The sequence below is a fragment of the Pleuronectes platessa genome, chromosome 9 (assembly GCF_947347685.1).
Source record: "Pleuronectes platessa chromosome 9, fPlePla1.1, whole genome shotgun sequence".
Taxonomy (NCBI): domain Eukaryota; kingdom Metazoa; phylum Chordata; class Actinopteri; order Pleuronectiformes; family Pleuronectidae; genus Pleuronectes; species Pleuronectes platessa.
In genome coordinates, this window is record NC_070634.1 from 18,159,735 (window position 1) to 18,269,827 (window position 110,093).

The 110,093-nt window shown below is 40.6% G+C and overlaps 10 protein-coding genes across 12 annotated transcripts; 2 read left to right on the forward strand and 8 right to left on the reverse strand.

Moving 5' to 3' along the window:
• The first annotated feature begins 5,261 nt into the window (after positions 1 to 5,261).
• Positions 5,262 to 26,588, forward strand: rubcn (rubicon autophagy regulator). Of its 3 annotated transcripts, XM_053429769.1 has the most exons (22): positions 5,262 to 5,456; positions 7,608 to 7,761; positions 8,457 to 8,540; positions 9,855 to 10,014; positions 10,243 to 10,349; positions 10,493 to 10,718; positions 11,682 to 12,107; positions 13,318 to 13,410; positions 13,801 to 13,916; positions 14,153 to 14,351; positions 14,706 to 14,813; positions 15,689 to 15,763; positions 17,769 to 17,823; positions 17,934 to 18,066; positions 18,208 to 18,353; positions 18,754 to 18,818; positions 19,136 to 19,374; positions 20,315 to 20,376; positions 20,625 to 20,778; positions 20,931 to 21,024; positions 23,649 to 23,813; positions 23,888 to 26,588. In XM_053429769.1, the coding sequence occupies exons 1-21, from the start codon at positions 5,419 to 5,421 to the stop codon at positions 23,783 to 23,785; spliced, it is 2,871 nt and encodes a 956-aa protein (XP_053285744.1). In that variant the 5' UTR covers positions 5,262 to 5,418; the 3' UTR covers positions 23,786 to 23,813; positions 23,888 to 26,588. The 3 variants fall into 3 exon arrangements, with proteins under 3 accessions (XP_053285744.1, XP_053285743.1, XP_053285745.1); XM_053429768.1 differs by having other exon boundaries at positions 23,649 to 26,588; XM_053429770.1 differs by lacking the exon at positions 15,689 to 15,763 and having other exon boundaries at positions 23,649 to 26,588.
• A 2,658-nt stretch (positions 26,589 to 29,246) lies between these two features.
• On the reverse strand, positions 29,247 to 32,898 carry LOC128448189 (5-hydroxytryptamine receptor 3A). Its single transcript, XM_053430757.1, has 8 exons — positions 32,797 to 32,898; positions 32,510 to 32,554; positions 32,329 to 32,438; positions 32,066 to 32,235; positions 31,662 to 31,822; positions 30,783 to 30,993; positions 30,213 to 30,504; positions 29,247 to 29,490 (listed from the first exon to the last, which is right to left on the reverse strand). Exons 1-8 carry the CDS (start codon positions 32,896 to 32,898, stop codon positions 29,247 to 29,249), a joined length of 1,335 nt encoding a protein of 444 aa, XP_053286732.1.
• Positions 32,899 to 35,388: 2,490 nt separating this feature from the next.
• Positions 35,389 to 39,887, reverse strand: LOC128448191 (5-hydroxytryptamine receptor 3A-like). The gene is made up of 8 exons (XM_053430758.1): positions 39,756 to 39,887; positions 39,469 to 39,513; positions 39,288 to 39,397; positions 39,016 to 39,185; positions 38,624 to 38,784; positions 38,114 to 38,324; positions 37,551 to 37,835; positions 35,389 to 35,606 (listed from the first exon to the last, which is right to left on the reverse strand). Exons 1-8 carry the CDS (start codon positions 39,855 to 39,857, stop codon positions 35,389 to 35,391), a joined length of 1,302 nt encoding a protein of 433 aa, XP_053286733.1. The 5' UTR covers positions 39,858 to 39,887.
• A 17,270-nt stretch (positions 39,888 to 57,157) lies between these two features.
• On the reverse strand, positions 57,158 to 62,268 carry LOC128448326 (5-hydroxytryptamine receptor 3C). The gene is made up of 9 exons (XM_053430922.1): positions 62,209 to 62,268; positions 61,804 to 61,967; positions 61,532 to 61,576; positions 61,114 to 61,220; positions 60,013 to 60,188; positions 59,717 to 59,880; positions 58,977 to 59,187; positions 58,375 to 58,562; positions 57,158 to 58,218 (listed from the first exon to the last, which is right to left on the reverse strand). Exons 1-9 carry the CDS (start codon positions 62,213 to 62,215, stop codon positions 57,946 to 57,948), a joined length of 1,335 nt encoding a protein of 444 aa, XP_053286897.1. The 5' UTR covers positions 62,216 to 62,268; the 3' UTR covers positions 57,158 to 57,945.
• Positions 62,269 to 63,508: 1,240 nt separating this feature from the next.
• Positions 63,509 to 68,806, reverse strand: LOC128448327 (5-hydroxytryptamine receptor 3C). Its single transcript, XM_053430923.1, has 10 exons — positions 68,742 to 68,806; positions 68,545 to 68,599; positions 68,075 to 68,238; positions 67,880 to 67,924; positions 67,645 to 67,751; positions 66,806 to 66,975; positions 66,277 to 66,440; positions 65,409 to 65,619; positions 64,312 to 64,488; positions 63,509 to 64,131 (listed from the first exon to the last, which is right to left on the reverse strand). Exons 1-10 carry the CDS (start codon positions 68,766 to 68,768, stop codon positions 63,851 to 63,853), a joined length of 1,401 nt encoding a protein of 466 aa, XP_053286898.1. The 5' UTR covers positions 68,769 to 68,806; the 3' UTR covers positions 63,509 to 63,850.
• A 3,593-nt stretch (positions 68,807 to 72,399) lies between these two features.
• LOC128448328 (receptor-transporting protein 4) lies at positions 72,400 to 73,935 on the reverse strand. Its single transcript, XM_053430924.1, has 2 exons — positions 73,578 to 73,935; positions 72,400 to 72,946 (listed from the first exon to the last, which is right to left on the reverse strand). The coding sequence occupies exons 1-2, from the start codon at positions 73,724 to 73,726 to the stop codon at positions 72,619 to 72,621; spliced, it is 477 nt and encodes a 158-aa protein (XP_053286899.1). The 5' UTR covers positions 73,727 to 73,935; the 3' UTR covers positions 72,400 to 72,618.
• A 1,987-nt stretch (positions 73,936 to 75,922) lies between these two features.
• Positions 75,923 to 78,926, reverse strand: LOC128448329 (receptor-transporting protein 3-like). The gene is made up of 2 exons (XM_053430926.1): positions 77,752 to 78,926; positions 75,923 to 77,111 (listed from the first exon to the last, which is right to left on the reverse strand). The coding sequence occupies exons 1-2, from the start codon at positions 77,898 to 77,900 to the stop codon at positions 76,781 to 76,783; spliced, it is 480 nt and encodes a 159-aa protein (XP_053286901.1). The 5' UTR covers positions 77,901 to 78,926; the 3' UTR covers positions 75,923 to 76,780.
• Positions 78,927 to 80,901: 1,975 nt separating this feature from the next.
• On the reverse strand, positions 80,902 to 83,065 carry LOC128448330 (receptor-transporting protein 3). Its single transcript, XM_053430927.1, has 2 exons — positions 82,769 to 83,065; positions 80,902 to 82,120 (listed from the first exon to the last, which is right to left on the reverse strand). The coding sequence occupies exons 1-2, from the start codon at positions 82,915 to 82,917 to the stop codon at positions 81,790 to 81,792; spliced, it is 480 nt and encodes a 159-aa protein (XP_053286902.1). The 5' UTR covers positions 82,918 to 83,065; the 3' UTR covers positions 80,902 to 81,789.
• Positions 83,066 to 86,817: 3,752 nt separating this feature from the next.
• Positions 86,818 to 91,007, forward strand: dynlt2b (dynein light chain Tctex-type 2B). Its single transcript, XM_053430601.1, has 5 exons — positions 86,818 to 86,990; positions 88,492 to 88,625; positions 89,515 to 89,584; positions 90,440 to 90,503; positions 90,600 to 91,007. The coding sequence occupies exons 1-5, from the start codon at positions 86,944 to 86,946 to the stop codon at positions 90,645 to 90,647; spliced, it is 363 nt and encodes a 120-aa protein (XP_053286576.1). The 5' UTR covers positions 86,818 to 86,943; the 3' UTR covers positions 90,648 to 91,007.
• A 13,041-nt stretch (positions 91,008 to 104,048) lies between these two features.
• Positions 104,049 to 106,130, reverse strand: nmur1a (neuromedin U receptor 1a). Its single transcript, XM_053431116.1, has 2 exons — positions 105,218 to 106,130; positions 104,049 to 104,434 (listed from the first exon to the last, which is right to left on the reverse strand). Exons 1-2 carry the CDS (start codon positions 106,128 to 106,130, stop codon positions 104,049 to 104,051), a joined length of 1,299 nt encoding a protein of 432 aa, XP_053287091.1.
• Between the last annotated feature and the right edge of the window lie 3,963 nt (positions 106,131 to 110,093).

Consider the following 110,093-nt stretch of genomic DNA (forward strand, 5'->3'; position numbering starts at 1 on the left):
ACTATGTTAATTTAAATTAATTAAATATAAAAACAGGGGAAGTTTTTATTTAAAAAAAAAAAAAAGAAGCTGCGCGCGCAATTCCTGCGCATTGGGCTTCTGCACAGAATGTGCGCAGTAGACTTCTGCGCAGGATGTGCGCAATGGGCTTCTGCGCAGAATGTGCGTGGTGGCCTTCTGCGCAGAATGTGCGCAGTAGGCTTCTGCGCAAAATGTGCGCAGTACCAGGAGCCGCCCCTGTCACTGGTTATCTTGGCTCGCTGTCTGGCTGGTAACCAGCCGTCCTGACCGCTCCGTGAAGAAGGAGGAGGAGATGTTTCTTTACTTGGAATGCGGCCACTTTATTTCTCGGATATACAGCAGGAGCAACACTCGCATCACCTCTAGGTGCTCCGTCACTTCTCCTTATAAACACACTTTTAGCGTATTTTCCCACAATACCCTGGTGCACTACGTCACACACTACAAACTTTCCTTAAAGGGGCAGGCCATACCTGCAACACAACAGCTCTCGGTCTCATACAGATGGCTAGAGAAAGCAGAGACGCAGACTCAGCAACTACATCCGAGATCCGATGCACCTTATTATTATCTGAGGGATTTTTACACACTGTCTTATAAACATTCCGACAGTAAAGGCAAGGGGTAGTGATGGATAAGGTTTTCTTTAACAAGTTAAGTCTTTCATTCTCACTTTCCACCTTAAAACTATGAAATTAACTGAAATATGAACTACTTCAGAATTTAAATGGTGAACTATGAACGTGAACTATTCATGTTTACTTGTATGAACTGAACTTTGAACTTGTTGATTAGAGTAGTGAACTTGCACAACACTGCTGCTGTGCATGTGTGACTCTCCCCACTGTCATAAATTAGCACCTTATTACTGCTCCAGAAACACAGTTATTTTCAAAGCAGCGCTGACGTGAGCATTGAGGCCAGGTCAGTTACTTAATTGCTCAGTGGTCTATATTGAAGTCACGAGTGAGCTCTTTATATATCAGACTTCAATAAGCCACTTTTCATGGACCTGCTCTTTATAATAAGCCCCACATGTTGTTTATGAAACACTCCGCAGCTTCTTCATGCCCAAATTGGACATCTCAGGACATTGCGTCCTCCGTGTCCCCGACTGTACAATGCTTCTGTTCTTTTCTTTCTCAGGTGCTGATAGAAGCAGTGTTGTGTTTGGCAAAGACACACACATTTTTTTCATGGTCTGCATCAAGCTATGCATATCATGCCTGCAACAAAGAGAGAAGGTATACAAACCATAGCAACTCCCCTATATGTCTGAAGGAGGTTATAGTGTTTGGTCTTACCACAGATATCCTGCTTTCACGCCACTCATCTATATGTGACTGTCTGCAGCTGATAAGGGTTTAACATCAAGAATCAATTACATTTATTCATCATAAGGGTTTTAGAAGGACATCTTAGGAATGATATATATCCGCTGATATATCTGTATTGAAGTATTCTCTAATATTGGTATCTCATTTTTTGTAATCTTTTTTCTAAAAACCTCCAAATGTTATTTTCACCTTGGAATGTCAAATAAGGAATTTCTTGCTGCTCTTGTAAAGAGATTACATCTAAATTTCTTGTGCATATATTCAAATGAAAACCTGTCTGGACATTGGAGGCTGAGTAGGTATCAGCATCTAACCCCCAAAAATCCAAATCGGTGGGACCCCAATCTTAAATCATCTCTATTTGTGACCAGAATAAAATGCATCAACACAACGTGACCTTATTGATTTCCACCTTTGGTCCCTTTGAATCCCAGCGGCCTGTTGACACAAACTGCCACCGGCTGAGAAGAACGACGGCTCTGTTCCAAAACAGTGAGCCTGCCAAGAGACGAAGAGGATTTTATCAGGAAATGTAATTACTCACCATTTACCGTCTTTCCCTAGAAAGGCTTCTATCTTTATAATCTAGATCACTTGTGTAACACTAATTAAAACTTACTCCTATATCACAATGGAAATCACAAAGTACTAGAGTGTTGATCCATTCACATAGAGCACATAAGAAGAAATGGAGGTGAAGGGGTCTCTGTTAGCCCCTCAACAGACATCCATCATCAGATGTCCCTTTCATTTGCACTGTGTTGGAGAGAACAGCCGTTTCCTCAGAGTGCTGGTTTCTTTGTTTACAGGTGCCGCCATGTGAATCAAATTTCCCCTCTTTGAACTCTTACAAAGTTACATGTAATCTGATCGACTCTCACTCAAGTCCTAAGAAAACCTTGAATTGTTTATTTTCACTTGAGTATCTTGGTGGATTTTTGTTTGTTTTGGCTCAGATACTCTATCAAATTATTTTTTTATCGTGTCAGACTTGTTAAAAAAAATGTCTCTACAGCTCGAACATGATACTTTTGGTCAGGAGATGATGACAAATTGCTCCGCATGAATAATATCTCTCTCGGAAAGATGTGACACTACTTGATAGATTCTGAATGACATGAATCAATCCTTTCGGCTCAATCATGTTTCCTCTGAGTGTTTTTACACCACACTGCAGAAATACTTTTTCTGGATGAATGTGCCTTTTCTCACTCTTTCATTCAGTTAAAACAGAAAAAAAAAGTAGAATACCAAGGAGCCCTGTTGCAAATTAAAAAAACTGGATCAACCGGACTTTGCATCACTGTGACTAATCCTCTAAATCACCTACTTTCCATTCATCATGTGTGTTCGTGCTGCGGCAGGTTACAGCTCTGAGTCACCGTGGCCTGTGCACAGCTGTGGTAAGGACGGGGTGTGTCGCTACGTCACTGTGTACAGTTCCACTACATGCAAATCCACGGATGACGGAAAGGAGCTGAACTCTTCTTCTTCTCACATCTTGATCATCAGCTTGTGCCGACGTGCCCTGACTCCTTAGCATACGTGTCAGGAGTCAGGACACATTGTGAAACACTCTCAGCAGAACAGGTGATCGAGTGAATCATGCAATGACGGAAAGACATTTTTCTTTCCACTTAATAATACCTTATAATTCTACTCCACCACATTTCTGAGGTATATTGTAAGTATGACACTCCAAATCTTTGATTATATGTCACATGAAAAATAATGAAAACAGCTCAATTATATTCGGTAGACATTTAATTGCTAGAAAAACTCAATTTAGGAAGTATTCAAGTTTTTTTTGTGTCATATGTAAGCACAATGAAAAGTGGGTTATTTAAGCAACTAGCGCAATAATTAGATTTAAATAAAGCAAAGTAAAAATACAATACTATAAACTATATACATTCCAGGATACAAGTGTATTAACAACTTTAAAACTGTATTGCAATTTGTGTGATAAGTTATTACACATTTTCCAACCTTTATCTTTATGACGAATAGCCTACATGTGCAATAGACCAAAATCAATAAGATGTTTAAAAAGTCAATACATAGAAAAACATTAATCCAAATATCATATAATAAAATACCGGTATGAAGGGGGTGATTCAGCATAATCACTTTTACAATGTGATGTTGCTGATTTCACATGTAAGTAAAAGGACGTAATCACTTCCTTCATCACTGGTATTATGAGATTCATATTGATGTGTTCCCACAGGCCTCTGTATTTCCTCCATATCACCAAAGAAGAGTAAAATATAAGATCAGATTCCCTCGTTCTCTTAGCTTGTGATATATTGTGCAATCTACTTGTCACAGCGTCACCACAGCACCAACGGATCTCAAGTGTCAAGTGTCTCACAGCACAGTGGGGAAGGAAGTGTTATGTAATCCCAGTGGAGGCCTGTTGTGTGCAGGGACTCGCCACATTGTGCTTGAATGTGTTTGCACATATTATGCAAAGACAATTACTCACCATTCAGTCCTCCACAGCCACGCCTGCTGGAGGACACTGGCTGTGGACTGACTCACCACCGCCACCAAGAACTGATACACTGCCTGCGTTTATGGAGTTAACACCGAGATCAACACTGTGGCGCCATCTTGTGGGTGTGATGTGACAGTGACATGAAGGCTCATAAAAAACTAAATCGCCTTGTTTTGAGCAGGATGTACGACTGTTCTTGGGTGATCTCCATTTTGTGCTACTTTTTTTAATCTTATTCATTATATTAAAAAAATATGTAGAATTTTGTACCTTTCACTCAGCTATTTATTTCACCGTTTACTATTCAGATTGAGTTTTAACATGGTTATAATACAACACAGTCATAAAGTTTAAACCGATGGTTCCCAACATGCTTGTCATGTTTCAAATGGGTGTGAGTTGTTGGCACTTTCACCAAAGTCTCTCATAGATTGAGATGTTTTTTTTGTTAAACCGTATATACATGTACAATCACGTAAAGAGGTTTGGCAGGTGAGCTCCATAGTAGAAATAATGCAATTGTTAAAAGTCAGAAGTCAGATGTACAATAACAGGGAATAATTCATGGGTATGGAAAGAATCTGGCTAATTTAAGAGACTTCCCTCTATAAGCGTGACATTTTGGGCATCTTGAATTCAATTTAAGGAGACTGTAAGGCAAAGGTACATGTGTGGAGGTCTAGGAGTTTCTAGGTATTACTATTTTTGCTCTTACCCTGTTTTCTAGTGTCTGTATTTTTATCTCAGAATATTTTAGTCGGAATAAGTTAAACAGTTTTTTGCACATTTGAAAACTGTAAAATAAATTATCCTGATAAATAAATATCCAGTAATATAATTTAGTTACAACGAAGGCTAGCTCTCATCAAAATGGGGTATGTACGCCTACGTTTATATTTTATGTAAATCTAGAGTATTTTAGATTTACTAATACTTTTACTTAAGTATGATAGTTCATCCAGGACTTTCACTTGTAACAAAGTATTTTTACAGTTGTAATGGTACTTTAAGCTAAGTCTGATAGTTCATCCAACACTTTTACTTGTAAGAGTATTTTGTCAGATGTACTGATACTTTTACTCAGACACCAGAGATCAACCAGCGTTCAGAGTCACAGTCACCATACCAGATTGTAACAGCAGGTGGAAGTACTGACTAAAATAACTGTGTTTTAGTTTTTGATTCCTCAGGTTTTAACAGTTCATTGCACTAATCACATGTCTGTGATGAATAAACACATCAGTCACAGAGAAGCAAACAGCAGAGGACTTTATTTCACAGTAAAAGCCTGGATGTCATAAAGTGGGCAGAGCGGAGGACTACACCTCTCCCCCCCCCCCCCCCCCCCCCCCAGAGCAGGTCATGCGGCCTGCACTGTTTTGATTCACGGCGCAGAGGAGCGGGCGGGGCAGGCGGACATGGCGGCGGAGGACGGGCGGAGCGGCTGATTCTCTCAAGCAACCCTGCCCCTGCGACCGAACTCCGTTGTTTCACACTTGGCAGGAGGAGATATCGGGGAAGCTGGCGGCCTTGTACGGAGCGCTGCTCCGCCAGGAGGACATGGAGATTGCGGCGGAGGAAGAGGCGGAGGAGCGCAGGTGAGCTGACAGCTGACACCTAGCATCTAACAGCTAACAGCTACCAGCTACCAGCTAACAGCTACCAGCTAACAGCTTACAGCTAGCAACTAGCAGCTAACAGGGACAGTGGTTGTATAAGTTACAGCACAATTACAAACGGTTCCTCACACTAGTTAATCCAACATGGCCCGCGGCGACTCTTGAATCAGCAACTCGCTTTAATTGAGCCACGTTACAAATCTCTAGCAGCAGTGGTGGTGGAGTTAGGAAGCTAGCAGCAATGCTAGGCTAAGCTAACCTGACATGGTATGTTTGACAGCTCGAAGGCAGCAGCTTTAGCATTACGGCTTCCATCGTTCAAACCAGAAACTTGAACTGTTTGTCTCGCGTCTGTTTCGCGGAGGTTTAGTCATAGTTAGTGCTGACATTGTTACTGACTGCCACATACTGGCTCTAAGTTAACTGTTAACTAGCCCTCTAGCTAGGTTGTGCTAACCGCTAACTAGCTACCTGTCAAATGTAGTAAAATCTAAATAAACATGTCTTTCACATTAGCCAAAGCAGCTGTAATTAAAGTTACAATAATGCAACGAGACAACTAAAAGTGCATGTTTTACAATACGTTGACATTATAAAACATTAGTGTTTACTTTCTACACATGTTCAGTAGGAGTTGACTTGAGTAAATACTGCACAGTTCCTCCATGTTTAAACCTGATGAGCTGTAACAAGAGCTACAGATGAGTAAATTAACTCTGAACAAGGAACATATTGTGTGCATTTGCATATACAGTACACACTGTGTATAGTATTTACTGTCGTAATACCTACCTACATTTAAGGTACAGGGAGGATGAGGGAAGTTGGGAAATACTGATGTTCTTAACTAAAAGTACCGATGTAGTTCTGAATTCCTGATACTGTCAGAAAATACAATATCAATGTGATTCTGACTTAAGATGAAGTAGAATTCTAAACAAGCTTTTAATGAAGAATAGCAGTTGCCTCTTATCTGTATTTAAGAACAGTACTTCAGGAAGTACTTAGTTGTATTCTACCACTAGATGAGCAAGGCACTGATAACTCTAATCCTCTTTGTATGTTGAACAATTAAAAGGGAGATAATATTTAAACAAACACACTCACAAAACCGCTGTGAAGTTAATCTTTAACCTCAGCAATCTCTCTGAGGCTGGGGGGGATTTTACTCCTTGATCTCTCTCCCCCCCCCCCCCCCCCCCCCCCCCCCCCACACACACACCCTACATTATGTGGAGAATAATCTCTAACATTCAGCCTCCCTGTCTTCATGCTAAATGATGTGATGTTATTAGGCCTGGCAGCTGACCTTGTGATGCTGCTGCTCAGCACTGATGCTTTATATATAGACCGGTGTTCATAAATGTGCCATTCAGGAGGATTCAAAACCTTTATTTATCCCACAAATCATATATTCTATATATGCACTGTCTTCATCTTTTTAGACTTTCAGGAAAATAAAATATCACATTCTAGGTTGTGTCCTGAATTAAATAGTTTCATTCATAATTTCTGCAACTAGAGGGATTATTTACACCATCCTCCAGTTATGTGAATTATTTTGTACATTTAAGCACATGACAAATATAAAGGCAACTGATGGCAAGTTAAATGATGTGCCCTAGAGTCTCTTTATCCTCATCTGACATTTTCTGTCCCATTGCTGCTGTTAAGTGACTCACTTTGAAAAGCTTTCAGTTTGTTTGCTGACTACAGGTGAAAAAAGAGGAACTCCCGGTTATGAGCCAGTGATCGATTGTCTGTGAGGGAATGAGACCTGATATCTTTTAAGTTTTGTATCCGACACTCTTTGATCAGAATATTTTTATATCTGTATTAAAGATAAGGTTTAACTTTAGTGCCGGACTTCACACTTCTAGTTATGGTAATGTGTGTGCCAATGCAGGAAAGGATGTGGCAACCCTGTTAACACATTTATTGAAGTGTTGGTAGTCACTGAGTGCAGAGTTTGGATTTCACAACTCAATTGCCTGTATTTTTTTATTTTCTGAAAGGGGGTTCTGTTCATGTGAATAATGATTCAGGTCACAACCCTGCTGACACCAGCGCTTCTTTACCTCCTTCCTCATTCCTAAACTTCCTTCCTTCTTCTTCCTGCTGTTCTACCAGGAGGGAGCACTGGAAGCTGCTGTCCTCCCTGAAGACCACAGTAGAGGGTCTCGTGTCCACTAACAACCCCAATGTGTGGTCCCGCTATGGCGGCCTGCAGCGGCTCCAGAAGGACATGAACAACATCCTCAGTCACGGCTTGAAGAATGAGCAGGTCAGCCGATCTGACCGATGCCACTCTCTCTTTTGTAATTGTTTTTTTTGCGCAATCTGTAAGCAAAGTAGATTACTCATCAGCGTCAGCAGTGAACCCTGCTTAGCTTTGGCAGACTTGCAGGTCAAAGTTAGCATTTGTGAAACTTTAACCTGTGAATTTGAATTGTCACTGGACAACGTTGTCTCGACATGTTTTGTGATTGAACATGGAACATGGAGGGTATTGGTTCTAGCTGTATCCCACAACCCCATTTGGAACAATTCAGTGTTGATCAGCTCAATGTTTCCAGATTACTTATCTTACACCTGTCCCATTACATTGGGCTTTGGTGTAAACTGTAGGACAATACAAGAGAAATGTCACACACAACCTATAGACAGATGTCTTTAAAACTTAAATTATATTACAAGGAGCTGAAGCTTTACCTTTTTTTTAATTGGGAAAGTTTCTTACTTTCCCACACATTGGTAGGAATGTGTGTAACTGTTTTTTAGATGGATATTTCCAAAAACTTTTTGAGAAGTTTTTACATTATCGCTGAGGTTTAACCTATAATTATCAGTGGACCTTATAAAATGTAGGGGAACGGTACTGAAACATGTGACGCTCTCCCTCTCCATTATAACTCATTGGGCTTATTGAAGCTGCTTTTCTAAGTCAGGATCATGTGAACACCTGGTTTTGTGTTGCAGGTTTACTACAAGCAGAGAGACTACTGGCCGTTTGTGTGGTGTGTCCGCAACATCAGCCCTCACCTCGCCTCACACGTTGAACAGGTATGGTCACAGACAGCCTCATGCAGGGTGGTACTATGAGGGTTGAGAAATGTATATTTAGTAAAGTAGAAGCACTGATGTCACAGCTTAAGTGAAAGTAAGTCACTGACCAAACTTTAATGTTGACTTAAAGCAGTTAATGTTTGTTATCCAAATCTTTGAATGGGTTAAAAATGTCACGTTCTACGTTTACTGAAAAACACTCAAATTTGTACTCGCTCTAATTCAGTTTGTACATTTTAGGAGAAAAGGTAATGGTAGTGTTTGGTTTGTGTGTCTCACTGTGGCAGTAAACTAATTCTCATTTAACTGATAAACTAGTTTTACTTTCCTTGTAAGTAAGTGTTGTGTGTTGTGTTGTGGAGAACAGTCCCCCTTTAACTCCAGCCCCGTCTGTTGAGTGTAAACATTTTTGTGTAAAAGCAAAGGAATCTAATAATCGTCTTTCCATCCGCTGTCTCTGTCCACCAGGAACATGATACAATCACCATGAGATGATTTGTTCTTTATATTTTCTCGGCACTCTCTTGGTGTTGTGCTGATATGTTTCTGTCAATTCTCATTTGACTGTTGTGTTTCGACTGACATGCATCACACCAGATCAGGCCTGTTGTAACCTGAGTATCTACTAATCTTAAAAATCAGGCAATAAATTGATTGCAAGTAATAGGAAGAAGTAACACATCTATAAAAAGTTGATATCCTGCTCCCGCCAGCCACAGCTAGAAAATGTATTGTTTCATAATGGGCAAGAGTCAATTTGAGTAATTAAGTTATTTCCTTATTGGCTTATGCATCCATACATTTACTGTCGGTTACCTAAAATTTACCTAATTACATTACAAGAATATTACTGTGGAAAGTAATAAGTTAAATTAATTTCAATACATTTCTATAGTTAATAGACATGAAAGACATGACAAAGAAAAATATATTAAACTGCGTTCTATGAGAGTATAGCATACAAACTGCTAGACCTTATTGGGCTGCTTATAAACATCATGTTTAGAGTAAACAGAAGACGAATTTGGTTTGTTGTGCCATCAACTTAAAAGTCAACCACAGAAACTCCAGTGAAGAAGATCCCATGATGCTGGCTACTGTGCTGTTTTATTTACAACAAACAGTGATGACAATCAAAAAATGAAAAACATAACAAGTTTAGATGATGCTGTTTATTAGAATTCTTGTTTTTACTGAAATGGAAATCATTTCACTAATTTCAGCATCTTTCCCCGTCTACTGTTCCCATCACAAACTTGCTTTACATTTCTTTCTTTCTTTCTCTCTTCTTCCCTCGCTCTCCATCCTCAGTTCAGTAAGCTGGAGCCGGTGCTGAGCAGCGGGATGCAGAGCGCTGGTGAAAGCTACAAGGCCGAGCGCTGGTTGCTTCACAGCTTACAGGTTCACATGCTGTCAGCTCAGCTCCGACCTCTGCTCAGGCATCTGGGACATGCACGTAAATACTATAATGGTGAGTTGTTCCTGTTTAATATAAGAGACATTGTTGGGTAGTGTAAACTGAAGTAAGAAATGTCTAAAATCACTCTCAGTTCCCCCTTTTTGTCTGACCTTGTACTTCTATACAAACTTTTGTTATCTTTCAATTTCCTTGTTCTTTCCATCTACTATTTTTTTGTAAACCCTCTCTGTCTACGTCCCTTGTCCTTTGTTTTCTATTATTGTATCTCTTATCTTTCAGATTATGCGTTTCTGCTGAGCGAGCCTCACGTGACAGCCATGTTTCAGTGTCTGGAAGCTGTGGAACAGAACAATCCCAAACTGCTGGCCCAAGTAGACACAGTTGGGGTGCGTCTTGTGAAATTACGTAATTGCTTGAGGTTCATAATGTGATTTTACAAGCCCTGGTGGTGGTGGTGGTGGTGGTGGTGGTGAAGAAGAACTGCCACATGTTTTTGTATTTATTAATACCCTTCCTTTTCACCCTCCAGCTGTCCCCTCTGAAGGGCCCACAATGTCTGGGTCTGTTGAAGAGCCAGAGCCTGTGTGTGTTGCCAGGGGCCGGTGGAGCCTGGAGAAACCGTGACGCAGTGCCCAGAGGAGAAACTCTAAACCGCAGACTTACCACCTCCAACTGCTCATTGCGCGAAGCAGTCATCACCAGCCACATATCTGGACCGTCTACGGGAGTCCGTCCCCAAAGCATCATCAGCACAAGTGAGCGAAGAATGTTGAGTTTTTGATCTGTTTATTTTTTGTACCACTCATCTTTTTAATGCCTATGCAAACGGCTTATAGGTGGTCTTTCCTGTTTTTATATTTATTTATTTCTGTTAACTATGTTCAATAGTCAATGAAATACAGGATATTTCATAAAATGTTTTCTGGACTTTTTCATGTAAATGATGGTGATGGGAGGTGAGTTAACATAAAGCATTATAACTTGCTATGTGAATGTCTGAATTGGCAAATGTGTCTTTGTGTTTCTCACCTGGAGAAGGAGCGATAACTGAGATCAATGATATTCACTCAGAGCGAGCACTTTGGGTCAATATTCAATCCTAAAGCTTAATTGTTATGGCTTTGATGTCAGTTTGAGAATCAGGAATTCAGTGTTTTTCTTTGTTCAAATTAAGGATTTTGAGTTTTTTGATTGAGTGAAACAATTGAAGGGAAAGTTGTCATTTTTCTGCCATCAGTATATGCAGGGAAAGAGGAGATGGGATCAGGGGATGGCCGTATGAATGCACTATAGTTTGAGAATGGACTGACTGACTTCATTACAGAGGCCTGATTGTCTCTGGGCCACGTCAGTTACTGAAGAATGTCTTGATAAAGCCTCCAAAACTCTATGTCCTGAACTAGCTCACTAAAAGGGTAAAAAAACAAGTTCCTCTGGTTCCTCCAAGCATGTTTTAGGATCATTGTTACTTTTTTTTGCATTAAATACATTATTTACATCACTTTTATTCACAGATCCCTATAGAAAATCCAATTTAGCTCAGGAAAAATGGAAATATATTGCATGCATGTAGAAAATAAGAATATTAAATTACAATGCTAATAACCTAGTTTGAAACAATGATTTTGCATTCAGCTTATTACCTGTAATCTTAAATTTAGTTTCTATCAAATCATCATTCTCAACCCGCCTCACCTCATCTTTACGTTGTGTTGCAGACACTACCTCTCCTGCCAGCATCGTCGGACCTCCCTGGGTGTGTCTGTCCGGGCCAGGGAAGAGCGAGCGAGGCATAACATCCCCCCCCGGCTCCGTCTCGGTCCCTTGTATCACCCTAACGGAGTCCGCGAGGCCCACCCATCCCCATCCTGAAGCTGGGGACTCTGGTGATGGTGACTATGACGACGGGCCAGAGTACCTGGCTATCGGTAACCTGGGAAAACGCAGTCGCCGTGACTCCCAAAGCTCCACCCACAGTAGCGAGGAGGGTGTGACCCTGGGGCATTCCATGGAGCGAAGATCCCAGGCCCCGCCCCCACCTCGGCGCTCGTCTTTCTCTGAGGTCCAGAGGGGGTCGGGCCGAGGGTCCCGAGGACACACCCGCTCGTTCTCAGACACAGGGATCAATCAGAAACTCAGGAATGGTAAGTTAACTCGGAGGGCGTCATTGGTAGCAGGTCAGGGTAACCTCTAACAGCTAGTATGTAAGATATGTTGAATTAAAGAGAAAGTTAATCAGAAATCTGAGTATGATTATTCATATTTAAAAACATAAATCCATTTAAGGAAGGGTTAAACTAGTAAAGAATGAGCCGCCATCTCTTTGAAGATGATAAAAACACCTCTCTTTAACATTTCTTTTTTGCACACTGTCTTTATAAAATGAAACTGAAACATAGATTTAGTTAAGCCTGGATAGTCTTTATGTTTATTTGTTTCTCAGTAACATGTGGTCGGGCCACATTCTCAGAAGATGCACACTTCCTCTCTGAAATATTTCTGTATTAACGTCTCCACTCTTAGCTCGCTGTTTCCCTCTCTTTGCTTGAGGTAACTTTTTCTCCCTCTGCTCTATCTCTCTCTCTCTGGTGTCTTTTTCTACTGTTTGTGCAAAAGGAGGGCCCCCCCGAACAATCACCATAATAATAGAGGATCCGGTTGAAGGTCGGCAGTGCAGTTAACTGTACTCCATCATTCAGCCCCTATCCCCACCCTTCTTTTTTTTATTTTTCTCTGCATGGTGATGAAGTCTCTCCACCCTTCTCATTTTCAGTTTCACCTTTACCTTCATAGTATGTGCTTTTAGTCATTGAGGTTCACTTTTCATTGTTCTGTTGAGTCTGTTTTTTATTCAGGTCAAGTGACTTGACAAAGTCATAAATGACCACTTTATTGTTTTTGTTCATGCACACATTTTTCATGAAATCTAATTCTTTCATTGAAAGTATCATGGTGTGTTACATTATTAGAGATGCTGTTTGTCAACGTCTGGATTTAGTTCTTGGATTGTGAAAAATAATGTGAAAAGTATATTTTATACCTTTTCTTTAGGTAAAATACCATCATTAAGTAAAGTACAGTTAACTATGTTATTATGAATAGATTATACGAATTGACACACATTATACTGACAAGGATCAACCGTCATATTCATTATTTGTTTCTGCATGCAATGAAATGAACCATTTCCACAGATCCTATTGATTGTTTCATACAAAAACAATGATGCATCAAATCCGAGTTTGTGTATGAATGATGTTTTGCATTCCCATATATTTTTAAGAATTCATTATGTAGTTTAGCGACTCAGGAATTTCAATAACAGGCCGTTAACATGGACGGTTTGTGTCATAGAATCGCCCGGTGACGACTGCATGAAGGACTACAGCCCCTTCTCTCCTCAGAGCAGTGATTCCAGCAATCCAAGTTCCCTCTACATGGAGTCTTGTGAGTTTTCTGTTATTCTGTTTGCTTAAGAACATAAACTATAGTCACAAACAAGCACTGATGTAAACAATATTTAACTAGATACAGTTTAGTCTTAATCAGGGATCTTTCAAGTTTAAGTAAGATGTGAGAAAATCCACTGGAAACTTTATGTGTTTGTTGCTCCTGTAAGTATGCAGCTAGTCTGTTAACTTGACTCTCTGGACCCTGAGCAGTCAGTTCATAGAAAGGTTGTTATTATTTAGATAAAACAGGTCATGAAATCCTGATATATTTCATCTAAGTGTTTGTTAAAGTGCAAAAAGCCAAACATTTATTTTGAATTCCAACATTGAATCACTTGCATACAAAATGTAATGGTGCTTGGTTTTGTACGTTCTGGTGTTTCAGATGGATCCCAGTACAGCAGTGTGCCAGATGGGATGTTCAGGAAACCGTCAGAGGGCCAGAGCCTCATCAGCTACCTGTCAGAGCAGGACTTTGGCAGCTGTGCTGACCTTGAAAAGGTCAGAGTGTGGTCCATTTAAACACATTGCTCATAACTAATTACATCTGCAGTTATTTCTAATTGTTCAAACTCTGTTATATACACTTTTATGCAAATTGGTGAATGGAGAATTATAATTATTTGAACAATTCAATTCTACAATTCATGTGGCTAATTTAGAGAAAAGAGGGTTAAAACAATGAAGTCAGTCTTATTCTTGAGCTGATATCTAATTTTCTCTGTCTTTCTCTTCAGGAAAATGCCCATTTCAGCATTTCCGAGTCACTTATTGCAGCAATCGAGTTGATGAAGTGCAACCTGCGGCGTCGGGAAGAGGAGGGCGAGGAGGAGGGAGACAGTGACTGTGAGATTCAGCAGCTCAAGCAGAAGATCCGCCTGCGCAGGCAACTGATCCGCCACAGCCGCCTGCCGCCCTCCACAACCTCCCAACACAGTAAGAAAGGATTGGGATGCAATTAGATAAAACATATAGTCATCTGTACAGCTGCATGATGTTTCATTCACAAAACTCATGGTCTGGGTTGATATTTTATTTTATATATTCAGGTTTAGATTAGATATGAAACATACTTTATATTTTTGCAAATATACACAAAATCTTGGCAGGTTTGGTTTGGTGAATTTGGATCCTTCACTCAACAGGATGTATTCAATGGGATTTGTATGTCTCAGTCTCAAATATTTCCCCTGGCTCAACAAATGAGCCCCACTGGCATCATAGTATAAATTGAAATTGTATATTGAGTCTTTATTTTTATACTTATTATTTTATCTTCCTCTCCTGCAGATATTCACTCCACTGACAGTGGAGGCTCCAGGAGGAGCTCTCAGGACTCCTACCAGGGCCTGTCGGACTCGGGCTCAGCTGAGGAGGTGGAGGAGTGCGAACTAAGAGGTAGAGAGAGGGAATGAGGGAACGTGAAGAACAGAACACATAACAAATGAGTTTGTAATGAGGTTCCCAATTAGTCTTCCATTTTCAAATGGAATTGAGGGTTGCTAGTATAGCCCTGCAAGCAAAATAGCAATATAAAAATATCTATTTGGAAAAAGTGTTTAATTTTAAAATCCAAAATGCACATGACCCCTTTAAGAAATTCATTTTCTTTCTGTGTGAATGGGTATGTTTGTGTTCCATTCATAACCTCATCATCTCGCAGTCTTCATATCGCCCTATGAGCATGTCACGTTTTAACATGGACTGTAAACAGGGTAGTCTGATTTAAAAGGTCACAGAATGATAGTCTGCAGTGTGAGTTCTGTAAAATTATCTTTTTAGTGTTGCTATTTATCCAGACATTACAGTTAGAAAGATGGCATATCCAGGATTATAATGGTTCAAATAGGTTTGAAGGGTGTTGTTTTTGTTGGAAATCGTCTACTATATTCTATGCTATCATTTTCCAAACATTTCCTCTGAGTTGAGGAAACATATGAAAGTTTCTGAGACACTAATATAGAGAAATATCTTAACATTTGATACGACTAACATGGGTTGTGGGATTTCCTTTGTGCATGTATAATGTACTTGACCTTTATATCTGTAAGTGTTGATGTGTTAATTGTGTCTGCACCTCTCAGTATTGCAGTATGTGCAAAGATACCTGTGTTGAATCTTGGAGCTGTATCACTTCCATAAGTGTAGTATGGGCGCAGTGTACTAAGCTGTAGCATGTTTGCGTGGGACACTGACACACGTCTCTGTGGAGTGGTGAAATGTATGTGTGCTTGTGGTGATGGTTGTGCTGAGTGTTAGTTTCTGTCTCTCAGATGGCTGTGAGGGTCAGTCCCTGCTGGCGGTGTCTCAGAACGGCCTCTCCCTGTCACTCGCCTCCCTCTTCTCAGGTATCTGCAGGCTGGACGTGTGGGCGACGGATGCACACACACTGTTTACTGAGGCAGTGCTGCTCTGACAGGAAGCTGATGGCTCCTCTCCAAACTGATAATTTCAGCTTTCATATTAGATTTCTGCCAGTACAGTTTGTGTTTGCACAAGATCTTGCGGTGAAAACAACTCTAATCATGTCTTAGGTATGATGCCTGCTTTAGCAGGATTTCCATTTTTTCACAATAACAACTTTGGATCTGATTTACTCATTAGTTTTAATGGTGATGATGATCAGTATGATGGCCTTTTTTGTTAAGATAAAAACATTTATTCTCTGATGATCCAGCTCTACAGTATGCCATAAAAACATTCACATAGCAGGGTGGAGAATGCTGTCAGTTTTCAGTTTGGAGCTGAGCCAGCTGCTTCCTCACCTCAGCTGGATTGTGCGCTTGTCTGTTTCTGTCTGTGCTTGTTGCTCAGAGCTCCAGGATTTTGGTAGTTTGGTGCATGTTAGAGTTCAGGGAGGCTCATGAGGAATCGAGTGAGATAACAAGTTTCATTTTGTGCTGACTATAACTCGGGTGTTCATCCATCCATCCATCCATCCATCCATGAATACAATTATTCATCATGTCCTAAGTGGTCCCAGTGAGAATGAGGTGTGATTGCTGTCACATACACATCTTCCAACTTGTTATTCCTTTTTAAGTTTGAAGTCAAACCAGGGTTCTGTACAGCAGGAAACCTAACATTGAGATTTTGTCTGAGAAAATGTTGTGATTAGTCAAAAATATATTGTTTTGCTGCTTTAAGTGATACACCTTTCTGTTCATATAAGGCTGAATTTAACATGGAATTCCTTAATTAATACCCAGATTATTTTAACTTTTCTTGATCAAAATAACTACATTTAAATCCAGTAACCATATCATAATCCAAAACTATTTAACAAGATCTGAAATTGCATGCCTGATGTTATTTTGTCCTCATTATATGAAATTACAACTTACTTAATTGATGTGAAGGTATTTGGGCAGACACATACTGGTACTGGATTTCTCTAAATCTATTCAGGAGAAGCAGCAGTAGGTTAAATATTTTAATGATGAACCTTAATGGAATTTACATCAATCTGATTTTACAATTATATATGTATATTCATTGATCTGTATTATGCCAGTGATAAACCATTCCTACTGAATAACCTGCTTGTGCTGCAATTGCACCTCATTTCTCTGGACACTAAATGGCTGAAAGTGAATCAACACGTTCTGTCTGCTCACATGTGCTTTTTGAGCTTTTGTCTTCTACAACAGCTTCACTCTACAGCTGACAATCTTCCTAAATCATCAGAACAAATGAGAAATCAGAAAATGGTTTAACTTCACTCACTCCTCAGGCCAAATTGATTCGTCTCTATGCTTCGCCAATTGTGTTGCTGCTGACACACTGTCTTGTCCAGCTCTTTGCTCAGAATCTAACCAGTGTCAGTAAATATCAATCCATGCGGGAAGTCTCCTGCTCTGCCAAACCTCTACAGCTTAATGTCTTTACTTTCACATGTTGTCTGTCTTATCTCTGTTCTACCAGAACATCTCTTTCCTGCTTGCTACCTGATAAAATACACTGCATTTAAATTCATGTTTGAATATAATCAGATGTGATTTTTTTTTTTTGTCAGGGAAATTCACACAAAGTCTTTTTAAAGGGAAACTTGTCTTTCCCTTTTTTATTTCCCGTTTTCTGAGTCATTTCTTCTTTTTGAATTAATGCTGCTTAGCTTTAACAAATGATGCCATTTTAGGAGTGGTGAGAGTTGAACACCATCCACTAGCCAACTGCTTATACATTTTTGTCTAGATAGAATCAACCATTCTTCTCTTTTTCTCTCTAGAAATCATAACATTTGCATTTTACTACAACTATTGTTGAAAATCTTGTAGTCTCTGTGGCTGGTGGTTAAAAAGCATTTATTCTTTCTGCTCAAATCTATTACTCAACTGTTGTTTTGTCTTATAGATGCAGACATAAAGCGTAGTGTGAGCAGCAGATCTTTCCTCAGCTCCGAGTCCATGTAAGTTGTGCAGACACTTGTTGCCTATTATTTTTATAATGTAAACATTTTTTATTGAATGAGTGTTAAACTTTTTAATCTAAGAGAATCTCCTCTCTGTGTGTTTTCAGCTCTCCATCCTTCCTTCAGTCTAACTCTGCTGAGTCAGTAGCCATGGGTTTGCTCAGGCAGTTTGAGGGCATGCAGCTTCCTGCTGCCTCGGAGCTGGACTGGCTGGTCCCAGAACACGACGCTCCACAGAAGGTACAACATTTTATTTGCGTACTATATTTTCACTATATGACACAAATTTTACAATGACCGATATAACTAAGAAGTCTGTAAGACCGTTCGAAACACAAATGACCGGTGAACTCACACAACTCTTTTTTTGCTGTCACCCAGCTGCTGCCCATCCCTGACTCTCTCCCGATCTCACCTGACGACGGTGAACACGCAGACATCTACAAGCTGAGGATTCGTGTGCGAGGCAACCTCGAGTGGGCACCGCCGCGACCGCAGATCATCTTCAACATCCATCCCGCCCCCAAGTGAGTCCACATCCAGTGTTACCTTCCTTTGCTAATATTGACACTTTTTTTTTGTTTTTCTTTTGTTGTTCCTTTCTGTTTTAGTCTACCCTTCACATGCTGTTGCTTCAGCTGTGCCATGACACAAACAACAGAGCTCTGGTTAACTAATCAAAATGATTATTTTGCTTATAAGCTGCAGATTACAGAAAAATTGTCTCGGTGATCCTCCGGGGTTTAAAAAGACTGAGGCTTCACGTTTCTTGTTCAGAACTTCATAATGAGACTGCAGGCTTCATCTCATTATGTAACACCTCTCACAATAACTGTAGAGAAACATGGTGACTGTGAAGCCTTTTGAAATCTGAAATATGGATTGTCCTCGCTCTTAATATGTTACTATTATGTGTTTCCCTGTCAGGAAGAAGATAGTTGTGGCTAAACAAAACTACCGCTGCGCTGGCTGTGGCACCCGCATCGACCCAGGTTTGACTAGCAATCCACAAATTCTTCTGTCCGACCAAACGGGAAAGGATGTTCTCGTTCCTGAATTTAAGTTGTAACATACACATTGAACACGGTTCCATTTAAACTGAATTTATTTTAACATTTGCAATTCCAATTTTTGTGGTTACCTACATTTTACAAGCAGACAGTGCAACTGTTAGACTTAGAGCAAGTCTCTTTCCAACTGAATCAGCTTGCTTAACATTTCTAACTTCTGTAAAGAAAGTCTTTGCAGAATCCATTAAAAACACTCACCTCTTCCCTGCTTGTGTTTGTGCTGCCTCTCTCCTCCTCAGACTATATTAAGCGACTGCGTTACTGTGAGTACCTCGGCCGTTACTTCTGTCAGTGCTGCCATGAGAACGCCCAGGCGGTGGTTCCCGGACGAGTGCTGAGGAAGTGGGACTTCAGCAAGTACTACGTCAGCAACTTTGCCCGTGACCTTCTGAGCAAGATTGCTGGAGACCCACTGTTCAACCCTAATGACATCAACAGCGGCCTCTACAAGAAGGTTAAAACTCTGGAGGCTGTACGAGTGAGTACCACAGTGGGAGGGGAAATTTGTCATTAACCAGATGGTGGAAAAATTTTGCCTACGTTTATTAATTTTTTTCTAGTGTCCCACAAAACAAGTTTAAATTATTTCAAACATTTCACATTTTCAAACATTTGATAATTGATAAAAAGATGAATATAAACTTTTGACACAGATCATTACCCGGTTTACAGAGCATGAAGTGTCCTAATTGTAAAATGACAAACTTGTGACAGATTCTGAAGCTGGAAATAGTCCAGTAATCAGGGTGTGAAATCAGAATGAATAGAACCATTCATGTCAACAGCTCCCATTGAAAGGAGGCTAAAAAAAGACTCATTGCCTCAGAGTAACAGCTCAGTGGTCGGCAGTGGTGCTAAACTGTCTAAACCGCACGGTACCTTACCTATTATTTAATTAAATGATAGAGCAAACCATCAAAAGCTGTAATCTACTACCACTAAGGAATCTATTTCTTTTGAAGAGTGCCTCGAATATGATTTGGTGCAAACTAATTAAATGTTGTTTTGAATTCTGACCGTCTCAACAGTGTTGGTTTAAGATTCATGGATTAATTAAGGGTTATTTGTAGCTTTTACTTAAAGGACATGCAAATTTTGAGACGAGAAATGCAGTGTTTGGCCATCTCCATCAGCTAACACAGGATATTTAACACCTTAAAAGTTAAGAATTTGTTATTGATATTTGTTGTAATCACACATGGACTAACTTGGGCAATACTAATCAGTCAGAGCTTTTACTGCAGGGCTAGTAGGAGAATTTCCATGGCAACTGACTTGCAAATTTGTGTTCTCACATACAGCCCCTCCGGATAATGTCAGGAGATTGTTTGGAGTTCAGTGCATGTCTGTCAGCAGTTCATTACTGTGTGTTGTTCTTTACTTGATTGTGTGTTAAAGTAATCTTTTGTTTCATTTAGGTTTTGAGGGTGCAGCTGTTTCACATGAAAAATCTCTTCAAGACCTGTCGCTTTGCTAAAGGGTATAAGATCATTTGTTGCTGCATGTTTCTGAGTTTCACAATAATTTTGAAATCACACAAAACTATACTCCTCGTTCAGACAGGCATCTTAAACTCTGTGTGTGTGTGTGTGTGTGTGTGTGTGTGTGTGTGTGTGTGTGTGTGTGTGTGTGTGTGTGTGTGTGTGTGTGTGTGTGTGTGTGTGTGTGTGTGTGTGTGTGTGTGTGTGTGTGTGTGTGTGTGTGTGTGTGTGTGTGTGTGTCCCTTAGGGTGCTGGAACACTTCGACAGCCTGCCAGGTCACCTGACTGAGGACCTTCACCTCTTCTCCCTCAATGACCTCAGTGCTGTGCGCAACGGAGAACTGGCCCCCCGGATGAAAGAGCTGATTAAGCTTGGTACCATGCACGTAGATGGTTGTGTGGTAAGATGAGCATCTGCTTCTTTTATTGCCTTTTGTTGTACCATGGTGATTGGTCACAGTGATTCAAATTGATAGATCAGTTACATACTTGTTATGAAGTCAGTAAACAACCAGATACTTGTTTGATGGTTCTGTCCGTCCTTCCCCCGCAGCTCTGCCAGGCGAAGGGTTTTGTGTGCGAGTTCTGCGGCAACGACAAAGACATCATCTTCCCCTTTCAGCTGAACAAGTGCCAGCGCTGCGAAGGTGAGCCCTCTCTGCTGGCAGCAGGCCTGGGCGGCTTGAGAGCCCCCAACCCCCGCACCCCCTTCATTCCTCTTACCTGGAGAGACTGGAAGTTCTCCAACCCCCGTAGGCTGGCAAAGGCCCTTTCTCGAGATCGGAGAGAGGGCGAGGGAGGGGAGGAGGGTTTAGACACAGGTGTGCATAGGGGGGAGAAGAGGGAAAAGACCAGTAAAGTGGTTGAAGAGAGGCAGGAGAGAGTAAAGCTAGTTAATGTTTTCTCTAGGGACAAAGGAGATGAAGAAGAGCAGGAGATGACAGGAGGGACGTCAGAAACGGAGGAAGAGGGAGAGGAGATAGGAAATAAACAAGAGGAGTTGTACAGCAAAGAGAAAGTAAATGCTCAGGAAGGGAGAGATGGGCATGTAAGAAGGGAAAGCGTCAACTTATTGAAAGTTCTTCAACTTGACAGATTAAAGAAGAGAATCTCAAAAGGAGATAGTGAGAGTGAGACATGCAGCAGCATAGAGAGTCTCGATGAAGTTGGTCAAGAGACAAAAGGACATTGGAAGCTATCAGGGCTTTTCAGTCTACCCAAGGTTTTCTCCAAAAGAGAAACAGAGTGTGAAGAGAAAACAGAAATTAAAGTGGAAGAGTCGGAGAAACTAGCAGGAACCGAGGAGAAGGCGAAAAGCAAGAGGGAGACTGATGAGGGTAATGAAAAGCAAGACAAAGGAGAAAGAGAAGGAGCTGGTACAGGAAAACGGGAGAAATTTACAATCATGAAACTGCTAAAGCCCCATCAGTTGTCAGCTGTTTTCTTCAGAGGGAAAATCAGAGAGAAGGATAAAAACGAGGGAAGTGATGAAAAAAGAGAGGTAGAAACAGAGGAAGACCAAAAACAGTCGACCATCACCCAGACGACCTGGAGAGGTCGCAAAACTCGTAAAGCCAGGAGAGTAAGCAGAGGCAGGAAGATGAGGGAGGGAGCAGAAGAGGAGAGCAAGACGGAGGGTGGAGAGAGCGCAGAGCTAAATGACACAGATGAATGTACTGACAGAGGCGGAGGACAAGAGTAAGACAAATCAAGCTACGAAGAATTAGATCTACACATAGAGTAGTTGAAGAGGTAATATTTCAGGGAACAGCATCTTGTAAGTTCCCAGATACTGATCATTTCTCCTCGTCTGAATGTTTAAAGCAAACCTCTTAAGTTATTTAAGGTTTACAGAGGTTTTCTATACTAACGCCTTCATCTTGTTTACATGTTTTTAGTAGTTTTCATCTGATCTGTTAACCTCCCGAAAATAGAAGAGTGGTATCAATCATCTGATCCTTAGAGAGAATGCAAATAATCACATTAGTTCAGATTAATTGTGCAATCCTACATCTTTATTTCACTCTCACTCCTCTCTCTCCTTTTCCCACTCTTTCGTCTGACTGTTGGTTTGACACATTTCTCACTCTGTTTTGTTTCTTCTCTCACTGCTCCTGTTTGTTGCTGTGTTCCCGGCTCTGGTTGTGTTGGTGTCTCGTGTCTTTGCAAAGGTGGAGGGATGATGTGTTTTTGGCAGCTATTTGGTGATGGATATCTTTTGGTCTTGATTCTTTAAGTGCTGGTGATGAATTGCTGGTTTACTTTCACATCTTCGGCTCTGAGCTCTGTGCTGTTTTGGTCTTGTTCACTTCCTGTTGGTCAGAGATGGATTGCAGCTTAATATCAAGATGATTTCTCGTGCTAGGGATGGAAAATGATACCAAAGGGGTGTGTTCCTCTTTAGACGTTTACATTTCAGTTTGCTTCGGTCATATATTTCAGTTTGGACTTTTGTGACACTAGTCTGTTGCACTTGTTTTTAGTCTAACTGAACACTTGAGCTGATTACTCTGAATGGTTCATTCAAAAGTAGTTTTATATTTAATGTAGACTTGACCGCAGAGGAAACATTATTCCAGTTGTTTTGCTGCCTCGTCTGATTTTTTTTTTTTTTTTTTTTTTTTTTTTTTTCCATTTAGATTTTTTTCGAAGGAATATTCTTAATAATGCGATGTGCCATGTGTCATATTGAATGTGTAATTGATGCTTTTTAGTTGACATTAGATCTGCCTGCTATTATTTAAGTTCCATTCTCATGTGAACCTGAAATAAACACTATTTTTGAATTTGAATGGCTTGTCATTTCATCCACTCTTCATTATTTTCATTAGTTTTGGAAACGGTAACAAAATCATGCGGGAAATAAGTTTGTGTCGAAGCACATCATTTGACAGTTTTTGGAGAAACGCACTAAAGGTGTCTGAACATGTGGAGTGTGTGTGTGTATCAGTGTGTGTGTGTGTCCTAGTATGTCAGCTTTCCGATCTTCCTTCTTCCGCCTCCCTTCTGTCTCGCTGCTTTTCGCTCCGCTGCCTTTTATACTCCTCACCTCCCCTCTCCTCCCTCAGGTCTCATCGTGATTGGCTGCTGTGTCGTCAAACTGGTTTATCTGGCTTGACTTATGTGAACACAGCCGCATTGTTTGTTTTAGTAACACAAGAGCTGCTCTTTGTGAAGATCATCCTTTGATAAGGTGACACATTTGTGCCGCAACTCCTTTGTACCGCTCCGTCACTAACTTTTGTTTCTGTGATGTTCCTCCTCTTTCCAGAGTGTCGTGCGTGTTACCATCGAAACTGCTTCCGGGCGGGTAAAGAATGCCCTCGATGTCTGCGGCTGGCGGAGCGGAGAGAGAGGATGGCACGGAAAAACATGGAGGAACAAGAAGACGAGGGAGGAGGGACCTAGTGCCGGGAACAGAGGGAACTCAGAGGAGGTAGAAGAAGAAGAAGAAGAAGAGCACAACACGACCTTGATTGTAGTCACTGACCACCTCTCTTTCCGTTCCAGTCCTCTCAGACCTGGGCGACGATACTCGCTGCAAACAGCTGTTTTGATCTCAGCAGGCTTTACCACATCAAGTCATCAGTTGTGTCACATGAGCTGAAAAGGAACATGACCACTGTTGATTCTCAGATAAATTATTTCTCCACGCCCTTTTCACACAAAGGCTACGGTCATTTAAACATAAAACTTAAGAGACTGTTATGAAAGATAATAATTCCTTCCATGGCATTTTTCTGATTAAGCTTTGGTCAACCTGAGAGAAACAATGCTTAGTTAGAAAGGCACACAGAGAGGCTTAAAGACTCTATCTCGCCATCTCAAATCGAAAATAAATCTTGATCCGCCCATTTATTCAAATCTGCTACAAAATTGTTGGGTTCTTCATTGGGCCATGTTCCACCTTTGCTCCTCATTTCATGACAATCAGATCTGGATCATTCCCTGGATCTGCCCCAAATTGCACATGTTCCTAGATATTAGCATTCTACAGATTTCTGCAGCATAATTTCTTGAGCAATTTCGCAGAACTGTTGAAGACCACCCTTATCTGGCAAACCGACAAACGCCGTATCTCACAATGTACGATCACAATGCACAATCTGCATCAAAATTGGTTGGGCTCCTCCCTGACCCATACCGCATCTATCTTCCTTCCACTTTTCATGGTAATCCGTCCTGTGTTGTCTGTCGACCTTGTTTACAGACAACCAACAAACAGACAGGCTGAAAACACATCTTTTCCCTTTTGGAGCTGCACTGCCCTCGTGTGTACAGTTCAGGAAAGTAGTTTGAAAAGTCAACTTCAAATTCATTTGAATGTCCAATGTGTGAAAAGGGCCTGAGAGTCCGACTCCTGTGGTAAAATCAATATATTTGTTCACATTTAAATAGATCAGAAAACAAGTATTTGTTCAGAGTATTGTGCCCAGGTTTGATATTTATCTTTCCTACAACTGCAGCTTCTGGCAACTGCTTTGACTCGGGTGATTTTTACTGGCTACTGGCTTAGCTGAAGTTTGGTTCTGTGAATTAAAAGGACAGAGTTTATTTGAAAAGAGTAGGAAATAGCAACTAATTCAAAGTTTAGATCTATTTTATGATTTGACTGATTTCCAGTACACTGTATTGAAGCTATCCTGCCCTTTATACTGAATTGTTTGTTTTTATTTTTAAAATGAAATAATCCTTAGTGTTTTGTTTTAAGCTGTTTTAGCCGCGATTACGTGCCTCTCGGACCAATGAACTCAAGTCTGGCAGAGCTGCTGGATTGATAGAGGCACTGCACTTCAGGTAGAGGTCTCAGAGTCAGTGTGGCAATATATTTTTAAACTGCAAATGCTCCGCTTTAGTGCTGCTTTGTGAGCCTGTGTGGTTCCTAGAAAGAGCTGTGTGAATATGAGAGCGTGTGTGTGAGAATGTTTGAGAGAGAGAGAGAGAGAGTGTGTGTGTGAGAGAGTGTATGTATGTACACACACGTCTACCTGCTGTACATGCAACCATGAACAAATGATGTGCACCAGCCGAATCAGCACTTGCCTGTTATTTTCGAACAGCTTTGGATTAATAGAGTCCAGGGTTTTGCACTGACGTCCTGTCTGTTGTTGGGGAGTCAGGGATCAATCTCTGGTCGTGGTTCCCAACTTTCTTTGGCTGAACACCCCTTAAAGCAACATGTGCTCTTTTGCTCCGACTTTAATGAGAACATTGACACCTCTCCCTTGTCTGTATGTTAAAATCTTTGAAAGGATTTTCAGAAACCCAAAGAGGTGAAATCCCCAGTATCTAACAAGAATTAAGACAAACGTTGGATAAGTAATAGAAATGTGGTAGTATTTAATTTTGATTTAGATTTAAATCATCACTTAACCCTTCAGGTTACTCTGAGGACCCTTTTGGATCCTGATGCGTCGGTTGGGAACCACTGATCCAGTCACGTGTTATTGTCTGTTGCTCTTTAAAAGAGTTTCTGCTCTGAAACTCGTCCAGAGTTAAAAACAGAAAATGGCTTGTGACTGATTTTGCTTCCAGGGCTTCATCTCTTCATCGTCTCTGTAGTGAGTTCAAACAACCAGCAGCCTGATGTCTTTTCACAGGATGATCTAACGGTTGTTGTTTTTTTGTGGGAAGAATTAACAATATGTTTTTTTCAAGACAGAAATGAAGTTATGTTTTCAACCCACTGATTAAATCAAACATTTTCGATTTTTTGTTTTGTTGCCCTGGATGTTTTGTCCCAAGTACAATCTTGTATGAAACCTTTAAACAGGCTACGTTCCAACACCCCATCCTCTACAGGCTCTGCTCTATGTGGACAGACTGTCTCTTACAAGACGCTGCTTAAAGCAGTAAGTGTGACGTTCATGTCCCTCAGCTCACAGACACAGAGCATCACAGAGATGAAGTGCTCCCACGGCTCTCTGCGTTTCAACCAGGCGGCTCTTTCAAAGGAAACTCCGAGCTCTATACCTAATCACTCCTGAACGAAGCGACCAAATGACTCCAATGGAAGAAAAAAAAGCTCAGCAGATTGTTTGACCTTGGATTGCCTTTAACACGGAGGAAGAGTGTGGAGGTTTTAAGTGCACTACAGATGAAAATGTCTATAATTATTATTAAAAATGTTAATTATTATAATGATTATTATTTGTGTTCATTTGCCTTTGTTCTATGACGATGTTGACAATAAAAGACTGGCTAGACTGTTCACGAGCCTCACTGTGTTCGTAATATTCCGGATGAGTTTTCGTTACTTTACATTATCATTTTCAAAATCAATGAATCTGCTGTTTACTTTAATCACTTTAGGACAATAAAAGATCAGAATGGTGCATCACAATCTCTCAGAGCCTCATTTGGCTTTTCAACAGTGTTATGCAAGTTCACACCTCTCACGAACTAGTTAAAAGTTCAGTTCATACAAGTAAACATGAATAGTTCACGTTCATAGTTCACCATTTAAATTCTGAACTAGTTCATAGTTCAGTTCAGTTCTTGTTTTTAAGGTGGAAAGTGAGAATGAAAGACTTAACTTGTTAACAAAAACAACCTTATCCAACACTACCCCTTGCCTTTACTGTCGGAATGTTTATCAGACAGTGTGTAAAAATCCCTCTCTGCTTTCTCTTGCCATCTGTATATGAGACCGAGAGCTGTTGTGTTGCAGGTATGGCCTGCCCCTTTAAGGAAAGTTTGTAGTGTGTGACGTAGTGCACCAGGGTATTGTGGGAAAAGACGCTAAAAGTCTGTGAATAACGAGAAGTGACGGAGCACCTAGAGGTGATGCGAGTGTTGCTCCTGCTGTACATCCGAGAAATAAAGTGGCCGCATTCCAAGTGAAGAAACATCTCCTCCTCCTTCTTCACGGAGCGGTCCGGACGGCTGGTTACCGGCCAGACAGCGAGCCAAGATAACCAGTGACAGGGGCGGCTCCTGGTACAGGCGACATAGGAGACTGATTTATCATGACGTGACACATGCAATGTAAAACAATACATTAACGTCAACCATCATCCTGTAACCCCGGGACGCACCGGAGGTAGAAGCGCTGTGAAAAGCGCTCCACCTCCTTTCCTCGCCCATGTTAAATACTTTGGCTGTTCGCACCGGGCGGCAGCGTAGTGCCGGGAAGAACCAGGAAGCGCCGCAGCCACACACACAAGCACATAATCTCCTGTGGGGGGTGGCGGCTACAAGCTTGCGTAGGTCAGTCACCTTGAAGACCAGCATCATTTACCCCTGAACCAGCGCGGAGAAATGATGATGATGATGATGAAAAATTGAATATAAAAATTTAACATAAAATTTTATATATATATTTTTTAATTAAATAAAATAAAATAAAATATATTAAAAAAAAAATTTAAATAAAATATATAAAAAAAAAGTCTACTACGCACATCGTGCGCAGAAGCCCATTTGCACATCCTGCGCAGAAGTCTAATGCGCACATCCTTCTTGTTGGCGGACCAACGCTCTACCGACTAGGCCACTCAGCCTGATGATTACAGCGAGGAACTAAGCACACTATGAAGATAGACAAATTATTGTGTGTGTGTCCGTGTCATTTTATGTTGCTTTTGATAAACACAATATTTTCTACTTTACTACATTTATTTGACCGCTTTACTTAAAAGTTACTTTTATATTTTTGGCTTTTAGATACTGGATGATTTAACATACTTTAAAAACCTGTTGTAAGAGAATAACCCAGTACTTTCCAACCTTGTTTTCGGACGCCTTACAAGAATCAAAGTCTGCTGTGATGTCCTGAGGCTGCTCCCTGCTGGCTGCTGGGCTCCTCTGCTGCTCTTTCCTGATTTGTGCAGCTTGTGATTATCCAGACACTGGTCTAGTAACCACTGACCCATTTTATCTATCATCTTCTGCACCAATAGGTGTTCATGTGGAACCACATGTTTATTATATTATATTATATCAAATTATTATTCATTCTGGTAAATCTAATTTCATTTAAAATGCAAAACATAGAGGGACTTCAGGTTTATTTCAAGGTTCAAGTCACGTTTTTGTTGACTGTCTTTTTAAAAAGAGATTTAAATGTTTTACATCAGATGTTTCTGGTTCACTGTTCATCACACTTTTTGAATAAATCAGTGGGTTTATAGGAAAACAAAATGAAATGTTATTCTCCAGAGAACATTTTCAAAGATTTTGAATAACACAGTTCAAAGGTCAGACTTTGTGTTTTTTCTGAAAGAATCACATCTTCACAATGTCACACAATAAAAGAATGGTAATGAAACTGTATTGTTTTTTATTATCATGCTATTTGATAACAAAGAAAGGTAATGGAGCTCACTTAGTTGCAACAGCTCAGCTCAACCACCTGTGGTCTGCACCAGCTAATCCTCCAGCCCTGGACTAATGAGTCGGTTTTGTAACATTTTCCTCAATACAGTCTAGAAATTATGTTTATGATTGAATGATTTCTTTATGAAGATGATGGAGAAGAAGGTTCCTGTCCGTGAGAGAGCTTCCATTCAGACAATGAGAGAGGCAATGATTCTCAGTTGAGTTTAATCAACAGGCAAAGAAATGTTTATAGCGTTCACCAGAATAACACAAACAACACATTAGACACAGCTCAAGAGATATCATAGACTTGTTTCTTTCCCTAAATAGACATCGAACACAACAAAAGTATTAACGTTTAACAGGAAGAGGCATGTAGAGGTGTATGTGTCCGGGGACCATGACTTTCTCTTAAAATGCACCGTTAGCTAATTTCTCATGGGGTGTAACATGTAAGCAAATGAGGTTTGCTGTCTCACTATAGATATTCATTTCATTTCTTTAAATTTAGACTCTGAAAAGCAGTGAATTGATCCCAGGCCTTGTCCGGTCAAGTCTGGTTGATCCAGATGCACCACATGGTGATGATGACAATGAAGTAGCAGGATATGAGCAGCAGATAGATGCGGAAGAGCAGGAAGTCGAGGACATATCCCACGTGGCACCACTGGTCCTGCAGCTCGCCCTCCTTCTTCAGCGACGCGAGGTGGGCGCGGAGGTCGGCCAGGAACTGACAGATCTGCTGCAGCTCAGTCAGAGCGGCTGTAACAGGCAGGGCAACAGAAATCAGCCGCCTAACACGATGCACGGTCTGGAATCAGGACCGGTGACATGTTACAGCTACTGGTTGGACATGCAGTCTATAACATCTGATAATTATGATGAAAAATTATAAAAGCACACCAACACAATATACAACAAATTACAAAATCTTAAACCAGTATTAAGATCATTCTAAATCCAAAGATAAGGTCAGTGAGCTAAGCTTTTCTGTTTTTCCCTCTTTCTTAACAAAACAAGCTAATTCTGAAACATGGTTGACACATTCATCCACTCATAAAATATCGATAAAGGTTTAGCGAGGTCAAATATTTGGTCTCATAAACACATTGCTTTTATAGGTTATGATGTAGCTTGATGCTACGGTGACTGTTTAGCTGTTTGCTTTGGATTGGACAGATGTTTGCCGGCTGAGACGTCCCTAAAGAATCAGAAACCAGCTCATTATTATGAATGTGGAGCTTGAGTGGATTTGCAAATAAGATGGTGTAAGGTGGAGGCTGCTTTAAACTGGATGAAGCCAAATATAAATGAGGATTTGGTTTTAATAGAAAAGAGTGAAGATAATGAGAAAATGTTCTATCTAGATTGAGTGTTAACTACACTGTGATTCTGTAGAAATGTCTCATGATAATACTGATACATTTTTAGATGAGACCTAATAAATAGATTGTAAATTTGGTTTTTCTTTGTTCCAAAATGTGACCTCTATGGTAAAGCCAGTGAGGACCTTCACTGGGTCTGAGTACCTCCACTGTTGGTTGTTTGCTGGGCAGGTGACTGGTCGGTGTGTTGTATGACCAACGGGCCTGAGCTCTGAGGTTTATCCTCCTGTGGGGGGGAAGGGGGCCGAACGCCCTCCGGCCAGGGGTAGCAGATGAGGTTGGCGATGTGTTTGAGGATAATCACCCTCACCCAGTTTGGAACCTCTTGATATTTCTTGGAGTTGTGGTGCAGGACATTGGTAATGATGACCGTCTCCAGCAGACTGATGACCATGAGGGCCAGACACACTGAGAAATAGATGCCTACAGAAGATAGAGGGACAGAAGAGTTGCTTGAATGCATCATTTCTAAAATATGGTCCATAAAGGAACACAATTATTAATTTGATCCAAAAACCCAAACTCTTTCTGTCATTGCTTGAGTGATGGAAATTTCTGGGAGGTAAAATGTTTAATATTGGCTGAAAAATGATTTTTAATTAACACCGTGGATTATCATGATGTTAACAACGGTGAAACCCGTGACCTACGCTACGTAAGCTTTCAGGTTACATCACCACAGCAGTGCCTTGACCTCTGACCTATGATTGGCGTGCCGTTGGCTGTGCTGGGCAGCAGGTCGTTCATGATGAGCAGGAAGACGGTGTAGCCCAGGATGAGGGTCATCTTGAAGGAGGCGCGGTCCACGCTGTGGGGGGGCAGGTAGAAGGACAGGATGTCGATGAGCATGAGGAAGGAGCTGGGGATGAGCAGGTTGACCACGTAGAGGACTGGACGCCGCTTGATGACCACCTAGTGTCAAAGACAGGTATGTTAAATATAACGTATAAAACAACTTTATTAATACAACAAACATTAACATTAATTTGACATTGTCGGCACTTCAGCTGGATTCTATGCATCACGTGGAATGTGACTATTCTTAATTTTCAAGAACTTTTAGAGGAGCTAATATACCTAAATCATACAACTGCACTATTCTCACAAAACAATGGCCTTGAAACCACTGGTGAGTTCAAAATCTTCTGCAAGTTTCTCAATGAACCAGCAGAGGGCGGGAGACATCAGGGTGACGCCACGATGTAGAAACTCTGCAGCTCAAACCTTGTTATTGTACAGCTCTGACGTCCCTCCTTCAGGTTCCATTCAATGAGCAAAATGCAGCATGAACCAACTACATTATTTATTACTGTCTTGGTGTTAATTTACTGTAACTTAAAAAGAAAAACTGATTTCTAATGTCATTTTCTGTTAAGTTCAAAATTCACAAATTTTATGCTCAGTTTTTGGTCTCAGCCAACTCATGAGGGAACATTTAAACTTTTATGGATTTAAAATCTCCACTGTGTTCACCAGTTCATCCCTAACTGTGGCTGGCTGTGGTCGGCCTATAGGTTTTACGGTCGATATATTTACAGATTCAAGCACAGTAAACAACATGCTAACTAATCTCCGGTCACCCAGAAGGTGATGATGTCCCACTCGTCGATCCCAAACTGGAGGATGGACGTCTCTCCCAGTATGTCCACCAGCTCCCATTCTCCGCTGGCTTCCAGGTAACGCTTGGAGTTTCCAGACATCTCCTCAAAGGTCAGTGCTGGACTGACCCTCACATCTCGTACTGTGAAAAGGGAAAAGACATTAAGAGAGAGGAAGCATAAGCTAACGGTAGTTAAAAGTTACCTTAATGCTAAGTGTCCCTGATTTTACATAGCGACTTTTTGTTTGTATTTATTTTGTATTCCCTGACTCACATTTTCAGACCCATGGCTGCACCAGCTTTGGGTCCGTTGTGTCTCAGTGCAGGCTATGACTTGATAACTTGTTTGTGCGATTGTGTATTTGTCAAGGAGCCGTTTCTTACTGGTGTGCATGTAGGAGCCAAACGTGAATGTGCAGTTCTGCACGTCAAAGGGAAAACTGAAGATCTCCAGGTTGCAGGCCGAGACGAGTCGCAGCATCCTGTCCCAGCGGATGTGACCCGTGTGGTTGACGTAGACGTATGGACACGCTTGGGAGACGTCATCACCCACACTTTGGTGGGATAAGAGGTAGAGGAAACAGGATGAAGTACAAGAGAATAGTAAAATAAATCTGCTTTCTGCGAAACAGCTCAATGAAACTTACAACTCATACACGATGATGTCAGGAGACCAAAGCTCCATCACGGGGAGGGAAATCCTAGTGACGCCATCACACTCCTCAGGGTCCCAGACCAGGAACTCATGCTGCCAGTACTGCAGTGAAATAAAGTCCAACATCAAATATGATTTAATTTTTCATTATTATGTCTCTCCATGATTCTTACCAGTCTGAGCCACAGGAAAGTAGTGAGAATCTGGGTCTTCTCATTCTGAAATCACAGTGCGCAGAGGGTAAAACTTAAGTGAAGCCGACTGCTTTCTCTTAAAGGTCAGAATTACTCTAAGTCAAAAACTGTTTGCACACAATAAATCGAATTGACATTTCACTACAGTAAACATCTGTCTGACATTCTCTCTGTCAACCACTGCACAGGTTCTCTCTGGATTTGCATATGTATCCTGGATTTAAGAGGTATTTTTCTATAAAGATCACTTTAAATGACAGTCTCACCACTCCCAGGACAGCGTAGAGGGTGAAGGAGATGTTGGTAATGGTGGGATTGCTGAGGTTCACTGCTGGCCTGAAGGGCTTCAGGTCAAACACAGCCTGCATGGACTCCAGGGTCGGACCACTGTGACCTTCTTTACACGTCAGTTTACTGTGACACAGAGACGCTGACGAGAGAAGAGGACAAACGTTTTTCCAATAAACTCTGACGGCTGCAACGCTCATATCTAAACTGCAGCTTTACAGTTTCTCACCAATTATTTAAGAGATGTGCTAATAAGCTAATCATTTCCATTTAAAGATGTAAAGGTTAAAATACACAACACTATGGTAGCATTTTCCTTAAAACACTAAAAACTCACACATCAGAACAAAATCTGACACAACTATAGGAAGCATAACAAAATGAGCTTTGCATAATAGATTTTGATTTTAAATGGCCCAAGGAAAATGCTGTTTGATATTAGACAGGTCACAGTTCCATCCTATAATTCCTCAACATAACATAGCATGACTTGCTGTGTATATAAGTTGACAGATAAATAGCTAAATGTGGCAGATGCTAACTTTTTGTTCGCCTCCAGCAGTAAAGACAACGTCTGAAACAATCTGGATAAATCACTACATGAATTTAAACTGGAATAATTTAAATTAAAGAATAAGCCACGTCTCACCTGCAGAGCTAAATGTGCTTCGCTTTGGAAAAAGTTGACACACACGTGACTCCAATCGATAAAGTAGTGAATATAAGTAGATGGACATTACCTGATATTACGAGTAAACCTGAGATGATGCCGATGCTCTTCTGAGATGAACCCATGCTGGAGGTTTCTGAGAGAACAAATCAGCTCCAGAAACGTTGACCTACACATGAATAAGGCAAAGTGGACTCCTGCTGACGGTGAACATGCACACATTGTTTGTGCAACTTAACGGAAGATTAGTTCTCTGGAGACTTAACCACAACCTCCACAGCCCCCCCCCCCCCTCCCCCCTGTGCAGACAAGACCTAATACAGAAACAAAACAAAAACAACAAAACTTTCTGATTCCAAATATTAGATGAGTTTCCATAATTTAGATTTGTTATGCCCCCACAACCTGAGCAAAACAACAGCTCACACAAATACTTATCAACACAATTACAAAACTGCAATGACAAATAAATGTTATATGTCCATTTATTAAATTATAGATATACTGAATTTCCTCAAATTAAAAGATGTGATATTCATACATTTATGCCTCAAATGCTTTGGCCTCAGACTGCTGTGGGTACCAGGAGGACCCAGACAAAATTAACAAAAATATATTTGAAAGAAGTCCTAAAACATTTCATCCATAAATGGAGATACAAAACACACAACACACAGATGGATCATAAACTCACACAGTTAAACGTGAAGCTTGTTGTTCCACACCTTCAGTAACCACTCAGCCATTTTATTTTTCAACACCTTCACCTCTGGGGGATAAAATCTGTTCCATGGTTCCATGTACTTATTAATGGTTTTATGCCTTTTTAGAAATCTGTGATTCACTGTTACAAACACGCTGTTGAGGAGAGAAAGAGAATCAACATGAACCTACGGTTTTTGGTCTAATTTGATAATTCATGTTTAGGATTGAACCTCAAGTTTATCTTTAAAACAGAAAGAGGGAGAACTACAAAGAAGTCTTAACATCCTTAAATTAAACAAGAAAAAAAAACATAGGTGAACTGAAAGTCTGAATCACATAATTAAAAAAACATTTAAAGAAAACCCTGCTCCGAATGACTCAGAATATAAAATCAGGGGCTCTATTCAGCAAAATACCAGCATGTGTCTGTGCCTTGAGGGGATATATCATAGACCAGTGGTTCTCAACTGGTCTGGCTTCGGGACCCACCATCACCCCTTCCTGACGAGCCGCGACCCAAATCGAGGAAGATTTTCAACTTCTCAAATTTATTTATTGAAAAGATGGTGCAGTTTGAACCTGAGATAGTTCAGAATATCACAGGATGCCAACACAAAAAAACATGTTTAATGATAATCCAAGACGACCAGCAGGTGGCGATAATAGAGAGGGAAATATTCCCTTACACACTCAATTAGCTGCATTTTACTACATTTACTAATGAGTCAGTTTTGTAACATTTTCCTCAATGCAGTCTAGAAATTATGTTTATGATTGAGTGATTTCTTTATGAAGATGATGGAGAAGAAGGTTCCTGTCCGTGAGAGAGCTTCCATTCAGACAAGAGAGGCAATGATTCTCAGTTGAGTTTAATCAACAGGCAAAGAAATGTTTATAGCGTTCACCAGAATAACACAAACAACACATTAGACACAGCTCATGAGATATCATAGACTTGTTTCTTTCCCTAAATAGACATCGAACACAACAAAAGTATTAACGTTTAACAGGAAGAGGCATGTAGAGGTGTATGTGTCCGGGGACCATGACTTTCTCTTAAAATGCACCGTTAGCTAATTTCTCATGGGCGGTAACAAGTAAGCAAATGAGGTTTGCTGTCTCACTATAGATATTCATTACATTTCTTTAAATTTAGACTCTGAAAAGCAGTGAATTGATCCCAGGCCTTGTCGGGTCAAGTCTGGTTGATCCAGATGCACCACATGGTGATGATGACAATGAAGTAGCAGGATATGAGCAGCAGATAGATGCGAAAGAGCAGGAAGTCAAGGACATATCCCACGTGGCACCACTGGTCCTGCAGCTCGCCCTCCTTCTTCAGCGACGCGAGGTGGGCGCGGAGGTCGGCCAGGAACTGACAGATCTGCTGCAGCTCAGTCAGAGCGGCTGTAACAGGCAGGGCAACAGAAATCAGCCGCTTAACACGATGCACGGTCTGGAATCAGGACCGGTGACATGTTACAGCCACTGGTTGGACATGCAGTCTATAACATCTGATAATTATGATGAAAAATTATAAAAGCACACCAACACAATATACAACAAATTGCAAAATCTTAAACCAGTATTAAGATCATTCTAAATCCATAGATAAGGTCAGTGAGCTAAGCTTTTCTGTGTTTCCCTCTTTCTTAACAAAACAAGCTAATTCTGAAACGTGGTTGACACCATTCATCCACTCATAAAATATCGATAAAGGTTTAGTGAGGTCAAATATTTGGTCTCATAAACACATTGCTTTTATAGGTTATGATGTAGCTTGATGCTACGGTGACTGTTTATCTGTTTGCTTTGGATTGGACAGATGTTTGCCGGCTGAGACGTCCCTAAAGAATCAGAAACCAGCTCATTATTATGAATGTGGAGCTTGAGTGGATTTGCAAATAAGATGGTGTAAGGTGGAGGCTGCTTTAAACTGGATGAAGCCAAATATAAATGAGGGTATGGTTTTTATAGAAAAGAGTGAAGATAATGAGAAAATGTTCAATCTAGATTGAGTGTTAACTACACTGTGATTCTGTATACTGTAGAAATGTCTCATGATAATACTGATACATTTTTATGTAGCCCTGTATAAAATCATTAGGATACAGTGCGTCAAATTAATCTCAATATAGCATAACAAATGTTGTATTAAAAGAGAAAGTTCATATTATTAGATAAGTTCATATTATTAAAAATAGTAGTTAAAATAAGGTTAAATACGGGATAAAATGTAATAAATATAATATGTACAGTTAGTAAGTTTAGCTATTTACAGTTAAAAAAGTAAATCAATAAATATGTGTGGTTAAAAGGCTCTGTGATTGAGAAGACGAGAGACTTATTGATTTGAGTGCTTTTAATGTGAAATCTAACTTTTTCTCAGTTGCGTGTCAGTCATTCAGTTTCTGCATTTCTCATTGGGTAGTAGCAAATTCACAGCCAATCCAAGTCTGGTATGGGGAGGGACATGAAGTGTAGGTTGGGGTTCAGCATGCTTTGAGCAGGTGAGTTAGAGAGAGAGATATTGTCCGGAGTCCTGAGGAAAAGTGTAGTGCTGTGGGAAACATTTAAGAGATCTCATCGAGGTCGACTACTCGTGGTCCTGATATAACTCTTCTCTGTAACCTGACAAAGGAGACGGAAGTCTGTGAAGAGAGGGAGAGAGAAATTGAGATGGTTGCTGGTGGATGGACCTCGCTGTTTATTCTTCCCCGGATTTTCGTTGCTGTGTGCTGCCTGTTGTTTGGATTGTGACTGCCATCACCCCTATCTGTGACTGTCATTGCCCTATTGCTCCTCGTTTGGACCTGTGAGAATTGAACTGATGTGACAATGCACGTGCTTTTATTTTATGCTCTTGACTGAGTGAAGTGCCCATAATAGTTTTCAGGCCTCACCGCACCCGAGCATCACTACAGGCCTGCAACTGAGTCTTGAGTTTATCATTTCTGGTCCACATATGATGTTTGTGAGTTAAGTTAAAGTTGATAGGAATTGTTTTTTTGTTTAGATTCAGAGACCTGTGAAAGGTAAAGATATAACTGTTGTGCATTTATTTTATTTTGTAAATATTTTACTTCTTGAGAGAGGAGCTCACAACAATTTCATTTATTTCATATTGTTAATAAACACCTGTGAAGGTTTTGACTTTTAAAGGAATTTAAACAAAAGATAAGTTTCGTTTCAAATATTCTTCTGAGATCATATTCCTTTTTTTGTGTTTACGAACTCAGGCCCAGGAGATCTGGGTTACATTTAGATGAGACCTAATAAATAGATTGTAAATTTGTTTTTTCTCTGTTCCAAAATGTGACCTCTAAGGTAAAGCCAGTGAGGACCTTCCCTGGGTCTGAGTACCTCCACTGTTGGTTGTTTGCTGGGCAGGTGACTGGTCGGTGTGTTGTATGACCAACGGGCCTGAGCTCTGAGGTTTATCCTCCTGTGGGGGGGAAGGGGGCCGGACGCCCTCCGGCCAGGGGTAGCAGATGAGGTTGGCGATGTGTTTGAGGATAATCACCCTCACCCAGTTTGGAACCTCTTGATATTTCTTGGAGTTGTGGTGCAGGACATTGGTAATGATGACCGTCTCCAGCAGACTGATGACCATGAGGGCCAGACACACTGAGAAATAGATGCCTACAGAAGATAGAGGGACAGAAGAGTTGCTTGAATGCATAATTTCTAAAATATGGTCCATAAAGGAACACAATTATTAATTTGATCCAAAAACCCAAACTCTTACTGTCATTGCTTGAGTAATGGAAATTTCTGGGAGGTAAAATATTTAATATTGACTGAAAAATGATTTTTAATTAACACCGTGGATTATCATGATGTTAACAACGGTGAAACCCGTGACCTACGCTACGTAAGCTTTCAGGTTACATCACCACAACAGTGCCTTGACCTCTGACCTATGATGGGCGTGCCGTTGGCTGTGCTGGGCAGCAGGTCGTTCATGATGAGCAGGAAGACGGTGTAGCCCAGGATGAGGGTCATCTTGAAGGAGGCGCGGTCCACGCTGTGGGGGGGCAGGTAGAAGGACAGGATGTCGATGAGCATGAGGAAGGAGCTGGGGATGAGCAGGTTGACCACGTAGAGGACTGGACGCCGCTTGATGACCACCTAGTGTCAAAGACAGGTATGTTAAATATAACGTATAAAACAACTTTATTAATACAACAAACATTAACATTAATTTACAGTCATTTTCTGTTAAGTTCAATATTCACACATTTTATGCTCAGTTTTTGGTCTCAGCCAACTCATGAGGGAACATTTAAACTTTTATGGATTTAAAATCTCCACTGTGTTCACCAGTTCATCCCTAACTGTGGCTGGCTGTTGTCGGCCTATAGGTTTTACGGTCGATATATTTACAGATTCAAGCACATTAAACAACATGCTAACTAATCTCCGGTCACCCAGAAGGTGATGATGTCCCACTCGTCGATCCCAAACTGGAGGATGGACGTCTCTCCCAGTATGTCCACCAGCTCCCATTCTCCGCTGGCTTCCAGGTAACGCTTGGAGTTTACAGAAATCTCCTCGAAGGTCAGTGCTGGACTGACCCTCACATCTCGTACTGTGAAAAGGGAAAAGACATTAAGAGAGAGAAAGCATACGCAAACGGTAGTTAAAAGTTACCTTAATGCTAAGTGTCCCTGATTTTATATAGCGACTTTTTGTTTGTATTTATTTTGTATTCCCTGACTCACATGGCTGCACCAGCTTTGGGTCTGTTGTGTCTCAGTGCAGGCTATGACTTGATAACTTGTTTGTGCGATTGTGTATTTGTCAAAGAGCAGTTTCTTACTGGTGTGCATGTAGGAGCCAAACGTGAATGTGCAGTTCTGCACGTCGAAGGGAAAACTGAAGATCTCCAGGTTGCAGGCCGAGACGAGTCGCAGCATCCTGTCCCAGCAGATGTGACCCGTGTGGTTGACGTAGACGTATGGACACGCTTGGGAGACATCATCATCCACACTTTGGGGGGGGGGGGGGGGGGGGGGGGGGGGAAATCAGGATGAAGTACAAGAAAAGAGCAAAATAAATCTGCTTTCTTCGAATCAGCTCAATGAAACTTACAACTCATACACGATGATGTCAGGAGACCAAAGCTCCTTCACGGGGAGGGAAATCCTAGTGACGCCATCACACTCCTCAGGGTCCCAGACCAGGAACTCATGCTGCCAGTACTGCAGTGAAATAAAGTCCAACATCAAATATGATTTAATTTTTCATTATTATGTCTCTCCATGTTTATTACCAGTCTGAGCCACAGGAAAGTAGTGAGAATCTGGGTCTTCTCGTTCTGAAATCACAGTAAGCAGAGGGAAAAACTAAAGTGAAGCCGACTGCTTTCTCTTTAAGGTCAGAATTACTCTAAGTCAAAAACTGTTCGCACACAATAAATCTAATTGACATTTCACTACAGTAAACATCTGTCTGACATTCTCTCTGTCAACCACTGCACAGGTTCTCTCTGGATTTGCATATGTATTTTGGATTTAAGAGGTATTTTTCTATAAAGATCGCTTTAAATGACAGTCTCACCACTCCCAGGACAGCGTAGAGGGTGAAGGAGATGTTGGTAATGGTGGGATTGCTGAGGTTCACTGCTGGCCTGAAGGGCTTCAGGTCAAACACAGCCTGCATGGACTCCAGGGTCGGACCACTGTGACCTTCTTTACACGTCAGTTTACTGTGACACAGAGACGCTGACGAGAGAAGAGGAAAAACGTTTTTCCAATAAACTCTGACGGCTGCAACGCTCATATCTAAACCACACCTTCAAAGTTTCTCACCAATTATTTAAGAAATGTGCTAATAAGCTAATAATTTCCATTTAAAGATGTAAAGGTTAAAATACACAACACTATGGTAGCATTTTCCTTAAAACACTAAAAACTCACATATCAGAACAAAATCTGACACAACTATAGGAAGCATAACAAAATGAGCTTTGCATAATAGATTTTGATATTAAATGGCCCAAGGAAATACTGTTTGATATTAGACAGGTCACATGGCATCCTATAATTCCTCAACATAACAGAGTATGAGTTGCTGTGTATATAAGTTGAAAGATAAATAGAGAAATGTGGCAGATGCTAACTTTTTGTTCGCCTCCAGCAGTAAAGACAACGTCTGAAACTGACTGGATAAATCACTACATGAATTTAAACTGGAATAATTGAAATGAAAGAATAAGCCACGTCTCACCTGCAGAGCTAAATGTGCTTCGCTTTGGAAAAATTGGACACACACGTGACTCCAATCGATAAAGTAGTGAATATAAGTAGATGGCCATTACCTGATACTACGAGTAAACCTGAGATGATGCCGATGCTCTTCTGAGATGAACCCATGCTGGAGGTTTCTGAGAGAACAAATCAGTTCCAGAAACGTTGACCTACACATGAATAAGGCAAAGTGGACTCCTGCTGACGGTGAACATGCACACATTGTTTGTGCAACTTAATGGAAGACTAGTTCTCTGGAGACTTAACCACAACCTCCATAGCCCCCCCCCCCCCCTCCCCCCTGTGCAGACAAGACCTAATACAGAAACAAAACAAAAAAACTTTCTGCATCCAAATATTCCATAATTTAGATTAGTACTACCCCCACAACCTGAGCGAAACAACACAATCACAGCAGACTGTTCTCCCACAAAATCGCAATAACAATTATATATGTTATATGTCCATTTATTAAATGATAGATATACAGAATTTCCTCAAATTAAAAGATGTGATATTCCTACATTTATTAATCAAATGCTTTGGCCTCAGATTGCTGTGGGTACCAGGAGGACCCAGACAAATGAACAAAAATATATTTGAAAGAAGTCCTAAAACATTTCATCCATAAATGAAGATACAAAACACACAGATGGATCAAGAACTCACACAGTTAAACATGGAGCTTGTTGTTCCACACCTTCAGTAACCACTCAGCCATTTTATTTTTCAACACTTTCACCTCTGGGGGTTAAAATCTGTTCCATGGTTCCATGTACTTATTATTGGTTTTATGCCTTTTTAGAAATCTGTGATTCACTGTTACAAACACGCTGTTGAGGAGAGAAAGAGAATCAACGTGAACCTACGGTTTTTGGTCAAATTTGATAATTCATGTTTAGGATTGAACCTTAAGTTTATCTTTAAAACAGAAACAGGGAGAACTACGAAGGAGTTTTCAAGATTTAAGTCTTAACATCCTTAAATTAAACAAGAAAAAAAAACATAGGTGAACGGAAAGTCACAATCACATAATTAAAAAAACATTTAAAGAAAAACCCTGCTCCGATTGACTCAGAATATAAAATCAGGGGCTCTATTCAGCAAAATACCAGCATTTGTCTGTGCCTTGAGGGGATATATCATAGACCAGTGGTTCTCAACTGGTCTGGCTTCGGGAACCACCATCACCCCTTCCTGACGAGCCGCGACCCAAATCGAGGAAGATTTTCAACTTCTCAAATTGATTTGATGAAAAGATGGTGCAGTTTGAACCTGAGATTGTTCAGAATATCACAGGATGCCAACACAAAAAAACATGTTTAACTAGGGCTACGTTGTAGCACTTGCGGGCCCGAGCACCCGCACGTTGAAGCCTGTTGCGGTCGGTGGAGAGAGCGATCGATGACCAAGCGCACATCATCGATCGAGCATGCACTTCTCCACGTTGCATGCGTTTTGCGCTCTGCGGCAGTAGGTTTGCCAGTAGGTGGCGCCATCACTATTATTACGCACAGACATATATATCTGTTCATGTAGGCGCTCTGATGTAGCGTGAGCAATTTTGTGTCAATTGGACAATGTTTCCGCAACTTAATTTTCACACTGATCAATAGGTGGCGCTATGATCCTGAACTAATATTCATATATGGAGCTGTTCTATTCAGGATTGTGATCATAGGTCAGTAGTTTGGAGCCGGTTGGATAATGCAGAGTGGATTAACAAAGTACTTCCTGTTTCCTGGCGAATCAGTAGGTGGCGCTATGACACTGAGGAAATATTGACACATAGAGCTGTTCAGGCTTGGACTCTGACCATGTGACAGAAGTTTTGTAGTGATAGGACAATGCACAGTGGAGTTATGATAACATCGTGTCCTTTGGCGAAGGAAAATCCTTCGCCGCACATCAATGTTTACACGGTTTGAGGAAACGTCACAATTCTGACCATGATCTAATGACTTGACTGATCTGATTTGAGCTGTATATTGTAAATCAGCCAGGAGGAGTTCATCAAAGTATAAAACATGTCACTTCCTGTAGCCACCAGGGGGCGCTGTAATTTCAAGTCATAATTTCTGTGTAGATGTCATCAGGATGGCACCCTTGTCTTACATGTCTAGTTTGGACTCGATTGGACAATGTATGTCCGAGATACAGAACCTCGTGTTTTGATGGCGTTTAATCAAACTCAAGACGCCACGCCACGGTCACACGGTGTGACGAAAGGTCAATCTCTTAATCACTTTTTATCTCCATCTTGTTGTGATGGCACTGATCTTAATTTGAAGTTAATCTGATGAAAGCCCTGGGACAAGTGCATCAAGTAAAAATGTGGAATATGGAAAAAAAATGGCCACTTAATCCAAAATGGCGGCCTCCCTGTTTGGTCAAGCATACCTATCCAAGATATTTTTTTGTTTGTTATGAAACGACACATGTCCCGATAGATTTGTATAAATGTCGGCCATCGTAGTGCCGGGGTTGCCCTATAGGGGGCGCTGGTCAGTTTTTTTGCCACGCCCATTTCTTAAAACCATATGAATATCTTCAGGGGGGGGCTGTTGTTACACACATGTAGTTTGAGAGAGATAGAATCATGAACACTGAAGTTACAGCAATTTCGTGTTTCACGGCGAGTTGAGGAACTTTAATGCCACGCCATTCATATGGCGTTTGACGAAAAGTCACGGTAATCTTATGTCTTCATTGTCAATGTCTTGGGACCCATTTGATACAGTTTGACATGGTTGAGGTCAGTGGATGAGGAGAAATTCATCCAAGTGTAAGACAAGCAAAAAACAAGACATTTCCTGTTGCCACCAGGGGGCGCTGCGGTTTTAAGTCATCATTTATGCATAGATGTCATCAGGCGGGGACTATTGTCTTACATGTCTAGTTTGGACTTGATTGGAACATGTATGTCCGAGATACAGATGCCCGTGTTTTGATGGCGTGTAACCAATTTTTAACGCCATGCCACGGTCACACGGTGTGATAAAAAAAAAATCCCTCAATCATTTTTTATCTCCATCTTGTTGTGATGACACTCATCTGAATTTGAAGTTGATCTGATGAAAGCCCTGGGACAAGTACGTAAAAGTAAAAATGTGGGATATTGCCAAAATGGCCACTAAAAGCAAAATGGCGGACTTCCTGTTGCGTTTTTCATAATGCTCCATGAGACTTTTTTTCATGACTGGTCACGATACACCTATATCCAGATTTTGATGAAAATCCGTTATGTGGAAACCTAGGGGCTGGTTCCAGGGGGCGCTGTAGAGCCATTTTGCCACGCCCAATTCCAATTACTCCAGAATACTAAAATATCCGCAGACCTTGAATTTCCTGCAAAGTTTCATAACTTTTTGAGCATGTCTAGACCCTGAAAAAGCCCCCCAAAGGGAAATAATAATAACTAGGGCTACGTTGTAGCACTTGCGGGCCCGAGCACCCGCACGTTGAAGCTTGTTGCGGTCGGTGGAGAGAGCGATCGATGACCAAGCGCACATCATCGATCGAGCATGCACTTCTCCACGTTGCATGCGTTTTGCGCTCTGCGGCAGTAGGTTTGCCAGTAGGTGGCGCCATCACTATTATTACGCACAGACATATATATCTGTTCATGTAGGCGCTCTGATGTAGCGTGAGCAATTTTGTGTCAATTGGACAATGTTAACACAACTTAATTTTCACACTGATCAGTAGGTGGCGCTATGACCCTGAACTAATATTTATATGTGGAGCTGTTCAGATCAGTATTGTGATCATAGGTCAGTAGTTTGGAGCCGGTTGGATAATGCAGAGTGGATTAACAAAGTACTTCCTGTTTCCTGGAGAATCAGTAGGTGGCGCTATGACACTGAGGAAATATTGACACATAGAGCTGTTCAGGCTTGTACTCTTATCATGTGACAGAAGTTTGGTAGTGATAGGACAATGCACAGTGGAATTATGAAAACATCGTGTCCTTTGGCGAAGGATGATCCTTCGCCAAACATCAATGTTTACATGGTTTGAGGAAATGTCACAATTCTGACCTTGATTCAATGACTTGACTGAGCTCATTTGAGCTGTATATCTTAAAGCAGCCAGAAGCAGTTCATCAAAGTATAAAACATGTCACTTCATGTTGCCACCAGGGGGCGCTGTGATTTCAAGTCATAATTTCTGTGTAGATGTCATCAGGCCGAAACTCTTGTCTTACATGTCTAGTTTGGACTTGATTGGACCATGTATGTTCGAGATACAGATGCTCGTGTTTTGATGGCGTGTAACCAAACTTTAATGCCACGCCACGGTCACACGGTGTGAAGGGAAAAAAATCCCTTAATCAGTCTTTATCTCAATCTTGTTGTGATGACACTCATCTGAATTTGAAGTTGATCTGATGAAAGCTCTACGACAAGTAAATCAAAGTAAAAATGTGGAATAGGGCTAAAATGGCCACTAAATCCAAAATGGTGGGCTTCCTGTTTAGTCTAGTATATCTATCCAAGAGACTTATTTGTTTGTTATGAAAAGACACATGCCCAAATCGATTTTTGTACATGTCGGCCAATCTTAGTGCCGGGGCTGCCCGTTAGGGGGCGCTAGTCAGTTATTTTGACACGCCCATTCCTTAAAACCATATGAAAATCTTCAGGGGGGGGATGTTGTTGCACACATGTAGTTTGAGTGAGATAGAACCATGAACACTGAAGTTAGAGCAATTTCGTGTTTCGCGGCGAGTTGATGAACTTTGATGCCACGCCATTAATATGGCGTTTGACGAAAAAGCACAGTTATCTTATCCCTTCATTATCAATGTCTTGAGACCCATTTGATACAGTTTGACATGGTTGAGGTCAGTGGATGAGGAGGAATACATCCAAGTGTAAGACAAGCAAAAAACAAGACATTTCCTGGTGCCACCAGGGGGCGCTGTGATTTTAAGTCATTATTTCTGTGTAGATGTCATCAGGCCGGGACTCTTCTCTTACATGTCTAGTTTGGACTTGATTGGACCATGTATGTTCGAGATACAGATGCTCGTGTTTTGATGGCGTGGAACCAAACTTTGACGACACGCCACGGTCACACGAAGTGACGGAAAAAAATTCCGTTGATCAGTTTTTTTCTCAATCTTGTTGTGATGACACGCGTCTAATTTTTAAGTTGATCTGATGAAAGCTCTACGACAAGTACATTAAACTAAAAATGTTGAATTTGGCCAAAATGGCCACTAAATCCAAAATGGCGGGCTTCCTGTTGCGTTTTTCATAATGCTCCAAGAGACTTTTTTCTATGATTATTCACGTTACACCAGTGTCTAGATTTTGGTGAAAATCGCTTATGTGGAAACCTAAGGGCTGGTTCCAGGGGGCGCTGTTGAGCCGTTTTGCCACGCCCATTTCCAAATACTCCAGATTACGTAAATTTTCACCACTCTCTAATTTACTGGAAAGTTTAAAAACTTTTTGAGCACGTTGAAGCCCTCAAAAAGCCAATTCATTGTTCGGAGAATAATAAGAATAATAATAATAAGAATAATGCCTACAATTTCAATAGGGCCTCTCACCATTCGGTGCTCGGGCCCTAATAACTAGGGCTACGTTGTAGCACTTGCGGGCCCGAGCACCCGCACGTTGAAGCCTGTTGCGGTCGGTGGAGAGAGCGATCGATGACCAAGCGCACATCATCGATCGAGCATGCACTTCTCCACGTTGCATGCGTTTTGCGCTCTGCGGCAGTAGGTTTGCCAGTAGGTGGCGCCATCACTATTATTACACACAGACTTATAGATCTGTTCAAGTAGCCGCTCTGATGTAGCGTGAGCAGTTTCGTGTCAATTGGAAAATTTTACCACAATGTAATTTTCACACTGATCAGTAGGTGGCGCTATGATCCTGAACTAATGTTTATATATGGAGCTGTTCAGATCAGGATTGTGATCATAGGTCAGTAGTTTGGAGCCGGTTGGATAATGCAGAGTGGATTAACAAAGTACTTCCTGTTTCCTGGAGAATCAGTAGGTGGCGCTATGACACTGAGGAAATATTGACACATAGAGCTGTTCAGGCTTGGACTCTGACCATGTGACAGAAGTTTTGTAGTGATAGGACAATGCACAGTGGAGTTATGATAACATTGTGTCCTTTGGCGAATGAAAATCCTTCGCCGCAAATCAATGTTTACACGGTTTGAGGAAACGTCACAATTCTGACCATGATCTAATGACTTGACTGATCTGATTTGAGCTGTATATTGTAAATCAGACAGGAGCAGTTCATCAAAGTATAAAACATGTCACTTCCTGTAGCCACCAGGGGGCGCTGTAATTTCAAGTCATAATTTCTGTGTAGATGTCATCAGGATGGCACCCTTGTCTTACATGTCTAGTTTGGACTCGATTGGACAATGTATGTCCGAGATACAGAACCTCGTGTTTTGATGGCGTTTAATCAAACTCAAGACGCCACGCCACGGTCACACGGTGTGACGAAAGGTCAATCTCTTAATCACTTTTTATCTCCATCTTGTTGTGATGGCACTGATCTTAATTTGAAGTTAATCTGATGAAAGCCCTGGGACAAGTGCATCAAGTAAAAATGTGGAATATGGAAAAAAAATGGCCACTTAATCCAAAATGGCGGCCTCCCTGTTTGGTCAAGCATACCTATCCAAGATATTTTTTTGTTTGTTATGAAACGACACATGTCCCGATAGATTTGTATAAATGTCGGCCATCGTAGTGCCGGGGTTGCCCTATAGGGGGCGCTGGTCAGTTTTTTTGCCACGCCCATTTCTTAAAACCATATGAATATCTTCAGGGGGGGGCTGTTGTTACACACATGTAGTTTGAGAGAGATAGAATCATGAACACTGAAGTTACAGCAATTTCGTGTTTCACGGCGAGTTGAGGAACTTTAATGCCACGCCATTCATATGGCGTTTGACGAAAAGTCACGGTAATCTTATGTCTTCATTGTCAATGTCTTGGGACCCATTTGATACAGTTTGACATGGTTGAGGTCAGTGGATGAGGAGAAATTCATCCAAGTGTAAGACAAGCAAAAAACAAGACATTTCCTGTTGCCACCAGGGGGCGCTGCGGTTTTAAGTCATCATTTATGCATAGATGTCATCAGGCGGGGACTATTGTCTTACATGTCTAGTTTGGACTTGATTGGAACATGTATGTCCGAGATACAGATGCCCGTGTTTTGATGGCGTGTAACCAATTTTTAACGCCATGCCACGGTCACACGGTGTGATAAAAAAAAAATCCCTCAATCATTTTTTATCTCCATCTTGTTGTGATGACACTCATCTGAATTTGAAGTTGATCTGATGAAAGCCCTGGGACAAGTACATAAAAGTAAAAATGTGGGATATTGCCAAAATGGCCACTAAAAGCAAAATGGCGGACTTCCTGTTGCGTTTTTCATAATGCTCCATGAGACTTTTTTTCATGACTGGTCACGATACACCTATATCCAGATTTTGATGAAAATCCGTTATGTGGAAACCTAGGGGCTGGTTCCAGGGGGCGCTGTAGAGCCATTTTGCCACGCCCAATTCCAATTACTCCAGAATACTAAAATATCCGCAGACCTTGAATTTCCTGCAAAGTTTCATAACTTTTTGAGCATGTCTAGACCCTGAAAAAGCCCCCCAAAGGGAAATAATAATAATAATAATAATAATAATAATAATAATAATAATAATAATAATAATAAAAATCCTTACAGATTCAATAGGGCCTCTCACCATTCGGTGCTCGGGCCCTAATAAAACATGTCACTTCCTGTAGCCACCAGGGGGCGCTGTAATTTCAAGTCATAATTTCTGTGTAGATGTCATCAGGATGGCACCCTTGTCTTACATGTCTAGTTTGGACTCGATTGGACAATGTATGTCCGAGATACAGAACCTCGTGTTTTGATGGCGTTTAATCAAACTCAAGACGCCACGCCACGGTCACACGGTGTGACGAAAGGTCAATCTCTTAATCACTTTTTATCTCCATCTTGTTGTGATGGCACTGATCTTAATTTGAAGTTAATCTGATGAAAGCCCTGGGACAAGTGCATCAAGTAAAAATGTGGAATATGGAAAAAAAATGGCCACTTAATCCAAAATGGCGGCCTCCCTGTTTGGTCAAGCATACCTATCCAAGATATTTTTTTGTTTGTTATGAAACGACACATGTCCCGATAGATTTGTATAAATGTCGGCCATCGTAGTGCCGGGGTTGCCCTATAGGGGGCGCTGGTCAGTTTTTTTGCCACGCCCATTTCTTAAAACCATATGAATATCTTCAGGGGGGGGCTGTTGTTACACACATGTAGTTTGAGAGAGATAGAATCATGAACACTGAAGTTACAGCAATTTCGTGTTTCACGGCGAGTTGATGAACTTTAATGCCACGCCATTCATATGGCGTTTGACGAAAAGTCACGGTAATCTTATGTCTTCATTGTCAATGTCTTGGGACCCATTTGATACAGTTTGACATGGTTGAGGTCAGTGGATGAGGAGAAATTCATCCAAGTGTAAGACAAGCAAAAAACAAGACATTTCCTGTTGCCACCAGGGGGCGCTGCGGTTTTAAGTCATCATTTATGCATAGATGTCATCAGGCGGGGACTATTGTCTTACATTTCTAGTTTGGACTTGATTGGAACATGTATGTCCGAGATACAGATGCCCGTGTTTTGATGGCGTGTAACCAATTTTTAACGCCATGCCACGGTCACACGGTGTGATAAAAAAAAAATCCCTCAATCATTTTTTATCTCCATCTTGTTGTGATGACACTCATCTGAATTTGAAGTTGATCTGATGAAAGCCCTGGGACAAGTACGTAAAAGTAAAAATGTGGGATATTGCCAAAATGGCCACTAAAAGCAAAATGGCGGACTTCCTGTTGCGTTTTTCATAATGCTCCATGAGACTTTTTTTCATGACTGGTCACGATACACCTATATCCAGATTTTGATGAAAATCCGTTATGTGGAAACCTAGGGGCTGGTTCCAGGGGGCGCTGTAGAGCCATTTTGCCACGCCCAATTCCAATTACTCCAGAATACTAAAATATCCGCAGACCTTGAATTTCCTGCAAAGTTTCATAACTTTTTGAGCATGTCTAGACCCTGAAAAAGCCCCCCAAAGGGAAATAATAATAATAACTAGGGCTACGTTGTAGCACTTGCGGGCCCGAGCACCCGCACGTTGAAGCCTGTTGCGGTCGGTGGAGAGAGCGATCGATGACCAAGCGCACATCATCGATCGAGCATGCACTTCTCCACGTTGCATGCGTTTTGCGCTCTGCGGCAGTAGGTTTGCCAGTAGGTGGCGCCATCACTATTATTACGCATAGACATATATATCTGTTCATGTAGGCGCTCTGATGTAGCGTGAGCAATTTTGTGTCAATTGGACAATGTTAACACAACTTAATTTTCACACTGATCAGTAGGTGGCGCTATGACCCTGATCTAATATTTATATGTGGAGCTGTTCAGATCAGTATTGTGATCATAGGTCAGTAGTTTGGAGCCGGTTGGATAATGCAGAGTGGATTAACAAAGTACTTCCTGTTTCCTGGCGAATCAGTAGGTGGCGCTATGACACTGAGGAAATATTGACACATAGAGCTGTTCAGGCTTGTACTCTTATCATGTGACAGAAGTTTGGTAGTGATAGGACAATGCACAGTGGACTTATGAAAACATCGTGTCCTTTGGCGAAGGATGATCCTTCGCCGCACCTCAACGTTTAAATGGTTTGAGGAAATGTCACAATTCTGACCTTGATTCAATGACTTGACTGAGCTCATTTGAGCTGTATATCTTAAAGCAGCCAGGAGCAGTTCATCAAAGTATAAAACATGTCACTTCATGTTGCCACCAGGGGGCACTGTGATTTCAAGTCATAATTTCTGTGTAGATGTCATCAGGATGGCACCCTTGTCTTACATGTCTAGTTTGGACTCGATTGGACAATGTATGTCCGAGATACAGAACCTCGTGTTTTGATGGCGTTTAATCAAACTCAAGACGCCACGCCACGGTCACACGGTGTGACGAAAGGTCAATCTCTTAATCACTTTTTATCTCCATCTTGTTGTGATGGCACTGATCTTAATTTGAAGTTAATCTGATGAAAGCCCTGGGACAAGTGCATCAAGTAAAAATGTGGAATATGGAAAAAAAATGGCCACTTAATCCAAAATGGCGGCCTCCCTGTTTGGTCAAGCATACCTATCCAAGATATTTTTTTGTTTGTTATGAAACGACACATGTCCCGATAGATTTGTATAAATGTCGGCCATCGTAGTGCCGGGGTTGCCCTATAGGGGGCGCTGGTCAGTTTTTTTGCCACGCCCATTTCTTAAAACCATATGAATATCTTCAGGGGGGGGCTGTTGTTACACACATGTAGTTTGAGAGAGATAGAATCATGAACACTGAAGTTACAGCAATTTCGTGTTTCACGGCGAGTTGATGAACTTTAATGCCACGCCATTCATATGGCGTTTGACGAAAAGTCACGGTAATCTTATGTCTTCATTGTCAATGTCTTGGGACCCATTTGATACAGTTTGACATGGTTGAGGTCAGTGGATGAGGAGAAATTCATCCAAGTGTAAGACAAGCAAAAAACAAGACATTTCCTGTTGCCACCAGGGGGCGCTGCGGTTTTAAGTCATCATTTATGCATAGATGTCATCAGGCGGGGACTATTGTCTTACATGTCTAGTTTGGACTTGATTGGAACATGTATGTCCGAGATACAGATGCCCGTGTTTTGATGGCGTGTAACCAATTTTTAACGCCATGCCACGGTCACACGGTGTGATAAAAAAAAAATCCCTCAATCATTTTTTATCTCCATCTTGTTGTGATGACACTCATCTGAATTTGAAGTTGATCTGATGAAAGCCCTGGGACAAGTACGTAAAAGTAAAAATGTGGGATATTGCCAAAATGGCCACTAAAAGCAAAATGGCGGACTTCCTGTTGCGTTTTTTATAATGCTCCATGAGACTTTTTTTCATGACTGGTTACGATACACCTATATCCAGATTTTGATGAAAATCCGTTATGTGGAAACCTAGGGGCTGGTTCCAGGGGGCGCTGTAGAGCCATTTTGCCACGCCAAATTCCAATTACTCCAGAATACTAAAATATCCGCAGACCTTGAATTTTCTGCAAAGTTTCATAACTTTTTGAGCATGTCTAGACCCTGAAAAAGCCCCCCAAAGGGAAATAATAATAATAATAATAATAATAATAATAATAATAATAAAAATCCTTACAGATTCAATAGGGCCTCTCACCATTCGGTGCTCGGGCCCTAATAATAATAACTAGGGCTACGTTGTAGCACTTGCGGGCCCGAGCACCCGCACGTTGAAGCCTGTTGCGGTCGGTGGAGAGAGCGATCGATGACCAAGCGCACATCATCGATCGAGCATGCACTTCTCCACGTTAAATGCGCTCTGCGGCAGTAGGTTTGCCAGTAGGTGGCGCCATCACTATTATTACGCACAGACATATATATCTGTTCATGTAGGCGCTCTGATACAGCGTGAGCAATTTTGTGTCAATCGGACAATGTTAACACAACTTAATTTTCACACTGATCAGTAGGTGGCGCTCTGACCCTGAACTAATATTTATATGTGGAGCTGTTCAGATCAGTATTGTGATCATAGGTCAGTAGTTTGGAGCCGGTTGGATAATGCAGAGTGGATTAACAAAGTACTTCCTGTTTCCTGGCGAATCAGTAGGTGGCGCTATGACACTGAGGAAATATTGACACATAGAGCTGTTCAGGCTTGTACTCTTATCATGTGACAGAAGTTTGGTAGTGATAGGATAATGCACAGTGGACTTATGAAAACATCGTGTCCTTTGGCGAAGGATGATCCTTCGCCAAACATCAATGTTTACATGGTTTGAGGAAATGTCACAATTCTGACCTTGATTCAATGACTTGACTGAGCTCATTTGAGCTGTATATCTTAAAGCAGCCAGGAGCAGTTCATCAAAGTATAAAACATGTCACTTCCTGTAGCCACCAGGGGGCGCTGTAATTTCAAGTCATAATTTCTGTGTAGATGTCATCAGGATGGCACCCTTGTCTTACATGTCTAGTTTGGACTCGATTGGACAATGTATGTCCGAGATACAGAACCTCGTGTTTTGATGGCGTTTAATCAAACTCAAGACGCCACGCCACGGTCACACGGTGTGACGAAAGGTCAATCTCTTAATCACTTTTTATCTCCATCTTGTTGTGATGGCACTGATCTTAATTTGAAGTTAATCTGATGAAAGCCCTGGGACAAGTGCATCAAGTAAAAATGTGGAATATGGAAAAAAAATGGCCACTTAATCCAAAATGGCGGCCTCCCTGTTTGGTCAAGCATACCTATCCAAGATATTTTTTTGTTTGTTATGAAACGACACATGTCCCGATAGATTTGTATAAATGTCGGCCATCGTAGTGCCGGGGTTGCCCTATAGGGGGCGCTGGTCAGTTTTTTTGCCACGCCCATTTCTTAAAACCATATGAATATCTTCAGGGGGGGGCTGTTGTTACACACATGTAGTTTGAGAGAGATAGAATCATGAACACTGAAGTTACAGCAATTTCGTGTTTCACGGCGAGTTGATGAACTTTAATGCCACGCCATTCATATGGCGTTTGACGAAAAGTCACGGTAATCTTATGTCTTCATTGTCAATGTCTTGGGACCCATTTGATATAGTTTGACATGGTTGAGGTCAGTGGATGAGGAGAAATTCATCCAAGTGTAAGACAAGCAAAAAACAAGACATTTCCTGTTGCCACCAGGGGGCGCTGCGGTTTTAAGTCATCATTTATGCATAGATGTCATCAGGCGGGGACTATTGTCTTACATGTCTAGTTTGGACTTGATTGGAACATGTATGTCCGAGATACAGATGCCCGTGTTTTGATGGCGTGTAACCAATTTTTAACGCCATGCCACGGTCACACGGTGTGATAAAAAAAAAATCCCTCAATCATTTTTTATCTCCATCTTGTTGTGATGACACTCATCTGAATTTGAAGTTGATCTGATGAAAGCCCTGGGACAAGTACGTAAAAGTAAAAATGTGGGATATTGCCAAAATGGCCACTAAAAGCAAAATGGCGGACTTCCTGTTGCGTTTTTCATAATGCTCCATGAGACTTTTTTTCATGACTGGTCACGATACACCTATATCCAGATTTTGATGAAAATCCGTTATGTGGAAACCTAGGGGCTGGTTCCAGGGGGCGCTGTAGAGCCATTTTGCCACGCCCAATTCCAATTACTCCAGAATACTAAAATATCCGCAGACCTTGAATTTCCTGCAAAGTTTCATAACTTTTTGAGCATGTCTAGACCCTGAAAAAGCCCCCCAAAGGGAAATAATAATAATAATAATAATAATAATAATAATAATAATAATAATAATAATAATAATAAAAATCCTTACAGATTCAATAGGGCCTCTCACCATTCGGTGCTCGGGCCCTAATAATAATAATAATAATAATAATAATAATAACTAGGGCTACGTTGTAGCACTTGCGGGCCCGAGCACCCGCACGTTGAAGCCTGTTGCGGTCGGTGGAGAGAGCGATCGATGACCAAGCGCACATCATCGATCGAGCATGCACTTCTCCACGTTGCATGCGTTTTGCGCTCTGCGGCAGTAGGTTTGCCAGTAGGTGGCGCCATCACTATTATTACACACAGTCATATATATCTGTTCATGTAGGCGCTCTGATGTAGCGTGAGCAGTTTCGTGTCAATTGGAAAATTTTACCACAATGTAATTTTCACACTGATCAGTAGGTGGCGCTATGACCCTGAACTAATGTTTATATATGGAGCTGTTCAGATCAGGATTGTGATCATAGGTCAGCAGTTTGGAGCCGGTTGGATAAGGCAGTGTGGATTAACAAAGTACTTCCTGTTTCATGGATAATCAGTAGGTGGCGCTATGACACTGAGGAAATATTGACACATAGAGCTGTTCAGGCTTGTACTCTTATCATGTGACAGAAGTTTGGTAGTGATAGGACAATGCACAGTGGACTTATGAAAACATCGTGTCCTTTGGCGAAGGATGATCCTTCGCCGCACCTCAATGTTTACACGGTTTGAGGAAACGTCACAATTCTGACCATGATCTAATGACTTGACTGATCTGATTTGAGCTGTATATTGTAAATCAGCCAGGAGCAGTTCATCAAAGTATAAAACATGTCACTTCCTGTAGCCACCAGGGGGCGCTGTAATTTCAAGTCATAATTTCTGTGTAGATGTCATCAGGATGGCACCCTTGTCTTACATGTCTAGTTTGGACTCGATTGGACAATGTATGTCCGAGATACAGAACCTCGTGTTTTGATGGCGTTTAATCAAACTCAAGACGCCACGCCACGGTCACACGGTGTGACGAAAGGTCAATCTCTTAATCACTTTTTATCTCCATCTTGTTGTGATGGCACTGATCTTAATTTGAAGTTAATCTGATGAAAGCCCTGGGACAAGTGCATCAAGTAAAAATGTGGAATATGGAAAAAAAATGGCCACTTAATCCAAAATGGCGGCCTCCCTGTTTGGTCAAGCATACCTATCCAAGATATTTTTTTGTTTGTTATGAAACGAGACATGTCCCGATAGATTTGTATAAATGTCGGCCATCGTAGTGCCGGGGTTGCCCTATAGGGGGCGCTGGTCAGTTTTTTTGCCACGCCCATTTCTTAGAACCATATGAATATCTTCAGGGGGGGGCTGTTGTTACACACATGTAGTTTGAGAGAGATAGAATCATGAACACTGAAGTTACAGCAATTTCGTGTTTCACGGCGAGTTGATGAACTTTAATGCCTCGCCATTCATATGGCGTTTGACGAAAAGTCACGGTAATCTTATGTCTTCATTGTCAATGTCTTGGGACCCATTTGATACAGTTTGACATGGTTGAGGTCAGTGGATGAGGAGAAATTCATCCAAGTGTAAGACAAGCAAAAAACAAGACATTTCCTGTTGCCACCAGGGGGCGCTGCGGTTTTAAGTCATCATTTATGCATAGATGTCATCAGGCGGGGACTATTGTCTTACATGTCTAGTTTGGACTTGATTGGAACATGTATGTCCGAGATACAGATGCCCGTGTTTTGATGGCGTGTAACCAATTTTTAACGCCATGCCACGGTCACACGGTGTGATAAAAAAAAAATCCCTCAATCATTTTTTATCTCCGTCTTGTTGTGATGACACTCATCTGAATTTGAAGTTGATCTGATGAAAGCCCTGGGACAAGTACGTAAAAGTAAAAATGTGGGATATTGCCAAAATGGCCACTAAAAGCAAAATGGCGGACTTCCTGTTGCGTTTTTCATAATGCTCCATGAGACTTTTTTTCATGACTGGTCACGATACACCTATATCCAGATTTTGATGAAAATCCGTTATGTGGAAACCTAGGGGCTGGTTCCAGGGGGCGCTGTAGAGCCATTTTGCCACGCCCAATTCCAATTACTCCAGAATACTAAAATATCCGCAGACCTTGAATTTCCTGCAAAGTTTCATAACTTTTTGAGCATGTCTAGACCCTGAAAAAGCCCCCCAAAGGGAAATAATAATAATAATAATAAAAATCCTTACAGATTCAATAGGGCCTCTCACCATTCGGTGCTCGGGCCCTAATAATAAAAATCCTTACAGATTCAATAGGGCCTCTCACCATTCGGTGCTCGGGCCCTAATGATAATCCAAGACGACCAGCAGGTGGCGATAATAGAGAGGGAAATATTCCCTTACACACTCAATTAGCTGCCTTTTAATTAAAAACCTAAAAGTGCATCTTAAGCACACAGTAAAACAACATGTTGCATTCACCGCTGGTTGTCGACATATGACAGATAAGACCCAATCAGGAGGAGATGACGTTTTCTTCTTTTTTAGGGCTCCAAAGCTCCAGGGTAATATGACACCGGGTGTAAGAGTTGCAAAAGTTATGCATTTAAAAATTTAAAATGATCAGTGTGACTGTAGCCTCAGCTGAATGGAAATCATCAACTTCTTTTATTTGGGAGAAGTTTGGTTTTCTGCCTTTCAGGGTCACAAGTTTCCATCTCAATCGGTGGCAGCCAGCACAGGAGGATGAACATGGGCCCAAAAACAGGTTTCATTAATCACATGGCTGTACATTCACTTTCTAAAGTTAAATGAACAAACAGCACAGCCTTTCTTATTTTAGCCTCACCTCGCACACTTTCCATCTGAATCCCTTGGCCACCTGTCTACTTTGTCAAAACATCCCTATTGTACTTTTTGAGTAAAACGAGTTCAACAAGAATGTGTTAGTTTTCTGTGCCCCATTAGAATGTTCATCATATTGTTGTTTTACGTTAGTGTGTTTATTCTGGCAGTTTGCACCAGCCAGTACAAATATTTCTAGCCCACACCTCAACGTTGAATGAGCGTGAATCAGATCTTAAACTCGTAACAAACACAACACGAAACATACTGTTGTTCCCACAAGATGAAAAACAAGAGACGGCTTTCGTAAGGGAGTGGCAGCCTGTTTTATTAGTTTCGAAATGATTATTTTTTTTCTAAAATGGCGGACACACTATAACCGCATTACATATTGACATGAATAATAATGAATAACAATGAAAAGAAAAGAAGAACTTAACCACTTTATATCTTCTGGTGTGTCTATACGCTTCATGAATATTGAAATCATCGATCAATGAAGCCTTTGTTGCTTTTCAGACATGAACTTTGGACAATGGCCGGAAAATTGGAATGCAAAATGTATCTTTCACATATGAAGAACAGAGCAGTGTATATGTATGGCTCCTCTTTTTTATCCTGAGAAATTTGTAGTCTTTTGTGTTTAACAACCATCTCGTGATGAAAAGTCATCAACACTCACTTCTCCGGACTTGTCCAGGGTTCAATGCCTGTCTGAAAGTAGCTCATATTACCATTTCTGTATCAGAGAGTGTGTGGAGGTAGCAACAACTTTACAAACAAAAGAGAAAAGAATAAATGGAGCCTGAAATTACACAAACATGGTTCATCAGCCGGAAGAGAACGAGTGGGACAAGAGAACAAGAAGGATAGAAACCTGAAGTGACACGTTACAGATCAAGATGGATTTCACAAACGTCCCAGTCTTACTGACCTACTGATGGGAAAAGAAAAGCAAAAAGAACTGGTGCTGCTTCACTGACAGTGCAGAAAAAACAAATGAGGGGATTTCAAGCGCTCTCAGATATTTGTTTGTGAAAAAAAAATCATTTGAAGAATAAAAAGTAAATAAATGATTAAAATGAATAATGAAGGGAGGACAGATCAAGTGAGGTGTCATGTCACATTCAAATATTTCAAATATGATTTTTAACTGGTCTTTGCATATTCCTGTATCTGCCTTGAAAACAATTAAAGGGTAAATAATGACCCTGCATCTAAATCAGGGATCGTACGACCGCGCCCACATGATGATGATGGTGATGAAGCTGACTGATATGAAGAGGATGTAGAAGCCGAACAGCAGGCGGTCTATGATGAAACCCACCTGGATCCACTCCTCTGAACTTTGGCTCCCACCCAGATGCTGCTCCACCTGGAGCCGGAGACCCTGGAGCTCCTTACCCAGGCTCCTCAGCTCGTCCAGGGCCTTGTCCTTATTCAGAGGTCCTTTCTGCTCTGGAGCCTCGCTGTCCTCTTCCATCACAGAGGAAACCTTCATTTCTGTTGCAGAGGAGACACAGGAAGAGGGGAGGGCAGATGTGACTATTTACTCTGACGTGACTACTTCTGCAAAGCAGGAAATGTTAACGTGTGTAAAATCAGATCTCAGGTCGGACCGGCTACCATGTGCTGAAGGGTTTTGGATCACTGTGACGTCTTGTAGATCTCTGGACTTTTGAGGAAGTCGCACCAGTGGGCCCAGGATATGGAGAACAAGGACTCTGATCCAGTGAGGAACTGCAGAATAATGAGTGGAGCCGCACAGCAGGTTGGTGATCAGGATAGTCTCCAGCAGACTGGCCACCATCAGACCCAGGCACAGAGACAGGAACACATCTGGAAGAACAATGTGTGGGAGTTAGTGGCATCTAGTGGTGAAGTTGTCAGACAAATCACGTTAAAATGTTTATTGCCAAAGTAGAACAGGTTAGTGTTTGGTGTCTAGGCTCCGACTTAGTCACTCCCCCCAATATGATTACATAGATATGATGGGAGTGATGAGCATATACTTGTAACCCCCCCCGTCGGAGCCTACAGGTGGATATTGGGGTGTAAGCAACTGGCAGCAATACTGACGCAGCAGCGAGGCAAGCAAAGGGAGTCATGGGAAATCTGCTCTGCTTAAAAAGACAGTGTAATAAGGTGGGTGTGTATTAAAGATGATTGTGGAGGGTGAGGTATGTCACATGATTGGAGTGTGCGGCTACCAACAACAAGGGATCAATATAAGAGAAAGCCTTTTCAACTGACTCATGAGAGGTATGGTGTTTCCTGTGACGGGCAACAGGTCGTTCATGATGAGCAGGAAGACGGTGTAGCCCAGGATGAGGGTCATCTTGAAGGAGGAGCGGTCCACAGTCTGAGGAGGCAGCAGGAAGCTGAAGAGGTCCACCGTGATGAGGAAGCAGCTTGGGATCAGCAGGTTCACCACGTACAGGGTGGCCCGACGCCTCAGGGACACCTGCAGCAGAGTTCAAACATTGTGGAGGTCAAGATGAAATATATATATATGTAATGCACTGGATAGAAAAAAATAAATGTGTGTGTGTGTGTGTAGGGATGTGAGTGAGTGAGTGTGTATGCACATTTGCAAGAACAGTAGTAAAAATAAATGATTCAATAAGGAAGTAAAAAAAGAGGGTAACATTTAGAAAAATAGTTAAATACCATTCCAGGTTTAACATAAGTTTACATTGAAACACTCAGATTTTCAATATTTGAACATCCCGTACAATAACTATACTTTAACTTGTTTAGGCTAAAGAAGAGATTATTTAAATGTGTGCATATTTTTTGTATGATATTCCTGCATAATCAGTGTGTAAAACTGTCACTTCATATTATGTGTCATGCTAGTTTTTTTATTTAAACGTTACCCTCTAATTCTTTATCCCTGTATCATCCTCTTAGCTTTCCTGTTGTTTCAATACATAACACAACACAAGAGTGTATATTACAGTAACAATCAGTGTAGTGTAGGATTTCCTTACATAGAAACGAAGCTCCTCATAAAAGTCATCATAGTCAGCATTAAAAACAAATTTCTCCACTGTGATTCCAATTAGTTCCCACTCGCCCATAGTCGTCATCAATTCTTTCGACATTTCAAATATTTCCCCTGCAGGCCCTGGGAGGCCAATCTGTACAGCAGACTCTGAGAAGAAAAATATAATACAGTCAAAGCTTTGTCAGATCTGATCTACTTCTATTAAATTTGATACTTTATTTGAAACTATACATCTGCAGATTTCAACTCATAGAGTTAGTAACCCAACCCCTGTAAAACCCTTACTGCGGTACACGTAGGAGTTGAAGCTTAAGCTGCAGTTCTGGACGTCGAACGGGAACATGTAGATGTCCAGTCTGCAGGAGCTGACCACTCTGACAGGTAGTTGATCCAAAATAAAGCCGTCATTATACACATAGGTGTATGGAGTGAAAGGAGCTGAGTTCTTCTCCATACTACAGAAAAAAAAGATATTAAACACAGTCAATTTCACTGATTTCGCATAAAACTTGTATCTCTTACAGTCCCTCCAGTTCAATTAGGAAAATAATTATTAATGTGGAAATTCGACATATCGTAAGTTGAAGACGTTTCTTGGTTTATAACAGACTTTCTTACTGTGCAGATATAGGAACATTTTCAAGAGCTTGTAATATATTTTTCAACAATTACAGTATTTTACAATCTGTTTATTGAGCAGCCTCAAAGGGTTAAGGATGCCTACATATCAATTTACAGGTATTTGTGTTTAAAACTATATTACAGTGTGCTCTCCGTAGATGTTGAATGGGGGGGGGGGGGGGGGGGGGGGGGGACACACACACTTCAGATAAGATGCTGATGTGTTTAGGGTAGAGACACAGAGTTAGCAGGTAGCATGTGGACATGGTGGAGGATTTAACAGGCAAAGAGCCTGATGTTACAGTCAGGGCCTGGAGGAGACCAGACGCTGAGCTCAAAGCAGACTTACACTCATCAGGTGGATAGAAACCCAACCGAACAGAATGGCAATGTTGGCTGGCTTTGTAAATAGGCATCAATTTGCAAAAATGATCGTGATTATGTACTGTAGCTATTAATTAAGAAGTTGTAGTTGTTAATAGCTTCACAAGTTTTTCTCTGCCAGCTATTGCTCAGACATATTCAATTACACTCTGTCCGCTGACACTGGGAGACAAAACCAAAAACTGGTTGAAAAGATAATTCATCCCAAAATTAAAAGCGATAGTGTTTATGTTATTTTGTTCTTCTCTTCTATTATTGATTACATATCCTCCAAATCACCTTTTTTGTAGGAATTAATCAAAATCAAGCTTATGACATGTAAACATTTAACCGACATCTAAGGCTGCAGGCCTCTACACACTAGCTGGTACTTACAATTCATTAATGACCACATCTGGTACCCACAGTAGCTTTCTTGGGACTGTGATCGATGAAGTGCCACACTGTTCTGGGTCCCACCAGATGAACTCGTTTGTCCAACTCTGCAACAGGAATCACACACATACATCAAGTACATTAATGGAACTAGAGCTCCCAGGGGATGTCTATAAAGATATAGTGTAGGTCTGAAGTTGTTCATTCATTTGGACTGTCACATTTTATAATATGGTTTTTCAAAGACTTGAAAAGCAGTTCTGTTTTCTTAATTCCTTTCGGCTGCAAACATTTAATTTTGTCATTAATGAGATACACTTTACATCATATCCTATATACTGACCTCTGCCTTTTTTCGAACATGAAGCAAGGTGATCAATTTGATCATTGCTTAGAGACTGAGAAATGAAGTACTTACTACAGATTGCCAGATTAAAGTTGTCAAGATTTGGGCCTTTTCATCCTGGAAAAGAACAAATAATTACTTGTGGTCAATTCTCTTTTAATGCAAAGTCGCATTAGGTAATACAGACCTTGTGCAATGACTTTGTTAAGGTTGACAGAACCACAAACAGAATAACTGAAAGTTGTTAAGCTCCAAAAGTATTATTATAAAGCTGACTTTACACTGATAAGCAATTGAACTTGGCCTCAGGCAGAATTGGTTGTGTTTTTTGTCGTGTTTCTTACCACCCCCAAAATGCCATACAGGATGAAGGAAATGTTGACTTCTGTGATGGTTGATATATTCCTGACGGGTCGAATGGCGCTCAGTTTGAAAACTGGTTTGAGAGCCTCCAGCAGGGAGGGTGCGTCCGGATGAGAGCAGTTCATCATAAGGGAACTGCACTCGGCTGCAGAGGAAAAACCAAACAATGAGCAAACACTTGGCAACTGTGGAAAAAAGCTCCAGCAGAACCAAACACAGGTCAAATGAGGAATATTCATGAATAAATATGTCATGTTTTTCTTTACTGGATTTCACAAAGTGCCCTCTGTTTTCTGAACCACATGGATTCCTCAATTATTTTTTAATAATCAGTAGCAAGCAGGAGCTCTAGGTACATGTGATGATATGAGGTGAGCTGGACTTACCATTCATGAGAACAAAGATGAAGACGAATAGAAGCTTAGAAGGCTTGACTTTCCGCTGGCAGCACTAAAAACATCAACACCGGGTCAAAAGCTGTTGTTAGTGTGTGTGGTTTCCTGGTGGTGAGAGCTGACCTGTCAAGTTGGCTTCACAGAGTTGAAATGTAATAACTAAGATTAAAAGATACAATTACTATTTGTATCTATCGTGTAATGGGACTTTAGATCTTCACTGTAGATGTCAGTTATTTAAAAAATGTTATGTTGCATGAGAAGGCCTGAATTCTACAGTCAATCTCAACATTAGGAAAACCATTGTATAATATTCAGAGGTAAATTTAAGACCTAAATGAGAAAGTTGGGTGTTAATATTGGAGCGCAGATGTAAAAAAGAAACTTCTCTCATAAAACACATTTCTTGTAATCCCAACCACACCAACTAGTTACTCTCCAAGTTAAAATATTTATGTAGAATTTTATTAATATAGATTTGGAATTATTATGTTATTTTAAGTTGTGCACAAATATATAACATGGCCTTGGGATACACTACAAAAGTACGTGGTAACTCATTGTGCTTGGCATCTTTGTGCTGAATTAAGGTCAATTTTCATGTTTCAGCGATATTTTGTGCTTGAAGCTTTGCGGAATTGATTGTTCACCTCCATACATCCAAAACCTTCAATGAATGAGAAGGCCGACTGCGACCTAGACCATATCGGCAAATAGCCACATTTTAAAATCCTGTGATATTATGTCCACATACTTTTGGCCATGTTGTGTAGCCTTTTTAATATATCAAATTGTTTGTCAATGATAATTGTGACTAAACAAATGTTTGTGCTTCGATTGCCTCTATTTAAAAAACATGATCTTAAGTTACTCACAATGTGTTCAAATTGTAGATACAAATTTGGCTAGTGTAATTTGAATGATAAATATAATGGTTAAATTCCCAAAGGTTTAAGCGGTGGGTTACACATCATCAAAAACATTGCTTGGTTATTGTTTGGTTATTCGCTTTTTTAAACCAACCTACTAACTATATATTTTTTATACATATAACTTAATAATACTTAATAATAACATAATACTTATTATTTAAGACTCCTTTTATTAAGAGTTTGTTAATATTTCTGATCATATTCTACATGAGCAAATGAAAGCCGTTACAAATCCTACACTATTTGATTACTTCATTTAGTTTTGGTGGAGTGAGTCATAGCAGATAACAATATTTTCTAGTAATGTTAGCGTAGCTTAGCTTCTGCGCAGTGTGAGGATTAGGGGTAAGGATTAGGAATACAAATTTTAAATAAATGAAAAGTAAATACAATTATTGGAACACAATCAGTATGTTTGAAATAAATGTCAATCAAAAACTGAAAGAATTTTTTTCCAAGTACTTTTATTTTGCATACAGTGGTTCCCTCCATTTAAAAATTGCAAAAAGCAGACGAGCTATTTTAGTTTCTCACTAGTGATACTATGAGCATTTGTTATACATTAACCATATAATAGACTGTCTCTATTGCATAAATGAGAAAATGATCAGAAGCATTAAAACATTATGATGAACCGATCAGAAACTGATTGAAACATTTGAATCACTATCACGCAAAATGGAGGATGTTGAAACAGAGGTCTACTGCTTGTATGAGTTCACCCAGATAATAATGATGGTAATGAAGCTGACTGATATGAAGAGGATGTAGAAGCCGAACAGCAGGCGGTCTATGGTGAAACCCACCTGGATCCACTCCTCGGAGCTCGTGGCTCCACCAAGCTGCTGATCCACCTGGAGGCGAAGAGCCTGGAGGTCCTTACCCAGGCTCCTCAGCTCCTGCACGGCCTTGTCCTCCACCAGTGGGCCCCTCTCGACTTGAGGCTCCTCCCTCTTTGCCACCACAGCACTTCGCTTTACGTCTGAAAAAAGGATTGATGTTATAATTTCATCCGGAAAATACTTTCACGACATTTACCACTTTGTTTCTTTCTTTTTGAATTGACATCGCAGCGCAAAGAATCATGTTGACCATATTTTCTGTAATCTCACATCATGAATATTTGTGTATTTGCCACTGTAAGAAAGCAGTAACTCAATACCTGAATCTTTGACCTTCTGTGGCAGGGGAACAAGACAGCCCAGCATTTGCAGGACCAGCACTCGGATCCAGTGAGGGACTGGAGAGAAGTTTGCGGAGCCGCACAGTAGGTTGGTGATGAAGATAGTCTCCAGTAGACTGGCCACCATCAGAGCCAAGCAGAGAGAGAAGAAGACGTCTGATGCACAAAGATAAGAGAGTGTGTGTGAGGGATGTGAGGTCTGAACCAATGAGAAGCATCAGAGGGGCGCTGCTGTAAATACCCCAACCAGGCAATGCTACTATTGTAATAATGCCATTTCATAATGATGAGGACAAATGGTTAATCTAAATAGGCTACACAATTTGTCTCTAATGACATTGGTTGCAAAACTTACTAACTCACTAAATAATGTTTTTTCGGACAAAGCCATTGTAACATTATTCTTACCATATGATAAAAATATGCTTTAGGTTGTGTCTATACTCCTGACATAGTTTTATAACATTCCATATGAGGGGTAATAAACGGAGGTATCTTTGAATTAAGTTTTCCAAATCCTATTTTTTTTTATTGACCTTTGACTGATCTGCTCTAAAAGTGAATCAAAAAAATAATTCCCTGCTTCGAGCTACAGTGTGCTGGTGTGCAGGGTGATAGAATATTTCCTTTATGTTCAGCGGGCCGACAGCTGCCCATGTTGGTCAAATATGTAAAAGTCTTTCAACCCTTCTGCCTTCACCAGAAAATCACATGTAAATTATGTAAATTTTAAAACATTCTGCCCACCGAATCAGTTTATGGCTAAGATGGAAATCCAGTTGTAACACTTGCCTGACGAGCCGCTCTAAACCTTCTAAGCTCTTTCGTGACGATCTGTGAACTAATGACCACAGATCCAATAATCTTCACCATCTTCAGTGAGGAAGAAGTTCCAGCAGATCGGAGCTTTCAACTTAATTCTTTCAATGAGTTAATATTTATGTGACCGTGCCAAGGGAGAAGAATGAAGTACTGTTTTTACATCCTAGTCTGAACTTTCCTACACTTACCCTTCCTTTCACATTCTGTCATATTACACTGCTAAAAAACTGTTGTTTAATCTGAATGCCGCTAACTTATGAGAGGTATGGAGTTTCCTGTGGTGGGCAGCAGGTCGTTCATGATGAGCAGGAAGACGGTGTAGCCCAGGATGAGGGTCATCTTGAAGGAGGAGCGGTCCACAGTCTGAGGAGGCAGCAGGAAGCTGAAGAGGTCCACCGTGATGAGGAAGCAGCTGGGGATCAGCAGGTTCACCACGTACAGGGTGGCCCGACGCCTCACTCTGATCTGCAAAGGGAAGACCGGAAAAAAAAAACTAAGACACTGTCATCTTTTGCTCAGTTCAGTGTGGTTCTTATCGATTATCAAAACTGTGTACTTTTACTTTGCTAAAAACTGAATATGGTACAGAGAACTATGTTGTAGTACCCGGCTAGCATCAGACATTTAACTGATGAGTTAAATTTTGTTTTCTACCCTCCCTTTTATTGTAAAGTACATAAAGCTCTATTTTGTAAGATGAAAACAAATATTGATTTTGTAAATATGGATGATGCACATAGACTGAGTTATCTATCTCTGCGTGAAACTTTTAAATTAGCCAGGTATTTGGAGAAATTCTGTCAATTTATAGATATATAGTTTCCATAAGTATTCATTTGGAATTTCGTGTTTTTCTTTTGGTGTATGTGTGTGTGTGGTTCTTCTCTTTTTCTTTTTTCTTTTGAGTATGTATTACCGGAAAAGGATGTATGTGTCTGTCAATTAAGGTTGTCGTTTAATAACAATAAATGTATGTATGTATTTATGCTGTGAATTATTGTTGTCACACCCCAGTCCACTTATCTTTACTGTATTTGTACATCTAGGGACTTGAATTGGATCGATGTCTGTAACGATGTTGTATCTATAGTCATTTACAAAGTGTACAATCAATCAACGTACATGAAATGCGAGCTCGTCAATAGGTTCTCCATTAGTAAAGTCTAGAGTATGTTTGGTTGAGGTGATTTCCAGCAGCTCCCATTCCCCCAGTGTGGTCATGACATTCTTGGAGTGCTCGGTGATGTGCTCCATAGATTTGTTCAGGAAAACAGTAATGTCTGACGCTGAGGAGAGAAGAGCAGAGAACTGTATTCTGTTCATCAGCGGAAAACATGTGCTCCTCCCTCTCACATGACCCACGCTCAATAACCATCCTAACTCTGACAAAGAAAGGATGGAAAAAAAAAACATGATATTGGAGCAGAACACAGTGTGAAACTCTCTAATGTGCATAATCTACAGGTTAACTCATGCATAGTAATCAGATACAATCCTTTAACTAAAGCGACTGCGTCTCAGGAGAAAGAGCAGTTTGTCCATTAACCAGAAGGTTGGTGGTTCATTCCCCTGCAAGCTGAAGGGTCCTTGGGCAACCCCCTTTATTGCCCCCGACAGCAGAAGGAAATGAAAACACTGTTAGTTGTCTCACCAATATGGATGTAGGAGTTGAATGTCAAAGTGCAGTTCTGTATGTCGAAGGGGAAGTTGTAGATATCGAGGTTACAGGAGCTGACAACTTTGGCCGGATAAGCATCATGCATCCAACCATTGCTGTAGAGTTTCAGATACGGGACAGTAGGGGCTGTGTTTTCATCCATGCTGCAGGACAAGAGAAAAGCATAGGAGCTTAGCACTGTCTTAACTTTTTCCGATGTTCAAGAGTCTATTTGCATTTCAGAGTTCAGATTTTAAAACAAAGCTATGTGTCTGCAACCGCGAAATGATATTTAATTCATATAATACTTTCATCTAATACTCTTGCAACTTGAGCTTATTTCGCATTGAGAATTCTGTATTAATTTATTAAGCTCTAATATTCATGGTTGACAGCAAATATATATATTCATAAATTCTATTGTCCACATATCCAATGAAGATTAAAAAATTAAAGAAAAACTTGAGAAGGAAAAACAATGAAATGATCCTGGCAAAGAGTATTACCAAGTTTGTTTGACCAAACATTGACTAATATTATACTTTTATATGGTGCAAATCCTCACTGGAGCAGCAAAGCTATAGTAATTCACAGCTGAAAATAAGAGTTTTTCACAGTTGTTAGCTGGTAATTACTGAACCTTTTATAGAAATTAAATTTGAAGATTGCATAACTAGTTTTTAAATTTACATCTCCCTCAGCAATAAATATATTGAAATGACAAACTACTTTGTTTTGGTCAGGTTTATAGAATTTGTTCTTAATAAGGACAATTTGGAATGTCACCACTTTAACAAAGATGCATTTGAGTTTTGAGGTGTCAGGTCACTCACAATTCATTGATGACAATATCTGGAATCCAGAATTTGTCTCTGGGCAGAATGATCTCGTTGGTGCCACAATCGACTGGATCCCAACTGACCAGCTCGTTTATCCACCACTGAAACAACCAAACTGGTGTCGGTGCACAGAGCAGCTTATACACTTACTAATATTCACATCACACACACACACACACTGATCACACAGTTTCCCTGAGACATTAAGGTGGACGAGTGCAGGACTTACATAGTGGAGCCACAGGTACGTGGTCAAGAGTTGAGCCTTTTCATCCTGGAAGACAAGAGGAGAGACTTTAAGGCACCAAAACATTGTCAATGCTAATCAATAGGAAGTTTATGATACATTTATTATATTCCTAAACTTGTTGGACTATGTGCTACAGCTAATGAGTTTGACTCCTCATCAGAGAGTTGAACGTACCACTCCTAGTATTCCATACAGGGTGAAGAAGATTTTGACGTTGGTGCTGGTCGTCATGTTCATGACGGGTCGTATGGCGCTCAGGTTAAAGATTGGAGTCAGCGCCTCCAGCAGGACCGGCTGATCTGGCTGAGAGCAGTTCACCGTGATGGCACTGCACGGAGCTGGTGGGACCATCAGAGATTATTATGGTAATGTTCTTTATTAATGTTAGTGACTTTAAGTAAAAACTATTTCAGCTAATAATTTTTCTGCTAGTTTTCGAGTTCCATGAACAATAAACAGTAACTTGATTCTTCCACCATTTCCATTGCTTCAATCCTTTGTTTTGTTGATTCGATTTGTCTTCACATAATTTAGTATTTATTTACTGTAGCTTAAATGTATTATTATTATTGTACAACATACTTTACTTTCTTGGGGTAAAGTTAGGTCACAAACACATATATTGTGCAGAGAGAAACTCTTACCTGGCATTAGGGTAACAAACACAACCAGAGTGGATGTGGCAAATGGAAAAAGCCACTAAAATGAACACAGATGAAAGACTGTTATGGACCGATAAATGATATGGGTAAAGCTCATCAGTTATAACATGGAGATTTAAAATATCAGATCAGAAATAACACTTCACAACAGAATATGCACCATGAGGAAGATACTTTACCTTCAGTGTCACGCCCTTGGATGTCATGGTGTCGAGAGCTAAATCTCTATAATCCTCAGGGTGCTGTGCCTATAGAGAGGAAATAACCATCATCACATTGTTAAATGGGAGCATTTGATTTACTCCGTAAATTGCAATGTCAGAAAAGTCACATCGAATTTAAACTGAGGTGATCTATAAATAACCAGCCCACCTGTTACTTACCTGTGAGACTTGCTCTTGCATTACTAAATTCAGCCTCAGTGGCCAAGATATACATAGTGCCACGGGCAAATGATGTGGGAAATGGAAAACTCTGCAAGGCTGCTACTTTCCCTGTCGGTGGTTTCATACAAAACAAAGCACAACCACAGTGAACGTCTGGTGCCTCGGTGTGTGACTGGGAGACGGTGGCGACTGACCACGACAGAATCATTGTCACACCTGCTGGTCGGATGCAAATGAATCGTGGAGGCCCCGTGAGAAACAGGTGTCCTCTGGTGTCAGCTCCAGCCCACCCACCTACCTCCCTCGTGTTATAGGTCTCGTCAAAATAAACTGGTATTTTTGTGTCTTTATGTCTCTATGTGTAACTTTATGTCATACTTGTGCAGTGCCCATGTACCTGCCTGTTTGGAACTTTCTGTTAGGAGCTATACTTGAGTATTATTTCTCGTCATTAGTGAGTCCAGCTAAAGTTTGACAGTTTACTGTTTTATTGTTTTTGTGCTGGACGTTGTGTGCAGAGCTCTTTATCAACAGACTGTGGTGCACAGTAAAGACAGAAACGTTTGTGTTCATCCTTCCTGGTTTGTCTGCATTGAAAATTTCATAGTCATTGTTTTTATAAAATGAAACTGAATTTGCTTTACTACTGTTCACGTGTGTTGCTATTGTGTAAGTTTGAATAGTTTACTTAACTGCTGTTATTTTTTCATCCATTGCATGTTGGCTATTTTAGGGATCGGTTTAATCAACAATCTTTGCACCAAAGTTAATAACTTTTCAAAATAAAAGCTCTGTAGTTGGGCTTGTTATAAGCATTACAGCAACGCAACAAACCTTGTGCTTTCATTCCATGAATCTTGCTGGCATGAAAAGGCTCAGCCCCCATGTCGGATGTGATGAAATAAAAATAATCAAATTATCGCAATGATCTGATGGCCATTTTGAGCCACAGTTTGACCACGATGTTGTCCACTGCTGTAGTTTATTCATGGGCGTAGAAGAAGACATGTTCAACTCAGTCCACAGACTGAAGACACACTGCCCCACCCCCATTGTCTGCGACAGAGTGCTGGTTGCCTGTTTATTCAATTTGTATTATTTATTGAACGAATCAGGTAGGCAAGTCAAACCAGACTTGTGGAATTAATAGGTAGATAAAAACAACAACTTTTGGCTCCAGCACACCACAAGTGTCTTTTGTTCGGCCTTGTATGGTATACCCATGCAGTCCATCAAGCACCTGTGCTGGAAAAATATCAAATGCACTCACACCCATCTGAGACATGCAGGTCTGAAATAAAAAAATAAGGTGTGATCAGGCACATTGTTGTCTTGATCAAGAAAAACCTGTTTTCGTTGAGAGCTACTAAGTTGTAGGGGACGGCTACACAATAGAAAGCTGAGAGCTGCACACAGCCAAGTTTAGGCATTTCTGAATACCCATTTGCAAGCCTGATGTTAATAGGAGACAGCTTCAGAACATGTCAGATGAAGAGAAAGCACATTGTGTACGGGGGGAGATGGACAGAGAAGAGCCAGCAGTCACAGCTGAGCCCCAATCTGACACAGCCACTGAGCTAGCAAGCATCAAGACCATGCTGCAGGTAATCGCAAAAGACATCAGTGAAATAAAAGGGAGCCATGATTCCCTCCAGACCACAGCTCAGCAGAACCGGGGAAGAATTACTGAGACTGAGACAAGCATCTCCATGCTGGTGCAGAAATGCAACACGAGAGATGGGAGTGTAACTCAAGTACAGAAAACTGTGACATACCTGAAGGAAGAGAGACGCTGTAATGGTGTTATGGACAACTCAGAGAAGGGAGATATGGATGCGTATGTGTGCACATTGTTGAAGGAAGGATTGGGTTTGGACATGAACTGATTGGAGATTGAACAAGCTTACAGGTGCATCCTGGTGAAATTCCTCTGGTTCAGAGGGAGACAAGCGGTGATGAGAGCCGCAGTGGTGTACTTGAAAGTTGTATTTGAGTCAAAGTACAGATATATTACCTGAAAGTGACTATAGTGGTAATAGTGAATGTCAGCCATAAGAAAATGACTTGAGTCAAAGTCTTAAAGTAGCTCATATTGAATGTTCTCAAGCATCAAAAGTATCTGGTGTCGAAATGTACTTAAGTATCTAAAGTAAAAGTACCTAAATTATTTTTATAGTAGGCCTATACAGACACAAACAACCCAAAATGTTTCTCTTCAGGCTTTATTTCAACTGATTGAAAGATTATAACTAAAATATACATATACTGTACAGTTTTACAAATGTTTAACCCCAGATGCTGAGGTTCAAATAATGGACTAGTGCATCTGAACCTCTAGGGACAACAGAGAACCAACACAACTGAATGAACAAGTGCCTCTTGTGTCTGCCTAACAACACTAATAGACCACAGTATAACCACAAAAACATTCTGTAAATATCACTAAACATGGACCTTTCACTTTCTAATCAGTAGCAAGAATGATTCACAATGCCCCTTATGATAACTCAGCAAAAGGAAACAAGTTATAGGCACACAAAATATGACAGATTTCCTCTTTTGTTAAGAACGTCTTTTGTACACACGTCGCCACTACCCATTGGATGGTTTAGTGAGGTCCAAGGATCGGCCCTGCCCGAGTTGGTGACGGCCCTGTCGGAGCGCCGATAAGACGATCCAACTTGACTATCTAGATTCTAGAGGAAGTATAAACCTAACGCTAACTCTTAACAAAGTTTCTAAAAGGTGAGCCTGCTGAGGGATCATTACCGGTACAGCCTGCTCAACCCCGGTCGACCAAGGCAAGCCCCCCCGACGGTCAAACGCGCTGCCGGGCCTGCGCATCTCCGGAGGCAGGGTGCACGCAAATGAGCGAGAGAGAGTTATACCGTTGCGCCAACCTCCGCTGCTCAAGTAACGAGCCAGTTTTGAGAATATAAAAAGTAGAAAGTACAGAAATTTGCGTTCAAATTTATCGAGTAAAAGTAAAAAGTAGTCTGCAAAATAAATACTCAAGTAAAGTACAGATACGTGAAAAATCTACTTACAGTAACAGAAACGAAGTATTTGTACTTTGTTACTTCCCACCTCTGGGGACAAGCAGTAATGAGTGGGAAGGCCAGCTTAAAGACATATGAAAGTGTTACTCCTCTTTGTTTACATGGGTAACATGGTCACTTATGCCTGGAGACCAAAGCCTACTGTTTTAATCTTACATCACACACAGAAGTTTTTGTTATATTGACTAATGCACAGACAAGTCCTCTGCACAATGTTCGCATTTCTTCTACATCTTTAAAACACTTTTCTTTTCCTATCCGCAAATATTTTCCGTTTCACTACACCACACTTCTGCCTCCACTGTATAGGACAATAGAAAGATAAGTCAGATTTACTCAATGTTTTCATTTTGAAATAAGTGGAAAAACGCTTGTTTCTTCCTACGAAGAGTAGAGAGACAGAGAGAGAGTTTTTTTAGAAATGATAGTTTAATAAGAGCATAACAACAAATTCAAAAACTCTTGTTACAATCTCAAAACAACACATCCCTCCCCCCCAGGATATTAAATCTGGGCAAGGTATTATTTTAGGTCCATTTATTAATAAAACAGAGTTACAAGCGATGCCAAAAGCAACGGCACAAAATTATGCGATCTCGGAGCGTCACACTTTAGTCTCCACAGACGCCTAAACGACATCCCTCGCAGTTGGCAGGATCGTGGGAACTTTTGACTTCGAGCTTCCTCTGATCGCGTTTGACGTCATCCAGGTCTTCGTTGTAGCACTTAATTCTAATCTTCGTCACCAGGTTCATCATGAGGATAGTGATGTTCTCCGGCTCTACGATGGGATCCTCCATCGGGGCATTGCTGCAGTTCTGGCACTTCTGACTAAAGACCCTCACTTTGACGGTGCCCGTGCTGCCTTCCAGGTGCATCTGGAAGAGCACCTTCACTACGTTGGAGGGCCAGCCCCTTGGACACAGGCTGCACTTAAACCTTCAGATAGACAGATGGATTAATACACAGTGTGGATATGAAACTGACAGTACTGTATATTTCCTTCAACAGGCCTTTCCTTTTAATCACAGATATTCTCTATATTTGATTACATGTGTTTGCTGTGGGGCTGCTGCTTAAATATTATTTATTTGTCTGGTTCAAAATCTAAGAAGAACCAATATCGCTGCTGCAGGAAAACCTCCTGGCCAAAATGTCCTCACTTTGGAAGATCTAGGCTCAAAATTGTCCTCACAAAGATGTAAGACACGTACACATACATTCATGCTTGAACAAAAGTCACATTTAAAATTAAGGTCTAAAAGCCTGTCTGTCTTTAACTTTCTGTTTTAATTTTTTTATCCTGTGTGACATTAGCCCCTCTTCATTTCTAAGCCAACAGTTTTGATCTCATTATGTTCCTTACAGAGTGTAATATATATCATCACATAAAAAGCATGTGTATGATAGATGTGGCATGCGTCACATTTGGAAATGTAAATAATGATCGAAATGTAAATAATAAAATAAAATATTTTTTTCTAACTTATTTTTGGAGGTTATTCTACAACCTATCATGTAGTATCTGAAGTCTACCAGTATCCTCTGCAGTGTTCAGCAGTACACTGACCATGCACTGGTCTGCGTGATGTACTGCTTCCATCCGGGCTCAGGACAGCTGGGCTCAATATTGGAATCAAACTCCAGATTCCAGGTGTCTCCAGGCTGGAGATCTTTGGCTGCTTTCTTGAAGGTAGACATCCACATTTTCAGATCCATCCTGTCAGTGCCGGTGGAGCTGGTGGTTCAGTAAAGTCTGACAGCTGATCAGTGCAGTAAAAGAAAAGCTTGAGAGGACAATACGTCAGCCTGGTCAACTTTACTGCTGCTGCTGCTTGTGTGGGCAGATCTTTTATTTATATGTTTTTGTCCTCCGGCCAACAGGAAGTGATGTGGCACTGTCACAGATACTTACAGGAAAGTGAAACTTAACATTGGATTCCTTAAACTTCGTTTTATAATGGTGGGGAGGAGGAGGGTGAGGAGAGTTTTGTGTTGTTATGACAGATGTTGATTATAAACATTAGTCACTGAATGGTCCAGCTGTGAAAAAGATGAATATGCTCCTGTTTGACAGAACAAACTGAACTGCTCTCTGTTTTGTTGAGTCACTGTGGTCCCTTATATCTGGAGGTCAGAATCCAACAACAAATAATTATGAGTTGTGTGGATTTACTGACGGACTCTGGTTTATTTGTCCTTATTTGCAAAGAAGAGAAGCACCTGAATAGCTGACTATAATCAGGATGTTTGGGAAATATAAATATTGGGCTTCCACGGAGAAACAACAAAAAGACGAACCTGGATTGATCTGTCCAAAAATCCATTCTCCCTACCCTGTCTAGTGCCCCTGAGCAAGGCACCTTACTCCCCCAACATCTGCTCCCCGGGCGCCGTACATGGTCGCTCACTCCTCTGTGTGTCCTGCACCAGATGGGTCAAAAGCAGAGAAACATTTCCCTACCTGCATGAGTGTGCCTGTGCATGTGTTTGGGACTAATAAATGCATCTTCATCTTAATCTTCAGTTTTCCATAGTTGTTTTGTTTGTGCAGTAGTGCCACCTACTGGAGCTTTTCTGCACTGCACCCTTCAAATAGTCCATCTTTTGATGCAAAGTCTGCTCTGTCTAACAACCACACATCCTTTCATGGACATCACAGTTTGCTAGTTGCTGATTGAGGGATCGTGACTCGCTCCTCCTACAGATCAGTTGAAGTTTTGCTCCTTTCTTCTTCGTAACATGTTTTTGGTGATCGTAGAAAAGAGCTTGATATTTATCTTCATCTCTCCACTAGTTTCCAAAATAATTTTGGCTCATCCATATGTCTCTGTCTGTAGGCCTGCTGTACTGTACCTTACTGTACCATACCATAGTGTAATGTCCTGTGCACTGCACTGTACCATAGTGTACTTCTATACAGCTTTATCATACCTTTAGAACAGAGGAGACAGGGGTCCGCACCCCTTCCCCCCTCCGTCCTGGAAATAACAGATTTATGCCCTTCATGAAGCGTATTGATGATACAGAAGTAAAAATTGCTTGTTAAAATAAAAAATGCAGGCTTTCAAACCAAAGTACTTTATCATTCTAGATGATAATGCTACTGAAGATCCTGTTCTAAATCGTTACATTGTAATGAATTTGATTTAGACTAGAGGGTTAATATTATATAGTGCATAGTTTTCATTTGAATCACTGTATTTTTTCTTCACTGGAGCTTTCTTGAAGAAAAATTGTGTTTTCTTGATTCTTGTTGTTCTGGGTTTGTACCCTCATGGTTGAAAGTACTTATTGTAAGTTGCTTTGGATAAAGGCATCAGCTAAATGAAATGTAATGTAGTGCAATGTAATCTTGGATAATATCAAATTATCATCTACAATTTTTTTTTAATTTTTTTTTTAATTTGAATGTGACAGAAGTCAAAACCTGTTGGCTGCACTGTTCTGTTCGGTAGTGATAATTTATCTTTTATCTGTCACAGTCTGCGCATTGTATTTAATCTTTCCTTTTTTCTGGTATATCCATTTCACTTTAATATATATATATATATTTGTACATCGCACATTTCCTTGAAGGTTGACAAGCAATAAAAAATCTCTTCTGCCCAAGGGAATCATTTGTATTTCCGCCACTTAAAGGTGTTCCAGTTGTTAACTTTTCTTCTAGTTTGGCTGTGAGTCTACAGCGCTTTTTCAGCAACTGAACTGATACATATTAAGAAGAATATTCCCCCCCTGTATAAAGTGTTGTCCCTTTATGGCCTCCATTAAAGACAAATCTCAGATCAGGTAAAATAGTGCAAAATCATTTGAACATTTTGCAAGGACACTGCTGAATTTGTTAAAGCTTCAAGGCTGTACAGTGCTCATCACAGTGATGTTCTTATATGTGAAACAGAGGGAGCACGTTCAGACTTTGAGGGTGGATTTTTTTATTTGTGTGCTTCATCCTGTCTGTACAAGTGGTCCAGGTGGCTCTAAAGTCAGCTGATGTGTAAACTAAATGAACAGCTTATGAGAAAGATGCCTGTGCCTGTTCAACATTTCTCTTTTTGCACAATGGGGCTGTTTGTCCTGTCCAGCAAACTGAAAGTGATGTCGTCCTGCCAACAGTTAGAGGAAAACGAAACTTAAGTTTTCGGTTAGATAATGACCAGGGAGGAGCACTGAAGGGTCATGTTATTCAGCTCCATGTCAACACCAAATAGTCATCAAGCCGTTTTATTGTGAAAAAGCTAAATAAAAATACATTTACACACAGAATATGAAAGTGTAACTCCTCTTTGTTTACATGGGTAACATGGTCACTTATGCCCGGAGACCAAAGCCTACTGTTTTAATTTTACATCACACACAGAAGTTTTGATTATATCGACTAATGCACAGACAAGACCTCTGCACAACATTCACATTTCTTCTACATCCTTAAAACACTTCTCTTTTTTCATATCTGCACATATTTTATCTACACCACACCTCTGCCTCCGCTGTTTAGGGTAATAGAAAGATAAGTTAGATTTACTCAACCTTTTCATTTTAAATAAGTTGATAAAAACGCTTGTTTCATCATAAGAACAGTAGAGAGACAGAGAAAGAGATAGTTTTTTTCTAAATTGCAGTTTAATAAGAGCATAGCAACAAATTCAAAAACTCATGTTACAATTTCAAAACAACACACCCCTCCCCCCCAGGATCGATTTTATAAAAGAAACTGAGTTACAATCGATGCCAAAAGCAACGGCACAAAAATTTACGATCATGAAGCGCGGGTCAATTTTTTGTACAGATGCCTTGAATACATCCCTCGCAGTGAGCAGGCTTGTGGCGACTTGTGACAACAAGCTTATTGTAAGGGTATTCGCGGCCCTGCAGGGCTGCATTGTAGCAATTATTTTTAATCTTTTTCACCAGGTTCCTCATGAGGGTGCAGATGTTCGTCTTGTTTATGCTGGGATCCTCCATCGGGGCATTGCTGCATTTCTGACACTTCTGACCAAAGCGCCTCACTTTGACAGTGCCCGTGCGGCCCTTCCGGTGCATGTGGAAGACCACCATCACATTATTGGAGGACCAGCGCTTTCCACACAGGCTGCAACTAAACCTTCAGATGGACAGATGGTTTAAAACACAGTCTTGATATGAAACTGACAGTAGTGTAAATTTCCTTCAACAGGCCTCTCCTTTTAGTCACAGATATTATCTATATTTGATTACATGTCTTGCTGTGGGGCTGCTGTTTAAATATTTTTCAAATATTTATTTGTCTGGTTCAAAATCTAAGAACAGCCAATATCTCTGCTGTAGTAAAACATCCTGGCTAAAATGTCCTCACTTTGGAAGATCTATGCTCAAAATGGTCCTCACAAAGATGTAAGGACAAGTACACGTATATACATACTAATACTTGAACAAAAGTCACATTTAAAATGAAGGTCTAAAAGACTGTCAGTCTTTAACTTCCTGTTTAAATTTTGTTATCCTGTGTGACATTATCCCCTGTTCATTTCTATGCCAACAGTTTTAATCTCATATATGATCCTTACAGAGTGTAATATATAACTTCAAATAAAAAATCATGCGTATGATAGATGAATCACATTAGGAGATGTAAATAATGATCTAAAATGTTAATAATAAAATTAAATAAATAATTTTACTTAATTTTAGAGGTTAACCTACAACCTATCATGTAGTATCTGAAGTCTACCAGAATCCCCTGCAGTGTTTACCAGGACACTGACCTTGCACTGGTCTGCGTGATGTACTCCTTCCATCCGGGCTGAGGACGTCTGGGGTTAATACTGGAATCAAACTCCAGATTCCAGGTGTCTCCACGCTGGAGACCGTCAGCTTCGCTCTTGAAGTTAGACCTCCACCTTCCCAGAGCCATCCTGTCAGAGCCGGTGGTGCTGGTGGTTCAGTAAAGTCTGACAGCTGATCAGTGCAGTAAAAGAAAAGCTTGAGAGGACAACACGTCAGCCTGGTCAACTTTACTGCTACTGATGCTTGTGAGTGCAGATCTTATGTTTTTGTCCTCCGGCCAACAGGAAGTGATGTTGCACTGTTACAGATACTTACAGGAAAGTGAAACTAAATATTGGATTCCTTAAAATTTGTAATATTATGGTTTGGAGGATGAGGGTGAGGAGAGGCTTGTGCTGTTATGACATGTTGATTATCATTAGTCACTGAATGGTCCAGCTGTGAAAAAGATGAATATGCTCCTGTTTGACAGAACGAACTAAACTGCTCTCTGTTTTGATGAGTCATTGTGGTCCCTTATATCCAGAGGTCAGAATCCAACAACATTAAAAAAAAAATGTCAAGGTAACACACACAATAATTATGAGTTGTGTGGGTTTACTGATGGACTCTGGTTTATTTGTCCTTATTTTCAAAGAAGAGAAGCACCTGAATAACTGACTATAATCAGGCTGCTTGGGAAATATAAATATTGGGCTTCAGTTTTCCATAGTTGTTCTGTTTGTGCAGTAGTGCCACCTACTGGAGCTTTTCTGCACTGCACCCTTCAAACAGTCCATCTTTTGGTGCAAAGTCTGCTCTGTCTAACAACCACACATCCTTTCATGGACATCACAGTTTGCTAGTTGCTGATTGAGGGATCTTGACTCGCTCCTCCTACAGATCAGTTGAAGTTTTGCTCCTTTCTTCTTCGTAACATGTTTTTGGTGATCGTAGAAAAGAGCTTGATTTTAACTTCATCTCTCCACTTGTTTCCAAAATAACTGGCTCATCCATATCTCTCTGTCTGTAGGCCTGCTGTACTGTACCTTACTGTACCATACCATAGTGTAATGTCCTGTGCACTGCACTGTACCATAGTGTACTTCTATACAGCTTTATCATACCTTTAGAACAGAGGAGACGGGGGTCCGCATCCCTTCCCCCCTCCGTCCTGGAAATAACCGATTTATGCCCTTCATGAAGTGTATTGATGATAACGAAGTAAAAATTGCTTGTTAAAAGTAAAAGTTCAGGTTTTCATACTTAAGTACTTTATCATTGTTGATGATAATGTAGTAATATGCTACTGAACATGCTGTTCTAAATCGTTACATTGTGAATTCGATTTAGACTAGAGGGTTAATATTATATAGTGCATAGTTTTAATTTGAATCACTGTATTTTTCTTCACTGGAGCTTTCTTGAATTTTTTTTTACTTTCTTGATTCTTGTTGTGTATCCTCATGGTTGAATGCACTTATTGTAAGTTGCTTTGGATAAAAGTGTCAGCTAAATGAAATTTAATGTAATGTAATCATGGATAATATCAAATTCTCAACTACTAGTTTTTTTAGGTTTGTTTAAGAACAGCCAATATCTCTGCTGCAGGAAAACATCCTGGCAAAATGTGCTCAATTTGGAAGATCTGCTCAAAGTGGTCCTCAAGACAATGTAAGGACAAGTACACAGTCATACATACTAATACTTGAACAAAAGTCAAATTTAAAATGAAGGTCTAAAAGTCTCTTTGTCTTTAACTTTCTGTATTTATTTTTTAATCCTGTGTGACGTTATCCCCTGTTCCTTCTATGCCAACAGTTTGAATCTCATTATGATCCTCACAGAGTGTATATATATCTTCAAATAAAAAAACATGTGTATGATGGATGAAGTATGCCTCATATTTGAAAATGTAAATAATGATCTAAATGTAAATAATAAAAAAAATAGAACAATTTTTACTTATTTTTAGAGGTTAACCTACAACATATCATGTATTATCTGAAGTCTACCAGAATCACCTGCAGTGTTTACCAGGACACTGACCTTGAACTGGTCTGCGTGATGTACTCCTTCCATCCACGCTGAGAACGTTTGGGCTGAATACTGTAATCAAACTCCAGATTCCAGTTGTCTCCATGCAGGAGACCGTAAGCTTCTCTATTAAAGTTATACCTCCACTCTTCCAGATCCATCCTGTCCGTGCCGGTGGTGCTGGTGATTCAGTAAAGTCGGAGAGCTGATCAGTCCGGTAAAAGAAAAGCTTGAGAGAACACGAGTCAGCCTGGTCAACTTTACTGCTGCTGCAGTAAATTTAAGGAAAACAATGTTAAGTTTCATTTTCATGTAAGTATCTGTGACAGTGCACATCACGTCCTGTTGGGCAGAAGACACAAACATATAAATACAAGATCTGCACTCACAAGCAGCAGCAGTAAAGTTGCTGCTGCTTGTCAGTGCACAAAATAACAGATTTATGCCCTTCATGAAGTGTATTGATGATACAGAAGTAAAAATTGCTGGTTAAAATTACAAATCCAGGTTTATATACCGAAGTACTTTATCATTGTAGATGATGATGTAGTAATATGCTACTGAACATGTTGTTCTAAATCATTACATTGTAATAAATTCAATTTAGACCGAAGGTTATATTACAAAGAGAATAGTTTGAATTTGAATCAATGTATTTTTCTTCACTGGAGCTTTCTTGAATTTTTTTTAACTTTCTTGATTGTTGTTGTGCGGGGCTTGTATCCTCATGGTTGAATGCACTTATTGTAAGTTGCTTTGGATAAAAGTGTCAGCTAAATGAAATTTAATGTAATGTAATCCTGGATAATATTAAATTCTCAACCACTAGTTTTTTTAGGGTTTGTTCTTTTTGTTTTATAAAAGTTGAATGTGACAGAAGTCAAAACCTGTTGGCTGCACTGTTCATTTGAAGTGATAAATATTAAGGAGATTTAAATCCCCCCCCCCCCCCCCCCCCCCCGATCTGAGAGAAATCTCAGATCAGGTAAAATAGTGCCTAATATTTTTGAGCCATTTGCAAGGACACTGCTGAATTTGTTAAAGCTTCAAGGCTGTACAGTGCTCATCACAGTGATGTTCTTATATGTGAAACAGAGGGAGCACGTTCAGACTTTGAGGGTGGATTTTTTTATTTGTGTGCTTCATCCTGTCTGTACAAGTGGTCCAGGTGGCTCTAAAGTCAGCTGATGTGTAAACTAAATGAACAGCTTATGAGAAAGATGCCTGTGCCTGTTCAACATTTCTCTTTTTGCACAATGGGGCTGTTTGTCCTGTCCAGCAAACTGAAAGTGATGTCGTCCTGCCAACAGTTAGAGGAAAACGAAACTTAAGTTTTCGGTTAGATAATGACCAGGGAGGAGCACTGAAGGGTCATGTTGCTCAGCTCGATGTCAACACCAAATAGTCATCAAACCGTCTAATTGTGAAAAAGCTAAATACAAATACATTTACACACAGAATATGAAAGTGTAACTCCTCTTTGTTTACATGGGTAACATGGTCACTTATGCCCGGAGACCAAATCCTACTGTTTTAATTTGACATCACACACAGAAGTTTTGATTATATTGACTAATGCACAGACAAGACCTCTGCACAACATTCACATTTCTTCTACAACATTAAAACACTTCTCTTTTCATATCATCCAATATTTTCCGTTTCTCTACGCCACACCTCTGCCTCCACTGTATAGGACAATAGAAAGATAAGTCAGATTTAGTCAATGTTTTCATTTGAAATAAGTTGATAAAAACGCTTGTTTCGTCGTACGAAGAGTAGAGAGACAGAGAGAGAGAGTTTTTTTTGCAAATCATAATTTAATAAGAGCATAACAACAAATTTAAAAACTCTTGTTACAATCTCAAAACAACACACCCCTACAACCTGGGATATTAAATATGGGCAAGGTATTATTTTTAGGTACATTTATAAACAAAACAGAGTGAAAAGCGATGCCAAAAGCAACGGCACAAAACTGTGTGATCACAAAGCGTGGTTCACTCTTTTGTACAGAAGCCTTGAATACATCCCTCGCAGTGGGCAGGCTCGTGGGGACTTTTGACTTCGATCTTCGTGTAATTGTAGTTGCCTTGATCCAGGTCTTCGTTGTAGCACTTAATTCTTATCTTCTTCACCAGGTTCTTCATGAGGATGGTGATGTTCTCCGGCTCTACGATGGGATCCACCATTGGGGCATTGTGGCACCTTTTGCAGTTCTGACGAAAGCGCTTCACTTTGACGGTGCCAGTGCTGCCCTCCAGCTGCATGTGGAAGTACACCATCACTCGGTTGGAGGGCCAGCCCCTTCGACACAGGCTGCACTGAAACCTTCAGATAGACAGATGGATTAATACACAGTGTGGATATGAAACTGATAGTAGTATAGATTTCCTTCAACAGGCCTCTCCTCTTAGTCTCACCCACTATTTAAATATAACTTTACATCATACATCTCTTATTCAAACCATAGCGACACAGATATTATCTATATTTGATTACATGTCTAGCTGTGTGGCTGCTGTTTCAATAGTATTTATTTGTCTGGTTCAAAATCTAAGAACAGCCAATATCTCTGCTGCAGGAAAACATCCTGGCAGAATTGTCCTCACAAAGATGTGAGGACGATAACACATACATACATGCTAATACTTGAACAAAAGTCACATTTGAAATGAAGGTATAAAAGTCTGTCAGAAAGTCTTTTATCTTGTGTGACATTATCCCCTGTTCATTTCTATTTCAACAGCTTTAATCTCATTATGATCCTTACAGAGTGTAATAGATATCTTCAAATAAAAAACTTGTGTATGATAGATGTGGTATATGCCTCACATTTGGAAATGTAAATAATGATCAAAATGTAAACAATGAAATAAAATAAATATTTTTTACCTATTTTTAGAGGTTAACCTACAAAATGTCATGTAGTATCTGAAGTCTACCAGAATCCTCTGCAGTGTTTACCAGTACACTGACCTTGCACTGGTCTTCCTGATGTACTCCTTCCATCCGGGCTGAGGATGTTCAGGGTGAATACTGGAATCAAACTCCAGATTCCAGGTGTCTCCATGCAGGAGACCGTCAGCTTCGATCTTGAAGTTAGACCTCCACTCTTCCAGATCCATCCTGTCAGTGCCGGTGGAGCTGGTGGTTCAGTAAACTCTGACAGCTGATCAGTGCAGTAAAAGAAAGTTTGAGAGGACAACACGTCAGCCTGGTCAACTTTACTGCTACTGATGCTTGTGTGGGCAGATCTTTTATTTATATGTTTTTGTCCTCCGGCCAACAGGAAGTGATGTGGCACTGTCACAGATACTTACAGAGAAATGAAACTTAACATTGGATTCCTTAAACTTAGTTTTATAATGGTGGGGAGGAGGAGGGTGAGGAGAGTTTTGTGTTGTCATGACAGATGTTGATAATAAACATTAGTCACTGCTTGGGCCAGCTGTGAAAAAGATGAATATGCTCCTGTTTGACAGAACGAACTGAACTGCTCTCTGTTTTGATGAGTCATTGTGGTCCCTTATATCCGGAGGTCAGAATCCAACAACTTTTTTAATTTGTTTCATCGTCACACACAAAATAATTATGAGTTGTGTGGATTTACTGACGGACTCTGGTTTATTTGTCCTTATTTGCCAAGAAGAGAAGCACCCGAATAGCTGACTCGAGTCAGGCTGCTTGGGAAATAGAAACTAAGGGCTTCAGTTTTCCATATTGTTTTGTTTGTGCAGTAGTGCTGCCTACTGGAGGTTTTCTGCACTGCACCCTTCAAACAGTCCATCTTATGGTGCAGTCTGCTGTGTCTAACAACCACACACCCTTTTCATGGACGTCACAGTTTGCAAATTGCTGATGGAGGAATCATGTATATGCATGGAAGCTCATTGTAATAAACCAATAAAAAAAGCATTAAGGTCTGATTGCTCATTCGCAGGTTTAATGATTGAAGGGAAAGTAATTGAATTACAGTCATTTGTAATAGTACCTTATTAAGGGCCTCTAGATAATGAGGAATCAATACAGATAGGGGTTAAATCAACCTTTGGCTCCAGTGTAATCAGACATTTTATGGCCTTTTCCCGCTGCTTCTGCAGCAATTAAACTGAGCAAACAGGGTTGACCCCTCTGTCTTTCTGATACGAGCATGATTTCAAATGATTATCTTTAATGATAAGAATAAAGCATCATGTAGATTTGAAAGAACCTCATTTGATTTGTGTTGTTTTGCGAGTGAGTGTTGTCCAGTACTGGATTTAGTGTAGATCAGGAGGAAACCTTGTTATTATAAAGATATTTTAACTTGGCCTGCATATGATACATACTCAAATATTTGTGATTGAATACAAAAAACCATTGATTTTAATACGTACAGTTTATTGTGGAAACATCCATCCACGTTTTATTTCACTAAGCAGGAGGAGTGAAAACTGAGAAATGGGCAATTTGGATGTAAAGTTTCCAGTCTCCGTGCGGCTATCAGAGCCTGAAACCGATTATTGGACCGTATCTGGTCTTTTTGGATTCTTGTCAGGGAAGTGAAACCAGGAGATACTTGTATGTTCTGATTTGATTGCAGCTGAACAGGCCTTGAAAGAGGCTGGGTTCAGAAATCAAGAAAACGACCTCTGCGACTTGGATGTGACTTCTATGAATATCACCCTACTTCACGATGGGCTTAAAGGAAGCGAGGGTGAAATAAAAGAGATGGAGGAGGTAGTTGTGACATTTCAGACGATCCTTGTATCACAAAAAAAAGGCTTTTTTCCTCGGAAGAGACAGAACAATGAGAACAAAGATCAGAAGCAGGTATTTTTGGTTCCTCTCACACTGATGAAGTCAGAAATTCATATAGAGTACAAGATACGGAAAGGATTAGATAGAAGGTTTAGGTTGAGCCTTTCTTAGTAGAGTGGTTGACATTTGAGAAACCTAAAGGAGATGCACCCTCGGGCCTTAACCCCAAACCTCAGACAGATCAGTCATAACACTGGACAGCTTCCAGGTATGAATAAACGTTATTCTGTGATCATAAATGTCTTTATTCTTATTATTTCCATCCATCCTTTATCTATAGGGCTTATCCTTTGAGGGTCACAATGTCAAACTGTTAATATCAACCGTTTCAATCGCCAACCTCCCCTTTTTTCTACAATCTAGTGTTCATAATATTTTGCACTGTTTTAAAAATGTTCAATTCATTATTGCACTATCATATCACAGCTGATTCCGTGTATAAACCTACTTGGCAATAGACCACATTTGTCACAGTGATTCTTGTTATCATTATTTTAACTGATGTCAAAGATATCATAGTGTTTTCTTGTTTTAGCAGAGGAAGAAATAACCCATTTTAAAATGACGAATTACATTTTCATGACTAAATTGAAAGGAAATAACCAACGAATTCCTGGTTGGTATTACATCATCAACGGGGTCAACATACTCTTATTTTGAAACGGGAAGCTGGTGTTGATCGTCGCTATGGTAACAGCCACAACTGAGCAAAGACTAGCGAGACAGCAGCTCGGAGAGGCACTTCCGGTGGAAACAGAAACTGCCACTGATTTGTAAAGGCAGGTGCCACGATGTGAGGCAGCTGTCAATGTCTGTATTTAAAAATGGCCCGAATTCCAAAATCAAGGTTTTAGTAGCTTGAATAAGATTTATTAAGCATTTTATGGGCCCATGCCATGTTAACTATTTTAGTTTTGTTTGCTGATCAATTGATGAGATGTGCCTGTGCCACACCTCAGATTCCTAACAGCGACACAGAACAAATGACATAATCTTATTTTTCAAAGCCAAACAAATCCAGTGTGCATGGAAAAAGAAGTTGACTATAGTCAGCACAAAATGAGCATGAGCGCTTAGGCGACCCATGCTACGTTTCGCTGATGATCAAGGAGTAAAAGGCAAAGATTATTTTTGTTTCTTAAGTATTTTTGAACTGCATTTCAAAATTAAGTGATATTACCGTTGGATACATGTAGGCTATATTACATTTTCTGAAGTCCAACAACTTTTGAGGACATCATTATTACTTTGCACTGTAACAATATGCAACAAGTGACAAGTGGACTCTTCACTGCATTACCATCTGTACATTCCGGTATTTCCACATGTATATTTATGTGGGCTATTGAGCATATCTTTATCCTATTCAATATCTGGTCTTTTTCTGCAGATATGTAAATCAGTTATTTTTCTGAATGGATTGTTAGTTCTGTTCTCAAATTTCCCCACTGTGGGACTATTAAAGGATTCTATCTAGTTTCCATGTATCTGCAAAATTAGTAGAAAATGTCCCTCCTTCACTTGTCTTTAGTCTCGCAGCTTTAGGTCTCGCGGTAGAGACAATTTCAAGGTGTGCTAGCCTGTAGTGTTTTATATTACAAATAATAAGTCAGTTGTACTTTCCGGTACACGGAACAGTCTCTGGGCAAATCATGTCAAAGCTGCCGAGGTGATATGACCAGTTTCTGACGCCAACGGGAATGGTTTGTCTTTCTGTGTAATCAATGAGTTACATAAAATGACTCAGATTGGCTGAGACTTTACTCCTCTGTCTGAAATGATGATGGTGAGAACCTGTTATTAATGTATCATCAGCCAATGAATCTCTGTGCCTTGAAACCCGCAAAGATTTTAAAACATTTAAGTCACTTAACTGAGTTTGTGTCTTTCATTGCAGCTCTGTAGCCCTTTTTAAGATTCCAATTTAAGTTAAGGTTAACATTTACCTTAGTATGTCATTGCAATAGACAATGCTTTAATTTGGTTATTATGATCTGCATTTGCAAAAATTACTCAAACATAAACAATGTTTTATTTACACATGTTTAACGTCTATCTGTCATCAAAAGCAACATTATTTGTATTTTTTTCATCTCATAAACTTTCATGAACCAGTATCTCATTGAATAAATCTCAAACAGCTTTAGTGGCTCTCCCTGTTGAAACAAAGGAGGCTCTCTTTAAACAGTGAAGTATCACAGGCAGCTGCCTCTACGCATCAGTGGCCGTTTCTGTTGGAACCGGAAGTGCCTCTACGAGCTGCCACTTGTTGAGCTTGTCCTCACTGAGCTAACATCGACATGTCTGTTTGAATGTCCTTTGTGCTGCTGTGGCTCTAACGTTGACTCAACATGGAGTCGTCGGACACTTTCCTCATCAGACCTCATCATCAGCACAAGTGAGTCGCTCGAGATAAACAGCTTTCAGCGGAACCCTCTGGTGGACAGGGTTAGCTGCTGTGTTAGCATCTCCATAGTAACTACCCGTTTCCTGTGGCGTTTTAAGATGAAACCACTTAGACCAGGATGAAGTGTTTATTCTAGCGTCAGGTCGGGTGGCTCGTACCGTTAGCTGTGAGTACACATGTATGAAGAAGTGGTAAAAGTTAAGAATCGAATGCCCTGTGTAGTAACATCACTTATCAATATAGTGACATTACACCAAGTGCCTACAAGTGTCCCAAGTATTGCAGATCCCTAACCACAAGTGTGAGATAATTAAAGGCATTTTGCTTTACGGTAAAGTGCCTACAAGTGTCCCACGTATTGTACATCCCTAACCAATTTTGGGGGAATTTGTTATATTCATATTTTCATGTCTTAATTTACGCTGAGTTTTAAATAATTTGTTTTTAAAAGAAATAAGCTCAAAATATAAGCGGGCATATGCTCTCATACTAATTGAAAAGTTCGGTGGGGAAGCAGCCGGCCTAATGCACTATGCCAGGGAAGTGTAGATTTAACCATGCTTGGCTACAAATGGAAAAGTACATGCAAGGGTTACAACAGACAAAGACCTCAATCAAACTCTTGTCTCATTCATTTGTCGAATTTAAGGTTTACTGTGTGCTTTGAAATTGTCATTGTGAGCTTAAATACAAATTTGTCACTTTTTCATCTATAAACCGAGATTTCACAAAATGTTTGGTCATGGAAATTTGCTTTAAAGTTATTGAAAAGTCATGGAAAAGTCATGGAAATCCATTGGTCAAAATGTATATGAACCCTGCACCAAGTCACCAAATACTTTAATGCACTCAATTTAATTCGCTATTAAAAATCCGAAGTTATCTCCCAATAATATCATATAAAAATGGTAAGTTTGTGTTACTGTACATACAGGATGTTCCTCACATGCAGTGTTAGAGCACTGAAGGGAAACAACCAGTAGTCATTTTGAGATTTCAACCACAGTCCCCTCATGAAACCACTATCAAACTCACTAGATCCACATTTTCATTCTGATCTGCAGCGGATTGCACCCACTCTCAGATATCACTCCTGTGATATTACTCCACATGCCAAAAGTTTTTTCATTAAGAAACCATTCATTGTTTAGTTTTTATTTTATTTAAATCAATGTTAAAAAACCCAATATTTAATAAAGAGGTAAAAATAAAACCCTGGTTCCGCTCCCTGATCCGGAAGTGCACAGAATTTTAATGGGTTTTACCCTGACCCATACCACATCCTTCCACCAAGTTTCATACTGTAGTATTTGTATAATCCTGCTAAATATCAGACCTATAGACGCATGCAGATGCAAACAACCTCCCTGGCAGAGATCGTCATATGTGGCCTCATACTTAGGGAGGCTGATTATTTGTTCCCACTGTGACCAGTTAAAGCTGAATAAATTTAACTTCCTGCCTCGTTTCTTCTCACTGTTAAATCTTCCAGATTTAAACCAGCCGTTGTGAAGGAGTGCATTCGTGAAATCGTGAGGGAGAAGCTGTCTGGGGTGCAGTATGACCCAGAGGAGGTCCCACAGCTGTCCAAAACACTGGCAGACTCTGTTAAGGAAAAAGTGAAGAGTGAGAGAGGCTTTTTTAGTTGTTTTTTTTTACTTTCTGGTGTTATTTACTCAGAGGGTCAGAGGACCCAGAAACATGTTCACGGTTAAAGAATCCTGCTCTGATTTTCAACAATGAGATTCATGTACTTTCCATCTGAACAATCACAAAATCCTGAGGTACCTGTGCTAAGTCGACGCTGTAATAACAATGTCATCCATATAACTGAGACACACGCATTCCCCAATGTCCTAAACCCAAATCAAAATAAAACTGGATTAAACTACACGGACCGAACATGTTTGCTTTGAACACTCTGAAAGGCTAAATGTGAGATTTGGGATTTTGACGTAGACTATTAGAGACATTGGGAAATGCTTGTTTCTTCAAGTAATGTAAATTGCATTGTTATGATTTATGGTTCATGGTTCAATATGGTTCAAAACTGTCCCTCAGAAATCTCCCATTAAAGCAAAACTAACTAGTCAAATGTTTCATTAATATCACACTTCTTGTCTCTGTCTGTTTGTTTTAACCACTCTCTATCACTCTATCCTACTTGACTTCAACAACATCTCACCTATTCCCAATTCCCTAAACAGCTCATAGTATCCATACCAGCAGTATGCAGGTTGTCATGTTCTTGCCAACCTGTATTGTTCCTGCTACATTTACCCTCCGGCCTGAAAGCTCCCCTATCTGTGCCTCTTTTTTTTATATCCCTCATCCCCTCTAATAATATCACAGACCTCCCTGTGCACTCATGTCCACCTTCCTGCTGCCTCTTAAAAACCATGAATCCTACACAGTAAATGTAGCATATCAATACCTATCCCTTGTATCGTCCCTTCTCGATATTTGGATACTTGCTGATGCGCATTATTACAACTTATTTTCTCCTCCTCAACAGATGCTGGATTTGACAGATATAAGCTCGTTGTGCAGGTTGTCATTGGAGAACAACGAGGACAGGGAGTCAAGTGAGTGATCATTTGGTACTGGTACACAAAAGCAACTGCCACTTTTGTGGCACTTTTTACTATATTCTGCAGTGTACTATGTTATTTTGGGGAAAGCGGGTGTAAAACTTGTTGCACTTTACAGCACATTGGATTTGAGAGTGTGCTGCTCTGTTGACAAGATTATTGCTGTAGAAATGAAAATACTGTAAACCAGAAAATCTCTGGCTCCCTCTAGGTCTTCTGTCAACTACTTCTACACACATGTTCCCCAGATAACATAGTATAACATTAAAAGCATGTTTTTTTCCCCAGTGTGAGTGTTTGTTTACTCCTCTGTACTTTTATTAAATTATCTTTTAGGAATCCAGTTTATTTTCTTGGTGGCACTGAGCCCACAGCAATATTTAACTAATGTATGAAGTGAAGCCTTTGCTGTTGTTGCGTGATTATGGTTTTAAAATATCAATATTCAAGTAATAACTAAGCAGTTGCTTACAGATAACAATTTTCAATAATTTAGTCATATTCATGTTTATAAACTCAACGTTTGGAGATAGCCTCGAAAAGGAAATTTAAAATGTGTTAATAATGAAGTGGGTTTGTTTATTTTTTTATTGACTTTACACAATTCCTTTTTGGGGCTGGATATAATATCTAATAATGAACATAGCATCAACCTTCCTCTGACTTTCAACCAAAACAGTGAGGGTAAATTATATTACTCTGTTAACATAATAAAGTAGTATTTTTTACAAGGTTTTTCTGTAATTCTTTACATTATGCAGAGTTTCCCAGACAGGAGTTCAGATGTATTTCAATGTATGAGTCCATGACCATTGTGACTCAGCTCGATCTCCTCTTGTGTTTTACTAGGATGTCCTCCAGGTGCTTGTGGGATGCTGACTCAGACAACTATGCAGAAGATATTTATTTGAACGTAGGTGCTTTTGCTCAGGTCACTTAATTGTGATGGGGGTGTGGGGCAAATTACTATAGGACAGATATTCTAAAATTCTGTGTTTTGCCTCTACAGGACAGCTTGTTCTGTTTGGTGGCAGTTTTCGGAAGCTATCATTACTGAGGACGGGACGAGTTTACCAGGATTTCCTGTCCTTGCAGGATGAGAGTGGAAAGACTGGCCTCTATTGTAGATAAAGTGTAATGTTGTAGATCAAAGAATGTTGGCTTTGACTCCTTAACTGTTGTTAACATTGTTGACGTTAACATGTTCCAAATGGTGTTGAAATATTTGTTGTCACGTTGGGTGTGGAAATCCTCAACATGTTCATGAAATGTTATTTTTTATTGAAGAACACAACAGACGTTGACACCCATCAGTGAAACTGTAACTTTACCACATTTTATTTTGAAAAATTATTTTATTTAAAAGACCAGTTATGTTTTTGAAAGTGAACAGATTAAAATTGTGTCTTCAAACTTTTCCAGATCATTTTATTCCTTGTTTAGCAGAAATGCAAGGTTAGTGGGCTGCTTGTGCTCACAAGTGTTATAGAACAATTACAGCTGCACTTTCAGCTGCAAAAACACAGTAAAAACAAATTACTGTAATGCAGTATATTGTGTATTTGTACAATACTTTGGGTGCTTGACTCAGGAGTACAGTAGAGGTCAGTATTTGTCTCTGGTCATAACGGGTAACTGCTGCAGGGAAGCTTCTGGCTGTCAGAATTTCAAAACTCATGCTTTTTTTAGATTAAATTGAGGGAAAAAAAATAATCCTATGTCTTTCTTACAGAAGGAGTGATTGTTAAAAAGTGCTGAAACAACAAGGTCTGGCCAAGTCAAGCTGATATAATAGGCTTGGTCCGAGAGAAAATGTCTTCAAGCTACTTTCTCTCTTCAGGATTAAAATAAAAAATCCAAAGACCATTTCCCCTGCAGAGGCTGTAATCAGCCGGAGAGCCGTTATGTTACTAATCATTAATGTTTTCCATTCCGCCTCTTTAGTCAGATTCCACTTTGAGAAGGTTCTACATTTAAACAGATGATAAACGTAGTGAAGAGACACCACATTATCTATGAACATCTATGAAGCATGTGAGGAGGCTGAAAACACAGCATTCCACTAATATCACTCACAAACCAACACTCCATTATTTCATTGGAGAACAAGGAGTGGCAAACACAAGCAAAGACAAAACCCAAAAGATTCAGTACGATTAATAATAAAATATCTTGTACATGTATCATTTTTCTAATCTGTATTATTAAGTGTTATCAAGTATTTTTTTACAGTTTTTTTAGATAGGACTATAAATTTGTGGCATGTTTGCTTCATCAAAGTGTCTCAGTCAACTGCATTCTCTTTTTTACTCATTTCACGTTAGCTGTACGACTCCTCGAAGCCTCAATATAAACCTTAATTTAATTTCACAAAACAAAATCTCCTTCAGCATTTGCAAATATTGTCAGTTGTCTCAAATGTTTACCAACTCTCCTCTGTAATTTTTTGGTCAAATTGATACGCCTGTCTTCAGTTATACAGGATGACATTTTCGGGTTTTTCCTTTTTTTTGGTAGTTACTCCTCCATCTATCCATCAATCATCTATACTGTTTATCCTTTGAGGGTCACCACGGGGCTGGAGCCAATCCCAGCTGACATTGGGCGAGAGATGGGGTACACCCCTGGACTGGTCGCCAGTATATCACAGGCGCCGATTTACAGAGACACACATTCACTCTCACATTCACACGTGCGGTTAATTTAGTCTCCAATCATCCTAAACCCAATCTGCATGTGTTCGGATAGTGGCAGGAAGCCGGAGTACCTGGAGAAAACCCACACAGACATGCACGTGCACATAGAAAGCTGGGATTCAAAACAAGGACCTTCCTGCTGTGTCGGGACAATACTACCACACCACTGTACTGCCATGTAGTAACTTGTGTTTTTTCCATTAATTTCAGTAAATCTGCCTCCAGCGAGGAAACTAAGATGCTTTTCAGACTGTATATAAAGACAAATGAGACAGAAGTGAGCAGTCGAGGTGATTAAGCAATGCCAAATCAATTAGTCCAATGGCTCACACTCTAATTACACATAAATGCTTGATGATTCTGTGATGCAGCTCTATTTCTGGTTGCAGCGAGCAGCTGAGTTGTGAATGTCGTGTTAGAAACTCTTATACCTTACAAATATGATTGGTGATTGCAATTCCCTCTCATTATTTAGTGAGAGAGGTAACAGAGAAAGTGAACTGTTACAATTGCACCATATGAGTTTGGTGAAGATCAGAAGAATGTCAGCAAGGTGTAAATATTAATAATAATAATGATCCATAAGCTCATTACTTTTGTGTTGTTAATGATGAAACAGATTGAAATATAAATAAAAATGTATTTGCAGAAAAATATACACTGCTTTTCAAACTACTCTGGACGCCTTTGCAACCTAATAGGCAGCTATTTGCATTTTCACCCCCTTATGTCTTCACTATAATTTATTATCTCCACTTGCTGAGCACCCAGTGGGAACACCATATTAAACCGGGGTAAGACCTCCCTCTGCTCTCAAAACACTCACAGGTTTTCGCGGCATCGATTCGACCGAGATGTTGGCCAGAAAATAAACCTCAGAGAGGTGGTTCACAGAGAGCAACATGTGAGGGATGCCTCTCCCAGGAAAGATGCCGCGTTCATTAGCATGACACTATTTACAACGTGGATAAGAAGAAACTGGAGAATTCTGTCAATGTTTAAAGTATTTATCCATAAGAAAATGTCTGACAGAGATAAAGGAAGCAGCAGAGACAATGGAAATGGAGAAGTTCTGGTCAGTTATAGACAAGATGTGAGTAGACATATTGTATAGAAGTAGCCTAGTTATAATTATAATGCATGATCAGTGGCCGCCCCGATCAGGATCCACCAACTACAATCAGATGCCGCCACGCTCCACTGTTTACTGTTTGCTCTCTCATCCAGTGACTCGGTTCATCACATCTCCTCGATGCAGTTTGTGCTACCAGCCCTAGTTGCTACGGCAACTGCCTTTGGGGAATGGTGCGTCTGCACCCTACCAGTGTCCTCACAGCGATCCTAGAGACACACAACATCTATACTGCCTTGAGGGCCCACTTGTTAGTAGAGCCTCATATTCCTTCCCATGCACAACCCTGCAGAAAGCTCAGCGGAGCCTCACACTGCTCCCCATCTATCCGAGCAGTCCATAAGAAACGGAATTCTTTGTGAATGTGTTTGTGCAGTGGTTTGCACAGCTGCTCTTTACATTTTAAACAGTGGTTTGGATGTTGTTTGTCCTTGTGAATCCACAATGACAGATGCTGGCTGTTGGGTTGTTTACCACTCAGGGAGCAGTGATTGTGGCGAGTTGTGTAAACCCTCTAGTATCCTCTGCTCTCTCCTCCTCACTGCCTGTTGTCTTGGAAGCAATAGTATTGAGTTATATACTAATACTTCCCCCATTGAATAGGTTGACTTCGCTTACTTGACTTAAGGCTAATTGCTTTATTTATTGGAGGCTGTTTTATTGGCTTAATTCAAAAATCCCTGCTTAATATTCAGACTAACACCAGTAAACACTTCAGAAATGCACAAAACTGAAACCATTGACCTAGAATTTCAAGGTCGCACTGTAGAAAATGTTCTGTCAAATTTAAGCCCTAAATATCGAAATTCAAGTGATTCTAGCTTCTCATTCTTAACTAACCTCCAAGTAGGCAAGTTAAGAACTGACCCAGCACCAGGTTATTTAGTTCCTTTATGACTCAATGGCCTTTCCCCCCGTATATGTGTGAAGAACTTAGACAAGTCAATATTCCTCACCCTTGACGACACCTCGGGTTATCTAAACCCATCATCCTGAGCCCGCGGTTTCTCGTATGGTCCTAAGTGGTGGGTAAGCAGATCTATTGATCTTTCAGGGGAAAACCTATTCTCCCTTATTGATTTTGGGGCTTAAAGCCAACATACACTCCTGATCAAAATCTTAAGACCAGTTAAAAAATTGCATGAATTTGCATTTTGCACTGTTGAATCTTAGGAAGGTTCTAAGTAGAGCTTCAAAATGCTGGTTTGAGTTTTTTTTTTTTTTTTTAGCTGTGGTCTTAAACTTTTGATCAGCTGATGAATAGCCTACTTCAGTTAAATTGTTGTTTTCAATAAATTGCCTGCTCACAACTTTTGGGCTCTTGTTCCCATTTCTTCTTTTTGCATTTTGAAACCTGTGTATTTACCTGAATACATAGAACATAGAACATAATTCACAAGCGCTCGTTGGAGAGGAAGCAAGAGGACCACAACAGGCAATTCCCTCTGATATCTAAAGGTGTGAGTAAATGTGAGACTGAGTGATGTCGAAGTGGACACCATGACTAAATAAATGCAATGGTTGAGCTGCCTGAAAATAGAAACACATGGTGACTCTCATGGTCTTATTTAATGCATGTTCTCACTTTCATCACCTCCATCAATGTCAAATATTAATCTCACAGGACGTCTGATGCCGTCATATAGCTTCGTCTTAATTGGCTTCGACAGACTGGAAATCTATACTATTAAAGACACGTACCCCTTCAATCATTAAGCGTGACGTTGGAGGTTTTCTAATTTGCGCTAAGCTTCATGTGTTACCTTTGAAGGAGTGATTGTATGAGCCATTCGAAATCATCAGCATATCACTCATCAATCACTGCCTCTTTAAGTTTTCTATGTTTTATCCCCCATTTAATTTCAAAGAGTTATTAAGATTCATGGGCACATGTTTAAAAGTTCATGGACATCTTTGGGTCACAGGTTTTCAGGTATCAGGAATTCTCTCCACAGCCCCCACTCCTTTCGAGGATTTGCATACCAGTAGGTTATTCATCAAAGCAGACAGCGGCAGAAGCAGAAGAAAACCTCACTCTCAACTATAATCATTTCTAAATGATTTGTCCATTTACATTGTTGGTGATATACTGAACGGTATTTTGACCTAAAGGAATGAAGCATCTGATCACTTGTATCTTCACAGAATGGGAGGCTTTTGACGAGCTGACGATTGCATCATCATTTCAGCAACCAAAACTGCTAAGCTAATGTAGCTTCCATGAAATGTCCCCTTGCATCCTCCAGCACTATTCAGTGTGAAGCTTTCCTCTTTAAAATGTTAATGGACATTTTCCAATGGACTAATAGACTGAAAGATGCATTTACATTTGGGATGTGGCTTGACTCGAAGTAACAAGTTAAGATATATGACTATTATTCTCATTAATTTAATCCAGGCTAACATGTGATACAATCAGTTGACTGTGCTTTCCTTAATGATGGTAGTCCAACCACAAACAACAATTGTCAGGTTAATTAAAATTGCTGTATTATTAATACAATAACTGTTATATTTTGAGATAATGGCGAATTTGCGTTTTTACTCAAAAGAGCACTGCGTTTTATTATTATACAATTTGAGACACGATTGTCTAGTTCTTATAGTAGAAATATAAAAAAATAAATAAACGATGTGTCATGCAAGATAAAGCAATTCCTGGATCCGCCGATTAACCTGCATTTGCACCTTTTAAATGGCTTTTTCTCAGACCCAGGCTTCATCCCTTGACCAAGTTTGGTGGAACTCACATATGTGAACTTTGTGTAATCCTGCAGACCAATAAACCAACAAACAGACCATCTGCACATCATGAAGCTCAGTGACATTTTTGCCAACACAAAGCAGAACTTGTTTATGCCTGGATAACCGTTAAAGTGAAGTGAAGTGAGCAAACACAGGATTTTTAAGAGATGCGCAGTGGAAATCTTAAAGTACTGATCAGTGCAATCAGACTTGTGGCTTCATCTGTGTAACTCTAATGTACAATGTCTAATTAGCAGTATTCAGTCTATATGGCTCAGAGCTGTGCAGTGACAATCAAACTCCCTCTTGTTAGATATATTTATAAATGACCTATAATTACTGGACTGGAGGATTTGCATGATGCAGCCATTGCAGCGTTTAGCATAATTTCCATAAAGAACATGAAGAACTGGTTGTTAGTATAATTATACATTTAATAATGAAAAATAATAAGTGGTTACAGTTTGGCTGTTCTCTTTTTAGTCCCAACGCACTCTTATTTCCCAGTAATATAAAACGATGGTCTCAACAGCACTTTCTATATTTTACATGGAGTAAAAAGTATTTAATTGATTGTCACTCACTGTTTGATGAAAGCTTAACAGCGAAATTATTGTCCATCATGGTGTGTGACATTCCCCTAATTTATAGACCAGAGTCACATTTCAACCATTGACAGCACTATTGCAGCACAACATGAATATATCAGTATTTCTTCAGGCTGTATCACGATTTAATTACAAACCAAATTGTAATTGTGTTTACACCCTGTTATTTGCTTTGTTATCCCCAGTGATGAAGGGAAGGTTTGACTTGCCGCTGAACAGGAGAATATTGATGTGCAATAATTTGTGGCCGAGGTTAATGTGTTTACATTCAATTAAGCTTTTCTCAGATAATGGAAATTGTGGCCAGAAGGTCTGCAGAGGAAATGGCTCTGTGATATGATTACAGAACCTGCCTTCCTCTTGTTTAAAGTTTTCTCAACAATATCCACTGGCTTCAGACACAGTGTTCTACTGTTGTAACCACTGTGGGGACAGTTTAGCACAATGTTCCTAATGAATGTGTTTTTGCTTTGCTGCGTCTATAATTTACTTATGCCAAGCTGTCGCTGGAGTGGTAGCCATTTTTTTTTGTGTATCTGCGCTAGCTGATGCAAAATCCCACCTCTGAGCTTTGTTGTTTAATCCCTCCTCCGCCTGCAGAATGGAACTGGTTGAGAGTCCTTGGTGCTGATTGAATAATTATCATCCGACCGTCCATGTGCTGAACCAGTTATCCTTTGAGGGCAGGAGTCAATCCCTGCTGACACTGGGCAGGAGACAACATGGAGAGGTCGCCAGTTAATCACAGGGTTGACACGCAGAGACAAATGACCAATGAAGTCCACTGATTACATAATTAGCTGCCACTAAATTGATCAAATAATAATTCTTGCCACGATGCAGTGAGAAGTGATGTAAATGATTCCTGAACAAAAGGCAGAGGATGAATTGGTTTACTTAGAGTAAAGTGAGAAACTCCATGCAACCAATTATTTGTGAACAAAGACCTAGAGAGGACACTGGGGGGGGACACATGTTGACTTTCACCTGGTTTCCATAGCAGCATCATATGATGACTGAGCCACATAATCTAAACTGGCAGCCTGCGGTGTTGGGTAGTGTCGGAGAAGAAATGTAACTTTCCTATACTTCTCTTGATATTTCCATGATTCACCAATTTCAAGTTCCCTCTTCCGCCACATGACACCAAGGTCTGGGCTGAACTGTTTAACATTAATTATATAGAGGGAGAGTGGGTGAAAAGACTGACCACATGGGTTAGTGGCAGATAGAAGCAACTAGTATTGTAAATCCGCCTGTCAAGTTGCATTCGCCTTCTGTTCTCACGCAGACCCTTTGTGTGGCTCAATCCACAATCTATGGTTTAAGATTTACTTTATAAACCATCTCTGAATGTTGACCAGCAGAAAGGAATGTGTTGCTTTGCTGTGACGCTTTATAAATATGGTTTTTCATTAGCAGGAAACTAATGTGTGATCTTTTTGCACACACATTGTTCAAGTGCTTGGAGTCCAAGTTGTACAAAGGAAAAATCAGCGCTTTGTACAGCAGAGAGGTCTGATCAGATTCCCTGATGTGGCTGCGCTCTCTTCCAGCAAACACACTTGACTTGGTTTGTGCACTTGAAGCTGCTGAGGAATCTCTCCCCTGTGACATGGTTGTATCTCATTCACTGTCATATGTGCCCTACAAGATTGAATCACCCCATCTTATCACAGTCCAACTCCATGTGGTTTTTGAAGGCTATACATGTTTTTTTCACTCTTATAGGATTGTTCAGCTTTCTATAGTTCCCCGCCAGCTGATGGTTTATTCATGAATTATGCGTGAGCCTGTCTGAGAAGAGGGTTTTTTTGTGGCTTTGTTATGTACAAGAGTGCAGCCTGGTTAGCGCTCTTCTGTCCGAACGTGTCCGAGCCCAAGAGAAAACTAATCTACAGGGACTTGCAATGTTAAAGAAGATAGCCTTGCCAATGTGACCAAACCCGAACCCCAATATAATTTCAATAGTTTTGTCTGATCCCTTTCCAACCTGATGTGTCCCAACAGATCCCTATGGACTCAGTCTCCACAGTCTAAAATGTACACATTGTTGGAACACAATAAACAGAACTTGACACTCTGAGGCTGAAATGTTGAAAGCAAGATTTAAAAAACTGATGGGACATTATAGCAGCTTAACTCCAGTCCCCACTTCGTTTGCCCCTGTCTTTTATTCCTCATTACTGTAACCTGCTAGGTGCAATCTTCAGTTCAGGTCATAGTGACAGTGCAGTGATGCCCTAAAAAGACAGTCTCAATGGAGATATTGTTTGTTTTCATTTGAGGATTCCAATAGAATCAATAGTTTCAGAATTCAGAGGTTATTATTCTTCCCATGTGAAAATGTATGTTCAGCTCAGAGTCTTGGTTTTTGCTCTTCCAGATGGGTTCAGAGTCGGGTGTCTGTGTTCACAATCTCCTGATGGACTCTGCTGAGAGTTGTGTCACTGCATTAATGAGGCCGTATTTCCCAAGCAATGGGTTCAAGGGTTTGAAGTATTTTTGCACTGAACTCAAGACATGGATCTGAGGCATTCATCAACATCTCTGGGAATGTGCAGAGATGTGGAGACTAGTATGCCATATTTTTGACTTCAGTCCTTTAAGCACGATGTATTGAGAATCCTCAATGCAATTATCAAGACGAAACCACAAGCAGTGCATGGCAACAGTACAATACAGATAGTTCACAGTTGCATAACGTTTTATTTCCTTTAATAATCTCACTCATTGAGTGTTTAGTTTTATTTTTTTTTCTGTGCTTTTCCCTGATACACCTGTGTCTTTATACTCTTTAACAATTTGTTTTCATATGTCATACAGCGACATCAGTGATTTAATCGTTATTCATGTGCAGTGTCTTGTGCGATTGAGCTTAAATGCATGTAACATTTTAATTAGTAGGTTTTAAAGCTTCTTTTTGGAAGACGTCTTCACTGTTGAAAAGAATATTGGATTTTAGCTGAGAGGACTGAAAATGCCGGGAAAGGCGCTTGACTTGTGAAAACGAAGAACTGAGCGGAAGTCCATTTCCCTTTTGTTTCTTCTGTCAACAAATGTTATGCTCTAATAGTAAATACTTTAATTTAATCTGTTGAATGAAATGAAATTTTAAACCGAAACTGAGCACCGTGGCAGTAAGATTATACAACTGCACAGAGCGAAGTGAGCAGATGAAAAGCTCTATCTACTTTGATCAAAACGATTCAAAGGGCTATTTCTCCAGTGAATCATATTCTTGAGACTTCCCACTGCTCTGTGATTTCATTTTAACGCCGCAGAGTTACGATTGAGGAAAGGCGGAGGCTGTCACCAAGCTAAAGGTTTAATTTGAAGCCTTGAAAAGCTTTTGTGGTAATCACGTCAAACTACAGCCTCTAGTGAAGCACCCCCATTATTCTTCTGACCGAGGGCAAGACAGTTGCTGCCTCCGAGATATTTGTGCCATGCAAATGTGCTGCATGTTGGCTTTTTCTCTTTCGGCTGTTTAGCACATGCAATAGAGTAAAAAATTCACGAGATGAAGGCAGGTGTGCCGTGAGTGTAACTTAACCACATTCTGTGTCTCTTGAGCTTAGGGGAAAAGGTAGATAAACTAGCTGAGTACAGCTAGAAAGCATCAGATGTTCAGATTAGTCCGATGAATCATGAAAAGCTTTAATTATTAATTCTTTAATGCCCTCATAAAGTCCCCTGGTAAGACAGGATAGCTTTGATAAGATTTGTAGCATGGTAGGTTCATGGTCGAGCTGTGGAGCTACACTTGTCAAACCTCTGCACTAAAGTCATTGCTTGTGATGCATTGGGTCTCAGTGTAGAAGAACACATTTTCTTCTGCTCAAGGGCAAGAGAGAGGATTACTGTCGCAGCTGCTGACTAAATGCAATAAGCTTGTTGCTAAATACTTTTCAGCTTCTTAGCCTTCAGGGTAAATGTGAATACAAATCATATTAAGTGCAGAATGGGCCTTTCGAGTGAATGTCAGAGTAGATGAGGGTCTCCATTGTTCAAAAATTTAGAATTAATTCACAAGAACCAAATGCACTCAGGTAAGTATAGTGGTGAAATCACATTTACTAGAAATACTCACAATGCCTGAGAACAGGTGAATTGTACTAATTGACAAAATGAAGAAACTAGGAAAGCAATCAGTAGGGTTAGGGTTAGGGGGTTAGGGGCTAGAACATACCTCCTACCAGAAAGGTATTTTGTTAGGTCAGTGTCCTTGACCTTTGACCACCAACCTAAACCAATAAATAAACCTTCGACCAATAAAATCCACGAGCCCGACTGAATGATGGTACCAAATTTGAAGAAATTCCCTCAAGGTGTTATTGAGATAGCGCGTTCACAAGAATGGGACAGATGGACGACCCGAGAACATAATGCCTCCGGCCACCGGCTTTTGCCAGCAAAGAGGAATAAATAGCTGCAGAGAAACAAAACAATGCAAATGTGGTTGTGCTGCACCAACAGTGCAGCCTCTTGTTAAAATAAATTGCCAGTTAATAGGAACCAGACATGTTTATTTATGTAGACAAGGCTCCTGAAGACACCATCGCTTTACTGAATATAATACAGACACGCAGGTTGATGCCCTTGGCGATCCTCTGCACACTGAAACGTAGCTGTGGGATTCGATGTGACATGAAATGGGATTGGAGTAGTCTGCATTTCTAGAAAGTAGTTAGCTCTCCAGCCACTGCCAAAGTCCTGCCGCAGCCTGCAGCATTACTGCAGGCATTTCTTTTGTGATTCAATATGCTAATGTCTTCGTCATCACCGAAGTTCATCACAAGCTCCGAAGCTCTTTGCTTTGATTTTTTTGTTAGTCACTGCTTTGGCGAATGACAATGCACAAAAACATGGTGGGTGATCTCAGGCCGAGAGGTTACACGTACAGCATTTTTATGAGGTGACAGACCTACAAGAACTACGATGTTCAATAGTGCCTGTAGTATCTAGTCTTGGAATTCAGTCAATCATTTCATGTCAGTTATAGGATGGGGCTACGGGTTAGGGGTTATTAGATTGAAAAAATGTCAAACTGTTTTTTCTTCTTCTAATTTTGGCCATGTCGTTTTTTAATGTCTAGAATGTGAACCCTTATGAGGCACTGGTTTTGTGTTGGTTAAGAACTTATTTTCATGCATTATTTTGGTTTGTACCTCACATATTAGTTCGGTTGTGTTGTTAAACATCAGGTTGTGGGTGGCGTTTGTAGTATCACAGAAAGAAGTGTTTCTTTGTTAGTGGGGATTGCGAGGCGTTGTGTTTCCATCAGTTGTGCCAGTGTTTTGTTTTATGGCTTTATGATTTGTAACCACCCGCGGCCCTCGTCGCCTCACTTCACTCCTGATTTGTTTGTTTGCTCCGTTAATGTTCATTGAACACACGACCGCTTATTTTGCCTTTTCCATCACCGGCGGTTGTTGCTTCCCTCGTTTCTTTTGTCTATAAACACCTGCAGGGCTGTAACATAAAACATTTTTTTTGTACTCTCAGATGAATATTATTACACAGATGTTGAGATGGAAAACTACATGACTTTCAACTACATTCCTAAATATGATGAGTTACTAATGAGTGCGATGAATAGTACACACAAATAATGATGGTGATAATGCTTGTGGTGCAGGCACTACATTCTGCATGAAACACAAAAGTACAGGTTTAAGGGAATCCACCTCCCTCCATTAACATCTGTAATCACATGTCACAAGTGAGAAACTGCGTCAATTCTGACCCCTCCACACGAATGGCTTTGAATAGCAAAGACAGGTATGATGGATGCCTCTAATTACAGTCACGCCACACAATTATCTTTTCTTCTATTGTGTGCTGGCAGTTCACATACAGAGAAGTCTTTCAAAACTTTATTTCTGCAGCTTTGGCCGTCACGGGTAACAATTCAATTTTTTGGGGATGATGTAACAATGCGAGAACCACAAGCTAAAAATATGAGCTGAGAGATGATGACGCTTAAACAAAACACCACCAAGTTTTAAAAGCGCTTATAGCCACTAAAGCATTTGAAAGCATACTGGCCTCCTACAAAACACAATGCAACATAGAGAAATGGTACAAATGATTTTTGAATGCATTTTCATGTAAGTTTACAAATTGCTGCTGTAAAAAAAACAACTACAGCATGTGTCTTCATAAAGTACAACAGACTTCTACACTGTAAAAAGCAGAAGACACTCAGCAGAAATTACATGAACACTGATGTAAACATTACATGGGGCTGATATACGTTTTGTCAACCGAACATAGCTATTTCATATTATATACATATTATATACAGAGTTAATAATTAGGTAGAAATAATTACTCTACTTACAGTGTAGTTGACCATGTTAACAAGATATTGAATTTTCCCTCATCTTCCAGCCATCTGTCACTTTTTTATACATGTTAGCCATTTTTAATATGTTTCGACACAAACCAATGCACAAGATCCAGGTTTTTGTCAAGACTCTAACATTGAGATACACTTGGGCTTCCTGTTCATGACCAAATCTATAAATATATACATTTTCAAATTCTTTCTGGGCTGGACCAGGCAGCATTTTTGAAGAAATGTGGCATCATCAATTGAAAGTACAACATTTTTCCAAATGGAACGAAGAAACAATATGTTTTCAGTTGAAATTACACGACATGTCTTTCTAACAAACAGCAACGGAGCGAGTGAACTAGACCTAACCCTTATGAGTTCTCAAATCTTTTGATATTTCCCTCAGCTAGCATGGTAACTGTCAGATCAATGGAATTATTTTAGAATCTGGCATATAAGCAGTTTAAAACTCAAAGAAATTGAGCGATACTGAGCTTTTTTTTTATATTCCCTGAACCATGATCCAGTTTAGAACATTTTCATTAGGAGACAGGAACAGTTTTGTGTAGGCTTGCTCGTTCACATCGGTTTTGTCCTTCACTATGGTAAACCGCACTGTTTCCTGTGACTTGAGAGCCTTTAGGTTTGAACTGTGGCACTGCAAGAAATGTGGTGTTAAACTTCAATGCGTGATTTGTTGAGTTATAGGTTAAGTTTTCATAAGCAGCATCGTAACACTTATGCTGCAGTGACAGTTTCAGTTGATGAGTGCTTTGCCCACCTGCACTTCCTCCACTCAGACGATTCTTTATTTAGCTGATGCACCTGTTCGTAGTGGAAGTTGATGACAGCTGACAGATGCAGTGACTCAGAATGAGAGACTTGTTCCGTCCACCATGCCACCCTCCCATGTCCTCCAAGATAACCCCTTAAGTTAAGTTGTAAAATTGGTCTCATTCTTCACCCTCGCCTCCCCATCTTCTGCCTCGGCTTCAACAACCACAACGCCATTGCCGAGTGGCGCATCACTCAGGGTGCTGCGGAGCGTCACCCGGGTGACACTGAGAGAGTATTTCCTGGGAGCGACGTGAAGTGGCCGATGGCACATGACCTCCTTGAACATTTCTCTAAAGCGGGTGGACATGAGGTTGTAGAGGATCGGGTTGACGGCTGAGCTGAGGTAGAAAAACACACCGGAGATGATGTGTACATACTGGAAGATCTCCAGGTGGTTTTCGGTCCAGTCATGGATGAAACTCCACATGAGGCGGTCAGTGTGAAAGGGGGCCCAGCAGATCGTAAAAACCACCACGAGCACAACTAGAACAAACAGAAAAAGCAAGAAGAAAAGTCAATGGGAGACACAGTTAGACAGGATTTTAAAGGCCATTAATGGATGTTCCAGACATGCTCCCTCTGTTCTCGGTCAAATTGTCCCTCTGTGGGCTGTGAGTCAGTGAGGCAGAAAAAAGCTCTGCACTGAAACCACAGCCTTTGATTTAGTTTGATCAGTATTAAATACATTTTTAGACTCATAAGTCAATCAATCAATTAATCACATTTAAACTATATTTATTATAATGGCAAACTAAATCTTTGAAGTCCTTACTCATATCATCTTGGTTCCTTGTACTAATCGCTTAACTAGGTCTTCGTTTTGCGCTCAGAAAATACTTTCACATACGCCTCAAGCACCAAAGGCTGAATAAAAAGTATGCATGAAGATCACAGAGGAGTCTACATTTTCACCTTTGTCATTTTGGCTTGAAAAGTAATTGTTTCTTTTTACTTTGGGTAGACATTTCTGTCTGAGTTCTTGAATTAAAGAAAGGTAAACAAAAATGACTTTTATTTTAAGTTTGAAAGTTTTAAAGGTGTGGGGAACCAGTGCTTGTTGGGAGCCAATGGAAAGTCAACAGGCTTAGCCAGAGGAAATTTCAAGCAGTTATATTACCTTAGCTAGCTTTCTTAACACATCCATAAAAAGGGTTCCAACAATCAAGCATCTGATCTTTAAAATTCCTAAATATTGTTATTGAACAAAGACAGCAGATAAAGAAGAAAATCGATGGTTTTGATAGATAAAGACAGTTTGTTACTCACACAACATTTTCGTGACCTGCCGGCGACGTGCCTTCTGCTGCTGTGTGCGGATGTTACAGAAGCTGTCCTGTCCAAAGCCCGTCTTGGCCTCCCGTGCCTGATGCATCTTCTCTTGCTTCAGCTGCAGCCCGATCAGCAGGTAGAGAACGCTGATGATGAGCATGGGCAGAACGAAAAACAGCAGAGTGGTCACCTGGATGGTCAGATTGTACATCCACAGTGGTTTCACCAGGGTACAGATCGCGGAGTCGGGGATTTCCACATTTTCGTTCCCAGCTTTGCCGATGGAGCGACTGTAAAGGCTGGCGATCCCATGCAGACTGGTGTTTGGAACCGCACACATCACTGACACACCCCACACCGTGAGGATGACCCGTTTGGCGTGAGTGCGTGTCACGACGTACTTTGCGCGCAGCGGGTGCACCACAGCAATGTAGCGCTCCACACTCAGTGCCGTCACGTTGAGGATCGATGCCAGGCATACGGTCTCGAATAGGAAGGTTTTGAAGTAGCAACCTCCCTTCCCCAGGAGAAAGGGGTAGTTGTGCCACAGCTCATACAGCTCCAGCGGCATGCCAAGCAGCAGCACCAGCAGGTCTGACACCGCCAGGCTGAACAGATAGTAGTTTGTTGGCGTCCACATCACCTTGTTGCGTGCAATGACAATGCAGGTCAGCACATTCCCCAAGACGCCTACCAGAAAGATCAGCAGGTAGATGAGACAGACCGGGAGGAACACCGTTGATCGACGAGGACCCAGATATTTTTCCAGGTAGCCTGCCAAGCATGCATCGTCCAGATCGATGCTGCTGCCATTCATGCCAGGGGTCAGATTGGTACACTTTTCCCCAAGGGGACAAAGCCACCCTCCTTTTTCAGCCATTAGATCAAGAGAACAGTTGGAAGTGGCCATCCTGCTTGATTAGTCACAGTGGAGTCGCAATCTGAGGGAAAGAAACAAAGATTCATCTGTGTTAAATTGGTACAGACACACAAAATTAACGATGGTGGACGGTAATCACATTCAGACAAAACTTCAAATTAAACCATTAATTTCTACAGATGAGTGGTTTTCAATCATAGTTGAATAGGAATCAAATCTTTGTTAAGGAGCTTGGGTGCCATCATCAAATTAGGAAAGAGTTGTCTCACATCTTGACAGTCATCATTCTCCATCACATATTTCAACTCTGAATTGGAGTAGCTGTGACAGCTGTTTCTACCAATGAGATCTGAACATAAGACATGAGTGATTGAAAGATCTTGAATTGCCATCTGTTTCCCGCCCTTTGGTTTGAGCTCAACCCCATCACAAAGTCTGCCTCTGTGATTCAATCAACTCAATCATGCAGATACGTGTTGAAACTGAATGGTGACCTCATGAAAGCCACTATGCTTTACAAATCAACCAACCAGACTAATCTGCCTTGACAGAAGCTACTGTATACTGGGAGGCTATTATTGATTATTATTGTCTGTCTGTCTGTCTGTTAGCACATTACTCAAAAGCTATAGAACCAATTTTCATGAAATTTCGTGGAGGGGTGGGGCATGCAACGAAGAATCCATTCCATTTCGCAGTAGATCTGGATAAACTGTTGGATGCAGGATTTTCCTTTTTTTCACCTTATACATGGCAAGAAAGGGCACTAATGTTGGCGGATGTACACACTCTCTTAACACTATATTATCCGTACTGACACCTATAAGGAAGCACTGAAGTTTGCACTTACTGGAGGTGTAATTTTTGTAATAGTTGCTCTAATGAATATATTTTGAGTTGCAACAAATGGGATGACTATAAGCAATTTGACAGGGGAGCGTGTTGTCATTCTCCGACAGAAAATAAGTCATTCCCGAACACGGTGACGAATAAAGCTTCTGAAGAGCCAGATACAGTATATTAATAGGAAGGTGGAGTGGGTGGAGGTCAAAACTGAGAATAACATTCACCTGATAAAAGAATCCAAATAGCAAATGTTGCATTATAAGTTGCTGCATTACAAATGCAGATTGAAAAATGGATCCCAAATATATGGATAAAAAATGTGGGTGCAGCGGTCGGCTCAGTGCAGGAAAGTTCGGTGTTCAAACTAAATAGCCGACATGGACCATTCTGTGTGAAGTTTACATATTCTACCTGTTTCTAAATAGGATTCTGAATGGGCACCCCGGCTTCCTCCCACAGTCCAAAGCTATGCAGCTTGGATTCATTTGAGACTCCAAATTGCCCGTAAGTGCAATTGTGTGTGTGAACGGTTGGTTGTCTCTCAATGGGGGTTTGTCTCTAAATGTCAGCCCTGTGAAAAGCTGGTGACACATCCAGGCTCCACCACTTTTCTCACCCAATGTCCTGCAGTGCTGAAAGGATGGATGGAAAACAAATTCATCATGAACAAATGCACCTTCAGCTACATTTGTGGTCACAGTGTCTTTCTCCGTGGTAATAAAGAAACAAGGCACCTGGTTCAGCAGTGTGTCTCATTGACGTGTTTTATTAGCTTGGGAAATTAGAGGTCTATTACTCAGACAACGTCTCATGTACGAGGGAAAACCTCTTAACTTAGGAGAGTTATTTCATTGCTGTATTTGGTCTTTTTTTTCAGGACTTTATTGACGGATGAATTATTCACCCTATTTCAGATTTTCGCAAATCTGTCCATCAGTATATTTGTTTTACTGGCTGGAACATGGTGATATGAGGCCAATACAACCAAAAATTAGGGATGCACCGATATGGAAATTCTTGGCCGATACCGATACCGATATTTAAAATAACGATCTGGCCGATAGCCGATACCGATACCGATATTTGTTTATTTTCTTTTTTTCATTCACCCTTTTGTGCCAGAAAAATAATTAAATCATTATTTAAAAAGCACTATTTAAAAAATGTTCAGCCCTTCATCACTCTTATCTTTTAATGACACAAATTGAATCAGATTTATGAAACAATCTTTGATTTAACTAAACTTTATTTAACAGAGACATATAATGACCATTTTCCGCAAGTTGAAATGGTTCCTTGGGATCTTAATGAAATGACTAACATATTTTGGTCAAAATACCACAAGGATTATTTAAAACAGCACCTTTTTACCCTGTCTAAAACAGCCCTGTTAAAGTATCATTATAGAGAACGCTCTTCTCATTGATTTACGGTAGCAGTATTGCCCGTTTATTAGAGGTGTTACGGCTTCTGTGTGTATGACGTATGTTGTCAGTTCCCTTGTTACCTGTGCATGAGACGGATGAATAGAGCCGGTGCACATGAGAATAAAGTACTTAAACAGACGCTACGCTCATACTTTTTACGCCAAGTTACACTGCGTGAGTCAAGATAACTTAACAAGCCCTCCTCAGTTTTACCTGTTTTGAGTGTCGGGCAGAGATCACATCGCGTCAACACCCACCGTGGCCCTTCGCGATGCTTGTTTTAATTAAACAGTCGGATTCCCCTGGTCCGCACCAGTTCTCAGTCAGCTGCTAGGCGCCAGCCGGAGGGTTCCCCCAGCGGTCGCCGTAGCTGAGGTGATCCGCGAGAAGGGCCCGACACGCGTCCAGAGTGGCCGCCGCTGACCGCGTACCCGGTCCCCTCCAACGGCCCGCCTTCCGCGCCGGCGATGGACACCGCCCCGCGGTCCAAGAGAAAGAAAGCCCCCCCACCAGTGACGCCGTGAGGTGCCACCGGATGAGGACCTCCCGGTGCCGCACACTGAGCCTCCGGGCGCGGAGAGGAGGGCGACGGAGCGACTGCTCCCCCAGCTGCGGCACGTGCCCAGCGGTTTTACAACAAATATGAACATCGGCCAATGATATCGGTGAAAGTCAAGTTTATTACCGATAAGCCGATATCAGTAAACGAGGCGAATATCGGCCGCTACCGATGTTCGGCCGATAAATCGGTGCATCCCTACCAAAAACCGAGATGAAAGGTCTGCTGAGGTAGAATTTTCTATCATTCTGATTACCTTGACTCTTTGAAGCACAGCAGGAGCAGCTGGCCAGTGGGAGGGGGGTGGGGGGCTCCCGCACTTATGTGACTGAACATAATGAACATCTCTGCTGCTCTGAGTTTGTTTCTCAGTCGGGAGAGCAACTTTATTTGCGGTACTGTGAGCCCTTGTGCCACTGACTCAGTAGATATAATGGACCACGGATGGTAAGTGTAATAGTTTTGTGTGCATGGTGTCACACCCTGCAGGGAGCCAAACCAGTGGCTCGAGGGCTCAGTTTCAGTTTTCTTCCTCTGCCTGGCCTCTTATTATAAAGTCAGGTGAAAGTCTGAAGAAGTCGAGGTGAGAGCACAGCAGGGGATCCCACCGCTGGATTCACTGAGGCCGAGTGGGGGATGGATTCTACGCGACACGCAACAGAGACAAAAATGAATAAAACAAAGAAAACATATTTTGGGATGAAAAAGTGGAGCCACACATGTAGAAGACACCGACATCTGAATCCTGCGGAGGATCAGTTGCTTCTGTGAGCGTGTTTGAGCAGCCCCATGCTTGTGTGAAGGGCAACTGCAGAGAAAGTACGGACCCAATTCTCTGGAGATGGTTCGCAGTCTGAAAACAAACTTTAAACAGACTAATTAAAATTTTCACATTATCTTATTTGTTTAATCCTAACCATCAAACTAATTTAAACCCCAGCCTAAATGCAAATACAAAAATGTTTAATAGGCTAATGCTTCTATTAGTTTTTAAGGGCGCGTCAACATTACTGAAAAGATGTGCTGGTGCCGCACTTTGACCACCTGGACACGATCTATCCTGCCAGTCTGGGGATCAAACAGACGACCTTTCTGTGACCTTTAGGCTGCTGCTTGGGCCTTACAGGTGAAGGTGCAAATCAGCAGATTCACATTAATGCC

Excerpts from the sequence above, each read along its gene's own strand:
- rubcn (XM_053429768.1), top strand. The coding sequence starts at position 5,419 with ATGGAGATTGCGGCGGAGGAAGAGGCGGAGGAGCGCAG. Across the intron at positions 15,764-17,768 it reads ACTCGCCTCCCTCTTCTCAG|ATGCAGACATAAAGCGTAGT; the intron begins GTATCTGCAGGC and ends TTTGTCTTATAG. Across the intron at positions 20,377-20,624 it reads ACCTGTCGCTTTGCTAAAGG|GGTGCTGGAACACTTCGACA; the intron begins GTATAAGATCAT and ends TGTGTCCCTTAG.
- LOC128448189 (XM_053430757.1), bottom strand. The coding sequence starts at position 32,898 with ATGCAGGCTGTGTTTGACCTGAAGCCCTTCAGGCCAGCAGTGAACCTC. Across the intron at positions 32,555-32,796 it reads TCTACGCTGTCCTGGGAGTG|AATGAGAAGACCCAGATTCT; the intron begins GTGAGACTGTCA and ends CTGTGATTTCAG. Across the intron at positions 30,505-30,782 it reads CAACGGCACGCCAATCATAG|GCATCTATTTCTCAGTGTGT; the intron begins GTCAGAGGTCAA and ends TATCTTCTGTAG.
- LOC128448191 (XM_053430758.1), bottom strand. The coding sequence starts at position 39,857 with ATGCAGGCTGTGTTTGACCTGAAGCCCTTCAGGCCAGCAGTGAACCTC. Across the intron at positions 37,836-38,113 it reads CAACGGCACGCCCATCATAG|GCATCTATTTCTCAGTGTGT; the intron begins GTCAGAGGTCAA and ends TATCTTCTGTAG. Across the intron at positions 35,607-37,550 it reads AACCAACAGTGGAGGTACTC|TTACAGCCGCTCTGACTGAG; the intron begins AGACCCAGGGAA and ends TTGCCCTGCCTG.
- LOC128448326 (XM_053430922.1), bottom strand. Across the intron at positions 61,221-61,531 it reads CTTTAATCTGGCAATCTGTA|AGTTGGACAAACGAGTTCAT; the intron begins GTAAGTACTTCA and ends TTCCTGTTGCAG. Across the intron at positions 60,189-61,113 it reads GATGTGGTCATTAATGAATT|TATGGAGAAGAACTCAGCTC; the intron begins GTAAGTACCAGC and ends TTTTTTCTGTAG.
- LOC128448327 (XM_053430923.1), bottom strand. The coding sequence starts at position 68,768 with ATGACATCCAAGGGCGTGACACTGAAG. Across the intron at positions 66,976-67,644 it reads GATATTGTCATCAATGAATT|CATGGATGAAAACACAGCCC; the intron begins GTGAGTGACCTG and ends CTTGTCCTGCAG. Across the intron at positions 64,132-64,311 it reads ACAGAAGGTCAAAGATTCAG|ACGTAAAGCGAAGTGCTGTG; the intron begins GTATTGAGTTAC and ends TCCTTTTTTCAG.
- LOC128448328 (XM_053430924.1), bottom strand. The coding sequence starts at position 73,726 with ATGGATCTGAAAATGTGGATGTCTACCTTCAAGAAAGCAGCCAAAGAT. Across the intron at positions 72,947-73,577 it reads ATCACGCAGACCAGTGCATG|GTTTAAGTGCAGCCTGTGTC; the intron begins GTCAGTGTACTG and ends GTCTATCTGAAG.
- LOC128448329 (XM_053430926.1), bottom strand. The coding sequence starts at position 77,900 with ATGGCTCTGGGAAGGTGGAGGTCTAACTTCAAGAGCGAAGCTGACGGT. Across the intron at positions 77,112-77,751 it reads ATCACGCAGACCAGTGCAAG|GTTTAGTTGCAGCCTGTGTG; the intron begins GTCAGTGTCCTG and ends GTCCATCTGAAG.
- LOC128448330 (XM_053430927.1), bottom strand. The coding sequence starts at position 82,917 with ATGGATCTGGAAGAGTGGAGGTCTAACTTCAAGATCGAAGCTGACGGT. Across the intron at positions 82,121-82,768 it reads ATCAGGAAGACCAGTGCAAG|GTTTCAGTGCAGCCTGTGTC; the intron begins GTCAGTGTACTG and ends GTCTATCTGAAG.
- dynlt2b (XM_053430601.1), top strand. The coding sequence starts at position 86,944 with ATGGAGTCGTCGGACACTTTCCTCATCAGACCTCATCATCAGCACAA. Across the intron at positions 86,991-88,491 it reads AGACCTCATCATCAGCACAA|ATTTAAACCAGCCGTTGTGA; the intron begins GTGAGTCGCTCG and ends TAAATCTTCCAG. Across the intron at positions 89,585-90,439 it reads CAACGAGGACAGGGAGTCAA|GATGTCCTCCAGGTGCTTGT; the intron begins GTGAGTGATCAT and ends GTGTTTTACTAG.
- nmur1a (XM_053431116.1), bottom strand. The coding sequence starts at position 106,130 with ATGGCCACTTCCAACTGTTCTCTTGATCTAATGGCTGAAAAAGGAGGG. Across the intron at positions 104,435-105,217 it reads GCAGGTCACGAAAATGTTGT|TTGTGCTCGTGGTGGTTTTT; the intron begins GTGAGTAACAAA and ends TGTTTGTTCTAG.